This window comes from Chlorocebus sabaeus, chromosome 8 (genome assembly GCF_047675955.1).
Source record: "Chlorocebus sabaeus isolate Y175 chromosome 8, mChlSab1.0.hap1, whole genome shotgun sequence".
Lineage (NCBI taxonomy): Eukaryota > Metazoa > Chordata > Mammalia > Primates > Cercopithecidae > Chlorocebus > Chlorocebus sabaeus.
In genome coordinates this window covers 26,350,057-26,494,235 of record NC_132911.1, presented here as the reverse complement: position 1 = coordinate 26,494,235, position 144,179 = coordinate 26,350,057, and the positions used below count along the sequence as shown (strand labels likewise).

The 144,179-nt window shown below is 40.2% G+C and overlaps 1 protein-coding gene and 1 pseudogene across 4 annotated transcripts; one reads left to right on the top strand and one right to left on the bottom strand.

The window, feature by feature from the left end:
- Positions 1-29,570: 29,570 nt before the first annotated feature.
- Positions 29,571-140,672, top strand: ADRA1A (adrenoceptor alpha 1A). 4 transcript variants are annotated; one of them, XM_007961980.3, is made up of 4 exons: positions 29,571-30,099; positions 31,391-32,942; positions 124,273-124,658; positions 129,422-140,672. In XM_007961980.3, exons 2-4 carry the CDS (start codon positions 32,060-32,062, stop codon positions 129,428-129,430), a joined length of 1,278 nt encoding a protein of 425 aa, XP_007960171.1. In that variant the 5' UTR covers positions 29,571-30,099; positions 31,391-32,059; the 3' UTR covers positions 129,431-140,672. The 4 variants fall into 4 exon arrangements, with proteins under 4 accessions (XP_007960171.1, XP_007960170.1, XP_072874108.1 ...); XM_007961979.3 differs by lacking the exon at positions 129,422-140,672 and having other exon boundaries at positions 124,273-128,813; XM_073018007.1 differs by lacking the exon at positions 29,571-30,099 and having other exon boundaries at positions 30,585-32,942; positions 138,217-140,672.
- LOC140712141 (large ribosomal subunit protein P1 pseudogene) lies at positions 122,782-123,402 on the bottom strand (annotated as a pseudogene).
- Positions 140,673-144,179: the final 3,507 nt, after the last annotated feature.

The following is a 144,179-nucleotide window of genomic DNA, read 5'->3' as shown; positions in this document are numbered from 1 at the left end:
AGTACAAATACAAAACATTTTAAGAGAGATGATTCATAACACAAAGGTAATAATATAGGTCTAAACATCCGTAAATACAATTTAGGAAGTAGAATGGAGAAGAGAAGAGACAGTAGTGACAAAAATAAAACACGAAAATGTCTTATCTCATGGTTTATGTGTTGGGAAAACAATAATATTGCTTAAAGTTTCCTTTGAGTTTAGGAAAAATAGATTCAAATACAATTTTTAAAACTTACTGGTAAGCAATAGTAGAATTAAATATTATATAACTTCTAAATTATTGCAGAATAAATAAAAGATAATAACTCAAATTCGTATAGGAAAAGTTAAAGAAAAAATGAAAAACACACAAAAACACTAATATTAGTAAACAAACTAAATGAAAAGAAACACAAAATTGAAAATATTATATAGGAAAAAGTCATTTAATAATGTCAAAATATATAATACAAAATTAAAACACAACTATCACAAACTTTTCTCTGCCACATAACATTGGTCCAAAATACATAAAGAAAAACCTGCTAGAAATACAAATAGAAATCAACAGAAATGAAATAGTAGTGGAATAACTTCAAATATGCATTCTCAGTCTAAGGCAGACTAACATCCAAAATATAGAGCATTTGAACAATATCCTTAATGAGAGTTATTACATAGATAACACTTTACAAGCATAAAAATATCTTCCTTTTCAAGCTTACAAAAATAGTCTTAATAGCCATAACAAAAACAAATTAAATATAGAAAGTAGAAATCGTACAGACCACAGTATTGATTGCAATGCAATAAAATTAAACTTATAACAAAGAAACAAAAAACACAAACAAAAATATTCTCAAACTCCTGGACAATGTTCTGAATAATTCTGGGATCAAAGAGGAGATCAATACCATTGTTAAAGAACTATTCAGATTATGACAATGAAAACACTATATATATCAACATTTGTGGGATGCTACTAAAGCTATTAAATGTGTTATTCCAAAATTTCAAAGAATAAATTATTCCCATATGGTCTAAACTGCTCCAGAGCATAACAAAGGAAAGAAAGCTTCCCAATTTGTTTTACTCTGATATCCAAGCCTGAAAATGATAGTACTAGAAAGACCACAGAAAATACAATGAAATTCAGCAATTATTCAAAACAATAATAGACCATATCAGGGAAGCCTCATCTGAAGAAAAGAAGGCTGACTTAATATTAAGAGATCAACTGATAGAAATCACATTAATAAGGCAAAAGAGAACAGTCATATGGTGGTCCCATTAGAAGCCAAAAAAAGATATTAGTCAATATTCAACATCTGTCCTTGCAAACTTTAAAGAAGCATCTAAGTAGTCTTAATTAGCATAATAAAGAATATCTCAATATCTAGCCATCAATATCACATGTATATAAATGTATTGAGATATACTTGGCACTTTTTAAAGAGAAAAGAAAATAACAGTTTTAAATGGTATAATTTCTAATACCATAAAGTTACATTTTATAGATTTTGTATATACACTATATTAATACATACAGTATGTATTACTGTACTGGGTTAAGAGCCCCAAACTATGTGTACTTTTATGCTTATTTTTATGGGCACTTTAAGGAATTCTCACGGTTTAGTGTTGCCTATGTTTTATTTTTGTTTTATGTGTTGAACTTTAGCACTTAATGCTTCCTCCTCCCATCACAGGGAACTTTGCTTGCATTTTCACATCCTCCCAGTAATCCACATGTTATCTTTCACTGACTTTGCAGGAAACTTTCCACTGTGACTCAGCTCGTATGAGTAGTAACCCTTTTTATGTATACAGAATATAGACAAAACCTTTCATCGAGAAAAACTTCATCAAAGTAGAGTATTACAAACATGCGCCTCCTGGGATTCTTCTCTTTTATTTACAGGAACCAAATGCCATAGGACTTCATTTCAACAATGATTCAGAATAGAATAGATCCTTACCTTCACTAAATCTTACTGTTTTCTTTATGAAAAGCAGTTCAATATTATTGTTAGACCTGACTTGGCACAATAAAATATATAATATGAGACTCTGAAGGACTCTACTGAAGATCAACCCATCCCTTTGAGTTGGGATAATGTCTAGAACTAAGTGACAGAATACACTACCGAAATAACAAGCCAAGCTAGAGACTTAAATTTGCTGAAACCACTAAACCATTGGATTACCTTCAAATTCGTTTTTTAAGAAACTATTTATTTTTAAAATTGATACACAATAGTTGTATGTATTTATGGAGTACGTAGTGATGTTTCCATACATACAGTGTAAGTGATAAGGTCATGTTAATTAGCATATCCATCATCTCAAACATTTATCATTTCTTTGTGTTGGGAACATTCAATATCCTCCTTCTAGCTATTTGAAAATATATAATACATTGTTGACTATAGTGATCCTACAGTGCTATGGAACACTAAGACTTATTCCTCCTCTCTAGCTGTAATTTTGTAGCCTTTAATAGAGCAGTCCCCAACCTTTTTGGCACCAGGGGCCAGTTTCATGGAAGACAATTTTTCCATGGACCATGGAGAAGGATGGTTTCAGGATGACTAAAGCACATTACATTTATTGTGCACTTTATTTCTATTATTATATTGTGATATATAATGAAATAATTACACAACTTACCATAATGTAGAATCAGTGGAAGCCCTGAGCTTGTTTTCCCACAACCAGATGGTCCCATCTGGGGGTGATGGGAGACAGTGACAGATAATCAGGAATTAGATTCTCATCAGGAGCATGCAATGTAGATCCCTCACATGTGCAGTTCACAATAGGGTTTGCCCTCTTATGACAATCCAGTGTTGCCAGTGATCTGACAGGAGGGGGAACTCAGACAGTAATGGGAATGATGCGGAGCAGCTGTAAATACAGATGAAGCCATCACTTGCTCACTTGCCACTCACCTTCGGTGCAGCCTGGTTCCTAAGAGGCCATGGATCAGTACTGATTCATGGCCCAGGGATTGGGGACACTCACTTTGATAAATCTCTCCCTATTCTTCCTTTCTCCCTACTCTTCCCATCCTCTAGTAACCTCTGTTTTACACTTTAGTTCTATTAGATCCACTTATTTGGCTTCCATATATAAGTAATAACATGGTGTTTAAATTTCTGTTGGTGACTTATTTCACTTAACGAAATGTCCTCCATGCTCATCCATGTTGCAGAAAATGACAGTATTTATTATTTTATAATATTTTATACTTATTTTTATACAATGTCATTATTTATTATTTTTCATGGCTGAATAGTATTCCACTGTGTATATATACATTTTCTTAATCCATTCATCTGTTGATGGACAATTAGGTTAATTCCATATCTTGTCTATTATGAATAGGGCTGCAATAAACTAATGGAATTATATAAAACTAAAAAGCTTCTGCACAGCAAAGGAAACAATCAACAAAGTGAAAAGACGACCTACAGAATGGGAGAAAACATTTGCAAACCAATTCATCCAATAGGGGATTAAAAACCAGAATGTATAAGGAACTCAAACATCTCAATAGCAAAAAAATAAACAATCTGATTTTAAAATGGACAAATGATCTGAACAGAGATTTCTCAAAAGAAGATACACAAAGGGCTAACAAAAGTATTTTTTAAATGCTCAACATCACTAATCATCAGGAAAATGTAATCAAAGACACAATGAGATATTATCTCATTGCAGTTAGACTGGCTATTATCATAAATTTAAAAAAAATGCTGGTGAGGACATGGGACATGGAGAAAAGGGAGTGCAGTGGCATGATCATAGCTCACTATAGCCTCAAACTCCTTGGCTCTAGGATGGGATCATTCTTATCCCAGACCTCAATATCACACAATGTACCCATGTAACAAACCTGCAAATATACCCCTGAATCTAAAATAAAATTTGAAAATATTTTTTAAAAAGATACCACTAGTGAGAATCCTGTGTAATAAGCAGCCTCATCTCAAATTGTTTGATCAAAGTTTAAAGTCCCCCCCAAAAGCTCATCTTACTTGTGTACAATAAAATAAAAAACATCATAATCTTTGGTTAGAATAGCCTCAAGAAACATATTAAAAATTATAGCTTTTGTAATGGAAAAAGGTGGCTGGCTGTTTTTGAAAATTCCCCTAGGACTGAAGAAACTCAAAGCGTGTATCTAATAAAATAGAAACTCGTTATGAATGCTATTGCAGATTTCATGTCCTCCATTAAATTTCTCCCCATTCAGCAAGTAAAGCATTTTCTTTCTGTCTCCGTGTGCAGTTATCAACCACTGACCCAGCACCCCGGCCTGACTCCTTGATAAATTGTGACCCCAGAGTCTGGGGACAGGAGCTTGCTGCTTTGAACCACAGTTGTCTGAGCCAAAGATGTCAGTTTTGTTGTGTTTTGTTTCTTAGTGGGAACAAGGTTATTGGAAAGGGGTTTTAAGTTAGACGGTGCTTATAAACCAATCCAATGCATCATAATATTGTACTTCTGCTAAAGAAGATGTAGGCTAATGGTTTGACATCAAAATTTTATATTCTTCAATAAGTTAATGTCACATTAAAAAGGTGGAGGAGATTGATATTTATTAAAAGAGAATTTTAATGCATAATGACAACATAAAATGTGTGGACCTTAGTAAGTTCAAACAAACCAAAGGTAGAAAATATTTGGGATACAACTGGGGAAATTTGACTACAGGCTGGGTATTAGAAATGTCGAAGAATTATTATTATTTTTGTTAGCTGTAATAATAATATTATAGTTATGCAGGCAAATGTCTTTATTTTTAGAGAGATATTCTAAAGTATTCTGCATGAAGAATGTCAAGATATTCATAATTTTCAAAAATTAACCAAAAAAATAGATAAAGCAAATGTAGCAAAATGCTAATAGTTATTGAATATAGAGGATTATTCAGAGGATTATAAGATTTTGCCTATTTTTCTCTGTGCTTACAATTTTTCATTATTAAAGTTCTTACTAAAATTAAAATTTGAATATTTTATTCAAAATTAAGTATTAAAATATTTATTTAAATATTTATTTAAAATTATTTAAAATATTTTAAATTATTTTTTAATTCTTAAATATTTTCATTATAAAATTTTTTAATTTTCCAGCCATAGAAACAATATAAGGTATGAGAATCCAATGATAATAGAGACTTTTTGAGCTGGGAAGGACATGGGAGAACATTGATTCCAATACCCTCCCTTTAGAGATGTGGAAGTTGCTGCCTCAAGTGACTGGAACGTTACCTGAGACTACATAACTGGTTGGTGACTGATATGGTTTGGCTGTGTCCCCACCTAAATCTCATCTTGAATTGTAATCCCCATAATCCTCACATGTTCTAGTGGGAGGTAATTGAGTCATGGGGATGGTTTCCCCCTTACTGTTCTCCTGAGAGTGAGTGAGTTCTCACAAGAGCTGATGGTTTTATAAGCATCTAGCATTTCCCCTGCTGCACTCAATCTCTCTCCTGCCACCCTGTGAAGAGGTGCCTTCCGCCATGATTGTAAGTTTCCTGAGGCCTCACCAGACATGTGGAACTGTGAGTCAATTAAATCTCTTCTTTACAAATTACCCAGTCTCAGGTATTTCTACATAGCAGTGTGAGAACAGTGACAGAATTTAAAGGAGAGACAAAGTTTCCTGACTCCTAGGTACAACTCTGCAACCACATTCTAATTCCTGGATTCTGTCCTGCCCACAGATGGTCTGCAGCTAAGTCAATACAGCTACCACTCCAGAGCCACCAACTCCACCTCCTCTGGGCCATCTGTTGGGCCTTGGACACCATCACCACAATTGTCCCTGCCACCACTATGGACTGACAGGAGCTTCAGTTGCTCACCCTTATGCCAATCCCACCTCCGATACTGCTCCCACCCTCAATTTGGCAATGAAAAAACCAATACAGTCCCCACATCCTTCCAACACTGGAACTGCTTTCACCTTTGACCTCTTGGGTTCTACCAGAGTAAAAAGAAGGTTCATTGTCATTTTTAACAAAGCAAATACCTCCAAAAATGCTTTAGTCTTGGAAGATATATTAATTGAGCCATATTTGCATTTCTTTAATGTAATGATTTTTTTTAGGATATGAATTTTTGAAATGTGTTAGCAGTGAACAGGAGAAAGAAATCACATGGATTAAATGCCTGTTGTTTTCTCAGCAGGAAGGCCCTGCAAAGATTTAGGCAGGTTATAAAATTACAAAGTGCCTAAAATTGCAAAAACAAAATCGGTTACACAGTTCGTATTGATAAAGAAAACTTAAAAGTTGTGTATTTAATTCTCATTTATCATTCTAGGTTTAAATATAATCTTCCTTTCTTCTTTTTTAAAATTTAATTCCAGGATGATGCTTCTATTGTATTTTTTATTCATTTATCCTATATATTTATTGAGCAACATGATGTTTTGATACACATATACATACTGAAATTATTACTACATTCAAGCAAATTAACATAACTATCATTTCACATAGTTATCTTTTTTGGTGTGGTAACTGTGCACATTTCCAGTGTACAATAAAATATTATAAACTCTAGTCATCATGCTGTACATTAGAGGTCTAGGCTTATTTATCCTGCAAAACGGAAACTTGATAGTCATTGGCCTCCATCTCCCTATTATATTTTTATAGTGAGAGGTGCTGAAGGTAGAACAGTTGAAGGATTATACAAAATACTGAACGCAGAGAGAAAGAGTAACATTAAAATATTACTTTTATTTATTATGATTTTGCTTTACCACAAAACTTTCATCAGTCTATGTTGTCTTCTGGCAAAGAATTTTAGCTTCCTTGTCTTACTTAGGGATTAGGAATTAATTTCAGCTGTGGGATTTTTGCTCCTCTTAGTTCTATTTGGTGCCTGTCCCAGACCTGTGAGGCCCAACAGGTAGCAGGGAATATAGGAAAGAGTAAATCACTCCACACTTGGAGTCCCTCCACAGTGCTCCTGCATCCTGCTCTGCTCTCTGCAGTGGTGGATATAAACCTCACCTTCCTGCCCTTTCCTGCTCTGGCTGCCTCCTGGGACTTCACCCCTCAGCTGTCAGAACTATAACAGCTTCCAAACTCCCTCCCATCTCCCAGACTTTTCCTAGTCCTAAACCTTCCAAACAACTGTCCCATTGCTTCTTGTATTCCAACATAAAATAACAGTTTACAGTTGAAAATAACTGCCATCCCCTCTCCCCCAAAATTCTAGAACTAAAAAAAAATAATAAAAATTAAGATTTAATTAGTTTAAAATGTACACACTGTTTTACTATGGGTTTTGTGGTTATCCTAGAAATTTACTCATTTATGTTAATATATTTAATAGCAGAGTAAACACAGCTGAAGAGAAAATTAGTAAACTAGCACATAGGTCAGAAAATTTTATCAAGAAAAAAACATAGAGTGACAAAACAAAGAAGAGAGAAAAGATGTGGGAAATTCAGTAGCAAGATCTAACATATAGTTGATTAAAATCCCAGAAGTTAAAAGAGAAAATAATACAGACAATAATTGAAGAGATAATGCCTGATAATTTTTCAAAACCAATAAAAGATATCAATCTATAGATTTAAGAAGTCCAGTAAATCCCAAGTAGGATAAATAAAAGAGAAATTCACAACTAGGTATATCATAGTGCATAATGCATAATTGCAGAAAACTTAAGAAAAACTTAAGAGAAAATCTTAAAAGCAGTCACAGGTAAAAGGACAGATTATGTTCAAAGGAGTGACAGACTAAAGCCTACCTCACAGCAGCAATATCAGAAATTAGGACACAGCAGAATATGACCTTCAAAATACTCAAACAAAATTACTCTCAATGTAAAATTTGATACTCAACTGAAAATATCCTTTGAGGATGAAGATGAACTAAAAACATTTTCATATACACAAAAATGAGAGTATTTGCTCCCAGCAAACCCATACTAAAAGAAATCTGAAGGATATTCTTTAGGCAGAAATAAAGTATTCTCAAATAAAGGTTGGAGATATAGAAAGAAGAGAAAAATGACAAAAGGGATAGATAAAAGGATAAACCTGAATAAGCGTTGAAGGTATTGCAATAATAACAACAATGTCTAATTTGGATATTATGTATGCAACTAAAGTAAATGACAATAATAACATAAAATCAAAGAGAGGATTAAAGGAAGGCAAAATGTTCTAGGGTCCTTTTGTTTCAGAGGAGAGTGAAAGGATGAATTATCAGAAACTGATAGGTCAAGTATATATACTGAATTTTTAAAGTAACTACTAAAATGATAGTAAAACAGTGCATAAATTCCAAACTAACTGAGGAAATAAGTGGAATAAAAAATTCTCAATAAATTTTAAAGAAGCAAAATCAAAAAACAAACATGGGACCAGTAGGGCAAATGGAAAGCACATGCTAAGATAAGAAATTTAAATCTGCACTAGTAATTACATTAGACATAAATGTACAAAATATTTCAGCTCAAAGCTGAAGATTGTCAGACTGGTGCTGAAGATTGTCAGACTGGTTCAAAACAACAACAGCAACAGAGTCCCTTCAATAATTCCTCTAGACTTCCACAAAGCAGTGGTTCTTACAACCACACACATGGGGCCTCACGTGATCTGAACTGTGGTCATGTGGCCAAAGCAGCTGTGCCTTTTCTTAATACTCTTCCTTATTTCCCACTAAAGAGGAGCATTTCCCCTTACATGTATTAGGTACAATATATTGTGTGTTTGTGTGGGATGGGTTTTATTTTTGTTAATAGAAGTTGGACTTCACTGTCTTTTGAACTATTATAGACCTGAGTAGCTCTTCTAAGCACTGAAATTTCAGTATAAGAAAACGTTTTGTGACTAAGTTTTGGTTGCCATTCTTCGAAATTACTGGGCCTTGTGGGAGGGAAATAACTAAAACCACTCAGAATTTCTCAGTAACTGAACTTAGGTTGTCCTGATTTGTTAGATCAAGGTACCTTCAACCAAGACCTAAAGACAGGGAGGTACATTGAAGTCCCTAAAACAAATTGCATTGAGAAAAGTGGGAGTCAAGCTGAAGAGTAGTATTCAAGATAAAGACCTGAGGTTTCACAGAAGAGGATTGGTTTATTCAATGATGCTGATACTGGGAGCTCCTCCATACCAAACCCCCTGTTAAATTGTTTGTATTGTTGGAAAGTAATGGAACATGAGAGCATCAACTTGAAAAAAGTTCACGTACGAGCATTCTGGCTGAGTTTGGCACTCATCTGCCCTTAGACAGCCTTGACAACCTATGTATTAGTGATTTATTGTTGGTTAGCAAATTACCCCCAAAATTAATGTCTGGAGACATTTTTTATCTGTTGGTATTTGTGGGTCAGCTGGGTACCCCTGGCTGAAAGTCTCTGATGTTGCAGTCAAGATGTCAACTGGGGCTGTGGTCTCATCTTAAAGTGCCATTGAGGGGTAGGGAGCTGTATTCCAAAGCTCATTCACATGGATCTCAGTAGGCCTCCATTCCTATTGACTATTAACTGAGGGACTCACTCAAAACCCCTCTTCATGGGCCTCGCCACGGCACAGCAGCATGGAAGTCACTATCTTTTTGTAACCTAATCTCAGAAGTGTCATGCTATCACTCACCATATTCCAGTTATTAGAAATGAGTCACTAGGTCCATCCCACACTAAAGAAAAGGGAACTACACAAGAGGATGAATGCTAGGAGGCAGAAATCCTTGTAGGTTTCCTTAGAGGCTTCCCACCACAGGGATGGACCAATAAGGTCTCACTACAGAGAGGTCAGCAGCTTCTGACTGCAGAGCACAGACCCTCAACAGTGACATCATGACACTGTGTGGCTGGGAGAAATAAGGGGGGTGGGAACAATAAGAACCACTATTTATTGAACATTTTTCTATGCAAACACTAATCTAATCAATTTGCATGTTTTCAGGGACTGAATGTTTGTGTCCTCCCACCAAATTCGCATGTTGAAATTCTAACCCCCAATGTGATGCTATTAAAAGATGGGGCCCTTGGGAGATAATTAGATGTAGATGAGGTCAGAGCCCCTTGTGTGAGATTAGTGTCCTTATCAGACACTAATCAGACAGTAGTTCTCTCTTTCTTTTTGCTATGTGAGAACATAGTAAGAAGCAAGATGTCTGCAAGCCAGAAAGAAGGTCCTTAACAGGAATGAATCTGCTGGTACCCTGATCTTGTACTTCCTAGCCTCCAGAACTATAAGAAACAAATATATGTTGTTTAAGCCATCCAGTCTGTAGTATTTTGTCATAGAAGCCAGAGCAGACTAAGACATGTATACAAACTAGTTTAATCATCATGAAGACCTGTTCTTATTATCTATACCTCATCACTGAGAAAAATGAGGCACAGAGACATTAAGAAACTTGTCCAAGTTCAGATAGGTAGTAAATAGTGGAGTCAGCACTCAATCCCAGGAACTCTGATCAGAGTCTGTGCTTTCATCCACTACTCTCCATTGGGTGGACACAGTGTAAGGACATTAAATGTACATGAATGTCCATTTCTAAAGCTTGGGTTTGGGAAGATTTGGATTAGAGAATAAAGACTGACAGGTGGGGGCTTAAGCAAGTGTTAACTGAAAAAAATAAAGAAATATGGTGTCATCTGTGCCTGCAAAGATGAAGAGTTATGGAGTGTATTGCCCAAATTCACAAAAGGTGACAATGGAGGAGCTTGTCTTCTTTGGATTAACCTTCAGGTCTCTCTGCTTTTAGGTAGCTGTGGAGTGTCTCAGAAACAAGGAATTCGAAAGCCCCAGGAAAGGCATCCATGGTTCCAATCGAACTCCACAAAGATAAGTCCGAAGAAATGCAGAATACAGCCTGCTTTCCTCAGTGGTTTTTGGCGATCAGTTCTTCCCTTCTCCAGACTCACCCCAAATGCATGTAATGTAAGCCCAGCCTTCCATTAACAACCAGCCGTAAAAATGAATTGGAATACATTGACTGGAGTCGGATACAATCTAAAAGTAAAGGAGATTTTTTTTTCACTTGGTACCTCTGAATCTCTCCCACTTCAAAGAACATTCCATTCCAGATGTCCCCACACCTAAAGTCATGGTCCATCTGTCAACAGCCATCACTGTATCTCCCCACAGTACATGCTGTTTGCAGCACAGCATGGGATAAGCTCCCTCACAAACTGGAACTAGAATCTATTTGCATTTCTTCCTATAAACATGAAAATTCTGAAGTGTCTTAGATCAATTTTGCTTTTGCCTTTGAAACAGATGCCTCTTACTTTTCTAGCTGATTTAGCTCCAGGTAGTCTTTCTGCAGGGGAGGGTATTCTTAGTGGGTATATGCTGCAATGACCAAAGATAAGCACCCAGTAAATACCTGTCAGGTGATGCAATCAAAGAAGGCTTCCCCTGAATGCTTTGCATGAACCTAAGTTTTCAGGGGCCTAAAAGGAGAATGACTATTTCCTTTTGAATTTGGCCTGGCATCAACACTTCTTGCTTTCTCTAGTTTTGATACCACTTCTCCCACTGCCAATTTCTCATAATTCATCCGGAAGCCTGGGACAACTCAAACTGTCCTGGTAGCCAAAGTAACTCCAGAGCATGAGAGAGTAATTCTCTGAGCTCCAGGCAGCAATACCCAGGGATTGGAGACCAGTGTAGCAAACTCTCCTTTTGGAATCTGGAGTATGGAGGGAAATATGTTGCCAGCAGGGAGACTTGTTTTTGGTGTGGGAGCTTATTTTACTCCAGGGTAAAGTAGAAGCTGTGACATCTGAAAGTGGGTGGGGAACACTGGCATGTGAAAAAAGCAGAGGCAGTTCGTGATGGCAGCGAATGAAGGTCACATTTGCATGTGATTCAAAATGCTGAGGACAGAGCCACCCCAAGTAGCTGTCATGTAGCAATACCTGTCCACGTAGCAGTGCCCCAGGGACTTCCCTGCAAGGATTATTACACCCACTTTCCCATAGCTGCTTTGATTGCTGGAGCTGGACTGTCACTGGGTTCCTTGTAACTTTCTCAGGCAGACACAGCAAACAGATGTAATTTCTGGTTGTACCTGTCTGAGTTGTCACTAGTCAGTGATGGGATTCCTAGTTCAACATCTAATTGGAGGTTTACATGGTTTTTGGTGTTGGTGCCACTTGCCATTTGTTTGTAGAACTTCTTAACTGGAAGAGAAGAAGCCTGCCTGGTAGATATTTTGTCCCTAATAAATAGAATTTGTAGAATTTACTTGACCTCTACTGATCAGTCATTGATAAAGAGCTACCTCTAATATTCACGTTAGCAGTAAATGAGCTACGTGCTGTCAAGACACAGACGTACTCAATGCCAAAAATACACGCATATCCTTCCATTACATTTCTCTTTAATACTTACTGTAATGTGTTCATGCAATTATTTACATGTTAACCTCCCTCTTCAGTCCCTGAAATCCTAGAGGACAGGTAGAGTGTCTCATTCATCGTCATGGTCCCAGCACTTGACACAACGTCTTTACAGAGTAAAAGACTATTAAAATACCATCTTTAGCAAGCATCGTCCTACATTAAATCTTGTAAATGGTAAATATAAGAGACTAAAGCCATGTGTCAAGTGGAAGGAAACCTATTCAACTCCCTAATGCTCTTTACCTCCTCTCACATGACCGCAGTGAATTAGAAAGTGAGAATGGGGAAAACCTACTTGGTTTTGTGCTCACTATTGAAAAATACTCCTTAGACTACTTTGATATAGGGTTCTCCACCAAATATTTCAGATCATTCTTGGAGAATTTTGAAATACAGAGAGGCTCCATAATTGTTCTCCTATGCACAATGCTGAAGGATGCCCATTATCAAGTGTACAACACTAAATGCACAGCAAACCTGACCCTGTCGCAGAAGCTGTCCAGTGGAAGCCAGGATTCAAACCCATTACCCTTTTCTGCTCAGGTTCAGCTCCCTAGCTTCAGAAACTACATAGGTCAGTTCCTAGAGACTTTCTGTGAGGTGTTTCTTTCTGCTATGTATACCATTTTCAGGAGTGCACTGAAGACAGCCTAGACAACCCTCCCCCTAAAACCTTCAGCCTGAGGGAGCATTTGCCAGCAAAGTCTCCTGCCGTGCCCAATACCTACACTGCTGTAAACAGCGTTCAGCAAAACTTGCCTTTAGAGCACCAAATTGTAAGTATAAAATACTTTGTGTGTCGCCTACATGTCAATTGCATATTCTTCTTTGTTTGCTTGCTTGCTTTTTTTTTTTTTTTAAATACTTTAAGTTCTGAGATACATGTGCAGAACGTGCAGGTTTGTTACATAGGTATACATGTGCCATGGAGGTTTTCTGCACCCATTAACCCATCATCTACATTAGGTATTTTTCCTAATGCTATCCCTCCCCCAGCGCCCTCCCATCCCCCGACAGGCCCTGGTGTGTGATATTCCCCTCCCTGTGTCCATGTGTTCTCGTTGTTCAACTCCCACCTATGAGTGAGAACATGCGGTGTTTGGTTTTCTGTTGCTTGCTTGCTTTTTGTTTGTTTTTTCCAAACATTGGAAGCATTACAAAAGCATTCTGCACTGGAAGACTCTACTACAAAAATTTAGGCTGCAAAACTGGATTTGGCCCACAAGATCTGGTTTAGCAACCCATGAGAAAGGTTAGCAATATTCTTTTACTTTGGTGGTACTACCAACACAATAATAAGTTTATTTTAAGGAAGGTTTTCTTTTTGAAGAATTAATGATGTAGGTTCAGATAACCCAGTTTTCTCCTTCCAAGTCACTGTGTGACTTGGGCCTGCTCATTGGACTTCTCTAATCTTCAGTTGCTTCATCGTGAAAACGTGGATCAGAGATAAGCATCTTATAGCGTTGCTCAAAGCATCGAATGAGATAACGTATGTGAAAGTTCTTTGTAAACCACAAGTTCTATTTAAATGTTAGCTGTTATTATTGTTAATGCTACTGAATTCTCAGGAAACATAATTACTCTGATGACATTACGGTTTAGTTTGTATATATACAGTTCCAGTGATAGATAGAGTGTGGGAAAATCCCAAAAAAATATTGGTTTGAATTATAAATTACTAGAAGGCTTCTAACTTTTCTTAGAAGCTATTATTTTGTTTGTGTGGGAAACTACTTTTAAGGAAAAAATGTTGTGGTTTCCTAACTTTCCACATTCAAGGCTAAAAACCACAAAAGAAAAAATTATTTTTATAAATCATATTTGTAGAGGTCAATTTTCAAATGCTAAAGATTTTGTCCTCGTAAAATTAAAATGAGTGATGACTCATTTCTTTGAAAAAAGAGAAATTGAGATTTTGCTAAAAATTAATATAATATACTTTGGTAAGGAGAAAATGCACAGTTACCTAAATGCTGTTGGCTGGCTGTGGCCGCAATGCTTCCTTGCTTAATACATTTAGGAATTGAACAGCTAGTTAATGGTCACCAAATTTGGGCAACAGCCAAGACAAAAAACAAATTTTTATTCTTTCCATAAGACTTTTAAGGTATTTTTCAGGTGAAAGCAGGTATATTCCTGGCAGTATGGCAATAGATTCTTAAGGTATGTCTCCCAAAAAAGTTAAATAAGAGCTTCAACAAATTGTGGTCAATATGATAATGAAGCATACCTATTTCAAAAATATGGATTAAAAATTTTGTTTGTATTTTGTTTGTGCAAATATTAAAAATATGAAAAGCATACAAAAATATAAAACACTATCTCCAATTTTCTGATTTATTTTAATATTCTGCATTTAATATCAGACCACATCTTTCTTTTAAAAACCTTGAAATGCATAACATTTAACTCTGCCAGCTCTTTTATTCTCTGGGCCCTCATCCTCATGCTACCCTGAGAACATGAGTATTTCCCAATTTTTTTTATTGTTCCCAAACTCTCTCCTCACCTCCATCCCTCAGATGATAAAATCGCTCATAAATAGTTATCTAATGTGCCTATTCTAATTCTCATAAGCTCTGCGAGAGCAGGGACTTTGTCTTGTTCCCTGCTAAATCCCTACGTAAGGAATATGAAAGCTGGCTCGCAATATCACTCCCAGGGCTTCTGTCACCCCGTCTATCTAACACTGTGCATAACTCTACGTTCTGCCCCATTTCTTACCAATGACCTCAGACTCAATATATCCAAGCCACACTTACCACATTTAGTAGCCGCCTCACAAATCTCCTCCTCCTGACTTCGTTATACCAATGGCACCACGATTTTTAAGTCACTTAGAAGTATCTCTTTTCCCCTCAGTAAGCAGCGATTTAATTGCAAGTTATCATTGCTGCCAAGTCTTTTTTTTTTTATTCTAATATGAACAGGGTGACCATATAACACCACATAAAAACCAGGGTAATGTTGAGAGCAGAGAGAAGTGCCAACTAGACAGTCCATCAGGACCAGCAGGATGTAGCATCAACTTGGCTGTCCTGAGAAAATGGAACATACAGTCACCTTAGCCAAGTGTTAAGTTAGTGCAAAAGTAATTGCGGTTATTGCCATTACTTTTGGTGGTGAGAGCTGCAATTACTTTTGCACCAACCTAACACTATGCTAGAAATCATACATAATACCAACAGTTCATGTCCCCTGGCATCTTGGCTATATTGCAGGAGACCAAACAAATACAAATAACTATGAACTTAAGTATAAAGTGATAATTACCAACACTTATCTAAACATTTTAGAAAGTCTGCTAGATAAATAGATCTATTTTGGCTGGGTGTATTAGGGAAAGTATCAAAGAAAATGTGACCTTTGGATGAATATTGAAATGTGTTTATGATTTAGATATGAGTATAGTGGAGGGGAGAGCAAGTCTACTGAATGAGTAGTGAGAACACAGTAGAAATTTCACAGTAGAAATTTCAGAAAAAGAACTAACCAGACAAATCACACAAAAAGATAGTCAAATACCCAAGAAACATATGAAAAGTTGCTCAACCTCATTAGTAATAAGGAAAATGCAAACTAATGCAAAAACAAGCTATTCCTATACACCAAAAAGGCTAAAACTAGTAAGACTCATAACAGAGAATCTTGTACTATTGATAGGGATGTAATTGCTACTACTGCTTTGGAAAAGCATATGTCAATATTTACTAAAGAAGAACATATGGAATTTATACTTGTCTTATGATCCAGCAATTTCATTTTCTAGAAATAGACATCGAAATAAAAATTCAGGTGCGTACGCATCAAAAGACTTTTACAGTATGTTCATATCAACATTATTCATAATAGTTAAACACTGGACATAATCTAAATGCCCACTAAGAGTATAAAAGATACATAAAAATGGTATATTCATACACAGAAATAAATGAATAAACAGTGTCAGTAAATGATCTACATGATTTACAAGAAACAGCATGATCCATGTAAAACAGCGTGATTAATTCTCACAAATATAACCTTGAATTAAATAAACTAAATATGGCCGAATATATACTGTATGATTTACATAAAGCTCAAAAATAGGCATATGTATAAAATTAGACATCAAGATAGTGTTTACCTATGGGGAAGAGGAAGACTGGCTATGAAGGAGGCTTCTAGGACTTTGGCAATGTTCTGGTTCATACTTGGGCAACTGTGATAATCTGTCAAGTTGTACATTTACAGTTGGTGCACTGTGTATTTTGCTTCAATTTCAGAAGTTTAAACAAAAGATAATCAATGAGAATGTTCAGGAATTAAAGAATTACATGAATCTTCATTTTGAAATGACACAAGTAGAATCCAACAGAATAGAAACAAATTCACATTTTATGAAACTTTAGGACATAAAAGATAAAAATAAGACCCTAAGAGCTACTAGAGATAAAAGATTATTACAAAAAATAATAACTATAGCAATAGCAAAGTTACCATCAGCAAAAATGAATAACATCATACAAATGATAAATCATCTAAATGGTGAAGAGAAATATATTAGAATTTTATCACCAATGAAACTATCTTTCAAGAGAAAACATGAAATAAGGATGTTTTCAAATATACACACATTAAGACAATTTTGTGAAACTCAAAAAACATCTGTGAAATAACTATTAAAGGTTGCTATTTTTACAAGAATAAAACATACATTAAAAAAGAATTATAAGGAGAAAATGGTAAATCTGCAATCAGAATGGAATACATTAGGTCACTTTGATCAGAGACTAGTGGATCAAGCAGACCTAAAATTTGAGAGAACAAATAAAATCTTCATAACAAAATTAATGTGTTTGAGCTAATAGTGGTACAGGTACCCCACACTCAACAAACAGAGAATATACATGTTTTCCAAACACATAGGAAACATTTCAAAAATTGGCCACATTCTAGATTACAAAGTGAGGCTCAAGAATTTTATAGAGTAAATATCACATAGATGATTTTCCCAGACATCCATATAATTAAATTACATATCGACATTATAATAATAGTTTGAAGTCTGATACTAAGAAAATCACACTGCTGATCAATTCCTAGATAAAGAAGAAAACCATATTGGAATGTGTGAAATATTTAGAACTGGATGACTATGAAAACACTAGATATCAAATCAAGCATTGTGGGGTATTAAGTGGAATTCAGTTATTTTGTTGCTATAACTGCATTTGCTTTGCAAAGAAAATTTAAAAATAAATTATAAAACATTCAACTGCTACAGTCTAAACTGCCCAAAATATATGTTCATATAAGACTAAAATGAATGTTTTTTTAAAAAGGGAAAAGTAATTTAAAAACAGCAGAAGTTAATGGGAGAGAAGGCAGAGTAACACAATATGATCCCAATGCAATTAAATTTGAAATCAAAATTAAAACATACATTAGTTTAAAGAAATAAAAACAATACTAATGGAAACTAAAAGGAACAATGTTAAAAAGTTAATTGTTAAAACTATGGAACGTTAGAGAAAATAGGAAAAAAATGGGATCTAAGGCTAGACAGAATTCTTAGACTTGACGCCAAAAGCATGATTCATAAAATAAAAAATTGATGAACTGATCTCATTGATATTAAAAACATTTGCCTTTGTTAAGAGGATGAAAAGACAAAGTAAAACCTTGGAGAAATTATTTGCAAACCATATATTTCAAACAGCAGCTTGACCCAACCTCAGAGCCTAAACCAAGGCTCCATTCAGGGAGGGAAACACCTGCCACAGCACATTTCAGCAGAGAACAGGGGCTGGTCTTGCTCAGCTTGGGAGTCCAGAAAAGTAAGGCAAGCCCCAGAATTCACTCCAAAACCCCACCCAGGCAGAAAGACAAGTCTCAGTCAGACATTTCTGTGGAGCAAAGAAAGACAGTTGCATGGAACGAAGAAAGGCAGTTGTATGGAACAAAGAAAGGCAGTTGTATGGAGCAAGGAAATATAGTTCTATGGAGCAAGGAAGGACAGTTCTATGGAGCAAAGAAAGACAGTTCTGTGAAGCAAAGTCTCTGGACCCATTTGTCCTAAGCTGTAACTCCACCTGACCTCAAAGCCCAGCCTGCAGCCCCACCCAGCTGCAAAATGCAAACAGTAGTTCAACCTGGCCAGGGAATACACACTGCAAATCTGCCCAATGGATGGTTATTGCAGTGCCCAGCCAGCAGCTGGGCCTGTTTGCAGAGACCAACCAATAGTCTTGCCAAATGGTGGAGCCCAGCCAGTAGTCCCTTCAGATCTCAGAGCAAAGACAGCAGCCCACCCAACTAAACAACCTGACAGGAATCTCTGTCTGCTCGGGGTTGGTACAAGCTGGCCCATCCAGGATCAGGACTAGACTAAATGATGAAGTTCTGTCCCTGCCAATAACACCTGTAAAGGCCAGAGCAGGTGGCTGTCTCCTTAAATGTGTAGACATCAATGCAAGGACAGAAGGATTACAAAAAAATCAGAGAATCGTGACACCACCAAAAGAAACTAATAAAGCTCTAATAAAGCACTAAATAAATGAAGAACTAAGAAATGACTAACAAAGAATTTAGAAAAATCCTCTTGAAGTTCAATGAATCACAAGAATATACTAATAGAAAATTAAATAAAATCTGGAAAACATATGCAAACAAATTTAAAGTTTGACAAATAAATAGAAGCAAAATTGTTTTAAAAAGTAGAAATTCTGAAAATGAATACAATGACTGAACTAAAAATTTCAATGAAAAGCTTCAATAACAAGCTTCAATAGTTGATTTCAATCAGCAAAAAAAAAAAAAAAAGAAAAGAAAAGAATCAGGCCAGGCGTGGTGCCTCACACCTATAATTCTAGCACTTTGGGAGGCCAAGGCTTGAGCTCAGGAGTTCAAGACCAGCCTGGGAAACACGGCAAAACCCTGTCTCTACAAAAAAAAAAAAAAAAATACAAAAAAATACAAAAAATTACCTGGGTGTGGTGGCACGTGCCTGTAGTCCCAGCTACTCGGGAGGCTGAGGTGGGAGGATTGCTTTAGCCCAGAAACTCGAGGCTACAGTGAGCCAAGATCACACCACTACACTCCAGCCTAGGTGACAAAGTGAGACCCCGTCTCATTTAAAAAAAAAAAAAAAAAAGAATCGGGGAGCTTGAAGGCAGATTATTTGAAATTATTCAGTCAGAGAAGTCAGAGAAAAAGAATTAAAAATAATGAAGAAAGTCTGCAGGAATTATGGTACACCATTAAGATAACTAACATTTTCTTCTTCCTTCTTTTTTTTGAAGTTTTATTTTATTTATTTATTTATTTTTACCTGATACATGAGCTGAACGTGCAGGTTTGTTATATAGGTATATATGTGCCATGGTGGTTTGCTGCACCTATCAATCCATCGTCTAGGTTTTAAGCCCCACATGCATTAGGTATTTGTACTAATGCTCTCCCTCCCCTTTTTCCCCAACAGGCCCCATTATGTGATGTTCCCCCCTCCCTGTGTCCACGTATTCTCATTAGAACTAACATTTTTATAACAGGAGTTCAAAAGGATAAGAGACCGATTAAAAAGCCAGTAAACACAACTAAAGAAATAATGGCTGAAAACTTCCCAAATATTAGAAAAATGCAAAAATCCAAGTTTAGTAAGAACAATCTTCAGTAAAATTAAACCCAAAGAGGAGTTCACTAAGACACGTAACAACCAAATTATCAAAAATCAAAGACAAAGAAAAAATTCTAAGAGTGGCAAGAGATAAGAAACATATCCATATAAGGGACTCCTAAAATGGTTATCAGTGGATTTCTCCACAGAAACCCTACAGGCCAGGAGAGAGTACTATGATATATGCAGAGGGCTGAAGGTGAAAACAAACGAACAAAAAACAGAAACAAAAACAAAAACCTGACAACCAAGAACAGTTCTACCTGAAAAATCTGTACTTCGGAAATAAGTAAAAAAAAAAAAAACTTTCCCAGACAAAGCTAAGGGAGTTCGTTACCACTAGGCCTGCTATACCGGTATCGCTAAATGAAGTCTTTAAGCTAAACCAAAGACTGCTAATAAACAACATAAAACATACAAAAGCACAAAACTCAGTGGTAAAAGTAATAGAGAGTCATATTCAGAATATTCTGGGATTGTAATGGTAGTTTTTAAAGGAATTTTACTTTTAGTACAAGGATTAAAAGGCAAAACTATTAAAAACAACTATAGGAGAAATAAGCTGTAAAGAGAAGCACATTACAAAGTGATATTGATTTTGATATTGAAAATATAAAATGTAGGGAGGAGAAAGTAAAAGTGCAGAGTTGTTGTATGCAACCGAAGTTAAGTTGTTATTAGCTTTAAATACTCTGTTTTAAGTATAAAACATTTTATGTAAGGCTCATGGTAACCACAAAATAAAAATCTATAGTAGATGCACAAAATATAAATAGAAAGGATTCAAAACATCCCACTAAAGAAAACCATCAGACCACAAAGACAGAAAAAGAGGAAGAAGGAAACAAAATATCTATTAAGTACAAAACAGAAAATGATTTACAAAATGACAGTGGATAAGTCCTTACTTATCAATAATTACTTTGAATGTAAATAGATTAAGTTCTCCAATAAAAATACATAAGAGTGGCTAAATTGATTTTTTAAGACCCAAATATATGTTGCATACAAGAGATTCACCTCACTCTTAAGGACACACATAGACTGAAAGTGAATAAATGGAAGAGATTATTTTATGCAAACTGAAGCCAAAAGAGAACAGGGGTAATCTGATACTTATACTTTACTTCAGACAAAATAAAGTTTAAGTTAAAAATTTAAAAAATAAACAAAGACAAACATTATATAATGATAAAGGGATTAACTTAACAAGAGAATATAATAATTGTAAATATATACATACCTGACATTGGGACAACTAAATATGTAAAGCAAATATTAAAGTATCTGAAGGGAAAAACACATTGTAATACAGTAATACTAGGTGACTTCAATAGCCCACTTTCAACAAAGGACAGATCTTTCAGACAGAAAGTAAGTAATGAAACATTGGACTAGAACTACACTTTAGACTAAATAGATCTAACAGACATACGTAGAACATTCTATCTAATAGCAATAGAATACACATTCTTCTCAAGTGCACACAGAATATTCTTCAAAATAGACATACGTCATCACAAAACAAATCTGGACAAATGCAGAAAGATTGAAATGACATTAAGTATCTTTTCTGATCACAGTAGTATAAAACTAGAAATCAATAACAGGAATACTTGGAAATTTGGCTAATGGAGATGAATCTCCCTATGTTAGTTTAAACTAGTGTTTATATCATTAAACAACTTTCTGTCTTCATATTTATAAACACATTTGTCATCAAAAATATAAAATAGATTATCTAGATCCTTGGCTTTCAAGGTTTTTCATTCCCCCAAGATTTTCTCAGTTGATAATTCAACCATTCTTTCCAAGGATTCCCCAGGTACAATTGGTACTTCTGGTAAAATCAGACTAGCCTAACTTTTGATGTGTGTCTTTTCTTATAGCCTTAATTCCTCATAGTTGGATTCATGTCACTGCTACAAGGGAGCAGAAAAGGTAATAAAGGTGGTTTCAGTAAGTAAGAAAAAAAAGAACTGTAAAAATTATTCTGTTTTGCTTTTTCTGATGCTGGACAGAGGAACAAAACCATTTTATCAATACATGTCCCACATCTTCATTCAGAAAGTAAATCAACTGGCCGTTAAATTAACAAGACTAGAGAAATTCTGAATATTGATCCAGAACTCAAGCTTATCCATCAATAAACGAGACAAAACATTCTGATTTTAAGCTTTTAAAGTAATAGTGTTATTATCTGCTGATCTTCAGCCAGAAGAAATCGAGGGACCGCTCCTTATCAATACTCACTCTTTTCATTTCAGAAGGAAAGAGCTTTAAAGTTGGTGCAAATTCTTATCTTCTTCATATAGGTTAATTTTAGGAAAATTCCCTGAGTAGAGGGAAGTAAGGAAGCCCCTGTGGTTTCTTTCATGAGGTCAATCATCCTGATCATAGAGAAAAATCACTAATAAGTAAAATTCTATAAAATCTGCACAAAATATATGAAGCTTACAGGTTACCCAGGTATAAACAATATGATACTTTATATACTGATTATGGAACAACTTATGTGAAAGCCTCTCTCTTTATGTAAATTCATGAAATTTTTCTTTTTAAATGTCTATGATAAGAAGAAATGGCAAAGAATATCACAAAGTTCTAATATCTTTAATATACGTGTTACATTTGGCCCTCCCAAAAGCATACATCAAGGTAAGATTTCAGCATACAAGAGATTTACTGGGAAGTGCTTGTAAAGGCAAGGAGGAAGGGAGCTGGGAAAGGTGATATGGTTTGGCTGTGTCCCCACCCAAATCTCATCTTGAATTTTATCTCTGATAATTCCCACATGTCATGGGAGGGACCCACTGGGAGGTAACTGAATCATGGCGGGGGGTCTTTCCCATGCTGTTCTCATGGTGGTGAATGAATCTCATGAGATCTGATGGTTTATAAAGGGGAGTTCGCCTACACAAGCTCTCTTGCCTACCACCATGTAAGATGTTGACCTTCTCATTTGCCTTCAACCATGATTGTGAGGCCTCCCCAGCCATGTGGAACTGTTAGTCAAATAAATCTCTTTCTTTTATAAATTACCCAATCTCAAGTATGTCTTTATTAGCAGCATGAGAAGAGATTAATTCAGAAGGTAAGGAGAGCCTCCAGATTATGATCCAAGTTGACACCTTCTGAAGAAGAAGGGAAGGAAAAGTGTCAGACTGTTGCACAGTCATAAGAAAGTTTTAGCTGACCTGAGACAAATTCACCAATTCAAGAAATCCCATATATTACAGTAATAAGCCTGCATTAGAACCTTTGCCCTGCTTTGCCATTGGTTGAGAACAGCCTATAGAAAGTGTGGCATGAATACAGGAATGGATCCAGAAGAGCAAAATCTAAGACAATCTAAGTCAATTATGCTCCTTGCTGCAGATCGAATGGCATGTTTTCAAGGCCACCATAATATATAAGAAGTTCTTACAAATCAATAAGATAAAAGAGGAAAATACCAATATCAAAATGGGTAATGGACACTATACCAAATTGTCTGTTGTCCACTCAGGATCACATTTTTTTCTTTCTATACTCTTTTCTGCATTGCAAAAGCCATCAGGATTCTGAGTCACAATTCACCAATGAGAGGAATTTTGTGAAATTTTGGAAAGTGGAAGAGAAGTGGAAGCCATTTCTCACCCTGTAACCGTGTTGTGCAAGGATGAAGACTTCAGCCAACAGTAGAGGTGAGATTTTGCCAGGAGCTCCTGGGTGACCTGCATGCACATCATTGGTGCTTTAGACAGCTAAATCATCAGCATGGTTTCCCGATACAGTTGCACTTCAGAATTTCTGGAAGCAAACAGTAGCTTTCTCTAATCTGTTTCCCAATATTTCCAAGCAATATCATAACCGTCTGATTCCCTATATTAAATCCTTCCTACATGAAACAACTACAGCGGTTTCTGACCAAATCCTGGTGTATTAGTTCGTTTTCACACTGAGACTGGGTAATTTATAAACAAGAGAAGTTTAATTGACTCACAGTTCTGCATGGTTGGAGAGGCCTCAGGAAACTTACAATAAGATGGAAGGTGAAGGGAAAGCAAGGCACCTTCTTCACAGAGTGGCAGGAGAGAGAGGGAGTGCAGGAGAAACTGTCATTTTTTAAGCCATTGGATATCATGAGAACTCCCTTGCTATCACAAGAACAGCATGGGGGAACCCTCCCCCATGATCCTATCACCTCCCACCAGATCTCTCCCTTGATACATGGGGATTAGAATTCAAGATGAGATTTGGGTGGCGACACAGAGCCAAACCATAACACCTGGCTAGCAGAAACATGAACAAGGAAATCATAAACGAATACATAGAAATAAATGTATAAAAATAAAATCATAATTAAAGAATACAAATTTTTTTAAATGAGATATTTTTTACTTATCAAACTGGCTAAGCTTTATTTTATTTACATATATTTATGTACTTGTCTAGTTTATTATAAACAGTCAAAGTTGGCAAGAGACAAAAAATAAATAAGTAAAAAGACAAAAAACAGGTACTGTTATGCACTCCTGTGGGGAGTTTATATTTTACATTTACATTTGTAAAACCTTTCTAGAGGTCAATATCTGTTATAACCTCTTAAATGTTCATAATCTTTGTTATTCTAATTTTAGTTACAGAAATTAATCTTAAGGAAAATTTGGAGTACAATGTTATATATAAGAGTGTTTATCAATGTGGCACATACGCACTGTGGAATATGATGCAGACATAAAAAAGAATGAGTTCATGTACTTTGCAGGGACATAGATGAAGCTGGAAGCCATCATTCTCAGCAAACTAATATAGGAACAGAAAACTGAACACCACATGTTCTCACTCATAAGTGGGAGTTGAACAATGAGAACACATGGACACAGGGAGGAGAACAACACACACTGGGGCCCGTCAGGGGATGGGGGGCAAGGGGAAGGAGAGCATTAGGACAAATACCTAATGCATGTGGAGCTTAAAACCTAGATGATGGGTTGATAGGTGCAGCAAACCACCATGGCACATGTATACCTATGTAACAAACCTGCACATTCAGCACATGTATCCCAGAACTTAAAGTAAAATAATAAATAAATAAGAGTATTTACCACAGTTCAAGTTATAGATCAGGATTTTTTTAAAACCTGAATATTTAAATATTTAGTTTAGCATGACATACAGTGTCTTAGTCTGCTATAACAAAATACCTTAGACTGGATAATTTATAAACAAAAGAAATATGTTGCTCTGGAGGTTGAGAAGTCCAAGATCAAGGTGCTGGAAGATTTGGTGCTAGGCAAGGGCCCATTCCTCATAGATGTCGCCTTCTACGTGTTCTCACATGGCAGAAGGGCAAAGAGGCTTCCTCTTTCATAAAGGCACTAATTCCATTCCTGAGGGTGGAATCCTCATGATCTAGTCATCTTACAAAGACCTCACCTCTTAATACCATCACCTCAGAAGTTAGGCTACAACATATGAATTTTGGGGAGAATACAAACATTCAGACAATAGCATATACATAGAATAGAATCACTGTGGAGCCCTTATAAATCACGTTTTGGTATAAATGTAATAATAGAATGAGTTCATGAAATAATATAAGTGAAAAAATAAGATATGTAACAATGGGTACAGTATGATTACACTATTTTATGTAATGTATACAATGTATAATATATGAAATATATATGTACACATAATAAATACATGTACATAAAATATTTCCTGGTATGTACATGTGTATATATATTTTTATGTATATAATTTATACACATTAGCAAAAAATGAGAAAATATGACAAATATTTAACAGTAGCTATTTCTCCAGCAGCAGGATTACAGATAATTTTTATTTTCATACATTTCTGTCTGACTTTTCCAAATGTGCTATTATGAGCACAAATTTTATAATTAAATACAAGTCAATAAGCATTTTAATGTGCCTATAACAGCCCATCAGCAAGTGAAGAGATGAGATAAAAATGTGTCTGCACTTGGTACACATATTGATTTTCTTTTACTTCCATTTCCAGATGATATTGACAAAGATATTGAAAAAATTTGATTGATATGCCTCAGCTCAGACTTGCTATGCAAGAGCAAAGTCTTATTGTTTTAAAGGAATTATTTGCTGATCAGCTATAGGGTGACTTGACCTCATATTCCTACCATGATAGTCCCACAGTGTAGGGATGGGGTGGTATGACTCCCAAGACTTGGAGTATGTTATTTTCTCAGGGCAATGAAGATTTGGACAAATGATAGCAAAGACAGAATTATTATCTCATCAAAGACATCCCTCAGCAGTGTCTGTGGGCTGTGCAGTGTTCTCAGTTCGATAAAGGATTAGGACACAATGCTTCTTTGGAGAACTGTGACTTGATACTGCCTCAATATCTTTCTGAGAAATGTTTTTCATTTTCTTGCCTCTTTAACTTCTTAAGCCTTAGGAGAATTAGTTGAAAAGCCAAGTCTTTGGGGTAGATACTAACATTAAGTCTTCTACTCTGTCATTTGCAATGATAAATTCCAGAACACAGCTCCTAATTCCATTGTGTATTGTTTTCTAAGGGAATGATAGACAGATTCTTTATTTTTTAAACCCCTAAGCCTACCACACTTGCTGAGTTCCTCACTGGTCACTAAGAAAATCCCAGCACTTTGGGAGGCCGAGATGGGCGGATCACGAGGTCAGGAGATCGAGACCATCCTGGCTAACACAGTGAAACCCCGTCTCTACTAAAAACACAAAAAACTAGCCGGGCGAAGTGGCGGGCGCCTGTAGTCCCAGCTACTCGGGAGGCTGAGGCAGGAGAATGGCGTAAACCCGGGAGGCGGAGCTTGCAGTGAGCTGAGATCCGGCCACTGCACTCCAGCCCGGGCAACAGAGCAAGACTCCGTCTCCAAAAAAAAAAAAAAAAAAAAAGAAAGTCCTGTCAATCAACGCATGGGTTTATGTCCATTGCTCAGCCCTTCTCCAATCAGACTCATTCCCCCAGCATCCCTGACACACCACTCTAAAATGCAGCTGCTGATGGTTCACCTTCCTCACTTTTGTCTACAAATCTCAATCCTGCTGATTCCACAAATCCTACATCAAGCAATATCATTTTATGAGCCTTTCCACAACCACCCCTTCAGGGGATTCTTCAATTTCCGTCACACAGGAAGTCTTCAGAGTATCACCCTCAGAGCCAGGCAAGAGGGACTCCTGGCTAGGGTTTCATGCTTTAGAGAGTCCAGCTCTGACGCCTTTTGGCCATAGGACTAATGTGATATGCCCACCTGGAGCCTGTGCCCTCCCTTCTAGGCCATGCCCTGGGACTCAGAATCCCTTACCCTAGATGGCCACACAATCACTTTCAGGTCCATCCTCTCTGGGCAGACATCACAAATGTGTGCACCCCAAGGCCCGAGGCCAAGAAGGCAGCTTTCTGGATGTAGGGGCTGAGGTGTTCACACACATTTGCATAGCCCCTCAATTCAAAGAACAAGGGGGGAAAGTAAGAAGAAAAGAAGTAGCTGGTGATCAGGACCAGCTCTCGCAACTCAGCCATGTTGGGTCTTTCTGATTACACCACTTAGCTCAAGTGCAATGCTCAAGACACTTAGCACATTCTCCAGCTGAATTTACCAGTGTTCATGGACTACCTGGGTTAGAAATGTATTTCACTATAAAGTAACATACAAATGAGCAGAAAGGGAGTTAATAAGATTAATAATAGAGTTAGTTTACATTATGAACTGAGTTTTGAGAAACATAATTTCTTTCAACACTAATAACAACCTTGTGGGGGTTCATTGTCTCCCTTTAAAAATTAGGAAACCAAGGCTTTGCCGTGGTCTCATAGGAGGGTCAGAATAGCATTTTTGTGACCCCAGAGCATACTCCTCTCCACTCCACCTACCCATGTGTCCAACTCAGACGCCTTCTGGGATGTCCATGTCAACTATTCTTTAAAGAGTAACCAACAGATGGATAGTTTTCTGTTTGTGAATCAATGGTAGGTGACTGAAAAATTGGTTCTGAGAGGTTGCTTTGCAAGGATTGATGGTCACAGGCTGAGAAGCAGATTTGAAAGACCTACCTGCTAGCAGCATGAAGAGCTGCTCTTCCTTATCTTGGCATTAACTAGTTAATTATTGGAGGTGGGTGCAGGGATGGATTATGTGTATTCTTAATTGTTGGAGAGTGGGTACTGGGAGTTACAAAGACCTTTGTGATTTTCGACCTTGCAGAGCTGAGCAATTTCCAGTTGCTTTACTTGCTGATAACACTGCTTCCCTTATCTACTATGGAACACATCTTAATGAAGAATTTGCATTCACAGCATCCGGTTAATGAATATGAAACTAAACAGTGTATATCCCTCTGATGGATGGGATTTCGGAGGCACAGACATTACACACATATTTGATGATAAAGTACTAGAAGTGCAGGGAATTGAGGTCAAGCTTCCTCCTAAGGGGACTGAATCCCAGAGAGAGCAGGTGACTTAGTAATGAGAAGGGGAGCTGTCTGTTCAACCAGGATGCTCCTCCTATGGCACAAAATTCAGTTTTAAAAATATATTAAATTCAAATCAAATGTGTTAAGTGTGAGTTCTATCCCTACAGGTGTGAGGTAGAGGTGGAGGACTTCGTATGCAATCGAGAAATAAATATAAATATTAGGTCTTCCATGACATAGGATTCACTGACCCTCTCATGGGCATCCTCTGAAGCATTTTGAGATTTATTGCTATAGAAGAGCCTCCCAAACATAATCTCACTTAGAAAAGGTAATCATACTAATATGATTTTGTTCACAGGAGAGAATCTAAGTGCACACCACTGCTTAAAGTTATTTCTTTGCTCCTAGGTTTAAGGGGAACTAGTAAATAAGAACATTCCACTTTGTCTGCATCAGTAAAGATGAAAGATGATGACTTAGGAGGTAGGAATTGGTGTGGGAAACATTTTTCTACGTTCCCAATATTCTGAAACACATATGACTTCATTCAATCATAAGGTAAACAGAGTATGTAATTTACCAGAAAAAAGTAATGAGACTGGTGGTGCTAGGTTTTCATACTCTAGCTATTAATGAATTAAAGAGAGTAACACTCCTGAAAGGATACCATTTTCTCAAGAAAGCTGGAAAAGAATGTGTGGCGTTTAAAACATACCAAGCTCTGTGGCCATAATGCTCTTAAAATTCATCTGTCTAAAGAAATTAGAAGTGAATCATATTAAATAAAGTTTAGATATATCTACTTTATCTTCCTGAAAATATAATTTCATTACAATCGAATTTATCAAATTTTATCTGATTTGACTTGCTATTTAAAATACTTTATAATTTACTTGCATATTTGGAATTACAATGTTCTTAATATACTTCTTGATTTTAACAAAACGTAGGACAAATGTTAATCAAATCAAACTGTTCAAAGTTACTTTATAACACATTCCTATGAACACACCATACACACAGTAATATCTAGCAAGGGTGTCAATTTTTCTTTATTTTTAAAATCAGATCATTTAAAGAAGTTATTTACTACAAATGACTCTACACACGCACGCACGCACATACACACAAACACACCCAAACCTTTTTAAAGAAACGCTAGAACCCAACCCCCTTTAGGCCAGAGGAAAACATTACAATGTACACGCACTTGTGCCTGTTGCCGTAGAGTAATACGGTAGCAGCAGGAGATTACGGTACTAGCTGGGCTACTGCCTGTGTTACGTCAGCGAGAGCTGCAAAGTTCCTTGCTATTCTTTTCTGGTGTCGGGGAGCTGAATATTAAAAGGGTGATTGTGGAGTTATCGGTTATCTGTATTTTTTTTTTCTTTTTCTATTTTGACTCTTTTTAAAAATGCAGGTAAAGTGACAGCGGGCCAGGAGCTTAAAGACATCGGTGGTGGAGGGGTGAGTCAGCGGGTGCAAAAGGACAAGGATTTGGTTCCTCGGAGAGACGGTCCCCTCTCCGCCTCCAGAGAAGAGCAGGCAGGCAGCTCCCGGGACCCAAGCCGGGTCCACCTCCCACGCTCGCGAGCTGGTGGCTCAGCAGCGGCGCTTCAGGTGAGTGCGCTGGGGCGGGCGTCCCGCAGGGCCCAGTGGGTGAGGGCAGACATCCCCCGCCGTCTGGTGAGACCGAACCCCCACTTTTCACAGCGCCTCCCGCTTTTTCCACCAGGTTTTATACCAGCCCCTCTACCCCACCCCCGATTCCCTTACATCTTCTGCGAAGTTGCCTTCTACTTAACAAGTGTCTTTTTAACCCTGTGTTTATCACCCTCGAGGTAGGAGGAAAAGGGTTTCTGCAGTGGCACGTTTTTAATACCACCTGTGAGGTCTTAAACTTGGGATTTTAACAACAGTCTTTGCCCGAGGTCCCACCTCAGGGCCCAACCCAAGAAGGTACTTCTTGGTGGGTGGGTACTTCCTCACGCCCCGCGGTCCTGCCGAGTCCCCGCGGTCAGTTCGCAGTTGTGGAAACCCAGGTTTCTTACGCAGATGGTGGTCCCCAGCCCAGAAAATCGAGGCGGCCCCTGCCCGCTGGCATGCCGGCTTCATGTTTACGCCTGCAAAATCCGCAGTGACTGTCACTTGCAAAGCTGCCTCTGCAGAGGGACGTCCTCCCCACTCCGTCCCCCGGCAGTCCCGCTACGGCTGGCAGCTGGAGCCCCTCGGGTGGCCAACAGTGAGGCTTGGAGAGGCGTCGTGGACAGACCTGGGTCGCTTTCAGCCCTCGGGTCCCTCCCGGCTTCGCTCAGGACCTGGCTCTCAAGTCAGCTTGGCTGGTGGACAGACCGGCGCGCTCTGCACACCCGAGTGCGAATTCCACCGGCGTGAGCGTGAGCGTGCGCGTGGTCCTGGCCCTGCGGTCCCTGGGTCGCAGCGGTCCCCTCTCCCAGGCCGCCCCCTCCAGGTGACTGCGAAGCAACCTGTTCTAATGCAAACCGAGTACATCCTCCAGAATTCCCCGGCTAGGATCGGTGAGACACACTCGCCAGCCGCGATCGCCCTTCCCGGGCTTCGACGATTTTAATTTCTCGGTACCGGCGCTCGAAATCCAGCCTTCGAGCGCTGGAGCCTGCGGTTAGGGGGATTTGTTTTTTTGTTTGTTTGTTTTTCGCTTCGGATCCTGAACTCGGGCAGACGAGACTCAGTAGAGCGCGCGAGGCAGGTTCCCAGTGGTGGGGACGAGAGATGCGCTCCGGAGTCGCCTCCGCCGCAGCCGGGCGAAGCAGCTTCTGGACCGCAGAACCAGCCCGGCTCCCAGCTGGCGTCCCGCAGCCCGTCGAGCTCAGCACAGCCTCTCTTTGGGGCGCCTAGCTCACAGCCCGCCTTTCTCTTTGCGCTCTTTCAGGTGGACGCGTTCAAACGATGCCCGGCAGCCGCCTGTGTCTCAACACATATTTCACACCCACGTCCCCTGGCCTGTGCTCCTAGAAGCTGGAGACAGCAGGAGCCTTCGGTGGGGCAGCTCAAAATGTAGGTAACTGCGGGCCAGGAGCAGCGCCCACATGCCATCGGTCCCTGCCTTTGAGCGTCGACGGCTGATCCTTTGGTTTGAGGGGGAGACTGGCGCTGGAATTTTGAATTCCGAATCATGTGCAGAATGCTGAATCTTCCCCGAGCCAGGACGAATCACACAACGCGGAAAAGCAGACTCTCGTAATTTTGGAATTGCATGTTGCAAGAAGTCTCCTGGATCTTCACGCCCACCCTCGGGTAGGGAGGGAGTTGGGGTTCGGGCTAGGCCAGCCCAGCAGGTGGAGAGGGTCTCGGGCAGCCCCGCGCTCCCCTGGCCATGTCGCCTTTAATGCCCTGCCCCTTCGTGTGGCCTTCTGAGGGTTCCCAGGGCTGGCCAGGGTTGTTTCCCACCCGCGCGCGCGCTCTCACTCCCAGCCAAACCCAGCTGGCAGGGCTCCCTCCAGCCGAGACCTTTTGATTCCCGGCTCCCGCGCTCCCGCCTCCGCGCCAGCCCGCGGGGTGGCCCTGGAGAGCCGGACCTCACCCGGCCCCGGCTGGGACCATGGTGTTTCTCTCCGGAAATGCTTCCGACAGTTCCAACTGCACCCAACCGCCGGCACCGGTGAACATTTCCAAGGCCATTCTGCTCGGGGTGATCTTGGGGGGCCTCATTCTTTTCGGGGTGCTGGGGAACATCCTAGTGATCCTCTCCGTAGCCTGTCACCGACACCTGCACTCAGTCACACACTACTACATCGTCAATCTGGCGGTGGCCGACCTCCTGCTCACCTCCACGGTGCTGCCCTTCTCCGCCATCTTCGAGGTCCTAGGCTACTGGGCCTTCGGCAGGGTCTTCTGCAACATCTGGGCGGCAGTGGATGTTCTGTGCTGCACCGCGTCCATCATGGGCCTCTGCATCATCTCCATCGACCGCTACATCGGCGTGAGCTACCCGCTGCGCTACCCAACCATCGTCACCCAGAGGAGGGGTCTCATGGCTCTGCTCTGCGTCTGGGCACTCTCCCTGGTCATCTCCATCGGACCCCTGTTCGGCTGGAGGCAGCCGGCCCCCGAGGACGAGACCATCTGTCAGATCAACGAGGAGCCGGGCTACGTGCTCTTCTCAGCGCTGGGCTCCTTCTACCTGCCGCTGGCCATCATCTTGGTCATGTACTGCCGCGTCTACGTGGTGGCCAAGAGGGAGAGCCGGGGCCTCAAGTCTGGCCTCAAGACCGACAAGTCGGACTCGGAGCAAGTGACGCTCCGCATCCATCGGAAAAACGCTCCGGCAGGAGGCAGCGGGGTGGCCAGCACCAAGACCAAGACGCACTTCTCGGTGAGGCTCCTCAAGTTCTCCCGGGAGAAGAAAGCGGCCAAAACGCTGGGCATCGTGGTGGGCTGCTTCGTCCTCTGCTGGCTGCCTTTTTTCTTAGTGATGCCCATTGGTAAGTCTTGTAAGTCAGTTTAGCATTTGGGGGTCTTCACCCTTCTTGGCTTCTGTTACCCCAGACTCCCAGTCCTGGATGGGAGAGGACGGATTAGCATTTCAAACAGCACAGCTCTAGGGCAATTAGAAAAGGCTCCCGTGTAGAAAAGTGAATTTTCATTCTTTTTCTACTCCAGTCTCATTTATATTAGGTCCTAGAGCACTTTTTCCACTGTAAAGTGGCTTCCAACTGATGGAGATTAATTGTTCTCTGTAATAAGAATGTGAACTTTTCTTAATGCCTATAAGCACGTGTTTAATTTAAATGCATCTGCTCTCTCTAGTCTCAGAGTCTCCACCAAGTGTTTAGGCTGACTGTGGAATGCCATTTTCACTCTGCTACAGAACGCAAATTCTCTTGGCCTGAAAATAAGTACCACGCTTATTCTGGACAAATGTGCGATTTTATTATTGCATTAGGTTATTCATAAGGGTTTGTTTTAATGGTCTGTTTATGTTCTATATCTGTGCTAATTTTATTTTCTGGATTCAGTATGGAAGGAATTATGGTGAACCACTAAGAAAAAAAATGATTCTATGTCCAAACCAATTTTAGCCTTAAATAATTAATCGTAATGTTTCCAATAAGTAAATACTTATTTTTTTATTTTAATAGTAAGTATTAAAACAAACACTTCTCTTACCCAAAATCATCCGGGAAGTTGCAGATGACACTGTTTGAAAATAATACAGTACACATAATGTTACAAATCCAATTTTTGCAGATGCTAAATTAGCTGTTGTCAAAATTAATTAGCTCGTTATAAGTATCAGCAAGCTGATCCACTTGGAATAGTCATCTATCTCCTTCAGTGAGATCTAAAAATGGTTGTATGCTATTTTTAGTTTGGAAGCTCAAATATAGACCCAAACATCGATTATCCACCAACTCTAAAAAACAAAACATCATGGTTAACATTAATAAAAGTCCATTTCAAGTGCTTTACAGCCTAATTTAAATGGCATGTACTTAAAGTACTTTAATTTGCAACTCTGTGCAATAATAGCAACTATTATTTTTTTGTGCCATTTATGTTCCAGACATTTTCCCAAGTTTTTATTTCATTAGTCCTCTCGACAACTCGGTGAGTTATACACAATTATCCTGCAATCACAAGTCATGGGAAGGGATTCTTCAGGTCCTAATACCATAGCCACAAGCCATGGATAGCTATTTAAATGTTAACTGAAATTAAATTAAATTAATATTCGGTTCCTCAATTTCTCAATCCCACTGACCACATCTTAAGTGCCCAATAGTCACACGTGGCCAGTGACTACTGTTTTAGACAGCAGAGATACAGGTCACTTCTATCATTGCAGAAATGTCTGTCCTATAGGGCTGCCAGAGAGGCCCTCTTTAGTCCAACACCTGGCCTTCCATTGTGCCTGCCCATCATTATTACTTACTCTGCTCCTGGAAGTACATCACAGCTTTGAAATTATAGAAATTACACTCTTTACCTGAGTCCCTTTGCACATTTATTCATGCATCTGCTCGCTCAACAAGTATTTATGGACCATCTCTTCTAGGCACTTTGGATGAACAGGGCAGAAAAGTCCTTGCCAATGAGATGTTTGCATTTGGAAAGGATAGACTTAAGCAAATGAATGTATCCTAAAAAGTAAAGATTAACATGCACTATAAAAAAATCAACAGGATGAGAGGTTAGAAAGTGACAAAGACAATGAGGGTCTGCTTTAGTGGGTAGTGGGGAAAATTCTGTCTAAAGAGGTGATATTTGAGCAGAGTCCCGACTGGACTGAAGAGCAAAGCTTGCAAGATCTGGGAAGAAGAGCTTCCTGGGCAGAGGGAGCAGTGAGTACAGAGATGGGAAAGAGCCTGACCTGTTCAATGAAGATCATGGAGGCCAGTATGACTCAGCTACAGACAGGGAGGGAGCAGTCAAGTTCAAGAAGAGATTGGAGAGATAGACAACACCAAAGTCAAGTGGGGTCTTTTAGACCAAAGTAAAATTTCCATATTATTCTAACTGCGGTGGGAAGTCATTCAAGGGTGTTTAGCAGGTGAGTGGCCAGTCTCATTTATATTTTTGAAGGATCATTCTGGTTGTTGGGGGGGAAATTGACTGTTTGGGGGCAAGAGCAGAAGCAGAGACTAGTTAAAAGGCTATTAGAAGTCGAGGGGATAGAGATCATGACATCTTGAACTCAGGTGGGACAGGTAGAGGTGGTAAGAAGTGATCACATTTAGCACTTATTTTAAAGGTAAAGCTGATGAATTCAGACAAAGGTATGAGAAAAAGGGAGGTTTAGGGCCTGAACAGCTGAGTAAATAGTAATGCTTTTTATTAAGACTGGCAAAACCAAAGAGTTACATGGTTGCAAGGGGCTGCAGGGAGTGAGAAGTAGGAGCCTTTCTTTTGTGTACACTGTGTTGAGAAACATTCATTAGACATCGAAGTAGAGATGGCAAGTAGGGAGTTAGATACTGTACATAGATTTGGAGCTTAGAGAGGAGGCGGGATACAGATATAAACTTGGGATATGTCAACATCTTTAAAGCTATAGGAATAAAGAGGTTGACAAAAGAGAAGGTAAAGAGAGAAAAGAGACAAGAACAGAGCCTCCACACCTGTAGTTCCAGCTACTCGGGAGGCTGAGGCAGGAGAATTGCTTGAACCCGGGAGGTGGAGTTTGCAGTGAGCCAAGATCGCGCCACTGCATTCCAGTCTGGGCTCAGAGCGAGGCTCCATCTCAAAAAAAAAAAAAAAAAAAAAGAACAAAACCTCCAGGGAATTCTGATACTTGGGGGTCAGGTCAGAAAAAAGACGAGAAACAGCCAGCAAACAAGATTGCAAAGGACTAGCCAGGGAGAGGAAAAATCAGGAGAATGTGATATCCTGGAAGCCTAATGAAAATGTTTCAAGAAGGCAGGAATAATCAACTGTGTCACATGCAGCTGAGAGGTCAGGTTAGAGGAGGACTGGGAGCCAACATTGGATTTGGCAGTAAGGAGGTTCTTAGTGACAGGAGGAAAACACGTGAGGCTCACAGCTCCAGGGGAGTGATGGAACCAAAAGCCTGATTGCGTACTTTCTAGAAAGAACAAAGGATGAAAAAAGTGGGAACAGGGAAAATAGACAACTCTTGTGAAAGGTTTTGCTATACAGTGGAGCTTGGAGATGTGGTGTAGCTGGAGGGGTCTAGAGAAGGCTTTCAATGGTGGGAGGTGGGTATATGACATGATATTTACATTCTGATGGGAACAATGGGATAGAGAGAGGCACTGATGGGATAAGCAAGAGAGGAGACAGGATTCAGTGCCCAAGGAGAGCATTGGAAAATGACAAGGAAAGTAAAGTGTGTGAGTCCTGAGGCAAGTAGAGACAGAGGGAGAGACATATTGATCCCTTTAGGATATGTTTATGTCCTCAGTGAAATATGAAGCAAGATCATCAGCTAAGAGTGAGACAGGAATGGGGAACGATGGCAGTTTGAGAAGCAGAGAAGGTGTGAAAGATTCATCTTTGAGAGTGGAAGAGTAAACATTTTATGGAAGTTTAGTAGAGTCACTGGATAGTCCTGAAGGCCTATTTGAGATTTACGGTCATAACATTAAAGTAGAGCAGTCAGGAGGGTTGTGTGAGAGCTAAGCAGCTGAGGGATACAGGAGGCATTGCTGAGGACCAACTGTGAGTCCCAGAGAGTGTTTGTGAAGAGACACAGACTCAGTCAGGTTAGGGAGCATCCACAGCCAGGTGGTAGAAGGAGCCCGGGTGATGATGGGTGGCCTGAGAGTTTGGAGCTTGTGGTGGTGGCTGAGCTATGCATAGAGATGACAAACAATGGCCTGGGTCCTGCAGTCGTCTAGGGGAGGTGGACGCTCTGTCTAATCATAGCCCACTCTTGGATTTGCTCTCCCAGGGAGTCAGCAGTGTGGAGGAGAAGATGTTGTGGTGGAGATAAGTGGTGGTAGACAGGAGCCCACGGAATCAGTGGACTTTAAATCCTAGTAAGGTGCTGGGTGCAGTGGCTCATGCCTGTAATCCCAGCACTTTGGAAGGCTGAGCAGGCGGACCACTTGAGGTCAGGACCAGCCTGACCAACATGGTGAAACCCCATCTCTACTTAAAACACAAACATTAGCTGGGCATGGTGGTACACACCTGTAATCCCAGCTACCTGGTAGACTGAGGCTGGAGAATCGCTTGAACCCAGGAGACAGAGGTTGCAGTGAGCTGAGTCACACCACTGTACTCCAGCCTGGGCAACAGAGCGAGATTCTGTCTTTAAAAAAAAAAAAAGGAGGGGGGGAGATTATATGACAGGAGGGAAGTAGGGAACATACAGTTCACAAGGTCTGAGTAGCTGCTCAGTAGCGCAAAGCATTCCTGAACCTGCCAATCTGTGGTCCCCAGTTTCCTCCTGACACCAGTTGAGTAAGAGATGATTTCCTCCAAGAATGTACTGGCTATATAATAAGCACCAGGCTCTGGGCTACACAGAATAAAAAAGATGAATAAAGCACAGTGCCCTCAAGGGCTTCACAGTCTAGTTAAGGAGACAAATTGTCAACAATTATTGCAAGTCTGTGAGATTGGTGCTCAGAGTGATATTATTACATGGTGCTCAGGATGGTGCTCAGAATGACATTATTACCCAGTGCTAAGGAATATAGCTGTTAACTATGTCTGGAGGTCACTGAGAAGTTTCTACATGCATGGCCATTGACAGAGCAGAGACTTAAAGAAGATGGCACTACTTCCGCTGGGTCATCAACTAGATGTTATATGTCTTTTTATTAACTGTCTTAAGTATGTTTTTCATGCAAAATGTGAACAGAAGAATAAATATACTATCATATTATTATATGCAAGGGACATTCATTCTTAAATATGACATGTGCTGTTTTGGGAAAAAAGGCTGTCGGTCTGCACTAGACTGCAGGAGAGGAAAGAGATTAAAAACTAAAACCAGGGCAGGGATGAGTGTGCTATCCACAGCTAAGAAGTGAAACACCCATGTTTAATAGGGGTTGACCCAGAAAAATCAGGTGAGTAGGCTATTTGACTGCGAAGGTCCTTCCTGTGTATTATGAGAAGTCTCACGTTCCCTTTTCCCCAAGCTTCTCCCCACTAAGGCTGGGTTGCTTGTTGCATTCAATAGAATGACTGTTGGGAGGAATCTGACTTGCGTGCTTCCAAGTCTAAATCTTGCTAGTCTTGTTCTGTTTTTGCATCCTAAATGTTTGGTTGAAATTCAGAATGCCTTCAAGGGAGGGGGATTGCATTGTGAGGTTGTTAACAGTCATTTATACTTTGGAGCAAATGCTTTCAGAAAGCAAATTTTGGTCATGGAGATGAGTAGAGAGACTATGACCGTGTTAGCCTTCAACCCACAAAAGAAAAGGAAAGATAAGGACTCTGCTTCTCAGGAAGCTCCAGCATCTAAAACCTGTGAATCATCTTTGTTGATTTCATCCCATTGTCCAGAGCCCACTAGTTCCAGAGGCAGTGTGCTGCTGAGTGGAGAAACTGTTGGCCTGAGATTTAAACCTAGGCTTTCTTTTTCATATGACAGGGCATGTTGTATAGGTCAGCTGCCCAGCATAGTGCCTAACACAGAGTAAATGTCAATAAATGTCCATCTTACCAGAATTCAAAGGATTCACAGACTATTACTGATGTCTGTCAACATGCGGATGTTGCATGTCGAGGGGTGGATGTCCTTGGCATTCTGAGAAATAGAAAGCTTTGGAAAGAAGATGAAAAGGTACCATTCACTGAAAATATAGTTAGGTGTCTGAATTCTGGATGTGTTATCTGATTTAAACACAAAACCCAGTGTTATTATAGGACCTAAGCCATTGATTGCTATTGCCACTGCATCAAAAGAGGCAGTGTTGGGCTGAGATGTGGCTTACATAGACGTAGCATTTTTGAGGGTTATGTTTATAAAAGAACAGAAGGCAGCACATTGATAGAGCAGGAGAATGTGTTTTAAGATTGGATATTTGAGGAGGGCACAGCTGGCAGGGAATTTGTCAGGTGGAGGCAGTGAGGCAGAGAATGATTCATTCATTCAGCAGAATTTCGTTGAACATCTACTGTTTGCCAGGAAGCTATAGAATCACTGGAGATAAAGACAAATAAATCCCTGCCCTAAAGGAGCAGAACATCTGAACAATTAGATACCTAGCAAAAGTATATGAAAAATGACAAGGAAAAAGGACAAGTACATACAATGCTATATGATAACCCCAAACCCTCTGTGGATGCCCAAGATAACCAGGGGTTGAGGGTTGCTTCACTGCAGGTACAAAGGGGAGCAGTCCCCTGGTTCTCATGGAAAAGGTTCACCTCTTAGAGATAATGGTGTGAAGAGAAACTAATGCCATTAGGATTTATTTTATTTTATTTATTTATTTAACGACAGGATCTCATATTTTCACCCAGGCTGGAGTTCAGTGGTAATCATAGCTCACTGCAGCCTCGAACTCAAGTGGTTCTCCCACCTCAGCTTTCTGAGTAGCTGGGACTACAGGCATGCACCACCATGCCTGACTAATTTTTATATTTCATTTTTATAGAGATGTGGTCTTGCTCTGTTGTCCAGGCTGGCCTTGAGCTCCTGGGCTCAAGCAATCCTTTTTCTTTAGCCTCCCAAAGCATTGAGATTATAGGCATGAACCATCACACCTGGCTAGAATTTATTTTAAGATAAGAAGTCAGTGTTTCAGGTACTCTTACTACACCACAAACCATCCCAAAAGGTAGTGGCTTAAAGCAACAGCCATCTATGTCTCACGGTTCTATGGGCAGAAGTACGTCAGCACCCAGCTTGCCTGGCAGTTGAAGCTGGTGGTGAGTCTTGGTGGCCTCTCTTCCCTCCATGGTCTAAACCGCCCTCTCATAGCATGGCAGTTCTCCCCCAAGAAAGCCAAGGCAGAAACTGTGAGGCCTTTGAACAACTGGGCTCACACCTGGTCCAGCATCACTGCTGTTTCATTCTGCAGTCACAGCAAGTCAGAAGACCAGCCTAGGTTCAAGGAGAAGCAAGACAGACTCATCTCTTGATGGGAGAGCAGCAGGTGCATACAGGGAGGGGTGGATCTTTGTAGTCCTCTTGCAGATCACCGACCTCACAAGTGTGCCAAATTACATTTCTCTTTCATCCGTCAGTTATACTGAGAACCCTGTATGCCAGGCTTCATGCAATGCACAGAGTAAAACCAATTGGGGTCTTTGCCTCCCTGCAGGCTTCTAATCTCCAGAAGGAGACAGACATTAATCGGATAGCCACATTAAGTTATCGAAAACCGTGTACAGAGCAATGAAGGGAACATAAATGGTGCCTTGAAAATACATCTGTGGCTAAAGGTGGTCCTGGACTGGGAGGCTAGAAAGGTCTGTCTGGGAAGGAGGGCTTGACTATTAAGTCCAGATCTATTGAAGGAGTAGGTGTTTAGTGGCAAAAATGGGGAGGGAGGGAAGAGAGCATGCAAAGACTCTAGTGGGGCCGGCTTAATGCCCATAATGACTTTCTAGAAGGCCCCTGTGGCCAGAAACAAGAGGCCAAGAGATAACTGGTGTCCAGTGAAGCTGGAAAGAGAAGAACCAGACTAAACAAGGCTTTATAGCCATTATACAAGTTTGTGTTTTTATCCAAAGATGAGCAGGAATGACATGATTGAGTTTATACAGCATTTCAAGATATCAAAGGCTTAGCAAAAACAAGATTGTGGATAGACCAGTTGGGAGACCTTTATGCAGTACAGGGGGAGCTGTATCCTGACAAGTGCAATCCTTCTACCATGCCATTTAAAAAACTTATTTCCGTGAGCTGCCACATCACTCTGGAATGCCTCTTTTGTCACTGCCTTCAGAGCTTAGATTTATGAGAAAACCTTTCTCGTGATCAGAAACAGTATAACCAGACTAGGCTTTCAATTCATTTTGGCTCTTTCCACAAGACAAATCTGTCAATGAAGATTTACCATCATTTTCAAAAGAACATGCTGCAGGCCCAGAAGATGTCAACAATGAGCTCTAACAATGCTGTGAACAATAGCTGACTCTCAAGTCAGGCTATAGACACGTGAGTTATTACTTGGGTGGAGTAATAATCCTTAGTCACTTAGTAACAAAGTCATTGCCGTGTTCTGTCACCTCATGGTTTCATGGTGGATGTGAGGACAGTTTTCTAACGCATTTTCTTTGTCTAACAAGTTTACTGTATTTTAGCCCTGCTATTTGGTTTGCCAGTTTGACACTTGCCTAGTGGCTTCTCATTTTTACGTTTTATATTTCTTTGCTATTTAAACATTTCTTTTCTTCTTCTACTTTTTCTTTTTTTTTTTTTTTTCTTTAAGTTCTGGGATACATATGCAGAATGTGCAGGTTTGTTACATAGGTACGCATCTGCCATTGTGGTTTGCTGCACCTATCAACCCATTATCTAGGTTTTAAGCCTGGCGTGCATTAGGTATTTGTCCTAATGCTCTCCCTCCCCTTGCCCCCCAACCTCCAACAGGCTCCGATGTGTGATGTTCCCCTCCCTGTGTCCATGTGTTCTCATTTGAACATTCCTTTTTATATTTTTATCTGTCACTTGTATTTCTCCTCTTGTGAAATTTCCTATCTGTGTTTTCTGGCCACTTTTTAGACAGCTGTTTTTCTGTCTTTTTTTAATCAGTAAGCTCATTTTATACATTGAAGATAAATAATTACTTGTTTGTCATAAATCCTGGGTTACCAGTCTTCTCATACCATATGCAAATGTGCCAAGAAAATGTAGCTTGTTTTCCAAAAACAGATGTGATCTTTTCTACAAACTTTCATGGAAATACACATACGCATGTACTGACATGCACACACACACACGCATGCATGCACACACACTTTTAGATAAATTTAATAAACTTATTCAAATCCAATAGTTTATGCATCACCTTTGCATATTCAGTCTCTTTTGGATGGCTTGGTGTCTTAGTCCATTCAGGCTGCTATAATAAAATGCCATAGACTGGGTGGCTTATAAACAACAGGAATTTATTTTTCACAATCCTCAAGACTGGAAGTCTGAGCTCAAGGTACCAACAGATTTAGTGTCTGAAGAGGACCTACCTTCTTTTTCATGGATCGTACCTTCTGACTGTGTGCTCACCTGGTGGAAGGAGGGAGGCAGCTCCCTAGGGCCTCTTTCTGCATCACCTCCCAAAGGCCCCATCTCCTAATATCATCACACTGGGGACCAGGATTCTACTACAGGAATTTCGGGGGTGGGGCGCAGACCACAGCACAGGGCCTTTCAGATCTGCCCTCTAAGTTACTGACCAGGCCTAGGTGCTTACGAACCTCATAGTAGTCAGAGAGGGTTTGACTATGACTTCATTGGTTCCTGGCTCCGTTGACATTGGCTCTGTTGCTGTTGGCCAGGGAGTTACTTTGTCCCTGCAGCCCTGTGAACAACTTTGACAACCTCCTGCACCAAATTCTCAACAACGTTTCCATCCCAGTCTCAGGGCACAGAAAGCCCTGTGGGTTCCTTCCACACCACATTCTCTGCCCCAACACACTGGCTGCCACATTAACAGGTATGGTGGCTCTCATATAAAGGACTGACAACACCCAGAATGGAGAATGGGAGAAAGCGCCTCTGTTCCCACCTTTAACTTCAGGCTTTTTTTTTTGGTTACACACAGGGTCTTGCTGTGTCACCCAGGCTGGGGTGCAGTGGCACAGTCATGGCTCACTGCAGCCTAGAACCTCTGGGTTCAAGTGATCCTCTCTTCTCAGCCTCCTGAGTAGGTGGAACTACAGACATGCACCACCACGCCCAGCCAATCTTCAGGCATTCCTACCATTGTAGTTGAGAGAGAGAAATCAGAATAAATGCCAACTGCCTCTTTCCACTACCTTCTTCTCCGCCTTTCTCACAGTCCCTTGGGGAAGACAGCGAAGTCTTTCCTTTTCCTTGTTCTGGCTAAAGGGGATACTCCTCCTCCTTTCCAGAGTGGCATCCACCTTGTATGGAATAGCAAAGCCATACAATGGACAGCAGAGAGAGAGATTTACTAAGAGAAGAATAAAGATGAGGAGTATTTTAAAATATCATAATCCTTATACATATTTAAGACTATCTTTTCCGCTTGGTTATTTGCATTTTGTTGTTTTATGGTTTTTTACAAATATTTGGACACTTAAAATATTTATATAGTCAAATATTTTCATCTGTTTTTTCATGGAATGTGCCTTCTCAGGGATGCTCAGAGAGAGCTTCCACAGCGTAAGTCAATTTCCTCCTCATTCTTTTAGAGCATCATTTGTAATCTACCTGGAATCCGTGTTTGTATTTTGGTAGATGATGCCTTACTGTATTTATTTTGAAATGGTTAGCCAGATAGTCTCAAAAGACTTATCAAATAATCCATCATTTCCTTTCTTATTTGGAAAACCACATTTGTTATATTAAAAAGAATTTTGGATCTATTTTGGAACACACTTGCTTCTTTTCCATTTATCTGTCTCTCTGCTCTAGTATTGCTGTCACATTACTTTAATGGCTGTGGTTGCATAATACATTTTAATATTCTCCAGTTTAAGGCCTGGATGAATATTCTTTTTCAAAATTATTTTGTCTATTCTTGTACATTCATTCTTCCAAGAAAACTCTGGATTCATTTTGTCACTCCATTTACTTCCCAAACTACTTTTGAACTATTGTTTACACTTTACTTCTAAGCACATCTGCTAACATCTCCTGGAAAACTGATTATAACAATGAAGTTGGGAAAAGCTGCTTTGATATTTTGACAGATATGACACTGACCATTGGTTTTAGATTGATATACTCGATCATATCCAAGAAATATCTTTCTAGAGTTTACAAAACTATACTGATCTAGATTTAAAATGTATTTTAATTTGTTCACATTTTTAATATAATTCAATCAAAAATGAATTTTTAATTTTGTTAAATTAAACATTTGCTTTATTGATATCAATCAATATAATCTTTTTTCATTGACATTGATTTGATAAAAATTTATTTCATATTATTAACCTATCCATGTATTCTTGGATTAAATTCTACTCAATCAGGTGACATTACCCTTATTCATGTTGCTATATCACAGGAAATATTTCACTTCTCACTTGCATATATATTTCTGTTTGAAATGAGTCTATTGTTTTACTTTAATGCACTGTCTTTGTTGCATTTGGTAGCAGGTTTATGTTAATTTCATAAAGCAAATTGTGACACTTTTCATTTTTTTTCTATGAACTGTAACAGCTTAAATAGCATAAGAATTATGTGTTCCTTGAAGGTTTGAAAAACTTGCCCATAAAACATTCGGGCCCAGCTCCTTTTATGGATGCAATTCTTTGAGACTGGTTTCTATTTCTTCCAAGGATAGTGGTCTGTTCTGATTGTCAGATTTGATAATTTTTATTTTCGTATTTTCCATTTGCCTTCTCATTGAGGTTCAAGTTTTTAGCATAGACTTCTACATGAAATTCTGTAACTTTTTATTTCTTTGCTGTCTTTCTTCTTTCTTTTTGCCTTCACTTTCTGAAAGCCTGTATATTTTATTAGTTTTTTTCAAAGAATCCAAGTCCTGAATTTATCAGTTATTTTAATCTCCTTTCTAGTGCATTAATGTAATCTCTAGAGATTTCTCTCTTTTATTTTCTGGTTATATTTTGCTTTTCAATATTAGCTTATCCAGAGTGTTTAGTTCATGTATTTTAATTCTTTCTTGTCTAAGATTAAAAACAATCCAAGCTGTACATTTGCTTCTAAGCAAAGTTCACTTTCTTCCCTTATGTTTGGGTAGGGAGTGCTCTCATCCAATCAGTCTGTCTTTCTGCTTTTAATATTTCCCTCGTCCTATGTAGACAGGAAAGGATTCGTTGTGTTGTTGTTGTTGTTTGTTCATTCGAAAATAATTGGTAATTTTATCTCCCACTTTCTCAAATTTAATTTCCAATTTAATGCATTGTGGTCAGAGAGTGTGAGCTCAGTAATTTTTAGCTATGGGACTTATTGAGATTTTCTTAATGGCTTAATATGTAATAAATAATTAACACACTTAATAGATTTAATCTTTAGTGTATATATTAACTAAACATTAATAGTGGTGTTTTCCAGATCCTCTTTATCCATTCATCTTTATTTATCTTACCATTATCTATTATATACTTTACTTGCCAAATAATGAGAGAGGTATGATAAAGTTTCCCTTTGCTACCGGGTTTCTTCCCATTATTTCTTAAATTTTTAACAAGTTTTGCTTTATATATGTTTATGCTTTTGCTTCATGCATAGAAGATCGAGTCAATAATATCTTCATTTAAAGATAGACTTTTTATTCTATTTAATTATTTTTCCTGGATATGCACATTTTTAAAAAATAATATTTCAATCTCTATTTTTCTTCACATTTGTTCATCGTTTTATTTGTCAACTTGTGTATTTCACATCAAATGGATTTCTCATAACCCATGTCTCTAATCTGGGTATTTGTCCTTAATAAGGATTTAACTAATTTTCATTTATCGTGACAGATTATTTGGTGTGATTTTTGTCAACTTACCATATACTTTCTGGTTCTATGCTTCTTTCGTTTTCACTATTTTCAGTCTTTCATAAAACGGGTAATTTTTTTCTTTGCTTTTTAATTCTGTGGTGGTTTGGAAAGCTTGTCTCCTGTGTTTAATTTTACTAGACATAACTTTTGAGCTTTTCAAAATCATGTTTAAACCTTCAGTTCTCTCTTACTGTTACTCCACCACACACCTTTGCCCAAGGAAGGTGAGAAGTTTAGCATACTCTTCTTTTCTCTTCTCCTTAAAACCTCTATCTTTTAGTTAATAAAATAGTGCATTTTAAATCTAGATTATTTTCATTAAATTTTGTATTGCCTCTCCTGTCTTTTGTAACTTTCCATAGTTTAGTTTATCAATTGTCCTCCTGTTATATATTATGACTTACTCACTCCTGTGCTCTGGATTTTTCTTAACCTCCCAGATGGAGCAGAGGTCGGCAAACCATGGCCTGCTTTTGTGAGTAAAGTTCTTCCAGCTGAGTTGGCCATGCCCTGTAATTGACATGTTGTCTGTGGTGCTTCCATGCCACAGTGGTGGACTTGGGTAGATGCTACAGAGACTGTGTGGCCCACAAAGTTTAAAATATTTATTATTATATTAGAGAAGGCTGTAGCACCAAACAAAATTTTACCAATAAAGATATAAGCAAAGGCCATGTGCAGTGACTCAGGCCTGTAATCCCAGCAATTTGTGAGGCCGAGGTGGGCGGATCACTTGAGGCCAGGAGTTTGAGACAAGCCTAGACAATAAGGCGAAACCCCGTCTCTATTAAAAGTACAAAAATTAGGCGTGGTGGCACACACCTGTAATTCTAGCTATTCAGGAGCCTGAGGCACAAGAATCACTTGAACTCAGGAGGCGGATGTTGCAGTGAGCCAAGATTTCCACACTGCACTGCAGCCTGGGCAGCAGAGCAACACTTTGTCTCCGACAACAACAGCAACAAAAAAAGATACAAGCAAAACACATTTTCTCAGCCCTTCTAGGCCTGAGCCTTAATACATGAAAGACAACTTATGTGAAGACAACTTAGAATTCAAGTGAGTTTTTTTTTTTTTTTCTTGCATTTCAAAATACTCTTGTTGCTTCTTTGTTTCTTGGCGTTTAATGCTTCATAAATGACATGAGGTCCCCTTGATTATTGTTTTTTTTTTGTCAAGTATTCTGTTTATGTATTTATTTTTCAACTAAGACGTTTTAAAAATACAAAAAAACTAGCCGGGCGAGGTGGCGGGTGCCTGTAGTCCCAGCTACTCCGGAGGCTGAGGCAGGAGAATGGCGTAAACCCGGGAGGCGGAGCTTGCAGTGAGCTGAGATCCGGCCATTGCACTCCAGCCTGGGCGACAGAGCGAGACTCCGTCTCAAAAAGAAAAAAAAAAAAAAATTCTCTATTAAATTAAAAAAGTATATCCTGGGGACTTCTGTTTGGGGTAACTTTTCATTGCTATTGCCTGAGACCCGGTGCACCTTTTGCTCTGAAGCCAAAGGCAACCTCCTTTAATGATGACGTCCTCTGCTCTGCTCTTTCTCTTTCTCTTGGAATTTCAATTCCTATACCTGCCCTCTTTTTCTTTTGCATTTCTCTCTCATTAGTCACTTTTTTACTATTTTTTTTTATTTCCATTTGAATTTCTCAAGTTCATGTTCCACTTGACTCACTTGGTTTTTGTAATACACAATCTCCATACTCCCTCCATCCCACTCCATTTGGTGGGCACACTGTCCGTCTTCGTCACCTCCTGCACTTGTTTTGTGAGCCTAATAGCTGCTTAAGTCTTGTTTGAATACAATTTAGAGATCGTCTTCCGCATCACCATTTTAAAGATGTACACTTGCTCTGATTCCTCAGATCAATCTCCTCTATTGAATAGCTGAAGATTTTCATAGGAACAGTACTCTCTCTTTTTGTTCAGCCCCATAGAGGGTGATCTGGTATTAAAATTTGAAATGGGCTTTGTTTGAAACTGGGTAGGTTCCTCTTCAAATCTTTCAGATCCAGATTAAGGGGAGAAGGAAATGGATTGTCTTTGTGGTGGTTTGAATCCACGAGAGTACAGATCTCTTTATCCATCAGGAGACAGAAGTAATGCATTTTAATTTTGCACAGCAAAGCCTCTTTCTCTTGTCTGCTTGATGCAGAGGGTGTGGTGCCCTCTCCTCTGGGTGGCATGACTGACTGCCTGGGCAGCTGTTGTAGAGAACCTCCCTCGTCTGCTGACCTTGCTTGGGAAAGCCCAGGGTCCTTCCCATCCTGCCTGGAAGTGAGCATTGAGATTTGCTTTTGACAAGCTGGCCCTGATCCTGTGTGTGTGTCACAGTTTCTATTCTCTCAAGCCCTCGGGGCTATTCCTGAGAAGCAACTGGAGCCCATCTTTCCCATCTTTCATTGATGTGAACCGAGGTCTCATCAGTTCTTTATTTGGGCTGGTTCTAACCAAACTGTAGTTTGAAGAAACTTCTCAGAGATTCTGGCTTACGAATATTGGCTTTCCCTAAGGTTTTTATCAGGGAGGTAAAATTTCACCTGTAAGTGTGTTCTTTTAGACAGAGAATTTAGAAAGAGGACCTGAGAGTTCAGCTCCGTCTAGAATTCACTGCCTGCATTCAGGCTCCTTTTCATGGGGATATCAGAGTGTGAAGCAGAAGTGAGTCACCTGCAGTGTGGTTCTCTCCTTTAGTCCTTCAGAAGTTTGTGGTTCAAGACAAAGCAGACCCATTCTCCTACAGCCTTTGATTCTCAACAGTCAGAGGAAGACAACTGTGGGGTCAGACAGTAGCAGTGTCCCTACACAGTTCAGTAAGCTAAGCTTTCCCTTGTGGCTGTGATCACAAGAGGATTATGTGAAACATGTGTAGAGTTTAACAACTCTTTTCCTAGGAAAAAGGAAGTGTAACCATTCACACACCTGAGGATGTGTGTGATGTCAAGCAGTAGCCTTGTCAACTCAGGCTGCCATAATGGAATACCTGGGCAGGTATAGACTGGGCAGCTTAGGCAGCTGACATTGATTTATCAGAGCTCTGGAGGCTGGAAGTCCAAGAGCAGGGTGCCAGCATTGTCAGGCTCTTGGTGAGGGTTCTCCTCCTGGGTCACAGATGGTTGCCTTCTCCCTGCATCCTCACCTGATGAAGAGAGAGAGAGAGAGAGAGAGAGAGAGAGAGAGAGAGAGAGAGCTCTGATCCTTTACTCCTTGTATAAGGGCAATAATCTCATTATGGGGGTTCACCCTCATGACATCATCTAGTCCTAATCACCTCCCAAAGGCACCACCTCCTAACACCATCACCCTGGTGGTTAGAGTTTCAACATGTGGATTTGGGGAGGACACAAACTTTTGGTCCATATTAGTGGTACTTGCATGGCACTTAATACGTCTAACTTAAATCCCAGAAGTAGCCAGGAAGATGGAGGTTGCTATGCTCATGTAGAGATAAGGAAACTGAGACCACAAGGGATTAGTGACATCTTGCAGCAGCTGCCTGGCTGCCTTCCCTGGAACAGAGGAAAGGGGCCTGGCTACAGTTAAAAGCCCTGGGATCACACCTGGTCCTGCCCTTCCCTCTGCACTCTGGTGTCCTCATCTGTAGGAGAGGGGCTTGGGTCAAGCCAGTGGCTTTCAGACTTCTCAGCTTCAGAACTCTTTGTGCAAAATAAATCCCACTCAGAAACCCAAGACATAAAATGGATAAAGGCAGCACTGCACTGGTGAAGCAGCCAGGGAACCCTGTGTCCTGAACACTCAGCCCTCCCTTCCTGCTGGCAGCGGCTGCTGAGGGGGGATCCGGAGCACAGGTTGCTCTCTGTGCTAACAGCGTCTGATCCCAGACTCATTAAATGGTATCAGAAGAAGTTCGGGAAGAAGTGTGGTTTGCATTTTCAAAGGAGAAGGAGGCAAGGTTGACAAAGGGCGCATGAGCTGTCATTATACTGGAATGCTGGCAGAGCAGCTGTCTTTGCCCAAAAAGGGTTTGAAAAGGGAACATTGCACACTCACTTTTTTTATGTGCTATCCACATTTAGCTTATTGCCAGGGCATTCGTTGCCAGTGAGAAACCTGCTGTCTACTAGTGGACCACGTAGTTTTAGTTCCTCTTAATGCAAAAGGTTTTTGACATTTACCTGGAATTTTCATGTTTGTTTCATGACTTTGCTGTCATTTGGAAATTACTAAAGAACAATCTCAGAAATGGGTTTTTAAAAAGAAACTTTAGGGAGGGTAAAATCCCAGGATAATAAACTATTCCTAAAGAGGTCACATCAGTAGTTCTCAATCAGGGGTGATTTTGACCTCCAGGAGGCACTTGGCAAGGTCTGGAGATGTTTTCCTTTTTGTGTTTTTGTTTTTGTTAGTATTTTTGTTTTGTTTTGTTTCTTTTCTTGAGACGATGTCTCACTCTGTTGCCGAGGCTACAGTGCAATGGCGTGATCTCGGCTCACTGCAACCTCTGCCTCCTGGGTTCAAGCAATTCTCCTGCCTTGGCCTCCCGAGTGGGTGGGATTACAGGCACCTGCCACCATGCCTAGTTAATTTTTTGTATGTTTTTAGTAGAGATCGGGTTTCTCCATGTTGGCCAGTCTGGTCTCGAACTCCTGACCTCAAGTGATCCACCCACCTGGGCCTCCCAAAGTGCTAGGATTACAGTCATGAGCCACTGCGCCTGGCCCAAGACCTCTTTTTGCCACAGTGTCACAATTGGGGTGGGAAATGCTGCTGGCATTGTGTGGGTTAGACCAGGGATGCTGCCGAATGTTCCACAACCACAGGACAGCCCCTACAACAGAGAATTAACCAGCCCAAAATGGCAATAGTGCCAAGATTAACAAACTCTGGTTTATGCTACAGAAATTCCTGAAATTTACCAAAATACATTAGAAACAGCACATTTAAAGCGGACATCAATTATTATTGTTCAGATTTTGTTTACTCTGTTGCCAATATCTTAGCTAGTGATTCAAAACAAAACAAAGCACATGAACCAAACAAACCCTGAGGTCTCCAGATGCCTTGAGTTCTCCAGAGGCAATAGTTGTCTACTCACTATTTTTTTTATTGTAATTAAATTCACATAACATAAAATTCACAATTTTAACCATTTTAAATTGTAAAATTCAGTAGCATTTAATAGATTGACAATGTTATCCAACCATCACCACTGCCTAGTTCCAAAGCACTTCATGACCTCAGAATGAAATCTGGGTCCCATTAGCAATCACTCTACATTCCCCACTCCCCAAGTTCCTGGCAGCCATCAAACTGTATGGATGTGCTGATTACTGACACTGCATATGAACAGGATCATATGTGTGACCTTTTGTGTATACCTCTTCATTTTGCATAATGTTATCAAGCTTCATCCATGTTATGGCATGTTTCAGTACTTCATTCCTTTTGTATGACTGAATACTATTTATTTGTATGAATATACTGTGTTTTATTTATCTATTCCTCCATTGAGGGACATTTAAGTTATTTCCACCTTGTGACCACTGTGAATAGCATTCCTATGAACATTTGTGTACAACTTTTTGTTTGAGTACCAGTTTTCAGTTCTTTCACATGTACCCCTAGGAGTTGAATTCCTCGGTCACATGGAACTTCTACATTTAGCTAATTAAGGAACTGCCGAATTGTTTTTCACAGCAAATTCTCCAGTTTACATAACCACCAGCAATGTTTGAGGGTCCTAGTATCTCTACATCCTCACTATTACTTGTCATTTTTTGAAATGATGTCCTTCCAAGTGGGTGTGAAATTGTATCTCTAGTGATGTTGCTTTGCATTTCCCTAATGACTAATAATGCTGAGCATCTTTTCATGTGCATGTTTGGCCATTCATATAACTTCTCTGGAGTTATATCTATTCACATCCTTTGCCCATTTTTTTAATTGGGTTATTTGTCTCTTTGCTGTTGAGTTATTTATCTATTCTGGATGCCAGACCCTGGTCAGATATTTGATTTGCAATTATTTTCATTCGTGGGTTGCCCTTTCACATTCTTGATAGTATCCTTTGGTGCACAGCTGTCTTTAATTTTTATGACATCCAATTTATCTACTTTTTCTTTTGTTGCCTGTGCTCTTGGTGTCATGTCTAAGGAAACGTTGTCTAATTCAAGCTTGTCCAACCCATGGCCAGGACTGCTTTGAATGCAGCCCAACAAAAATTCATAAACTTTCTTAAAACATTATGATTTTTTCCAATTTTTTAGCTCATCAGGTATTGTTAGTTTTAGTGTATTTTATATGTGTCCCAAGACAACTCTTCTTCTTCCACTGTGGTCCAGGGAAGCCAAAAGATTGGACATCCCTGACAAAGTTGCAAAAATTTATCCTTAGGTTTTCTCCTAAGAGTTATAGTTTCTCCTAAGAGTTATAGTTACACTTAGGTCCTTGATCCATTTTGAGTTAATTTTTATACATGATAGGAGGTAAGCTTCCAATTTCATTCTTTTGCATGTAGAAATCCAGTTGTCCAAGCATCATCTATTGAAGAAACTATTCTTTCTCCTACAGAGTGGTCTTGGCACCCTTGTCAAAATTCAATTGACCATAGATGTATGGGTTCATTTTTGGAGTCTAAATTATATTCCATCAAATGGAATTGTATTCCACATTTCATATGTCTTTTATCCTTATGACAGTACCACATTGTTTTTATTACTTTAGCTTTGTAGTAAGTTCTGTAATTACTACCCACTACTTTTTACATTTCTAAAAGTTTAATAGAAATTTTCAAAAAGACTACCTCTTTTTAAAGAAAATGATGTAGAATAATACGGGTACACAATGTCTGTATTCCTAAATTCAGAGGCTCTGAAAATCGAAAGTTCTCCATGAATAATTTGGGGCCAAAGTCTGACCTTATCAGAACTAATTTGTCAGTGAACTCAATCTTAACTCAGGTGAGTCCATTTGTAGGTTTTATATTTTACACGTTGTGTTGCAGAAATATTTATGTGTTTGATTGTAGGGTAGGGTACTGAACCATATCCCACTGGTGGTAGTATACAATATACAACATGTGAGCCAGATGACCTTTATAAAATCTGAAAAATCCTGATTTCCAAAACACATCTAATACCAAAGGTTTTGGAAAAGAAATGGTGGACCTGTATCACAACACTGGTTATCTCATGATGCTCAAAACTTCCATGATTTTTAAATCTTTGATTAGAAAAACACAAAAGGAAACAAATAATCATAATTTGCTTTATGCACCTAACATTTATGGCACAACACATGTTCACCAATTTATTAAGCACTTTACCACTCTGTCTCTGCAGCCATTGTGGTCCATTTGTGAATTCCTTCAGATGTTTAAACCATGTAAAATATTACACTTTAATCAGTTCCTCTGTTTTAAACTTTGCCCTTCTGGATCATCCTTTGAGATGAAACTGCCCAGCTTTTCCATGAGGCAGTTGCACCGTGATTCTGGTACATCCAATCCTATATTCTTAGCCCATTACTCATTATTCACTTAATTCCACAGTTCTTGCATATGATGATGAGGAGGTATTTTTATCCTCATTTTATCTAACAAAAAAAGTTGTCTAGATAGTTTTAACTGCCTCATAGAGCCATGTTGATCATATGGCAAACAAGGTATTCGCCATGGCCATCAATTCCAAGAGAAAATAAACAACCCTACGCTCTTTACTCCAACCCTGATTAGCTCATGTGGTTTACTGGACAAAGGGAAAAAGTGGACAAATGAGAGGAATTGAAGCTGGAAAGGGCCAGGAGAAATAGAGGGAAGAGCAGAAAACTAGGGGCAAAGGGAGTAAATTATTAACAAGGTGAGTCTAATGTTCACTGAGTTCTCAGACGTTGTCACATCCAGTTCTTATCCTGCACTTGCTGATTAATCAAGACATATTCACAAAGCACTGAGCATCTGCTGCAGGCTCAGTTCTGAGCTAAGTCTTCTGGAGGTCAGGAAGAAGAGCCACTTTCTTCAAGTCTAATCTGGAGAAAAGGATAACACATGTGAAACAATAGTCATCAGGACAAGATAACACTCATTATAAATGGTCTAGGAATCCAGAGGGGAGATATGCCAGGCAGGTCTTAATTAGGGAAGTTTCCACAGAGGAAAGGAGTCTTCAACTAGGTCTTGAAAGGTAGGATTTGAAAAGACAATAGAGGATTTGAAAAGCCAGTAGAAGCTCCAAGACAGGAGTGAACACAGCACATTTATGAGCTCGTGAGATGATCCTCAAATGGTGTGTGTGTGTGTTTGTGTGTGTGTGTGTGTGTGTTTAGAGAGAGAGAGAGAGGGAGAGAGGGAGTCATGGAAAACAACATTGACCAGAGTTGGTGGGACAATATTATTCTGGGTGTCTTTTTGAAAACCAGACAAAGGTTTTGGCCAAGAAATCAGAAGAAGTGGGGGAGCCACTGGGGGTCTGAGGCAGGGAAGCAACATTGCAGAGCAGTATTAGAATAAGATCCCATCTGCAGTGATGGCAATGTGTGTTGAAGTGACAGAATCAGGCTGGCTGTTTAGGTTTGAATGAGGACCTGCCCAGGGGTGTGGCAGTAAGATACAGAAGGTCGGGGAGAGAACAGGGATATTTCAAGGCAGGTCAATGGGAATCAGAGACTGCATCTGAGGAATCAGAGTGGAATTAATAAAAGAGGCTTTTGAGCTTTGTGTGCAGTAGAGAGTAGTTGTCCACAGACAGAGATTCTGGGAGAGGAGTTGGTTCCAGAAAACCTTTAGTATTGACCATATTTTGCCTGAAATGATGGTGTTTAACTTAAACTATCTGGAACTATGCTGTCCAATATGGTAGCCTCTAGCCACATGTAATAAATTAAATTGAAATTGAAATTAGATTAAATTAAAAATTCAGTTTTGCAGTCAGGCTAACTGCATTTCAAGTGCTCCATAGCTTCATATGGCTAATGGCCACTGCATTCGACAGCCCAGGCATAGAACATTTCCATCCCCTCAGAATGCTCTGTTGGACAGGGTTGACCTAGAGATCAGTAGAAATATTGGCATTTGGTGAAGGAGAGCTCTTGAGATGAGAGTCATGGGAATAGAAAATAGCAAAGCTAAGGGAATGGGTCATCTCCTAAGGAGGGCTGCATTTTAGAATATGTTGGCATGCGTAGGCAGAAGAAAAACAAGCAGAAATTGCACGATGTTTTGGAAAAGTGGGAGACTCACCACAGCATAAAATCCTGGCAACAAAAAGAAGAGAGAATTTGAGTGAGGAGAAAGTGGCGCCAATGTCAAATGCAGCAGAGAAGTCAAGGAGAAAGAAAATGAGAAAAAAAGATGTAGTATTTAGTAATATGAGGTCATTTGTGACCTGTCAAAGCTGATGCAGAATCGGGAAGAGATGTCACTAAATAGGAATGCCACCAGCTTTCTCTTGTGCTGGGGTAGGAGTTTAGGATCTAGCAACAGTTTCAGCAGAATGTTAGGGATGGGAGGCTTGCCATGGAGACGTGGAAGTGAAAATGGAGGTGAGGAGACGTGGAAGTGAAAATGGAGGTGAGGAACAGAGTCAGGAGCTGAGAGGACAAAGCAAAGGGATGAAAGATTGTGCTGTCACCATCAAGGGCTCCACCAAGAGTCCAACACTGTTTTTGTTTTTTTCCAAGAAAAGAAAGATGAGTACAGAAGGGAGAATCTGCGGGTGGTGATTGAGAGGATTCGAATGAAAAGAGTATCTGGGAGAGCCCGATGCCTTCACAGTTGGAATGGAGTAAGAAAGGAGGTGCAAGAGTGGGGTAGGCTTTGGTGGCCCAGGCAGTGGGAGGTAAAGAGAGCTGTAGGTGGCCTTGGGACTGTCGTCCTCTGAAACTGGAACAGTTGCTTGAAGCCAGCGTGTCAGCCTGATCTGCCTGCTACTCCTCACTTCCCTTCCACTGGATTCTTTTTGTGATTGCTTTCCATCTGGATTTCAGTTTGTGCTTTATGTGCTTTATTTCATTGAATCCCTGGGAACATTTGGGGGCAATTGGGTATTTTGATTCTCATTTCCAACCTGAGGAAACTGTGGTAGAGGGTGGTTAAGTAACTGGCCCAGGATCATGCAGCAAGTAAGTGACGGAGTGGAAATTGAACCTGTTCTTTCTGGTGCCCTTAACATCCTCTGTATCCTTCACCCAGTGCACTCACGCAACCAGCCTATTCCTGCTATCGTGACTGGCTTGCTACAACTCTGATCATGCCCACATAAGGCTGTGTTTGCTCTCTATAGCCATAATTCTCCTGTCGTTACTGAGAGGTGGAAAAATGGTTGAGGGGAAATAACACAAATAACACCTCCTGGTGTCAACCCAGCCTCCATAGGGGACAAAAATGCTTAGCAACTCTTTCAAAGTATCCAAGACAAAACTTGACCTTTAAGCGGTTTCTCCATTTAGAGTTAAATTTGTCTTTAGCAAATATGGTTTGAATAAATCAAGACTTCCTGTTTTAGCTATTTAACGGGGAAGGTAATATTTCCAATCTGATTTTAAATATTTCTTTTGCCAAATTCCACAGGGCAAGAAAAAAAAAAAACGCTAAAGTTCAGGATAAAAAAGAAACTTCCCAAGAAGTGCATTGGTACAAACCACTGCTGTGGTCATCGTAAATGTCTTTTACTTTTACTTTCCAAACCAAATTCTAGGGTTTCCATGGTAACCGGTTTGACCCCAGCTGGTTTGCATCATGTTGTTTGTATAGAAGCCAGTGGAGCAAGGCTCGACTGTGTCACAAAGTTCAGGTGTCAATATGGATCTCCCGGGACAAATACCAGAAAGAAAAATATTGCATGCAACACCCTCTCCAACCCAACCGCTACCTTCCCAAACCCTAGCACTCTGCTACTGTGCTGACCAAATGCCCAGGGATTTCCAGTCTCCCATCCTCTCAAAGTCAAACCTCCAGCTGCAACCAACTGTGACTTCTGTATATGCCTAACTGTGTCCACTGGAAGGGAATTAAAGCAGCAGGCTTTTAATTTACAAATGTTGCATCTATTCGAATGTTCTTGGGCAACAGTGTTTCATAAGGGTTACAACATAGATCCCACAACCCCAGCCAAGTGAAAACTTGAGAAATTGCAGATTGCCTTCCTGTGATTCACCCAGGATTCCAGATGGAAATTATTTCCCAAGGTCAGTGCAAAGCTCCGTACAAAGGTGTCTCCTACAGAGAACATGTGGTGTGAGGCTGGGCCAAGGGTCAAGGCTTCCATTCCTGTTTGCTTCTTGACCTTGGCAGAGTTAGCCTACCTCCGAGAGCTTCTCTCTAGCCATGGGGGAATCACACAAACAGTTTGCGCCTTTCTTCCCCCAACACCCTTCCCACCACCCCACCCCAAGACCTGCTCCTATTTTCTAGGCTTGATGAGGGCACTAAGGAAGAAATATGCCTCCTTCCGCCAAATTACTTCCATTTCTTAAAATAAATCCCAGCTTTTCTCTTCTGGGAAGCCACCCCAGAGTGGACTAAGATCTCAAAATATCTTTTATTTACTTTATTCAAGAAACATTGAGAGTCTACTGGGCGCCAGACAGGAACAGACCCTGACTTCAAGATGGAGACTAGCATGGAATCGAGCCCAATAAAGGACCAAAATCATTGTACAGGTACAGTCAGAGGAGGCTGGTTTTCCAATTTGAAGTTCAGGAAGTCAAAAAAATTATTCAGGCCGGGCGTGGTGGCTCACGCATGTAATCGCAGCACTTTGGGAGGCCGAGGCAGGTGGATCACAAGGTCAGGAGATCGAGATCATCCTGGCTAACATGGTGAAACCCCGTCTGTACTAAAAATACAAAAAAAAAAAAAAAAAAAAAAAATGAGCTGGGCGTGGTGACAGAAGCCTGTAGTCCCCGCTACTCAGGAGGCTGAGGCAGGAGAATCACTTGAACCCAGGAGGCGGAGGTTGCAGTGAGCCAAGATTGTGCCACTGAACTCCAGCCTGGGCACAGAACAAGGCTCCATCTCAAAAAAAAAAAAAAAAAATTCTTCATAGAGAAGTGAAGTGAAGCACCACTTAACTAGCATCCTCATTATCTTCTATAATTACTATAATTAGCATGCATAGTCCATCATTATATCATATACTTTAAATACACAAATTTGCATGCAAGTCTGTCTTGAGATCTATTGAAATAACAAAAATCTCGAATGTAAAGACCTGGTTTTCATTATACTGAGTTTAATATCTCACTTGTCCAGGATAAAGCTAGTCACATGGTGAGGGTCAGGTGGCCTTAACTCTGGTTCCAGAGCTGAGGGGACACATTAGAGGGCACACAGGTGGTTTACCTGAGGGGGTGGCCCTATGCAGACATTAAGAAGGGAGGCCTTTCCTCTGTGTCCAGGTGAGGAATGGATCCACATCTAAGCCCAAAGCTATAGAATAGGGACTTGCACACAGTACTTTTCTCTTCTACCACTTCTTTGATCTTAATGGCATCTACATTTTTACCATTTCAAATTTTTGAATGACACTGGTTCTCCCTTGCTTTGTGCCCTTGGGAAGCTTCCTTCTCTCCAGGCCTCAGTTCTTCATCAACTGAATGATGGAAGTGGCTTAGGTGATCATCTTTTAAGCTCTAAATTGGATTCCATAGGCCTAACCTGAATCAGTCTTTATCAGCTTGGAATCCTCAGGGCCTAAGCACAGTAGTAAGTCCTGAATAAATATTTGTTCAATTAAATTGAAGAGACTCAAAGTGCAGTCCTACATTATTGGAGAGTGTAGAGATTCCAGTTACTGTCCTCTATTTCATATGAACAGCAGGGTGAAGGGTCTGGATTTTCTACCCATCACTAAGCCTCGGAAGGTGGCGTCAGTGACTTGGATCTGTAAGCTGCTCCAACTTGGCTTCTTCAGATATAGATTCATACAAAGTCTGGACCTGTGCCTTGCTTTGTTAAATATCTGAATGTAAAAAGGAAAAATACATCAATTGTCCAAAGCACTTAAATGTGGTCTTATAAACTAAAGAAAGTAACCACGCAGCTTTTTGGTGCCTGAAAAAAAAAAGAAAACAGGGTGTAGAACATCTGTATCATTAAACGTTGTCCTGGTTTGTACTCAACTACTTGGCTTAACTTTGCACAGTCCTGAGGAATACAAGTCTCGTGATTGGTATAGACAGCCAACTGGAGCAACTCAGAAAAACAACAGAATTGTCCTGGTTGTACATTGCACTGCATACAATCACTGAAAGACAATTCTAATTCTGTCTTCTGTATTACTTTGGTAGAGACTAAAGTAATGTATTGAGATAGGAATCAAAGCCAGTAAAAGTGGGAACATTCTGAGCATACATGAGAGGTACTGAGCTTCTACTCATTGAGCCTTCTCCAAACATGTCAGCTCACTCAGGTGAGTGTCAGAATAGTCCTTGCAAAATTGTCTCATAAAGCAAAGATTTTTTCCCTGTGCTATAACACATTCCCCCTGTGGGCACTGGTCAGGCCTCAGGCTATCTAGCCCAATGGCTACTGTAGAAGAAGTTTTTTTTATATATATACAGAGTCTCTCTCTGTCACCCAGGCTGGAGTGCAGTGGTGCCATCTCGGCTCATTGCAACTTCCACCTCCCAGGCTCAAGAGATTCTTGTGCCTCAGCCTCCCAAGTAGTTAGGATTACAAGCATGCACCACCACACCTGGCTAATTTTTGTGTTTTTAATAGAGATGGGGTTTCACCATGTTGACTAGGCTGGTCTCAAACTCCTGGCCTCAAGTGATCTGCCCTCCTTAGCCTCCCAAAGTGCTGGGATTACAGGCGTAGGCTGCCATGCCTAGCCTGGCTATTGTAGACTTTAACAGGACTCTTAATTTGACTTTAATGTGGCAACTTCTCTTCTTAACTGTGTTTCTTCATAGAGATTTTGCACCGCACCTGGAGATATTTTTATTCCACATAATCAATGTCAGGCAAAAATAAATTTAAAAATCTTTTTTTAAAAACCTGAAGAGGTCCAGGCACATGCCTCGTAGAGGAAGGTGAATTCCGTATGCTTTTTTTTCTATTGACAAGGACAAATATCTCTCAGCACTTATATACTAGCCATTGTATATCTACCTGTGTTTAGTAATCACAGTTCTATTAGGCACAGTGAGGTGAGGGCCCATTACCCAGTTAGGAAGTGGCAAAGCTGGGATTCAAACCAAAACCCTTGGATTCTGGAACCACGGGCTTTCCATTGTACAATGATGCCTCCTTGGGCTGGTCGTTTGCCCTTCTCTCAGCTCTTTGGAACTGCATTTACTGGCACACAGTCTGAGGGGACCTAAGCACTCCTCTTCACTTGCCACCCAGTCCAGATACCACTGCTGGCCCCTCCTACAGAGCACAGAGAAGAGCATCTCCTTTTGAACAATGAGCAGAGATTTTGCTTAAAATTTCTCACACTTCTTTGTAGTTTATTTTTGCAAACTTGGACTATAAGACAGTACTTATTTGCTCTTACATGTGTTACCTACTGTTTTAAGAAAGAGCTACCAAAGGAACAACTGGTTTATGTAGCCTAAATAACTCACCACACTTCTCTTCTTAAAGTGTTTAATGAGAGTTTTTAGTGAATTTTGCTACTGTTTTGTAGAAATATTCATACTAGGTGATGAATTATTTGAAATTTTCTTCCTAATGCAGTGACGCTGTGTAAGAACATCATCTTTGTTCAGTTTGGTGGGTTTTCTCTTCAAGGTGTAGAGAATGGTAGAAGGGACTTTTGCAGGATTAGCATTTACAATGCTATGTCAGTCAGGGCCATGGGATTAGACTCACTGAGTCAGTGATCAGTAGCTCCACTCACTGAGACGTAAAAGATTCGTTAAAGAGTGGAACAAGGTCCAACCTTGATGTCTTTGCTGACGGTCACACTGAGCTACCAGCTGCATCATGAGCATCTTTAGAAGTCAGCACCTTGGCAAAAGACATGAAGACCAAAATCCAGAACTGTAAGACTGCCCCTTTTGACAGATGCTTCCTCAAGCAGACTAGGAACTGCTGGCAGAACTTCCTGGACTTCCACCTCTGTGAGAAGACAACCACTGAAGGGGATGATGTCTCTATGTGTGAGTGATACCAGTGTGTGTACAAGTTCTTCTGCCTGCTCCTGGGTTTCAACCTAGGATGACAGCTGGGCTAAAGGCACATTTCCTGGAAAAATCTGAACTGGCTGCATCTCACTTCTCCTATGTCCTCCATCTTTCTCCCAGGCAAACGGAAACCTGGGTACATGATGATCCTCACCCTGGAGCCCTTAATCATAACTTAACTATGAATAAAAATGCATTGGAAAAGCAGGGGGAAAGGAGTGGAAATAACACAAAATAATGAATCATGGAGGGCATTCCAGGGTGCATTCCAGCTTTGTCAGTAACCCCTTTGACCATGTCACTGAATATCTCTGTGAGGAACTGCATTTCCTACCTGACGTAGTTTGAGTATATCCCCACCCAAGTCTCACCTTGAATTGTAGTTCCCATAATCCCCATGTGTTGTGGGAGGGACAAGTGGAAGGTAATTGAAACACAGGAGCAGTTTCTCCCATGCTATTCTCGTAATAGTAAGTTCTCACAAGATCTGATGGTTTTATAAGGGGCTTCTCCCTTCACCTGACTCTCATTCTTCTCTCTCCTGCCGCCTTGTGAAGAAGGATGTATTTGCTTCCCCTTTCAGCATAACTGTTAAGTTTCCTGAGGCCTCTCCATCTCTGCAGAACTATGAGTCAATTAAATCTCTTTCTTTTATAAATTACCCAGTCTTGGGTGCATCCTTCTAGCAGTTTGAGAACAGACTAATACACTACCTGAGAAATTGGGTTTGTGAAAAGCTGCCCCAATTACCTCAGAACAGTGTTGTTGGAGAGGAAAAAAATTTGCATACTACAAAAAGTTAAGTGTTATAAAAATGTAAGATTGTGCTACATAGATCACAAAGCATAAAGAATTGCTAGCTAAAGTAGTAGCCAGTCCACCCGTGATGAGTTATATAATAGTGCAGTCAGTTGACAAGGCCCAGGTCACCAAGGAAAATAAATGTTTAAGGACATATACAGCAACATAACAGAGTAACTTGATTTCTATGAAATGTAGTAATAAAAATGGGGGCTTGTATTTGCTTGACATTGGCTTTCTTTTCAATTTCATTATTTATGATTTATTTTTCATACATTTGAAAAACATCATGGTGCACAATGGATTTGAGAAAAACTGGCTCTTTACACAGATGATTTGAAAAGCTCTGGCATGTGTGACATCAAAAATCCCAGGAAACAAGTGAAGATTTAAAATAGAAGTCTGCATGTTTTACTTATCCAGGAAAATGTGGAAGTGGAAAAAGTCCAGAGTTCCAACTGGATGGGTCAGTTCTCTGCCACATGTTGGTGTCTGTAGACCCAGCCAGAGGACATGCTCTGTCCTTGGAGATGCACTCAGTTTTGTCAGAGGAATACAGGTCCAAAGCGAAGAGCTATCCCACCGCAGGGGCTGACGGCTCTTCTGGGCTGGTGGGATCTAGGTGGAGATTGCTGTGCTCTACAAGGCTAAATAACACTCATGAGAATCTATGGTCAACTGAGGAAAGAGAGAATGTTAATTTCCATGTCTGGAAACATCAGAAATGGCTGAATAATCAGCAGATGGCCTGATTTGTATTTTGGTCTTCCTATCTGTAAATGAATGCAACTTAAAAACACATCCAAATATCAAATAGGAAAAGCTCCCCGCTTCCACCCATCTCATTTTAGTTTTCACCTATAATTATTCTTTCAGGTAAAATTTAGAATTATTTTGTCTAGTTCTAAGTAAACTCTTGGTTGGAATGCTGTTAATTTATAAATCAGAATGGATAAAACTGATATCTTCACAACCTAAAGATTTCGATCCCAGAATGTATTCTTTCTTTCAAGTCAGTTCATTTTTGTACCTTTCTCTATTGTTTATTGTATACATTGCTTATTAAATGTATCCCTTGGTATTTTATAGTTTTGTTGCTACTGTGAGTAGAATATTTACATTCTACTTACAATTAATGCTGGCATATAAGAAAGCTATAGATTTTAATGTATTTAATATTTACCCAGCTACCTTCCTGCTTTCTTATTACATCCTACTAACAACTTTTTCCTGCTAATAACTTTTGGGTTATCCAGACATACAAAAATTATCAATATTTACTAACTCTGCTCCTCTTTCTCAATACATATAATCACCTTTTCCTTGGCTCATTGCATTAACTGTTATTTCCAGAACAATGCTGAATACATGAAGATATCCTATTGAAATATAACAGGCTTTCTTTTCATATCAACAGAAATAAGTCATTTTGAAACCATATGCCAGCCTCCTCTTCCTCTCCATAGTTTCTCAAACACTTGCTGATAAAAACAAAATCTCATTCAGAGAAGTATGAAAGACAATCTTGAGGAAAATATGCAAGCCAAATGAATTGTCTCTGCTTTGCCTTAGCAATATGGTGCTAGGAGAAGGTGGGATTTAGGGACTGACTGTATGTCTATTTATCAGATTCCTACATGTTTTCTAGCATCTTAATTGCTCTCAAGAGGAGTGACTGAGTCATTGCTGGGCTTCTTAGTTTGGGCTGGGTCAGAGCAGTTGCCTGAATTTTCCAGCACCCTATGCAAAGTTCTGCCATGGAGATAGCTGGGTGTCCTTCTGAGGTGTTTACTTTGAATTTTAATTTTGGTTCCAATTTGAACCCATATTCAGGGCACCCATCCCTGACAAGCAAAAGGGAGACAAAATTTATCCCTTGGTTCTATTTCCAACTCATTCAAAAATAGAAGGCAGTCAAAGTTCTCAGGAGCTAAGACGATGGGGGGCTGGGTGCCTGGCTTCCACGTGGCGAAGTCAAGGGAAATCATCCGGCCAGTGTCACTGCTGAAACTGCCCAGGCTGAAAGTCTCATCTGTTTTCCATTGGAATGGGGTCCAGTGAGGCTTCAGACTCACCAGTGTTAGAAATAAATCTTACACTCTGAGAATCAGAAGCCCTCCTTTCTTCTGCCTACTCTCATCCTTTATCGATTTCCACACACACATATATCTATAACTTTACTAATATACATACATGTGACCATGCACCCGTGTGATGGGCGCTACAGTGTGCCCTCTGTGTCCCTTCCCTATGGTGCTGGGAGGGCCAATGCCTGGCAGCTCCCAGCTGTGTCTCACTCCTGGTGGCTGCTCTCTGCAAATGAGAGTCTCCTTCTTCCTGGGGGCAGCCCACATCTAATGACTGGGCAGCTGTTCAGAGCAATGCCAGCTTCCCTGGGATGGGCTGAAGCTTTTGTCCTGACTGCATGGCAGCCCGACTTCTCCCTCCATCCCATCCTGCTTGCCTCCCTCCCCAACAGATATGACATGGAGGTCACATCCTCTTGCAGGCAAATCTCCATCTCAGAGTCTGCTTCCCAGAGCCTGTTTCTCAGTCTACTTCCCTGCCTTAGACAATCTGCTTGAATTGTTAAAGTGTCATCATTTTTCTTGGGATTTTTTTTTCTTTTTTGTTTGTTGGGAGCCACCAACCCCCCTTTATCTCTTGTGCCATACACCAACTTCAGCTTCCTTAATTTCTCCCAAGAAAACACATGTCCACAACCTGATTTGTATCTGCCAGGGTTTTCATTAAGTTTTCTCTGAACAGTGTCTGTAGTCTGTTGTATTCCTCCTTTCTTCTATCAGGGATACTTATCTAGTTTCCAGACTTTTGTCTCCGCAGAGTGCACATTGTTTACAGAGGTCTCTTTGTACCTAGATGCTTTTACTTCTGTGGGAGAGACTCCTAAGAGGGGGATTTCTGGTTTAAAAGGAATGTGTGCTTGCAATTTTACGACGTTGCTAGGTCACTTTCTCAGGGGTCTGGGACACGGTTTCACCAGCAAGGCAGGAGAGCAGCCTGCTGCTTGTTCTCACCGTGAGCATCCCACCTGGAGATCCCGCCTGAAGATGAAAGGGCTAATCCACTCCAAAGACTTCGTTCACAACTTTAACATATCTCGCTGCAAACCCAATCCCCTCCCTTCCCTTGTGAAAGGAAGGGGAGATTGGGAGGGTGGAGAGAAGCCTGGTGGGCCTCAGGAGCATCCCTGGATTCTCAGGTGGCTCCTTCCTCTAAACGGATGAGAAGTGTGGGGCGAGACCAGCAGGACTCTTTCCCCACTCCAGCCTACACGGCCAGGCCCAGGTGTCTCTTAGGGAGAGGAGGGAGCAAGCCTGGAGCACAGGACTCCACAGGGCAGGGAGCCCACAGTGCAAGGGCAGTGGCTGCTGACAGCCCCAGAGACCACGACAAGGAGCACTAGACAGCAAAGAAGATGCAAGGATGGAAAGGAAGCTGATGCAGCGTGTTCCCCCCAAGGCCCAGAGGGGTCCTTCGTTCCCTGCAAGTGAAACTATGTTCTTCTTTTCCTGGAAAGAAAGCAGGAAGACAATTGACATATGGCTGATCTACCCAGGCTGGAAAGAAGAAAGATTGAAGTGACTATTCTTAAATTTAGGAAAATCTATTTAGGATATTTGGACACAGATGCACCTCCTCCAGTGTCTAGGACATTGGATGTGACCTGGCATTTCCATGACCTCTACACCCTTTCCAAACTGGCCATGATCAGTGGTGGGATGTGGGCAGGGGGTTGATACTGGGCGGTCCCAGCAGAGCTCAGTATAAACCTGCCCACTTGAGCATTGGGCACGGCATAGCAGTCTCTCTCTCTCTCTCTCTCTCTCTGTCTCTCTGTCTCTCTCTCTCTCTCGCCTTCTCTCTCTCTCTGCCTCATCATCATTAGCATCTCTTCTCCCCTTACTGGTGTGAGAAATTAAGCTGACCCTATATGCTGTTTTTGTGACACAGAATCATTATCCATAATAAGCATTTCATAACTCAATCTGTTTCTGCCAATTGTTTTAAATCTCTCTTATTAGCTATGTTAGGCATGCTATTATCTTAATCTTCTTAACATCCATGTGAGAGTTTGACAAGTCAGCAGGGGATCTTGCCTTTGCTGCCAAGGATGTGTGATTAGGTTACAGCTCCAGAGACTGTGATGGCAGAGCCCCAACCAGATCCATCTCCCGAGTATATTTCTTTAACTATAAAAGACCTCAGTCCTCCAAAGTCCAGGAAGTAACAGTGCATCCATGAGAACAAAGACACTTCTGCAGACCAGTATCTTGGGCTTTCATCCAGTCATTTAACTTTGTGTATATAAGATAAAGAGAAAAAAGGTGAGAGAAAGACTCCCTCCCGCCCACAATGACCCTAACCTCATCTGGGAGGCTACTGCAACAGCCCAGCTCTATTCTGGCAGGCTACAGAAACAATTTTAATATTCCAAGGGAGTTAACACAAGCCCAGAGGGAGTAGTTGACACTCTGGTAGAACTTGAATCATGCTTTCCCCTAGGATCATCTCAGGGTAAGAAAATAATTTGACTTTTGGCAGCTGTGATGACTGTGGGCAGAACAGCTTATTTCTTGGTTAATTCCTTAAATAAACCTTCATCTTTGCAAACTCTTGTTATAGCCACAACTGATGAGAAGGTTCAACTATGCTCTCTCTAGCCAAACTGTCTTTGGTTTAACCCTCTGTTAACTCTTCCCCTTTCTATGTTAGGAGAATATTGTCTGGCTTCAGGGTGTCATCTTTCCATGGCCATTTATTTCCCTGTGGTCCAGTCATGTGTTATCCTAGCACGAACAAGGGAGTCTTGATTAGTACATTTGGGGTTCTGGAAATGGCAGAAGAAAACAAGTCTCCAAGCCAGCTTTTAGAGCACAAGATCTTAGGGAGCATCATAATATCACAGCCAAATTCCTCCCCTTTCTTTGAAATAAGGATTTCAAGAGCTGCCTTCAAGCTTTGAGGGCAGGTTGCAAAAGGAATAAACCATGAAGCATCTCTTCTAATACCAGTCCTGTGTGTCTACCCATCCTTTGGCTTTCTCTGCAGGGGACCTGCCCAGAAGCAATCTGAGAAGCAGGGTCAGCTCTGAGTGGGAGGTGATAAATTAACTCTTTTGGGCTAGACCGGTTTCTTGACAGTTATGAGACAGATCTCAGAATGGAGTCCATTAGAGGCTCAGGACAGTGGTCACTCTCATATACACTTAATACTGTCTTCAAACATCTGACATTCCTTCTCCCTGAAACACCACAATCCTTCCCCACCCACCCCCGCCCCCAAGACACACACCATTGACATTTAGGAGTGTGGATCCACTATTTCCCAAATGCTTCGACCTCTACTTGGCTTGTTTGTACCTTAGCTAAGGATTTTCGTGTTCTTCTGCAAAAACTTACTGGGTGGGGAGGGGTGGGGCGTGGGGCTGTCTATAAGTGATGTGTTATGGAATTGCTGATTTTTTTCCAGGTTTTAATTTTCTACTAGGTTGTTCTTCTGAATTCCATTGCAGCCTTTCTGCCTGTCTTTATAATAAACTCCAAAATACAGGGAGTGCGCCTTGTTTCCAGATGTGGAATCCAGGATTATGTAACTTATAGCTGTATTTCTTTGAGAGGTGATTAAGCATGTTATCATATTATCACATTACTGACTACTCACTTGTTATTTTTCCTTTTTTCATTCATTCAATCATCCTTCTTTTTCCTAACTATATTTTTTTCTATGGGTAAAATTTATAATGTAATTTTAAGTACCAAGGAAAATTCTATTAGAATGACATATTTATTAAAAATATGAAATGAATTGGGATCTTTGCCATATCTTTGCTTTAAGGAGCACACATAGCTCATTGTTTCCTCACTTTTGAGAAAGTTCCCCAGGCACCATCTTGTTTTTTGGTTGTTCCTTTCCCAGGGCAGTTCCATTTCATACACGCCACTGGTAGCCACTTGAATTTGCCTTGCTTTGTAGCCACTTTTTGTCAACCCTATATTTCTCTCTCTCTTTATATAGTCTTGTATCAAGCAGGATTTATCCAGACTCTGGCTTTGGCATTAGGTGAGTCTCCCGAGCATTGTGAGTGGTAGTTCAATGTCTGCTCAGGTGACAGCTGGAAGGCACCACTGCTTCTAGTGTGTTTCCCAGCTCCCAGCAGTCATGTAGTCATGTGGCTCTGTTGTACCGGGATGTGACGCTTTCGCAAAATTATCACACATCAACCACTACACACTTGATGTGCACCATCTCATGCATAAAACCTTATAAGGTAGGTGCTGTTATTTTTTAAATTTAAGGGAAGAAACAAAAGAATCCTAAGATTAAGTGATTTGGCTCACAGAGCAGGTATTTGGGAAAGGCAGGGTCCTCATTCCTTTCCAGGAATGAGGTCCTGGGTTCTTACCCAGAATTCCTGCATGTGGTTATCGCGTATCCCAGGCAAATAACCATAGGCATGATGATTGTTTTCAGCGTTCAGGTCACTTGAATACTAGATCACTGACCACAAAGACTTGAAATAATTGAAATATTCACCCTGTGACTTCATTTAATCAAGAAGAGTTCGACAGAGAATGTGATCCTCTAAAATCCAGAAAATGTCATATTATGCGAATGCTAGTATCACAGAAAAATAAAATTAACAGAAACAAAATCAGTTCTCGGCATCAGAGACCTGTGCCTCTGGCCCTGCATTCTTAAACCCTCCCTTCTTTCCCCAGCTGATAGAGCTTGCTCTCTGGAGACAAGAAGCACATTTAGGTTAAGGTATTAATGACTGAGGAAGGACTCGTGTGTTATCCTTCGAGGTGTGTAGTGTTTTTTATTTTAATAGGGATAGGGAAAAGGGAAGGGTGCTAGCATTCTTGAGCCTAACACCAAAGCTTGTCTCTAATGAGGACTTGAAGCTTTGGTAACCATGGATGAGTAGGAGGTATTTGTTTAGACAATCGACAAAAGAAAAAAAAGAAAAGGCAGCCTGGTGTCAAGCATGCCAAGAACAGTTTCTTAATACTTGTGAAGTAAGTGGTATTATTATCTGATTTTACAAATAAGAAGACGGAGGCCAGGTGCAGTGGCTCATACCTGTAATCTTAGCACCCTAGGAGGCCCAGGTAGGTAGATTGCTTGAGCTCAGGAGTTTGAGACGAGCCTGGGCAGCATGGTGAAACTCTGTCTCTACAAAAAATATAAAAATTATCCGGGCATGGTAGCACATGCCTGTGGTCCCAGCTACTCAGGAGGTTGAGGTGGGAGGGTTGCTGGAGTCCAAGAAGTTGAGGCTGCAGTGAGGCATGATCATGGCACTGCACCCCAGCCTGGGTGAAAGAGAGAGACCCTATCTCAAAAAATAATAATAATAAAATAAAGTAAAATAAAAACAAGTAAGAAGACAGAGTCTCAGTGCTGTGGTCCGAATGTTTGTGTCCCCCCTCCCCAAATTCCTATGTTGAAATCTAATCATCAATGTAATGGTATTAGGAAGTAAGATCTTTGGAAGGTGAGTAGGTCACGAGGGCAGAGCGCTGATGTTTGGGATTCGTGTCCTTACGGAAAAAGCCCAAGACTGGGCATTCCTGCTGCTAAGAAAAAATAAATAAATTGAGCATTCTTGTTGCTAAAAAGACCAAAAAAAAAAAAGAAAAAAAGAAAAAAAAAGAAAAGAAAAACCCCAGAGAGCTGCCTTGCCCCTTCCACTTTGTGAGGACACAGATAGAAGGAGCCTTCTACGAACCAGAAAGTGGACCTCACCAGACACCGCATCTGCTGGCACCTGGATCTTGGACTTCCTGGCATCCAGAACTATAAGAAATATATTTCTGTTTTTTATATGCCAGCTAGTTTAGGGAATCTTGTTATAGCAGCCCAAACAGACTAAGACATTCAGAGAAATTCGGTAGATATCACATGTCACTAAGCTGGCAAGTGGCAAAGCTGGGATTTAAATCCACATCTGTCTTTAACATTTCCATTCAATCTCAACATTTCCCATAAACAAGTTTTGGCTGCAATGAGACATTACAATTATCGCTATGGTATCATCCTGTGGCAGTTTTTAGGAAAACGCACGTATTTCATAAATAAGAATCATTGTTGTATTGTCATAATAATAAAAAGGTTAACCTTTATTTAGTACTTACCATGTGCCAGATGCTATTTTAAGCACATTGCATGAATCATCTAATTTCTTCCTCATGCAGTGCCATGAGGGAGATTCAGTTTTTGCATTCCATTTTACAGATGAGGAAACTGAGGGTTAGTGAGTTGCAGAACGGGTGCAATCATGCATAGCTGTGTCATCAATACATATAAATTTGTGGCCTCCCTCAGACTGTGTAACTGTAAATTTTTTCATTTTTCCTAAGATAGTGAAATGAAGAATGCTACAGTAATTGACTAAGGTCTTATGAGATGATCTCTTGAATCTATTTCCAGCTGGTAACTGGGTGTTTCTGGTTGGCAGATAGCTGTCCTACTAGTCATATTCAGGGTTCAGACTGGGAGACCCTCACCCTAGGCAAGTCATGGTGTAATGTGCTGGGCAGCTAGCCAAAGACCTAAGATCTTGCTGTCTGTCTGGGGAGGCTGACAGGAACATACCAAGAAGGCAAAGCAAGGTGGCACATGTTGGAGCCAAGGGCATAGGACCGGTGAGCACCACAGGGGTCAGACTGGGAGGTAAGCACAGACAAAGATGAGCACAGGACCACAAGAGTTTTAAGGCCTCATGGAAATGTTTCTAGTTCTTTAAAATCAAAACAACAAAATAGACTTTTTGGCCAAATAAAATATATTTATATACAATATAGTCATCTTTATACCAATAGAGTTATAGAATATAATTAATACTTTGCATGAAAGAAGGAGCCACGAAGGCAAGAGTCATTGGAGCCATAAAAGTCAAAATGTGACCCTGCCATTGCCCTCTGGATGCAGGTCACTCCAAGGCCTTTGCGGGTGGCAGAGCCACAAGTGGAAGGAGCCTGGGTCCCTGAATGTGGTCTGCAGGAGAAGTGCTTGACAATCAGAAACACCCAACTACCCACAGGAAATAGATGCAAGAGATCACTCATGAGACTTTCGTTAATTACTGTAGCGTTCTTCCTTTCATTGTCTTAGGGAAAAAAATGAAGAAACTTAAGGTTGCATGGCCTGAGGAAGGCCACAGAAGGAAACTCAGTTTGAGCTGAGCTTTGAGGGGCAGGAAGTACTAGCTCAGCTGGAATGCACCCTCTGTTCATGACCTCCATGACGAGAATGAAGTCAGTGTGTAAGTGAGCCGGCCATCTCCTCAGGAAGAAGAGGTCAGCACTCTCTGGACAGATGTGTTTTTGGCATGGACAGTGCCCAGCTCAGCACTTGGGACATTGTAGGAATTCAAGGAACGGGGTTCATGTCCTCACGCAAACACCAGTGTGCAGAACTTGGAAGTGGATTTTCTGTTTTAAGCAGGTATCAAACAGGCAATCAACCCTGTGCCTAGTATCGAACCAGAACGCCCACAGGATACAAGAGAGACTATTCTCTTAAGGATTATTAAATCAGGAGGGAGAGTATAAATTAGCGTGCATGTACAATTTATATATCATTACAAGCTAAAATTTGATTTTTCCTAAAGAATGACTATTGCTCTGTGAAGGCTGACATAGTTAAAAAAGACTTTTTGGAGGAAGTTAAGATTGACCTGGGTTTAGTGAATAAGTGGGATGTAAGTGTCAAAAATAGGAAATTTTGACAAGAATAGCTGACAACTAGAAGTTGGGGTAATACGGCCTTTAGGGAATGAGAAGGTCCAGGATGACCAGTGAAAAGTGCTCACGGTCCTCTACTAAAAACAAAAAACTAGCCAGGTGAGGTGGCGGGCGCCTGTAGTCCCAGCTACTTGGGAGGCTAAGGCAGGAGAATGGCGTAAACCCGGGAGGCGGAGCTTGCAGTGAGCTGAGATCCAGCCACAGCACTCCAGCCTGGGTGACAGAGCAAGACTTCGTCTCAACAAAAAAAAAAAAAAAAGAAAGAAAAAGGAAATGAAGCAGGGCAGAGTTAGAAAGCAAAGGAACTCCATCTTCCTCCCTATCCACCCTCCCGGTTTTTTGTCAAACAACCAAACTCTCCCACTTGAGTGTTTAATGGAAGAATGGTTAAAGGCAGGAAGAAGAGAGGAGAAAAGAAAAGGAGCTACAGTCAGAAAGAAGAAAACAAGCTAAAGAGTGAAGACATCTCTATGACCCGCATTTCCTAAAGAAGGAGCTATCTCCTCTCTCCCAACACAGATGTGGGGACTGAGGCCCTGGAAGGCCTGGCAAGCTCAGAGTGGGACATGTGGGGGCTGGGGGTTTCTCTGGAGCATGCAGGCATTGTTTTATGCCATGCTTGAATTCTGAACCATCAAACGCTGTCAGAAGGAAGCTGACATGTTGCTCCACTGGTAACTCCATTCCACGCTGCAGGTCTGCCGACTAGTTCAAGAAGAACTACAATGCCATCAAAATCCAATGTTCAATCAGAGAAGGAAGCCGCCTTCTCTTTCTGCAGATGATTAAGAGGCAGACGTACTCAGGCATCGGAGAGCTTTGCTGTCTTTTCTTCCAGGAATAAAGATGGGCTCATTTAACATGATTTCTACCTGTTCTCCTGCAATTAGTGTTTAAGTGACTGTCTCTGGGTATTCGTCACTCTGAGGAAATGAAATGATGCTATGGTAATTGGCCATGTGTGTGTTTTTTTCTTTTCTTTTCACTTCCCTAGGGATTTCACTTGGCTCAGAAAGCATTTTTTAACATAGGCCCTGTCTGCACTCTTTATTTAGCTAATTAGAGAGCTTGAGGGAGCATGCTGGCATTGAGCAAAAAGGGAGGACGCAGGGAGGGGCAGCGTGTTATACTGGGAAGAGCACTTGATTGAACAGGAATATCTGGGTTCTAGCCCAAACTCATCAATTTTCTGTTCTATTAAGCTCTTAGATTTTGGTCAGCTGTGTTACAGACATTACCTTGTTTGATCCTCACAATAACCCTACAATGTTGGTATCATGGCCTCCTTTACAGAGATGAGAAATACAAAGTTTGGAGGAGGCTGCCTTGACCGTGGCTTCCCGGCAGGCATGCAACAGGGCTGACACGGAGACTCTAGTTGGCCTTAATTCCTAGGCTTTGCCATCCTTTATTAGCTTTTTCTTACTAAATAGACCCCTGTTACCTAGGATGAGTCACTTCACCTCTCTGTCCTTGATTGCTTTAACTGTTCATGATTCTGTAAAAATACTTGCTCTTCTGAAGCTCTAAGTGCCTTTCTTTCTGGACAGATGGAAAACTACTATATATCCTTTCTATTACCTTTCTAATATCTTTCTCTTTTCTTGCCCTCTACCTATTTTGTTCTGCTTTTCTTCTCTCTCCTACTGCATCCAGACAAAGGCCAGTATAGCAGGTGTGGGGGCGGAGAAAGAAGAGGCAGGGGAAGGAGAGAGGAGCAGCTCTATTCACTGGGCACTCCATTTTCCAGCCCGGGGCAATACTTTCTTCTAAATGAGCCCAGAGTAACATAGTATGGAACAAAGACCCAAAGAAAGGCTTGGAGTATGAAGATTTCATTTCCAATTCTGCCACCATCCTATGATATTGTGGGGTTTTGACCAAGCCATAGTCTTATGGTACCCCTTGTTCCTCGCCTTGACAACTATAATTATAACACACATCAGAGAGTGGTTTTGCCCTTGAAGTTGCAAAAATATGCAGGTGTCAAGTATAAATGATGAAATGATGGTCCCGGTAGGGGTCCTAGGCCACCTAGTCCTGATCCTGTGTCTTATAGGAAAAAGGGAGGTGGGCTTCCTGGTGCCACTTAGATAGGTGGTGACACAAATATATTGATAGCCCAAGCAGCCTGATCCCTAGCCCAGCGCTCCCCGAGCCAGTGCATTTGTCCCAACTTCCAAGATGGAGGAAAGGTTTTGTTCTTCATAGAATTCACAGATTTCATGAGACAACAATAATTACCTGTCAATGAAACACCTCCACTTTCTCTAGCTAACGTTTTAGAAGGTATCAGAGATGGGGCTCACCAGGGACAAAGATATTACACTGGTGTGTATTCCCATTCATGACCTATCTCCATGATGAATTCTGTGAGGCTGTGCTCCATGAGGAAGCAGCTGGAAGTCACCGTCCATGCCCAGCCCCCAGCACATGACAGGGTATGTAAGGCAGACACTATACCATGTGGCCATAGGGGCATGTGTCACAGACAGGAGCACACTTTGCAGAAAGGCTAGCCACATGTTTTGCTTCATGACACTGCCCTCCCCCATTTTTTGTTCATTTCTTGCTGGTGTTTGTTCTTCTGTTAATACCTATAACAAAAAATTAGAGTTCACACTTGGAAAGGAGAGAAAATCTTTCTTGGCCTGTGATATGGTTTGGATCTGTGTCCCCACCGAAATCTCATGTCAAATTGTAATCCCTAATGCTGGAAGTGGGACCTGGTGGGAGGTGACTGACTCATTGGGGTGGTTTCTCATAGTTTAACACCGTCTTTCCTTTGTGCTGTCATCATGATAGTGAGTTCTCATGAAATTTGTTTATTAAAAAGTGTGTGGCACCTCCTCCCACCACTTTCTTGCTTCTGCTCCAGCTATGTGCCTCCTTCCCCTCCACCTTCCACCATGATTGTAAGTCTCCTGAGATCTCCCCAGAAGCAGACGTCACCGTGGTTCCTGCATAGCCTGCAGAACCACAAGCCAATTAAAATTCTTTTCTTTGTAAATTACCCAGTCTCAGGCATTCCTTTACAGCAATGCGAGAACGGACTAATACAGCCTGTATCTAAACCGTCCTTGAGTTAGTTATTGTCTATAAATAGCACCTTAGGTTGTATACTACAATGTCTTCAATGCAGTTTTCTTTTGCATTTTTTCATTCTGTATCAACCTTATTGTAATCTTCACTTTATAACAACATGAATCTGTGCTGTCTGATAGAGTAGCCACTGGCCACATGTGGCTATTTTAATTTAAGTGATTTAAAATTGAGTAAATGAAAAGCTTCACTTCCTCAATGATCCTGGCCACATTTCAAGTTCGGAGTAGTTGCATGCTAAGAACTTGTTTGTATAATCCCTTTTAACCCTCAGACAATTTAATGAAACATTTTATGAAGTAGGCATAGCTTTATAGACAAAGAAACTGAGTCTTGGAGAGATTTGCTCTCATATCAAGACACATACAACTGAAAAGCGGTGGATGTCGGTTGGTCTGGATCCATAATTTTCTCTCTCAACCATGATACCACACTTTGGAAAAACTTTCACAATTTCTTAAAAATCTTAACATGTAATTACCATTCAACCCAGGAGTTGTCCTCCTGGCCACATATTCTAGAGAGATGAAAATTTCTGGTTACACAAAAACTTGTACAGAAATTTTTACAGCAGTTTTATTTGTTAATAGCCCCAAACTGGAAAGAATCCAGATATTCATCAGTGAATGGAGGGTTAAGCGAATGGTAATACACCCCTACTTAGCAATAAAAAAGAGTGAGCTATTGATACATGCAACATTCTCTAGATGAAGTACCAGAGAATTATGCTAAGTGGAAAAAGCCAATCCCAAAATGATTGCATACTGTATGACTCTATTTACATAACATTCTTGAAATGACAAAATTATAGAAATAGAGAACAGATTAGTGATTGCCAGGAGTGAAGATAGGGGTGGGGCAGAAGGGATGTGGGTATGGCTATAAAAGGGCTATTTGAGAGCTCCTTGCCAGGATGGAACTATTCTGTATCTCGACCGTTATCATTGTCAATATCCTGGTTGTGATATTGTACTGTAGTTTTTCAAGATGTTGCCATTGAATGAAACCTGGTAATGTGGTTTGAATGTTTGTCCCCTCCAAGTCTCATGTTGAAATGTGATTCCCAATGTTGGAGGTGGGGCCTGGTGGGAGGTGATTGGATTAGGGGGTTGGCTTCCTCATGAATGGTTTAGCACCATCTCCGTGGTGAAAAGTGAGTTCTCAGTTCACTCAAGATCTGCTTGTTTAAAAGTCTGAGGCCTCCCCACTCCCTTGCTCTCTCTTGCTCCCACGCTCACCATGTGATATTGCCTGCTCTCCCTTAGCCTTCCATCATGACTGTATGCTTCCTGAGGCCCTCACCAGAAGCGAATGCTAGAGACATGTTTGTACAGCCTGCAGCAACACGAGCCAGTTAAACCTCTTTCTTTATAACGCATCCAGCCTCAGGTATTTCTTCATAGCAACACTAAAATGGCCTAATGTGGCCGGACACGGTGGCTCATGCCTATAATCCCAGCACTTTGGGAGGCCAAGGTGGGTGGATCACCTGAGATCAGGAGTTCGAGACCAGCCTGGCTAACATGGCAAAACCCCATCTCTACTAAAAATACAAAAATTAGCCAGGCGTGGTGGCACCTGCCTGTAATCCCAGTTACTCAGGAGGCTGAGGCAGGAGAATTGCTTGAACCCAGGAGGGAGAGGTTGCAGTGAGCTAAGATGGCACCACTGCACTCCAGCCTGGGTGACAGAGCAAGACTCTGTCTCAACAGCAACAGCAACAAAATGGCCTAATGCATCTGGTAAAGGTTACACTAAATCTGTCTGTATTATTTCTTACAACCATATATGAATCTACGATTAACTCAAAATAAATTCTTTTTTTAATGTGACTAGATATATATGCTCATTACCTATAGAAGCTGCATTTTCCCAGAATCTCAGTGTCATCAAGCCAATTCTTTCTAACAATGCTCGCATATTAGCATATGCATATGGGCATATGGTGCATGTGCCCACACATGCGTGGATTTGTAGGATGAGAAGGTGTAAGGTGCAAAGAGCCAGAAAATGCTCAGTCTATGCCATGGGGAAGATGGTGAAAAGTCTACACTGAGAAGGGAATGGCTGTACTATCCAGCCAGAAACAAAGTAAATCTGTGGTGATCAATGATGTTTAGTCAAGAAAGTATCCCTGGGGCTAAGATTTAGATTTAAACTTTTTCTCCAGCACTATTGAGGTAATAATTGACAATAATTGTGGTCAAAAAATGACTTGATATGATTTCAGTTTTCTTAAATTTGTTAAGACTTGTTCGTGGTCCAATATATGATCTATCCTGGAGAATGTTCCACCTACAATTGAGAAAAACATATATTATGCTGCTGTTGGATGAAATATTCTCTATGTCTGTTAGCCTTTGTTCTGTAGTATAATTCAAGTCTGGTATTTCTTTATTGATTTTTCATCGGTAAGATCTATCCATTGTTGAAAGTGGGGTACTGAAGTTCGCTACTATTATTGTATTGCTGTCTATTTCTCTTTTCAGTATTGGTAATATTTGCTTTATATACTTGGGTGCTCTAGTGTTGGGTGCACTTACAATTATTCTTCATGGTTAATTGACCCCTTTATCATTATATTGTGACCTTTTTTGTCTGTTGTCACAGATTTTTACCTCAAGTCTATTTTGTCTAGTGTAAGTATAGCTATCCCTGCTCTCTTTTGGTTACCACTTACATGCAGTATCTTTTCTCCATCACTTCACTTTCAGTTGTGTCTTTAAATCTAAAGTTAGTCTTTTGTAGCCAGCATATTTTTGGATCCTGTTTTTCAAACCCATTCAGCTGCTCTGTGTCTTTTTATTGAAGAATTTAATCCATTTATATTTAAAGTAATTATTGATAGATAGCAACTTACTATTGCCAATTTATTATTTTTATGACTGTTGTGTAGTTCCTTTTTTCCTATATTACCGTCTTTCTTTATGATATTTTGTAGTAGTATGCTTTGATTCCTTTCTTTATCTTCTGTGTATCTACTAAAGGTTTTTGCTTTGTGATTACCATGAAGCTTACATCAAACGTCTTATAGTTGTAACAATCTATTTTATGCTGATAACAATTTAAATTCAATTGCATACAAAAACTCTACCCCAACTTCTCTCCCCCAACACACATTTTTTATTGATGTCACAATTTACATCTTTTGTATTGTTTATTTATTAATTATTGTAGCTATAGTTATTTTAATACTTTTGTCTTTTAACTTTTATACTAGAGTAAAAGTGAGTTTTATACTTTCCTATGATTTTAAATTACTTATTAGTATCCCTTTATTTCAACTTGAATAACTCCCTTTATCATTTCTTATAAGGCAGTTTCATGGTGATGAATTCCCACAGCTTTTGTTTCTCTGGGAAAGTCTTCTCTCTCCTTCAATTCTGGAGGACAGCTTTCCAAGTATGATATTCTTGGTTGGTGGTCTTTTTCTTTTAGCATTTTTAGTATATCACTCCCCTCCTGGCCAGCAAGGTTTCTCCTGAGAAATCCACTGATAGCCTCATGGAATTTTCCTGCTTTTGCCTTGCTGCCTTTGGAATCCTCTGTCTTTGACTTTTAATAATTTGATTATAATGTGTCTCTGCGTAATTATCTTTCAGTTGATCCTTTTGGTGGAACTCTGAGCATCAAAAGTCTGGATGTCCACATCCTCTCTAAGTTTTGGAAAGTTTTCAAACATTATTTCTTTAAACAAGCTTTCTGCCCCTTTCTCTCTCTCTCTTTTCCTCTTAAATTCTTCATTATGCATATATTATTTTACTAGATGACATTTCATAAATCCTGGAGTCTTTCTTCACTTTTTTTATTTTAACTTTTTTTACTTCTTCTTCTCTGGATAACTTCAAATTACTGGCCTTTTTGTTCACAGATTCTTTCTTCTCCTTGATCAAGTCTGCTGTTGACGCTGTCTACCTCATTTCCAGAGGTATTACTGTATTATCTGGCTCCAGAATTTCCCTTTGCTTCTTTTTTAATATATTATTCAGCTCCAGAATTTCTCTTTGGTTCTTTTTATTTATAGTCATATAAAATGAACTAGGAAATTTTCCCCCTTTTCGTATATATTATACTTTGAGATAGTTAACCCATCATTTCCTTGAATGTTTTGTGAAACTCATTTGTAAAGTTTTCTGGGTCTATTGTTCATGTGTAGGAAGCAGCAAGTGCAGTTTTTTAAAAAAAATGATTTCAGAAAATTTTAAAAACAAAAAAATGTTAATAAAGTTGTCTTTGGATAGTAAGATACCATGGAATTCTTTTTGACTTAATATTATTTCATTTTTAACATTAAGATTTAATTTATATAGAGTAAAATTTACCTTTGTAGTATCCAGTTCTGTGAGTCAAATTTCTGCAGTCACATGGCATGACCATAAAAAAGACAGAAAAGTTCTATTACCCACAGAAATTTTCTCATGTCTGTTTATAGTCAAACCGTCTGTCCACCTCTATCCTTGGCAACTACTGACTTTTCTGTCTGTATAGTGTTGTCTTTGTAGAAATGTCATATAAATGGAGGCATACAGTTTGTAGTCTTTGGAGTCAGGCATCTTTTACTCAGTGTAATGCATTTGAGATTCATCCATGTGTTCTTGGGATGTTCCTTCCTGTTGCTGAGTAGCATTCCATTATGTGGATATATCACAGTGTATTCATCAGTCCCCAACTGAGGGATGTATGTCTGTGTTGATTCTAGATTTTGACTCTTATAACTAAAGACACTATAAACATTCACTTAACAGGCTTTAAATGAACAAGTTTTCATTTAATTTGGGTTAACATCAGCAAATGAATCTCTGGGTGGTAGAATAAGCCTATTTTGTTTTTGTTTTTGTTTACTTGAGATAAGGTCTCGTTCTGTCACCGAGGCTGGAGTGCAGGGACAGAATCACAGCTCACTGCAGCCTCAACCTCCCAGGCTCAATCAATCCTCCAATGTCAGCCTCCCTGGTGGTTGGGTCTGCAGGCATCGGCCACCATGCCCAACTAATTTTTGTATTTTTTGTAGAGACAGGGTTTTGTGTGTTTCTTCCCAGGCTGGTCTCAAACTCCTGGACTCAAAGGATCCACCTGCCTCGGCCTCCCAAAATGGTAGGATTACAGGCATGGGCCACTGTGCCCAGCTCATATATTTAACTTTATGAGAGACCACCAAGCTGTTTTCCAAAGTGGTTGTATCATTTTGCATTCTTTTAAGCAATATATGAACAATCCAGTACACAAAATTGTCAGGGTGCTCTTGTTTTCGTTTTGGTTTTAGCCATTCTAATACATGTAAAATGGTATCTCATTGTTGCTTTAGTTTTCATTTTCCTAAAGACTAATAATGTTGAGCATCTTTTCATTTGTTTATTTGACATTTGCATATCTTTTTGGTGAAGTGTATGTTCAAATATTTCACTTCTATTTTTATTGAATTGTCTGTTTTCTTATTACTTCGTTTGATGGTTTTGTATATTCTGAATACAAGTCATTTATCAGATACATGATTTGTAAATATTTTTATCCTAGTATATGGCTTACTTTTCATTCTGTCTGCACAGACTTCTTAAATAACAGTTTTTCATCTCGATGAAGCCTAATTTATCTTTTTCTTTTATGGGTCATGCTTTTGGAATTGTAGCTAAGAAATCTTTAACCCCAGAATCCTTGACTAACTCCAGATCACAAAGATTTTTCTACTACATTTTCTTCTAGATGTTTTACAGTTTGGGGTTTTACATTTGAGTCTATGATATGTTTGAGTTAGTTTGTTGCAAAGAGTGAGGGGGGGTTCGAACTCCTGTAGGATGGGGGCTGGCATGCCAGGGGCTTTCATAGTGTCTTCTCCATCTTCTGCTTTAGGTCTTCCCCTTGTGCTACAAGAAGTATGTGTGGACAAGCTGCTGAGCAGCTGGTGGGCGCTGAGGTGCCACATGGAGGCGTGAGTGAGCCAGTGTCCACTCAAGTGTTTGTGTGACCGCACAGGTGCTCTGGTCTGGGTGCCATGCAGTCTGCCTCCGTGTGTTAGGCATGTGCACATGAGTGTGTGCATACAATGTGGATGCACACGCACGCACACACACACACCATGAGCACCTCTCTTGTTGTTTTTGCCCTTCTCCCAGCCATAGACCACTGTTACTTGTTGCTCAATGTGTGCTACACTGGTTCCAGGGACAGCACATGGGTGTACACTGATGCTCTGGTTAAGTCTCTGTCCTTGGCAGGCACTGCATCCTTGGGTCTCAGGAGAGGAGTCCCTCAGTGATCTGCCTTGATCCCAATCAATAGTTCTGAACCCAGCAAATTTGCCCCACCTTCAAAGAATACGGTTTTTCCCATGCCCTTCCCCAGTTTTAGTGGATTTTCTCCAATTCCTTAAAGGTGACAGGCTTTGTGTCCTTCCCACACCAGTTTAAGGCTTTTGTTTCAAAAGAAATAGAGGAAAGACAGATCCAGGTGGGATTTTACACCTATCCTGAAGGCTGCTCTTCCCCACCCCCTCAGGTCTACACTAAGAGGGACACCTCGGGATGCTGCTGTGAGGCACTGCTTCTGTGTCTTGCCTTTCTGGAGATCCTGAAGAGTGGCCAAATGGGTACAGCTGCCAGGGAACCAGCGAGGTCTTTTCAAGGCTCATGATAAAGAAACCAGCAGCACCTGGACATGCCCCCTCCCTCGCTTCTCATCTTGTCCTGTCTCATTTCCCTTTCCTCTCATTCCTTCTGCCCTGGAACCTCCCCAATGAAGGATTAGCACTTAATCACTGCCTTACTCTTTGTTTTATAGGGAACAGAGACAGCTACTTTGCTTATTAATTTTCAGCCTTGTTCTTCTCTAGTAGAAATATTTGAGGCTGCACATTTCCGATTATTGCTTTGGCTGCATTCTACAGGTTTTGGTATGCTTTATTTTTATTCTTGTTCAGTACTCAGCAGAGACCTTTCTCTCCCACAAACAGTATCCAGGCTAAGACTGATCAGTTTCCTAGTTGTCTGCCTTTCACTAAAGACCTAGCCCTGTGAGGGTTCAAGTTTGCATGTAGGAATCTCAGTGTACGTTCCTTCCAATTTTATGTAAGCCCAAGGCCTCATCTTCTGTCCTGATATGGTTTATGCAACCCACATCACTTGATTGTCAAGACCAACAAATCCTATAAGGTAGCTTGAAGTCAGTGTTACATTAATACTTAGGTTTTCAGCTACCTCTTGTTTTAGTGCTTTGGAGAATTTTTTGCTGCCTTGGAAAAATTTTACTATCTTGCAAACCTAATCATGCATGTAAAAGAAAGCTTATCAAATTTTCCACTCTGTCTAGGTGTTCTCTGGCAAAATATTTTTCAGTATTCTAGAATGCCCTATTTCCAGAAAAGGAAATCTGCATGCGATTTCAAGTATCTATTTAAGATATTTTACCAGAAGCTTTAACCCAGTATGTCTTGGTGAGGATTTGGTAGTGGAAAATTTTGATACTTTGGCCCATGCATCTAAATTATATTGACCAATAAAAGAAATAAAACACGTTTTACTAAATTACTAAAGTGAGTTAAACACATAAGGATTGGTATCAGAGGAGAAGGCTGTCTAATAAGGAAGCTCAAATTTTCAAATTTTTCTTGTTACCTGAAAAATGGCATTCACCATTAATTTAGATTTCACTTAATCACATCCATTAAAGGTCCAGTTCAAGAGATAAAAGAAGAGAGACATATTTTAATTTTAAAGGACTTCTTAAGTGACAAGGACTAATGTTATATAAAAATGAAATATGTTAAGTACTAAAAATTCAGCATAGCAAAATACAAAATAGAAAGTTAAAGGCCATCTAAAATTCCGCCATCCTAAAGTAACCACCATTATCATTTGGCCAACAAAAATCTAGACAGCTCTCTAAATGGAAGGGTAGATGGATGAGTAAATATATGGAGAGAAAGAAAATTATAAAACAGATGATATATATTTCTTTATTTGAAAGAAGTGTTAAATTTTAATTATTTAACAGAAGTAAAATTAAAGCTAAATGAAAGGAATCACTTGGCCAGGTGCAGTGGCACATACCTGTAATCCTTGGCTTTTGGGAGGCCAAGGTAAGAGGATTCCTTGAGGCCAGGAGTTTAAGACCCGCCTGGGCAATGTAGCAAGACCCTATCTCTACAAATAATTTTTAAAATTAGGCAGGTGTGGTGGCTCACACCTGAAGTCTCAGCTATTCTGCAGTTCCAGCTACCGAGGAGGCTGAGGTGGGAAGATTGCTTAAACTCAGGAGTTTCAAGCTAGAGTAATGTATGATCACATCACTGCACTCCAGCCTGGGCAACAGAGCAAGACCCTGTCTCTAAAAACATAAATAAAAAAAATTTAAAAAGGAATCACTTAATTCTAGGAAGTGTGTGTGTGTGTGTGTGTGTGTGTGTGTGTTTTCACCATAGGAGATAGCAATCACTAAAACCACTCCTGTAAAGCTAAGAAAAAACCTTTATAAAAATAAATAAGCACCCTCTTTTTGTTAGGATCAGCCAGATTCAAATTTTATGTGAAACAGTCTAATTTTAAAACTTGGCAACTAACTTATTATTTTAAAAATATTGTGCTAGCCAAGCAAACCGCATCTGTGGGCCCCAAGTTACAAAGCTTGGCCTGACCTGAGGATCACTGGTTTGGCTTGGCAGGTCCATGTCACTTGTAGAGAAATCTTTCATCTGCTCCAAATCAGATAGAAAAATGTTAGCTGCCAACATCATCCTTCACTGTGTCCAGGTTTTTGAACCTAGTCTAAAAAGACATTTACATATGAAATTGCTTTTTGTTTTTTAATAACCTATTTTCCCAGTGTTTGAAAAAAAAAGTTTAAAAAATGGGAAATAAAATTATAAGAAAAAAATGCCATCTTATCAAAACTATCTATTGATTACCTTCTCATTAGGCAACTTTGTTACCTTGTCAGAACTGAGCTGGCTGCTTGGCTTGTATGAATCCCGTATCACTGTAAACACTCAAGCATAGGATGGATGTCCACAGTGTAACCTACTGGCCTGGGCTCCAAGCCAAGCATCTGAGGGATGGCTGGCTGGATTAATGGATGGATGGATGGATGGATGGATGGATGGATGGATGGATGGATGCAAGGGGAATTAAGATGCCTTTTAACCGCAGGTTTTCTTGCAAGTAGGGTCTTAATTAATTCACTTATTTGTAAGAAGGAAGCTCAATGAGACAGAAAGTTAGATGAGTGGGTTAGGAAAGAAAAAAACAAAAGGATGCCTTATAGTTGTTTTACCTTCTCAATCTTGCTTTAAAAAATCTTCTCAATCTTGCTTTAAAAACCCTAGCCCCGCGATGTCACTGAAAATAATTTTAACTGCTTCTTTGGTGACTTAGGTTAGGTTGCCTGCTATGTTTATAATACAAGGAAGCAAATATTTAATTTCCACTTTTTCACAGCAACTGAACAACTTTCTGAAACTCTAACTGAATAACTTTTCCCTAGTATGTTTTACTATTAATGCAAGTGTAGTCTTTTATTATCTGTCCCTTAGCCTGTAATTGATGAGAAGGGTATGGCTACAATTAACAGTGGAAAATTGTAGTTAGATGATAGCACAACTCTGAGAATTATAGATCAAACTAGAGGTCTTTATCAGCATTTTAAAAAAATTAAATGTATTATAAAAAGGCAACTCCCTTTTTTGGATGTATTAAGAACTGGATTCACGAGAAAGATGTTTATTTTATGATTTTCTGGTACTGAAAATCACTTTTACCCACTCAAAAACTATCTCCTGAACTTTACTGACTTTTAAAATTTCTCCACAGAGATAGATCCCTGTTTCCTTTAAATGAGCACATATCGTTAGGAAAGTAGTCATTACTATCTAAACCTATTAGTTATTTGATTGTCAGGAGAGTAGTGTAACTATTATTTTAACCTAAGTATCAGTTATTTGATTATAAGTTTTCTGACTGGTTATCAGTTGACAGAATATGGAGATAGTATGAGAAAAGTCTCAGAAGAAAAATGGGTGAGCAGGAGTTGCCACTGCTAAGGGTGGGAGCAGAGAAGGAGGAAGAAAGAGGCATGTGAATGTCAAAGATGGAAAAAACACAGTTTTCTCACAGGTTACCTCTGCATGCATCTAATCAGGTCCGGTTTTCTCAGCCTTTCATTTCATTAGATCTCATTGTCTTCGTCTTCCAAGGTAGAAAACATATAATTTATTAAATTAGAAATTTTGATTTCTTTAGAAAAGACATATCGGCCCAAAGATATTTATAAGAATGTTTTTGGCTGCTTTATTTGCAATAGCCCAACAGCAGGAAACAGCACCAATGTCCCTCACCTGTGGAAAAGGTAAATAGTGTTATATTCCTACTATACAATGAAAGGGAACAAAGCACTGATGCATATAACATTGTGGGTGAATCACGCAGAGGTACTGTTGAGTAAACAAAGTCAAACACAAATAGTACTTTCCACATGACCTCATTTATGTCAAGTTCAAAAGCAAATCAAACTAAGCTGTAGCGTGAGAGGTTGGAATAGTTGTTACCTTTATAGGGAGGGAGCATGAGGGAGCCTTCTGAGGTGCTGGAAATGTTCTATATCTGAAGATTTGGAATGTTACAAATCTTAAATTATATCCATCTAAAAAATAGAAGAAATTTGAGAGTGATCTCAAAATCTCAAATTTTATGCTCCCATCAGTTGAGAAAGGCTCTGTGAGTGGGCTCTAGTGGACTGGAGTTTAGTGGCAGTAACAAGGAGAGATTGGTGTAAATACCAGTTTGTCTTTAGAAAGCTAGACGGTGAGACCCAGATGGACAGAAACCAGCCTTCATTTCTGTTTCTCACCCTAGAGCCTCACACAAAATGATGATGAATAAATGCACCCAGAGTTCGTCTATGTTTGCTAGTGAACTAAGTGTTTGATAAACCATGTCTTGTATGGATTCAAAGCAGTTCCTTCATCTTTTTCTATTAATTTACTTCCAAAGCTGGTTGAACACAGGAGCACAAATGTGGGAAATGATGAAAGACTAAAAGTTCATGCCAAGTGAATCTTGGATTTGTTTTCCAGATAATTGATTTTTCAACTAATTGATTAGTCATAGTTGAAATTAGGGCAATTCTCTTTATTTTACTTCCAAACTATTTAGGGTCAGTTGAGTAGGAAGCAGGGTCATTAAGAGTAACTGCAAAACGTGGCATCCAAGGAACAAAGATGTGTGGGTCATGTATGATTCTATGGGAGCGGGAATGCTGAGGTTGAAAAGTGGGACCTGAAAAATGAGTCCAGGTCTTCTCTAAAGTCCTGTACTCCAGTGAACTAGCTAATATTTACAATCAAATCTCTGGCCATATTTTAAGCTAGACCATGCCAGAACTGCCTCACTAGTGTGACATAGCAGTGGGATATTGTTACTTAAAGCTGGCTTTCTTAATTGAATTGTTTTAGATCATCCCATAAATACTGTTACCTTCAACTGAGATCCTTGAACAATTCTCCATTTCATTCTCCTTTATTGCACTGCTGGAAGATTCTAATAGATGGTTTCATTCAGGGTACACATGCAGTCTCTCTCCCCAGTGAAACAGAGTGACTGTTTTAGGCTTGTTGCCTGTCATCAAGTCTTAGGATGGATCAAGGGAAAAAACCCATAATCATAATGACATTCTGTAGAAACTGCTTTGGGAATTCAGAAATGCAGCATGAAATTAACCCAAAGTGGAATTTGCCCTGAATTACTAGAAATTGAATGGCAAACCTTTTGTAAAAATTCACTTTGGTACTTGTGATGACCACAGTTGGTCAAAAATTTTGGCTTTATTGATTCGACCTCTGAGTTTATTAAAGCATTCATGGTTAACAAAAATTATGTGTCTGAGCCAGTGGAGCTCAGTTAAAAGAAAGGCAGGAAGTAATAAGGGCAGCCGGTTTTCAGGGGCAGATCTCCATCTTAGAACCAGAGTTCCTCTGCTGGGATAAAAACTGCAAACCGAGACACAGAACAGCGTATAATAATCTAAGAAGAAAGTTCCATGAACAACCTAGGAAGTCTAAGGACCAAATTGTTCAAGGGACTTTGCCAAAATTATATAGCGAGCTATTTAGAGAGGTAAGCCACGTCCATGATTGTAACTCTTTTATCTTCGTGTGAGTAGATGACATCCTTCTGCATTTACTGAGGCTAAATCAATAGCTTCAGTAAGGCTACAGCTTTCCCTTTCTCAGCCCTTTGTGGGAAGAAACCTTTCCATTTGTAGCGCATTGCTCAGTGTATAGTAGAGGTAGGAGCTTAATACATATTTATTTAATTGAATAGAAATTACTATATACTTCACTATAGTTTATAAGATTTTGTGCTTTTATAAATGATTACTAATTCCATCATTCCATGGAATCCTCCCTATTATCCAATACAGTTGTAAGACAAGTATCATTCTAGCCTCCAAGGCAGGATGTCATGGCTTACTGGGAAATAGAATGTGTAGTTCTGGATCTTAGAGTCTCTACTCTTTCTAGGCTCATGAGTGCTGAGAAACCAGGGTTCTGGGCCCATTTCCTCTACTGAGAAAGTTGCTTTCTTTTGGGGCTCAGTGTTTTCAGGGTAGTCAGATAGCACTTCTCAGAGGTCCTGGGCCTTGGAAACTGTTGGCTTTTCAGTACCTGAACAGAGTAGCACATAGAGACAGAGTGAAGATTATGCTAGGCAGAGAGAATGGCATAATCCAAGTCATGAAAGTTAAATAGTATATCTGGACAGTAGTTCAAATTAGCTTTGGCAATAAAGTTCATTTAGGGGAATAATGGGAGGTAAGATTGGAAATGCCCTTTGAAATTATATTGCAGAGACAAATTCAACAATTATTTCCTGAACACATACCTTAAGACCAGCATCATGGCAGGTGGTAAGGGTATTGTAGTAAATAAGGTAAGTGTCTACTCTTAAAGAGCTCACCCATCAATAAAGAGAAAGCAAGTTTCTCATTACAAACAGCAATGTACACTTTCTTCACTAGGCATTGGGATATCTCTAACGGCAGAAAAATGATCCCACCAAAGTTGTGAGACGTTTCCTACCAAAGCTATCTAGATTATTGCAGAGGACATGTAAGAGAGAAGTGGAAAAATCAGTTATTTATGACAATAAGAATAAAAAGAAAGGACATGTGTACAAAATATTATGCAAGAAAACAATGTGTTTGTTGCACCCAATGGATGCAGACTTCAAAGCAGGGAAGAAATCAAAGGCAACTGAAGTTTCTTATCTTAGGTAGTAGGAGAGAGAATGTGACATCTAAATGTATACTTTTCATTAGGAAAACCTCCTAAGCAGAGGAGCGTGGGAGAAGAAAATGAGGTCAAGTTTAGAGTTGCTGTTGAGATGTTTGTGAGATAATACATTGTAATAGATCAGGAAGGCAACTAGAAGCAGGAGAGGGGATGCACACCGCAAGGGGGCTTTGTCATCAGCATAGACGTGATCTATGGAGTCCTAAGAATTGCCAAGATCACCAAAGAAGAAAAAACGCATCAACAATCAGGTAAAAGGCTAAGTTCAAAAACTGTTCAAAATTATTATTCATTTCCACAGCACATATAATGAAAAAAAATCCAGCACTAGAAGATTAGTTGAATAAAGTATGCTAAATATGTACAATGGAATACTACATAGCTATAAAAAAGGATGAAGATCTTTACACATTGATAGGGAAAAGAGGACCAGGGTGTATTAAGTGGAAAAAGCAATATGTAGAAGTATATGTAATATGCAATCTTTTGTGTAGGAAACATAAGTAAATAATATATAGACATACTTCTTATATTTTCATAAAACACTGGAAGAATAAAAAAGAAACTAATTAAAAGGATTATGTTGTAGGGATTGAAGGGGGATAGGGGAGATAAAGTCAAGGGTATAACACCTTAGAGTATAATTTGTTATATTGTTCTAATTTTTGAGCCACGTAAATGTATTACCCTATTCAAAGTATGAACTTAGAAAAATAAGTGCAGAATGCATAGCCCTGTGTCTCCATTTCCAAAGAGGAGCAGGATGTGATGGTGGAGAGAGGCAGCCATATTGTGAGGCTTGGACCTTGCAAAGGAGGAGGGGAGAAGAATGTATAGGTGAGGAGATAAGGTGGATGGGTCCTGGCTTCTTTGTTGTGTCTCTTGCTCAGTACTCCCCAATTCCTGTTTTCCACCCATGCCACCCTCTCCTGTCTTTTCCTGGACATTCTAAGTAACTTCGTAGTTTTCATCATGCTACATTCCCACCGAAAGAAACACCCTTCCCAATGTTTTCCATTATTCCAAATCTTCACTCATTCTTTTATTCAATAAACATCCAAGCACCTTTATGCACTAGATGCTGTAACGAGACCTGAACGTGCCATGGTCCTCCCCACTTTGAAGGTTCACTGTCTATTAAGAGAGACAGACACTGAAATTAACAACACAACATGATCTTCGAGAACACTTTCTCTGAGAGGTGACATTTACTCCAAATAATAAAAATTGACCAGTGGAAGAGTTCCTTCCAGTTTAATTGCCAAAAGAAGCAGTCATGTGAAAATTGGTATGATCACCCTCATGACATTGATAAAGAAGGGGAGACTAGCAGAGCTCAGTGGCTTGCCCAGGGTCCAAAGCTAATTCCTTTTAGGAGGCTATACTTAATGGAAAGGGGTTAAATTTGTGATTCTCATGAAGGGTAATAATCACTTGCTGTGAAAAGTATTACAAGGCTTCTTTTTGTGTTGATTCTACCTGATACAAGAAACTTGACAAGCCAAGAGTCACTGGAATTTTAGTAAGCCCGTTCAGTGAACACGTTTATTTTTATAACACTTTCCCCCCAGCATAAGTTTGACATTATTAACAGAGCCAAAGCCAAGCTGCGCTGGCCCTTGGTAAAGACACAGCTTATCAGAGTTTGGGCCCAGCTCCCTTTAGGCAACTTCTCTCATTATCACATATGCCGGCCCCCTCCCCACCCACACTGGGAAGCTGAGGGTTGTGGCTGGTTCTCCTTTTCTAGGATGTTCCATGAGGCCCCTTCTAGCAGCGACCACTGCGCTTGCTCTTCCTATTTCCTCCTTCCAGGCATGTGGCAGCTTTATGTAATGACCAAACTCTCGATTGAGCCAGAGTAAAGAGACTTAGGGAGCAACCTGGGACTCTCTGGCGATACGAGAGGTTCCACTCTAACGAGAGGTTCCACTCTAAGCTATAGGCCATTTCATTTACTCCCCAGTGTGAGGCATGACATCTCCCCACTAATTAATGGCAACTCTCCTTAGTGATGAGTTACTATCTGGATTCCCACACCATCTGGAGAGGAGTCTGGACACTGGAGAGTTTCTATTTTTACCAGGCTCTGGCATTGCACTTACATTCCATTACAACTGAGCCAGAGGCCACAGAAAACTTGAATCATGCTTTCTTTTTTTCTTACCTAAGGCCACTATTAACAGGATAAAGGGCTTTTTGCACCCTGCTATCTGTTATACAATAAGGGAAGAGCAAAACAGAAGGCAGCTTTCAAAACAAAACAAAACAAACAAACAAACAAAAACTTTGGTGTAAACACCCAGCTTCTGGGGCCAGTTCCACCTTGTCTGAAGGAAGGCTGTAGGGAAGTGATTTTTCAGTTAGGAAGCTGCATGAATTGCAACCCAGTTAAAAACAGGGCAGTGCTAATTCCCCATAATGGGTCATTCTTGGAGTAAGGGGAAAAGAGAGGCAGGACAGAATGGGAACGACCATTCGGGAGTTCAGTCATTACGTAAAGCCTGGAAGCATAAAATGGGAAGAGCAAGCACATTGGCCGCTGCTAGAAGTGGCTTCAGGGAGCATCCTAGAAAAGGAGAACCAGCCACAACCCTCAGCTTTCCAGAGTGGGTGTGGAGGGGGCCAGCATCTGCAACAGAGAGAGAAGATGCTTAGGGGAAGGGGGGCCCAGGCTCTGATAAGCTATATCTTTACCAAAGGCCAACATAGCTTGGCTTTGGCTCTGTTAATAATGTCAAACCTATGTGGGGGGGAAATGGTTAAAAATAAATGTGTTCAAGTAATGAGCTTACTAAAGTTCCAGTAACTCTTGGCTCATTAAGATTCTTGTACCAGGTAGAAGCAACACAAAAAAGAGAGCCTCGTAATACTTTTCACAGCAAGTAATTATTACCCTCCAGTTCTGGAGCTGGGGTACCAGAGTTCAAATCCAGTCCCATCTCTTACTTGTTACATGGCCTTGGGCAAGTTACTTAGCCTCTCATGCGTGTTTCCTAATCTGTAATAACACTAATGTATTGGTATCCTCCTAGCATTTTTGGAAAATTAAATGAGATAATAGATGGAAAGCGTTTCAAAAGCACTGGGCATAGAGTGGACATGGAGTAAGTATTCAGTCTTGTATTACCCAGAGTCTTGGTCTCCTTTCTCTAAGACAATGTGGCAGCGTAGTAGGCAAGTGATTTGCCTCATCTTTAAAGTAGGAATAATTCCCACCTTGTAGATCCAAACCAGCAAATATTAATTCAATGTTAATTTACTGTCTAGCTCATAACACTCAAAATGTAAGAAATTACAAGTTATAACCATAGTGAGGCAATAGGCGTAAATTGAGAGTAGACAAATAAGGAAGGTGACTTCAAGTGAAGAGCCAGGTAGGCAGAGGTGAGAGCCCCACTTTTGGTGGTCACAGTGGGACACAATCTAACTGACCTTTTAGAATTTGATTCCTAGCCTAGAATTAGCATGCAAATAATCAACAGCATTAGAAACAAAATTCGGAGCCATACCCTTTATCTCCAGAAATAATGTCTATGAAACCTGAGTGGTGTATGTTTGTGTGTGTGCATGCGTAAGTGCATGTGTGTATGTGTGTGTGTATGTGAGAGAGAGAGAGACTGACTCTAAACCTTATTTTGATGCAAATTCTTCGTTACCCTCACTGATGAGCTATGAAATTATAATTTCAGGCTTATCTCTAGCTTAAATTTGTGATTCTTACAAAGGGTAATAATCACTTGCTGTGAAAAGTATTACAAGGCTTCTTTTTGTGTTGATTCTACCTGATACAAGAAACTTGACAAGCCAAGAGTCACTAGAATTTTAGTAAGCCCGTTCAGTGAACACGTTTATTTTTATAGCACTTTCCCCCCGACATAAGTTTGACATTATTAACAGAGCCAAAGCCAAGCTGCGCTGGCCCTTGGTAAAGACACAGTTTATCAGAGTTTGTTATTAATAACAAACAATAAGAATAAATTAAATTTCTATCAGATATTATAATTATCATTATTTTTCACATACCATCTCATTTGATCTCTGACATAACCATCCTTGAAGCATCATATGTTCTTCCAATGAGACACACAGAGGTTACTGGTGTTATTCTGGAATTAGACCCCAAACTTTTAGTTTAGAAGTTGATTTTTCACTTTATATAATCATTTGTTCATCAAATAGTGATATATGTCAGACAAGTCAGAGCACAACTCTGACACCCATGGAATCCATGGAGTTACGGATTCTGTCCCCAGGCAAATACTGATCTGTTTAGCATCACTGTAGATTACTTTGCAATTTCTAGATTCCTACATGAAGAAAATCATGCAGTATGAATCTTTTTGGCCTCTTTCCTTTCATTCATGATAATGATTTTGAGATGCATGTCACATGTATCAATAACCCATTCTTTTTTATTCTAGAGTGATAGGTATAATTTTTTATACTTTCACAAAGCGGACTGTTTTCACTTTGGGGCTATTACAAATAAAGCCTCTTTGAACACTCATAGGCAAGCCTGCCTGTGGATGTGTTTTCATGTCTCCTGGGTAAGCATTAAGGGGAGTAATGGGTCCTAAGATAGATACACGTTTAACTTTTCAAGAAACTCATAGCTTATTCTTGTAACCCGAACACTTTGTGAGGCCAAGGCAGGAGGATCACTTGACCCTTGAGTTCGAGACCAGCGTGGACAACATAGCAAGACCCCGACTCTCCAAAAAGTTTAAAAATTAACCAAGTGTGGTGGCACACACTTGTAGTCTCAGCTACTTGGGATGCTGCAGTGGAAGGATCTCTCGAACCCAGGAGTTCAAGGTTGCAGTGAGCTATGATCTTGCCACTGCACTCCAACCTAAGCAACAGAGTGAAATCATCTCAAAAAAAAATGAAACTTCCAAAGTATTCTTTTGCAGAGTGATTGTAGTAGGTATGTGGTAGTATCTCCTTATGCTTTTAATTTGCATGTCCCTGATGACTGATGATGCTAAGCCTCTTTTCCTGTGCTCATCAGCTATTTGTATATCTTTTTATGTCAAGTGTCTATTCTCGTCTTTTATCTATTTTTAATTGGATTTTTAAAATTATTGAGTTTAGCATCTCCGCATATATTCTAGATACAAGTACTTTGTTAGATATTTATGTTGTCTGTATTGTCTCGTAGGCTGTGTTTTGTCTATTTTCTTAATGTTATCTTTTGATGAGCAGAAGTTTGCATTTTTATCAAGCTTATTTGTTTGCTTTTACATTTATCACTTTCCAAGTCTTATTCAGGAAATATTTCACTATTCTAGGATCACAAAGGTATTGTTCAATGTTTTCTTCTTAAAGCTTTGTAGGTTTAGCTTTTTTTTTTTTTTTTTTTTTTTTAAAGACAGAGTCTCGCTCTGTCTCCCAGGCTGGAGTGCAGTGGCGTGATCTCAGCTCACTGCAAGCTCTACCTCCCAGGTTCACGCCATTCTCCTGCCTCAGCCTCCCGAGTAGCTGGGACTACAGGTGCCCGCCACCATGCCTGGCTAATTTATTTTTGTATTTTTAGTAGAGACGGAGTTTCACCGTGTTAGCCAGGATGGTCTCGATCTCCTGACCTCATGATTCACCTGCCTCGGCCTCCCAAAGTGCTGGGATTACAGGTGTGAGCCACTGCGCCCGGCCAGGTTTAGCTTTTATGTTTATGTTCAGACTCCATACAAATTAATTTTTGTGCATAGTATAAGGTATAATTTGAAAATCATCTTTTCTCATTTTTAATTTTTATGGATACATAGTAGGATATATTTATGGAGTACATGACATATTTTGATACAGTCTTATACTGTGTAATAATCATATCAGAATAAATGGGGTTTTCTTCACCTCAGTCATTCATCATTTCTTGTTTTACAAACATTTCAATTGTACTCCCTCAGTTATTCTATAATATACAACAAATTATTGCTTACTGTAGTCACTCTGTTATGCTATCAAATACTAGATAATATTCTTCATATCTAACTATATTTTTAGATTAACCATCCCCATTTCCCACCTTCGCCTTCCCACTACCCTTCCCAGTCACTGGTAACCATCATTCTACTCTGTCGCAGCGGGTCCAATTGTTTTAATTTTGTGCTTCCCAAAATAAGTGAGAACATGTGAAGTTTGTCTTTCCTTGCCTGGCTTATTTCACTTAACAAAATGTCCTCCAGTTCCATCCATGTTGTTGCAAATGGCAGGACCTCATTCTTTCTTATGGCTGAATAGTACTCCATTGTGTATATTTACATTTGTATTATTTATTCAGCTGTTGATGGATACTTAGGTTGCTTTCGAATCTTGGCTATTGTGAATAGTGTTGCCAAAAACATGGGAATGCAGATGTCTCCTCAATATATTGATTTCCTTTCTTTTAGGTATATACCTAGCACTAGGATTGCTGGATCATATGGTAGCTCTATTTTTCGTTTTTTGAGGAGCCTCCATTCTGTTCTCCATAGTGGTTGTAGTAATTCACACTCCCACCAACAGTCTATGAGGGTTCCCTTTTCTCCACATCCTCATCAGCATTTGTCATTGCCTGTCTTTTGAATAAAAGCCATTTTTACTGGGGTGAGACATCTCATTGGAGTTTTGATTTGCATTTCTCTGATGATGAATAATGTTGATCACATTTGCATATGCCTGTTTACCATTTGTATGCCTTCTTTTGAGAAATGTCTATCCATATCTTTCATCCATTTTTAATCAGATTATTGTATGTTTTCTTAATGAGTTGTTTGAGCTCCTTATATATTTTGGTTATTAGTTTCTTTTTAGATGGATAATTTGCACATATTTTCTCGCATTCTGTGGATTGTGTCTTCACTTTGTAGATTGTTTCCTTTGCTGTGCAAAAGCTTGTTAACTTGATGTGATCCCATTTGTCCATTTTTGCTTTGGTTGCCTGTGCTTTGGGATATTACTCAATAAATGCATGCCAGTCCAGCGTCCTGAAGAGTTTCTCTGATGTTTTGTTTTAGTAGTTTCATAGTTTCCAGTCTTGGATTTAAGTCTTTAATCAATTTTGATTTGATTTTTGTATATTGCGAGAGATAGGGATCTGGTTTCATTCTTCTGCGTATGGATATCTGGTTTTCCCAGCACCATTCAGTGAAGAGACTCTTCTTTCCCCAGTGTATATTTATGGCACCTTTGTCAAAAATGAATTCACTGTAGATGTATGAATTTATTTCTGGGTCCTTTATTCAGTTTCGTTTGTCTGTATGTCTGTTTTTATGCCAGTACCATGTTATTATGGTTACCATAGCTCTGAAGTATAATTTGAAGTCAGGTAGTGTGATTCCTCCAGTTTTGATCTTTTTGCTCTGGGTACCTTTGGCTATTCTGGGACTTTTCTGGTTCCATATAAATTTAAGATTATTTATTTTATTTCTATGAAGAACTTCATTGTTATTTTGATAGGGATTGCACTGAATCTGTAGATTGCTTTGTGTTGTATGAATATTTTAATAGTATTGATTCTTCCAATCCATGAACATAGAATATCTCCATTTTTTGTGTGTCGTCTTCAATTTCTTTCATCAGTGTTCTGTAGTTTTCATTGTAGAAATCTTTCACTTCTTTGGTTAAGTTTATTCCTAGGTGTTTTATTTTATTTGTAGCCATTGTAAATAGAATTACTTTTTAAATATCTTTTTCAAACTGTTTGCTGTTGGCATTTAGAAATGCTGCTGATTTTTGTATCCTGCAATTTTACTGAATTTTTAAATCAGTACTTATAACTTTTCAGTGTAGTCTTTAGATTTTTTCAAACATAAGATTATATCATCTGCAAACAACAATAATTTGATTCTTCCTTTCCAAGTTGGATGCCTTTACTTTCTTTCTCTTGTCTAATTGCTCTAGTTAGGACTCCCAGTACCATGTTAACTAACAGCAGTGAAAGTGAACATCATTGTCTTGTTCTAGAACTTAGAAGAAAGGCTTTCACTTTTTCCAATTCAGTATAATACTAGCTGTGGGTCTGTCATAGGTGGCTTTTGTTGTGTTGGAATATTTCTATACCCAGTTTTTTGAGGCTTTTTATCAGGAAGGGATGTTGAATTTTATCAAATGCTTTTTCAAAAACAATTGAAATGATCATACAGCTTTTGTACTTCATTCTATTGATATGCTGTATCACACTGATTGATATGCATATGTTGAACCATCCTTGCATCCCTAGAATGAATCTCACTTGGTCATGATGAATAATCTTTTTAATATGTTGTTGAATTTGGTTTACAAGTGTTTTGTTGAGGATTTTTGCATCAATGTTCATCAGAGATATTATCCTGTAATTTTGTTTTGCGGTTTTGTATGTCTTTTTTTGATGATTTTTCATGTATTTTGGTGGCAAGGTAATACTGGCCTCATATAATGAGTATTTGGAAGTATTCCCTCTTCTTCTATTCGTTGAAATAGATTGAATAGGATTGGTATTAGTTCTTCTTTGAATATTTGGTAGAATTCAGCAATAAAACCATTAATTGGGTTCCAGGATTTTCTTTGCTAGGAAACTTTTTATTATGGCTTTGATATTATTACTTGTTATTGGTCTATTCAGATTTTGGATTTCTTCTTGATTCAGTCTTGGTAGGTTGTATGTGTCTAGGAATATATTCATTTCTTCTAGGTTCAAGGATGATCTTTTTTGCATATAGATATTCAGTTACTCTTACACCATTTGTTGAAAAGACTTTCCGCCACTGAGCTACTTTCCTCCATTGAACTACTTTTATACCGTTTTTGAAAAATCATTCTTCATGTCTTGACCTGTTCCTAGAGTTTCTGTTCTCTTCTATTCATCTATTAGTCTGTCCTTAGGCTAATGTAATATTGTTTTGATGATGATCATTTTTTATCTTCTTTTTTGAGACAGAGTCTCACTCTGTAACCCAGGCTGGGGTGCAGTGGCATGATCTCAGCTCACTACAACTTCTGCCTCCTAGGTTCAAGCAATTCTCATGCCTCAGCCTCCCAAGTAGCTGGAATTACAGGCATGTGCCACCATGCCTGGCTAATTTTTGTATTTTCAGTAGAGACAGGGTTTCACCATGATGACCAGGTTGGTCTCGAACTCCTGACCTCAAGTGATCCACCCTCCTTGGCCTCCCACAGTGCTGGGATTACAGGCATGAGTTACCATGCCCAGCAGATTATAATCTTTTTATTACATCATGAAGTCAAGTAACATAACCCCTCCAACTTTATTTTTCTCCACACTGAATTGGCAATTCTAGATTATTTGCATTTCCATGTAATTGATTTATTCAAATGTTCTTTCTTCTTAAATCACTTTTGAAAATTTGTGTACTTCAAGGAATTTGTTCAATTCATTTAGTTTGTTTAATTTATTGGCATACAGTCTAAAATATTCACTTATTGTCCCTGAGAGCTGCAAACTCAACAGAGACTCCAGAGGTCACACATGACACATTGAAGGTGAAACAAGCTACAGTAGAGAGCTTGTTCTGTAATCTGGGCTCAACTGGACCCCAGAAAAGTATATCTTAGAGCAGCATTGCTCTAGCCTTAAAAGTAATGGCAAAGCTTAAGGCCATGCCTCAAAGAACCAAACGAACCCACCTACTGGTGTTGTTGCAGGCAATTACTCTATGCTTGCACTGGGTATATTTGACCATAGATTCAAATGTTTGGCCGTAGTTTCACTGAGACCCAGCACATAGATTCACTGGAAGTCACTGCACAGCTCTCTCCTCTGTGGCACCCTGCCTTGCAAATTTCACCCATCTCAGTTTCCCCGGGCGACAACCTCTGTTTTCTCCACCCAGAGATCAGTTTCATTAGGGCCCAACTTCTCTGTGCCACAATTTAGAAAATGCCCTGAAGGAGAAAGACAAAGTAACATTGAGCTCATCTCATGTGTTCACTTCTCCAGAGGATCAAAATCCTAAATGCTTAAAAACAAGGACTTCATATATTGTAATCAATTATATCTCTCTTTTTTTACAGCAGAGTATATCATACCCGTTACTGTGTCATAACTGGACACCACTAGTGAAATTTTGAACAACTACATACATTAAATAAACAAATGCAATCTTGACAACATCCAGGGCTTTCTTTAGCTTCTTAAATTCAACATCCATTATTGAAACTTGCTAGATAGAATGCACCATGTAAGGGATTGTTGGAAATCAAATGGGAATAAAGCAAACTACCTGCTCTGCAAGATCTCCCTGGGCAGAGAGAGAAAAAAGAAAGAAATGTAACAAACTGTCATATACCAGAGGTGTTGGTAATACTATAGGAGGAAAATTGCAGTACTCGTGGGAGCACAAGGAGAGTGTTTAATTTTGCATGGGGATGGTGATAGGTGAGTGGTGTTTTGAACTGTTTCTTATAGAAATAATCTAATTTGGGTATTTAATAATGGTAACCTACATAACCCCCAAAATCCTCTTTTTGTGAACTTTAGTATATTCTCTAAACTTTGTGTCTTTTTTTACAGGCAGATACCATTCTAATTCTGATTTTCGTTATACTCCAGATAGTCAAATGACTTGGCTTCCCATGCACATGCATTAAATGAACATCAAGATACTGAATTATTACCTCTGTCTGGAGAAATAATTTGGGAATAAAAATATGTCCTTTGAACAAAAGTAAATGAGAATAAGCAGGAGGTAGGTGAGAGCTGACAGAATTTATGACTCGTGTAAGCAAAGGAATAAGTATATTCGGATCTGCTTAACATATTGAGTCCTTTTGAGAAAGCATTCTTTCTTTGTGGGTTAAAAAAGCCATACTTTTCTGAGTGAGATTTAGAACCTCGCCCATCTAATTCTCTGAAAGAGCAAATCACTTGGAACATCACTAGAAGTTATCAAGACTAGTCAGGTGCAATGGCTTACACTTGTAATCCCAGCACTTTGGCAGGCTGAGGTGGTAGGATCACTTGAGGTCAGGAGTTCAAGACCAGCCTTGCCAACATGGCAAAACCCTGTCTCTACTAAAAATACAAAAAGTAGCCAGGTGTGGTGGCAAGCACCTGTAATCCCAGCTATGCAGGAGGCTGAGGCAGGAGAATCAATTGAGCCTGGAAGGCAGAGGTTGCAGTGAGCAGAGATGGTGCCACTGAACTTCAGCCTGGGCAACAAGTGAAATTCCATCTCAAAAAAAAAAAAAGAAAAAAGAAAAAAAAGACTAACTTACTTGTCGATGCAGATGACAATTTGTATCTGAATCAAACCGATCTCTACCTTGACCACCTGAAGATACCTTGTGTCCTACTTCATGTTTAGGACCTTGGACATCGGGAGTGCTTAACGATTATTTATTGATGTAAACACCATGTCATGATCACTTTTCCTTTGAAATTCCTCTTGAATCCCTCTTCTCCATAGCCTCAATAAACACTCAAATGTAGTAATTCCCAGACCTGTTGGTCTCAGGATCCCTCTACACTCTTAAAATTATGTAGGACTTTAAAGAGTTTTTGTGTATGTTGACTCCATTGATATTTACCATATTCAACATTAAAATTGAGAAATTTAAAAAATATTTATTAATTTCTTTAAAATAACAATAATAGGTCAGGCATGATGGCTCACACCTGTAATCTCAGCACTTTGGGAAGCCAAGGCTGGAGGATCACTTGAGCTCAGAAGTTTGCGCCCAGCCTGGGCAACAATGAGACCCTATCTTCACAAAAAAAATCAAAAAATTAGCCAGTCATGGTGGCTCATGACTGTAGTCCCAGCTATTCAGGAGGCTGAGGCAGGAGGATTGCTTGGGCCCAGGAGTTGAAGGCTGCAGTGAGCTGTGATCGCACCACTGCACTCCAGCCTGGGCGACAGAGCAAGACCCTGTTTCAAAAATAAATAAAATAAAATAAAAATAACAAACCCATTACATATTAACATAAATAACATACTTTTGTGAAAACAAACTGCATTTTCCAAATTTTAAAAAGTCAGAGGGATGATATTGTTTTTACATTTTTGCAAGTGTCTTTGATTTCCGGCTATAAACGATAGCTAGATCCTCATATCTGCCCTTCATTTAATCTGTTACAATAACACACATCATTTCATCTCTGGAACATTTCACTCCACTTTCATAACAGAATGATAATAGCAAAGGCAAATACTGCCTTAGTATCGTTGTGAACATATTGTTCACTTTGCAGACCCTTTGGAGGAGAACACTGAGAGAACTGATGCTCTAATAAGAACCCCTTCATTTTACTCTCGTTTCTAGTCTCATCTCTATAAAAATTTGCTCAGTGAGAGAATAAACCTCTCCAATATGTCCTGAACATATCTGCCTTTTAAAACAAAGCCATATGCAAGAGCTTCCTGTGATCACATATTACAGAGGTTGCCTGATAATCCTGGTATCAAATCTACCTGCCTGTGCCCGATTTCAGGGGCATCCCTTCATCTTGTACCCCCCCTTTTGAAATTAATCATATCTCTATCCACATTCACTCTGACCCTCCTTTAGCATCATTCCCCTTCATTTAAAATACCCTCCGTTTCACTGTCTCACATGTCCCCATGGTGTCTGTTTTCTGTGGCCATGTGTAGGATACATTTGTCCTCGAATCTTTGCTCCGTGTCTTTGCACATTGTAGGCTGTGAATTACTGTAGGATTTCTACTAGTCTTGGTTCATAATGAATCCAGAAGGTTGGGAACAAAATCCCACCTCTTTGCGTCCTTCACAGCCCTGAATGCATTTGGCTTTCAAGCAGGATGAATTAAAAAGCAAACTTATTTAAGAAAGCTATTAAAAACCAACTTGGAAATGCAGATGAAGGTAATGAAATATTGTAGGTAATCAGTGAGTTATTTTTTAGTTATGTGCTTTTATTCTTCTTTAATATTTTAAGTATTTATTATGGATATTATCAAATGTGTACAAAAGTGGAGAAAATCACATAATGAAGCTGATGTACTTATCACCCAATTTTAATAATTGTAAACTAATTCATAGGCAGTTTTATTTTATTCAGATTTCTCACTCTACTCAGGTTCTTTGGAAGCAAATTCTAGACAGCATGTCATTTCACCTTTAAATATTTTACTATTTACCTCTAAATATTACTCTTTTTTTGGAAAGTATAACAATAATACTATTATATCTAAACAAAAGCTGACAATAATTTTATATTATCAAATATCTTCAATTTTCTTAGGACACTTTTAGAACTTTTTTATTTGAATTGAGATCCAAATCAGGTCCATATAGTATGAATAGTTTGTATGTCTAAATTTGTTTCCTGTACAAGTTCTCCCTTATCTTTTCTTTTTCTTGGAATTCCGATTTAGTTTTCCTTTGAATAAACAATTTTCCATAGTCTGAATTTTGCTGACTTCATCACAGTGGTGTCATTTAATATATTCTCCTCCTTATAGTTCCTAGAAGTTGGTTATTGGACTTAGAAGGATTTATCACTTTGTCTGTTTATTTGTGGTAAAACTAATGCTTGGATGGTATACACTTCCATCAGGAGGTACGTCATATTTTATTGTTTTTTCAAAATATTACTAATTATAGTAATTGCCTATATTTTATTAATTTATTTTATTTATTAGGGTTTCAAAATGGTGACATTCTATCATTCCACGTTAATTTATTAGTTGGAAAACACATAGAAAGAGCAACTTCTGCTCATCAACCATTTGATTAACTGAGGTGTAGATTTTACAAGAAAGGTGGGATATACGCCTTTTTCTTTACTTATCAATTTGCAAAATAATAAGGCAGTTATTAGTTTCCTTCAAAGGTAATAAAAGAAGGTTTATTTTCCCCCAGCATCACTGAGAGCTTACTAATTGAAACACATTATTAATCCTTGCAGAGATTTTTAATCCTTTGTGAATCCTTATCGAGTCTCACATTGTCTCATCATTGGCCAATGGTTGTTTATTTAAGTTAGTTCCTGAGTTCTTCTGACATGATGATGCAGTCTCTTGTGGCTACCTGACCTGTAGCAGTAAGTCTGTTCTTGTATGTTTCCTGCCCAGACCTGGAATCAGCCATTTCTCCAGGAAGTCTTGATCTTTTTAGTAGTAGATGGTGTTTGAAGGACACAATCTAATGGAATATTCATTGCAACTGCACTGATCATTGCTTCTAGGTTTTTTTAGAATTCAAAGTTAGGAAAAAAGATTTTTAAAAATACACCATTTGTTTTCCAGGTAACAAATTATTATAGTACACAGGACACAAATCTTAATAAGTTGCCTTTTCCATTATTTATATCTTCTTTCTTTTCTTCTCTCGTTACATTGACTTACTCTTCTAGAACATCGTTCATTAATTATAATTTTAAACATCTATTTCTTGTTCATAATAATATTCTTAATAATCAAAGGACAGAAGAAACACTTTTGTTCTTAATTCCCTTTAAAGTAAGAGATAAATTCTACCTTAGATGTTAGCTAACTAGAGCTCATAGGTCAAATCCAACCTGCCTCCTTTTTTTTGGTATGGCCACATGAATTAAATACAATTTTTTCATTTTTAAATAATTTTTAACAATCAAACAATTTATTTTGTGACACAGGAAAATTATATGAAATTCAAATTTTAGTGTTCACAAATAAAGTTTTGTTAAAACACACATTCATTTACCTAATGACTATTGTTGCATTCAAGCTACAATGGTAGAGCTGAATAATAGAAACAGAGACCATACAGCTAGCAAAGCCTAAAATATTTACTATCTGGCCCTGTATCCCAAAATTCATGCAAGATTCATGAACCACAATTCTGAGGCCAGAAGAACCACACAGACTATTTCCAGATAGCAGGCTTCTTTCCTTCTAAATTTCACTTTTTCTCTTAATTTATTCTGACAACAATGAAGAGACAGATAAAGTTGCATGAAGATGATGCAGAATCTAATGGTGTATCACTGAATAGAAAAAGAGCCACCTCAGGCAACAACTTTAATCCTTGAAATGAACGTGTTCCCTTCCTGTTAATTATTCCATTATTCCCTAATGATTTTAATAATAAAACTCCAAAAGTTTGCCAGTTCCTGCCCTAGTTGATCATGGTTTGTTTTTACTTAATAGACTGGTAGATATAATTGACAACTTTTATTGTATTTCAGCTTCATTTCTAAATGATACAAGTCTGTGGAATTGTTTGTTTTGTGGTGACAGTGGGTTGTTCATATTTATTTTTTATTTGTTTTCTTTTGATTTGGCTCTGTTTCTCAGTTTTGAGATCAAGATTATGCTAGCTTTGAAAGTGAAATTAGGAAGCATTTTTACAGACTTAAAGACTCTGAAAATACTTACATAGCATGAATATAAACTATTTGGAACCAACAATTTCTAAGGAGAAGTTTTATCAGTTTTTGTGTCTTCTATAATGATTATAGTTTTCATATATTATCTCTCCTTGAATAAAATTTGACAAATATCTTCAAATTTATCAAAATTCTTCATATTATCTGCATACGGTGTTTTGCTTGAAATTGCTTTCACTTTTTTCAGCATCTGAAAATAAATTATTTCTCATTACTGATGGACAATTATGCTTTTCCTCTTACTTTCTGGTCAGGATTGCCAGAGGCATTTCCAGTTTAAAGTCTTTTCAATGAATCAGCTTAAATGTACTAATTAATTCTAAAGATTTTCTGTTTTTTAATTCATTAATTTTTGCTTCCTTTGTTTTAATTTGTAGTTCTTTTCCAACTTATTTACTCTAATGTCCCAATGAAGCTATTTGTGTCTTTCTTGTTTAAATATAACCATCTAAGACTTCACAGAGAAGAATAACTTCGGCTTCTTGCACGAAGCTCTCATTTTCAGTATTTTCTAAGTTGTCATTCTAGTTTTGATTTACTCTTGAACTGAAAACTTGATACATATTTTGTTGTCTGTATCTTAGTCATCTACTTCAAGCAAAATTTTATCAATTTTTAAACATTTTCAAAATATACATACATATACCTTCATATTTGCTATCTCTTGGTACATAAAATTTAATAGATATGGCTCTATTGGTAAGTATGACTTTTATCAACCTAAAATAATACTGTCTATTCCATGAAATGCTTTATGTTACGGAGTCTGCTTTGTTTAATGCTAATATTACTGTCTCAGTTTTTTTTTTTTTAACCTAGGCTTAGTATATATTTCCAAGCCATATTTATTTTTGTAACCATGTCTTTTATGTCTGTCATAAACAGTATATATTCGATTTTTTTCTTAACTCAGTGTGAGAGGCTTTATTTTTTAATACAGTGCTTTAATCCATTTACATTTATTTTTATAATTCACATATTGGAACATGTTCATACTTAACTTTAGCCACAAAAGGGTGGGCATGGATGTACTAAAAATATAAGCAAGAGTGAATGATTGGTTACAAACTCATTATTTTAATTGTATATGTTATATAGTGGTAATAACAATAATCACCAATGTATATGACCTTACTATGTGCCAGACACTGATCTATATATTCCTCTCTATATTAATTCATTTGATGCTTACAAAGTAAACATTTACTATATAAAGAACCTAAGGCAAAGGGGGAGTGAGAAAGTACTGAGTTAAATGTCTATCTTTTTAGTAGCTCTGTGAAATATTGTGATGGAACTTACAGGTCTTCTTTGTGCTACTAAGAGAGTGTCCTTCCAGTCTATATGCATTTAAATGATTTTATCCAGAATTGGTGATGAATTCTACTTAACGTCTTTGTCCATCTATCAAATTAATCATATATTCTTCTTTTCTACCTGTTTTCTTACTTGGCAAGGATATATTTAGAAGTCTAATACAAATATTGATAAATACAAAAAATGAGAAAAGATGACTAACCAATGGAAAAAATGGACAGAGGTAATTAACAAAAGCAGAAATACAAATAACTAATAAAACATAAAAATATATCATATTTTACCTATCAAACTGGCAAAGAGCAAATAAATACATACTGCTGCTGAAGGTGGGATAGGAGACATCCTCTGTACACTGCAATGATTAAAGCAAGATTCAAAAGCGCACTTGGGTTCCAATCCTGATGGCTGATTTTTAGCTGTCCTTTCATATGGGCATTTATTCATTAGCCAGCAAGCATGTATTGTGTTCCTACTGTTTACCAGGCCCTATTCTAGTGCTCCTTGTCCTTAGGGAAATTACTTTTCGTAAGTGAAACAGACAGTTTTTAAATGTTTCAGAAAAAGACAAGAGCCATTAAAGAAATACAGTGGACTGATGTGATAGGGAGGCTGGTGAGAGGGATATTGGGAAGTAGGGACAGAAATATCCTTTAGATTACTTGTTTAGAAAATGCATTTTTGTGGCACCCAGCCTCACTGAACAGCCTCTGAGCTGAGACATAAAAGAGAAAGGTCTAGACCTGCAAACCCAAGGGAAGAACATCTCAGGAAGAGGGAACATGAATGAATACAAAAGCTTTGTTAGGAAAATCTGGGCAGTTTAAGAAGTAAAAAGCATTTTGGCATGACTGTTAAATGTTTTCTTACAAAATGGCAGAGGCCAGGTCAGGCAGACCCTTGTAGTCTTTGGCAAAGATATCTTTCTTAGCACCTATGCAGATAAAACCTGCCTGTATAAAACAGGCTTTGTGGCACCCAACCTCACTGAACACACGGGAAACTTAGATTAACTGCTGCATGTGAAGCTCTAGAAGTTTAGCACCCAGTGGGCACTCATAATTTACTGCCATCATCATCACCATACTGTCATTACTTTTCACTGCTGGACAAGTATAAGTAGGTATATTCTCTCCAGAGAGCAATTTGGCAATATGGATCAAAAACCTTACAAAATTTATATTATATGACCCAGAATTCTTTCTCTAGATGTGTAACTTAAGAAAATACTCCAAATCTATCCACACAAATATTTATTTCATAGTTATTTATAATAGAGGAAACTGGAAAGAACCAAAGTATTCAAATTAGCAGAAGTAGATAAATTTTGTTATATTCATGCGATGAAACACTAAGATGCCATGAAAAATTGTGTTCTGTAATGAAAATAAAATAGCAAAATGTTCATGACATATTACATAAACGCTGGTCACAAAAGCATGTGCTCTAAATACAATCATAGTTGTTTAAAATCTGTTCTTATTTCTAGACTGTAGCATCATGGTTGAGTTTTGTATTTTGTGTGTGTGTGTGAGTAAGTGTGTGTGTACACATGCACCTATATGTGCATGGGAGGCATACCAATTGTGGATATCACAGATTTTACAAATTTGGCATATATTAATTTTGTATCTTAAAAAGCACAATAATTTTTAAACATAGTTGCTATGACCTTCTTCAAACTGTTTTGGTGCCTGAATATAGATCAAACTTATTCCAAAAAGAAAGTCACTATAATTTCTATGTTAGGAAGTTTTTAACAATTTATTTTTATTTTATTTCTTTAGTTGACACAAAATAACCATACATACTATGTTTATGGGGCACAGAGTGATGTTTTGATATATACAATGTATAGTGGTCAAATTAGAGTGATCAACATATCCATCAGTTCAAACATTTGTAAGATCATTTCTTTGTGTTGGGAACATTCAAACTCTTCTCTTCTAGCCATAAATATATCATAACTTTTTAACTATAGTCATCTTATAGTGCTATAGAACACTAGAACTTATTCCTCCTATCTGGCTGTAATTTTGTATCCTTTACCCAATCTCTCCCTATCCCCTTCGCCACGATTCTTCCCAGCCTTCAGTAACCACTATTCTAATCTCTGCTTCTATGAGATCAACTTTTTTAGCTTCTACATATGAGTGAGAACATGTGGTATTTATCTTTCTGTTCCTGGCTTATTTCACTTAACACAGTATCCTCCAGGTACATCCATGTTGCCACAAATGAGAGAATTTCATTCTTTTTTAGGGTTGAATAGTATTCTATTGTGTATATATACCACACTTCTGTTATCCGTTCATCTGTTGATAAATACTTAGGTTGATTCCATATCTTGGCTATCTTGAATAACATTGCAATAAACACAGAAGTGCAGAGATCCCTTAAAGATACTGATTTCCTTTCCTTTGGCTATATACCCAATAGCTGGATTGCTGGATTGTGGTAGTTCTGCTTGTATTTGGTTTTTTGAGGAACCACCATACTGTTCTTTATAATGGCTGTACTAGTTTACATTCCCACCAACAGTGTATAATAGTTCCCTTTTCTTCAAATCCTCACCAGCATTTGTTATGTTTTTTGGTTTTGATGGTAAAGATTTTTACTGGGGTAAGAAGATATCTCATTGTGGCTGGTATTTGCATATAGCTGATGATTCGTGATATTTTTATATATTTGTTAGCCATTTGTATGTCTTCTTTTGAGAAATATCTGTTCAGATTATTGGTCCTTTTTAAGTGGATTATCACATTTTTCACTGTTTAATAGTTTAAGTTCCTTTGTTATTCTGGATATTAATCCTTTGTCAGATGCATATCTTATTTCCTTTGCTGTGCATAAGATTTTTAGTTTGATATAATCCCATTTACCTATTTTTGCTTTTGTGGCCTGTGCTTTTCAGGTCTTGTTTATTAAATTTCTCCCGGAACGATGTCCTGATGCATTTCCCTTACATTTTCTTCTAGTATATTTATACTTTTGGGTCTTACATTTAAGTTTTTAAACCACTTTGGTGAATTTTTGTATAAGGTGAGAAATAACAGTTTAGTTTCATTCTTCTGCATATGGATATCCAATTTTCCCAGCACCATGTATCAAAAAGACTATCCTTGCCCCACTGTATGTTCTTGGCACTTTTGTTGAAAATCAGTTAGCTGCAAATGCATGGATTGATTTCTGGATTCTCTATCCTATTCCATTGGTCTATGTGTCTATTTTTATATCAGTACCATGCTGTTTTGATTACTATAGCTTCACAATATATTTTGAAGCCATGTAGTGTGGTGCCTCTAGCTTTGTACTTTTCGTTCAGGATTGCTTTGGCTATTTGGGGTCTTTTGTGGTTCCATATGAATTTTACCCTTTTAAAAAACAATTTAGGGGAACATCACACCTGGGGGCCTATCAGGGGTGGGGGAAAAGGGGAAGGGGGGCATTAAGACATATGTCTAATGCACGTGGGGCTTGGAACCTGGATGACATGTTGGTGCATGCAGCAGGCCACCATGGCACATGTATACCTATGTAGCAAACGTGTATGTTCAGCACATGCATCCCAGAACTTAAAGTAAAATTAAAAATATATATATTTTAACCATCACAAAAACAATTTCTTAGTAATCGAATCAAATTGCTTTGTTTTGTTGTCTAAATCAGGATCTTAGTTTGCCAGTGAAAATTTAGCAATAAGCACATAGCACTACACAGCAGTAGAGAAACCAGGCAGTGGGTTGTAGCATGTTCAGTGTTAGGGGTACAGGACAGGGTCTGGAGCCAGGCAAGCATGTGTTTGAACCCAGCTTCACTCTTACTGGATGATTGTTTTATGGCAAGTTATTAAAATCCCCAAGTCTCATTTTCCTCATTTGTAAAATGGGGATAAACAATGCATACCTTACAGGGTTGAGATGACGTGATGAGGTGGTGCATGAAAAGTACTTAGCACATTGCTGGACAGTTGAAATTACTGATAAATTACATCTACTGCTATAGTTAATATTACTAGTGCCACCATCATCAACCTCATGGTGCTCGGAAGAACTCTCCACATGGGTTATGAGATCATGAAACTTAAAAACTTCTCAAACTCTTTTTCAAAAATTAAGTCTAATTGCTAGGAGGCTTTTTCTTTAAAAGTGACAAAAATAAGAAACAAAGTGCCAGATGTGATAGAAAGCCCAGGTGTCCATGAGGAAGAAATTCCAGCAAGAAATCCAATGTAATAACCACGGAGCCTTAGCTCTAGAGTAGACTCAGCGCAACTTGTAGAAACACACCTATTATTTACCTAATTAGATTCAACTTAGTCTTGAAAAACATCCTAAATAAATAAAATTATACCTTACCTTTCTGTAGCCACAATTAGGTAGTATCAGACAACAGGCTCTGCAAGAAATGTGAACACAGTGTTTCTCCCCAAAACTCTGAATAAGAGAAATTCTCTGGAAATACTTGGGGATTCTCAGAGCAGCTGACAGGTGTGACATCTGGGTAACCATTGTGTAAACCAGAATCACACATCCAGGGGCATCTCTGCAGGAAGATGTACTCAATGTCCGGTTTCTGACCTTGGAAATTATTCCCAAGTGTTAAAAAAAAAAAATAGACAAGATGAGCACTAATGACTGAGCAGATACCCTGAAAGTAGATGCAGAGCTGCTACATGCAGAGGAAGGAAACTGATCATAGCTCTGGGATAGCAAATGAGCAAATGCTTGCAGCCAGACACTGCACTTACGTGTGCCAGGAAACTGAGGCACAGAAAAGGGAACAATCTTGCCCTCATCCCTGAACTACCAAGTGAGCTATCGGGATTTCCTCCCTGGGGAATAAGTACTAAGCACTAAGAAGTCCTTGTCAGGCATTGATATTTTTATGCAGCACATGAGATGGTAACTATTTCTGTTATCATCTCTCCTTCACTCTTCCCTTCTCTCCATATCCAAGAACTACAGATGACAGTTCTTTTAGTCCTATACTTTCACTCTGATTTTGTCATAAATAACAGATCATACTTTCTGACTAGCCTTACCTGATTGTTTTTTAGGCATACTTTATTAGTTGCATTTTGTCAAAGGCTTTTTAGACAGAATATAGTATGTGTGTTTTTTTTTCCATGTCCAAACATGTCTATTCTGAATAAACCTAATTATTAACATTTGAGAATTTTGTTTTTGTGTTAATAATTTGAATTACACATGTCTCTGCTTTCTGAAAAAAAATAGGACATGGAATGTGTGATTAATTTTCTTGGCTATTCTGATGATTGTCTTTGTTTTGAACTTCAAGTACTATGACTCTATGCACTATTTTCACTATAAAGACCGCAAAGCAGTGACAGACTCGCAGATAGCCTCGTCTAGAAATTTAAAACATGAGTTTGGGCATCAAGCCTGGATTTGAATCTGAGGTCAGCCATTTTCCTTAGTTGCAAATTAAACTCTTTAAGCCTCAGTTTCCTCATCTGTAAGATGAGGTTGGTAATACAGTCACATCGTGTTCTTGGGAGAATTAAATGCGATAATGTTTGTGTAATATTTTGCATGATGTCTGGCACATAATGAGTGCTCTATAAATATTTTATTCATGAACAAATACTTATTTAACAACTACAATGTACCAGGCACAAATCCTATCTTTATGAAATTTATATAGGGAGATATGTTGAACAAATCATCACCCACAAAATCAAATAAGAACAATTGCTTGAGCTATGAAGAAAAAGTTTAGGATGCTTTGATAACATTTAATGAGACCCCCCAACCCAGCATGGAGTCTGAGGTACGTGGATGGGTGGAAGGGGACCTAAGATCTTTTCCCTGAGGAAGGGGGACTTAAGCTAAGATATAAATGGTGAATGGAGGGGACAGAGGTAGAGAGGACACTCCATGCAAGGAGAAGAGCAGAAGTGAAGGACCTGGTGCAGAGAAGTATTCCACAGATCAAGAGATCAGGGTGTGTAATTCCAGCACTTTGGGAGGCTGAGGCTGAGGCAGGTGGATCATTTGAGGTCAGGAGACATACTCAATGGAGTATTTCAATTTTTGTATTTCTAAAAATACAAAAATTAGCTGGGGTATAGTAGTGTGCACCTGTAATCCCAGCTACTCGGGAGGCTAAGCCAGGAGAATCGCTTGAGCCTGGGAGGCGGAGGTTGCAATGAGCCAAGATTGCACCACTACACTCCAGTCTGGGTGACAGAGTGAGACCTTATCTCAAAAAAAAAAATTTTTTTTAATAAAAATAAAAAAGAAATCAGGGTGGCCAGAGCAGGGGACAGGGAAGAGAGTGAAAGGCAGGCCAGGAGAGGAAGGCAAGAGCAGATTGTACAGCCCTATGGCCCATGCTACAGACATTGCGCTTCATCTAAGAGTACTTCTAAGAGTAATTCCTATCTTGAGATAGAAACCCCTCTAATTCTCCAAAATGAAATCTGAATAAACGACAATAGTGAGTCTCATTATTTTCATTTCGGCAAACTATGCCCACTTTCTTTTCTTCTCATGAACATTTTTCTGTGAGTGAGAGAGAGAGAAATTGATAACTACAGTTGGGTAAAAGTTCCACTGCTTCCACACCCACCTAGGGAATTAGTACATCTGTGCTGAGATTGTTGATTAACACTATTGTTCCCTAACAGCATATCCAGAAACTATTATTGGTGGTAATCTGATATGTTCCGAATCAATCATCTAATTGGAGCAGATATTGGGTGAGCATTTCAGAGGGGAATCCCGACAGTGGGAAACGACTTTTTTCTTAGAAACATGGCTGGTTTGGGGTCACAGAAAATCACAACAGGTACCAGGGATTAGTTCTTCTGAGACAGCCTCAAATGCACTTGTTTCTGTGTTTGATTATTTTTCTTCAACTTTTATTGTAAGTTCCGGGGTACATGTTGCAAGATGTGCAGATTTGTTACATAGGTAAACTTGTGCCACGGTGGTTTGCTGCACAGATCAACCTATCACTTAAGTATTAAGCCCAGCATCCATTAGCTATTCTTCTTCCTGAAGCTCTCATTCACCACATCCCCCAAACAGGCCCCAGTGTGTGTTGTTCCCCACATGTGTCCATGTGTTCATTCAGCTCGCACTTATAAGTGAGAACACGTGGTGTTTTGTTTTCTGTTCCTGCGTTAGTTTGCTGATGATAACAGGTTCCAACTCCATCCATGTCCCTGCAAAGCACATGATCTCATTCCTTTTTATAGCTGCATAGTATTCCATGGTGTATATGCACCACATTTTCTTTATCCAGTCTATCATTGATAGGCATTTGGGTTGATTCCACGTCTTTGCCATTGTGAATAGTGTTGCAATGAACATACACATGCATGTATCTTTAAAATAGAATGATTTATATTCCTTTGGGTATATACCCAGTAATGGAATTGCTGGGTCAAATGGTATTTTTACCACTTCCCTTGTTGATCCTTCAGGTATTTTTATGCCTGTCTTGGGTCTTCTAGGTTTTACAAAACTTTCTGAATCATTGTCAACACTATCTCTGGAACAGTTGGAAATTCATTCTTAATATTCTTTGGCCTTGGGAAGAGTTTTTTAGTGGACGCACTGCCTTATAGAAGATGTATATTTATTTCTTAAAATTAAATTCTATATATCTCAACCACTATAACGCTAGCCTACATTCTAGTGAACAAAATATTCCACATTGCTCAGCTAACAGATATGCAAATGATCACATCCTGGCGGATGTAATTCTCTGCTCTTCTATGACACTGACTAGAGTCTCTGAGTGGGCACTTGGATTACTATGCTCTACTACCTACTTAACCAGTCAAGTGAATTTTCAGTCTCCTGGGCCTAATAAATTTTCATGTAGAACTCATAGTTCATCTTTAATTCAGCGAAGAATCATTGAAAGGATTTACTCAAGGGAGGGATAGCGTCATGCTTGCTTTCTCAGAATCTCGCTGGCAAGAGTATGAGAAATGGGTTGGAAGCAGATAAGACCAGAAGCAGGAAGCCCAGTTAGAAAACTGATATGAGGTTCTAGCTAGACGTGGTGGTGGCCAGAACTGGAATGGACAATAGCAAGTGAACACAGGTTTCGTAGTCAGGGCTGGGTGATTGGATGTTGTGGAAGAGGTTGGTGAGTGGAAGGTTGAGGATGACAGTGGGTTTCTGGCTTGGACAACTGAGAGGAAGGCTGCCAAAAGTGAAGCAGAGGAGCAAGAGTCGGTTTTGTGGGAGATGGGGAGTTCAGCTTGATGATGAGTTCAGCTTGATGATGAGTTCAGCTTGATGACGTTAAGGATGAGATAGTTTGGAAACATCAGGAGGGATGTCTGGTAAAAGTTGTGTGTGCAGGACAGGAGCTCAGGAGGCAGAGATGGTCTAGGCATAGAGATTTGCAAGTCATCAGGGAAAAGAAAGAAACTAAAGGTATGAAATGAATGAGCTGCCCTGACCTTGCTCTTCCCCCTGAAAGTACCAGCCAGTTCTCAGATGAGAATGCAGAAGGCTTCGTTAAGTTTGAAAAGAGCAAGGATGTGTCTTGCAAGCAAAGCTGAGCTTTCTAAATGTGGCATTTATATGAAAGAAGGAGGCATGGCCAATTCCTATTTTCAAAAATGTCTATAATCAAAACAGTACCATACTCTATTGCCTTTTAAAATTAAAGAGGAAATTGCCCCAATCCCTTTCTGCATTTTAAAATTGGTCTGCCCAGCTATACTTAGAAGCCATATTACAGCTTCCAAAAAGACATCTTGCGTGTTTTAAATGAGCTATTAAAATTCTTATATATATATGTATTATGTCCATTTGAATACGGGACCCATGATTGATGGAGGTCAGGCCCTGGTCAGGTGTTCTAGTCCAGATGTATACAATCTAACAGCGGAGACCTATAGCCAATCTTCATCCCTAGCTTAATTCAGGCAGGGGCGGAGCTGTGCAGGAGCTGAGAGTGAAGAGCAAGGGTTTTTTCATATTCCTACTTTGCACAGAGCTAGAAGATGCTGTTGGAAGATGCAAGGGCCATGCCTCTGGGTGAGCCAGTGGCCTGGGAGAGGACCCGGTATGTCCTCTCCAAGTAGGGAACTGTCCAGAGCACTCAGATTAAGCATCTTTGCAGCAGTCCAGAACCAAAAACCCATTTTCCTGCTCCCCTGTTCACCTGTGACTACTCAAGCATCAGCCAACTCATCTATGTCCTTGCTGGCAAGGATCAGGACCTGAACCTGCTTTAGCCTTTAAGCTGAATACAAAGGGACACAGTCCTGAAAAAGCCTCACACATCCTCCTTGGGAGATCAGTTTTGGTTGTTTGCATCACTGCTTCAGACGTGTGGTGTTTGGCCTTGGACTGGAATCCCACAAATATGAGAGGAGATGATGACTATCACATCTGAATTATAGGCTTCAACCCTTCCTCCAGGACCGCATAAAATGTTTTTATAAGTACTGGAAGTAATCATTTTATGAAGTGCCTGCAACTTAGCCGTATAAAATTATTTGGAGAATGGTCTTGTTTTAATGTAAATGTGAGTGTCTTGAAGATCTGAAAGACCTCCTTGGAATGTAAGTTAAGACAGCTCCGTTTCTGCGTTTGAGAATCTATCTCCAGCTGTGAGTAACTGAAGCAGGAGTTATATTCAAAATGTTGTTTTCTTCCATCAACCAATGTCATCCATTGGTTCAATAAGCATTCATTGAGAATCATGTTGATCACTTAGAGAGATACGAATGAAGGATAAGAAGGAGGGTGTATCTTTAAGGAGACTAAAACCACAAGGATTGAATGTGTCATTCATTCAGCAACATTGTTGGGAGCCTACTAAATGCTGTACACCATTATGGGTGTTGAGGATACAGCAGTAAATTTAAAAGACAAGCATCTCTTCCTTCAAGGGAGTTTATAGTCAAGAAAAGCAACCAAAAATAGAAATAAGTAAAGCACAGAAAATGGTGATAAGGGCTATAGAGCAGTGGTCCCCAATCTTTTTGGCACAAGAGACTGGTTTCATGGCAGACAACTTTTTTATGGACCTGGAGATGGGAGGATGGTTTCAGGATGATTCAAGTGTATTACATTTATTGTGCACTTTATTTCTATGCTTATTACATTGTAATATATAATGAAATAATTATACAACTCACCATAATGTAGAATCAGTGGGAGCCCTGAGCTTGCTTTCCTGCAACTAGGCAGTCCCATCTGGGGGTGATGGGAAACAGTGACAGATCATCAGGCATTAGATTCTCGTAAGGAGCACACAACCTAGATCCCTGGCATGTGCAGTTCATGATAGGGTTGTTGCTCCTATTAGAATCTAATGCCACTGCTGATCTGACAGGTAATGTAAGCAATGGAGAGAGGCTGTAAATTGTGAATACAGATGAAGCTTTGCTGGCCCACCACACACCTCCTGCCATACAGCCCGGTTTCTAACAGGCCACAGACTGGTACTGGTCTGTGGCCCGGGGGTTTCCCCTGCTATAGAGAAAAGTAATTGGTGCTGAATCCATAGGGGAAATGGCAAGAAAGCAAGTTATACTGCAACAAAGAAGGGCCTGTGGATGAGTGGGATTTTGAACACAGCCTTGAAGACAGAGAGAATTGGACAGATTCCAGTTTGAGTAGATACAGGGGAGAGGGACAGGTCATTGAGTGAAGAGCAGAAGAGTACAGCAGAGAACCACAACCACAGGAGCTTGAGGTCACAGTCACCTCACAAACTAACAAAGTTAGAGTGAAAGGTCTACTGTGGCAGGAAGAAAGCCTTGGTGTTGGAAACTCATAATTCATTTGTTGGAGCAACAAATGCCTCCAACTTAGGCATTTGTTGGAGATACTCATAGAAGGTAAACACCTTTGCATGTTCCTGACTGTTCTACCTCCAGTATCTATGGAAGTGCCTGGCCTGAGCAGGTGCTAAGTAAATTATGTGTTAAGTGAATGAGGAATGGAGAAGGTTGTGTAGGACTGGTGGAACCAAATGATGAAGGGCCTTGAATGACAGAGTGAGAAGTTTGAACTTGATCTTATCAGCAACAAAAAGATAATGCATAACACATGTCTTGGCAGATACCCCATTATGAGATTCCTTTAGCTACAATACTGAGCCCCTTGATAAGCCTCCCCTCCCTTTAGTTATTTCTAGGAATTTTCCCCCATGGTTTCTACCCTTTCCATCCCATCTCCTCGGAAAGGACCAGATGAGCACAGCCTTAGCCTCCCAGGCCTCAGATGTGGAGGTCTGCGGCCCATGTATTATTAAGGAGCACATGAGTTCTGATGTGACCAGAAGCCCAAACTCTGCTGTGCTCCAAGCAGGAATAGAGCTAATTCCATTCCCGCTTGGTGCAATCACAGTTGCCTGGGTCCCTATGCAGGTGCACTCCTTGACAGCAGCCTTTGGATTCTCCTCCCATCCCTCCTTTCTGTGATCTCAGAGTAAATCTCTAGGATAGACATCAGGATGTCCTCCCAAAGCCCTCCCCAAAACCTCAGGTTCCCCTCTTCCTTCCAAAGCCTGCCCTCTTCCCTTCTGGCCATCTCTCCACCATGCTCCTTCATCATCCTGCTTGTCATGGGCCTGTTTTCCCCTTTTGACTGTTTCCATTTGCCTAGAAGCATCTGCTCTTACAGATAGGAAGGGGTAGTATCAATTACTGTTCTAAGTCTTTAATTTTACAGATGAGGAAACTGAGGCCCAAGAGGGAAAAATGACTCACCCAGCTTTAAATAACCAGTTCACCATTCAGGGGTGCTGGGTATGGAGGTGATGGAGAAGGCAAATTTGGAAGGTGTTTCAAGGAAAGACACCTGTGGGGTTTGGTGACCAGTTGGAATGTAAGAAGCAAAAAAAGGGGAGAAGGAACTCGATATACATTCTTCTGGCAGGAACTGTTAATTGGGTTCCTGCCCCCACCTCACACTACAGTGAGAGAGATAACCTGTTCTCCTGCCATTGGAGAGCATATCATCTGTGCTCTGGAGGATGAGACAATAAAAAAAACCAAGTAAATAAGAAAACGTAAAAACTGTGATATGTACCATGAAATAAATAAGCCATTCAGCAGGTGTGAGTTTGAAGATTACTCGTCTTTAGACTGGGTGGTCTCAGGGAGAGCTTTTGTGCAGAGATAATTTAAAAATGTTTTAAATGGAAGACTCTCGAAACAATGGTGACCTTAGTGAAAGTGACAAGGCTTGGAAAACACACTGGCTTATGAAAGCAGATCTGCTTTTTAAAGGAAGCAGCCCATAAAAGCACATGATGACTTCCTCATCACTAGCTTTTCCCTGAACAAATAATATTTTAAATAAAGGGGGTGGGGTAGAGAATCTTGCTATCTTTTGAGAGTGTTTCAAATCAAATTATTTATTCAACGCAAGGAGGTCTTCTAGGGAGAAATGCTTGCATGTGGGGTCCCCTGTTACTCTTTCCAGCATTCCTATGGGCATTGGGGTCCAAATCATGCATTTGGGTAGATCTGCTCCTTTTTCCTAAAAGGAGAAATGCTGCTTAGGCTTTGTTAACTGGCAAGACAAACCATTTGACAAGTTTTAATTCAAGCAGTTCAGACTTATCCAGGATGAAATTCCTGATTCCGCAGAGCTCTCCTTGGCCAGCCAGACAGATCCTGTCAAGAGAGCTTTAGCTGCCACTTGCAGAAGTTTGAGGGATGAGAGGACATCTCCCCAAGTGACCTCTTTCCGTGCCTAGATTGCAAAGAGCAATGGTTTTTCACAGTAACCATAGACCAACATACCCCAGGTCCCTGGAAAAGTGGGCAGCACTTCCATCCCACACTGGGCAGGCTCCCAGGGTGCCCCGAGCCTGCCTCCTTTGGGACTGAGTACCCAGCACAGTGTGCCCAGTTCCCCTTACTCACTGCACCCTCCCATGCCATGCTCCCATGCTTTACTCCATGCAGGAGGAGAGCTAATTCCATTCCTGTTCAGTGCCACCTTCTTCACTTTGCCAACCACTCATGCTTTCTGCCAGAAAGTTCAGAAAAGACTCCACATACCAACACTCTCAAGTGAGCATGCGCATGACTTTACTCAGATACATGAGTGGAGAACTGTACAATTTCAGGCCCCAGTTAAATCGGGGAAGAAAAGACTAGTGAAGTCCTTCCAAAGAGGCACCAAAGTCACATCTGCTTGCTCTGTTGGTAAGCTTGATTCTGTCAATAGGACATACGGGCTAAGTGAGGTTCCCCAGCCAGGGTACAGCTTGTCCTCTCTACCTGGAATCCAGGCTGAACCATCTTTACTATCACCAGAGACCACTGCGAGAAGCTAATACAAGCCAAGGGCTCTTCCCAGGAAAATGTATCTCTGGGCATACACATTTAATGTCAATCATGGGAAGTCTGTCTGTGAACCTGAGGTTTCACGCCTAAGGTGACAGTCCATGGTTATTCTGACCACCTTCTTAGACAGCCCTGGTCACCATCTAAGGTAGATAATCTAAAAACTTCTTGCTGACTGAGAGCTGCCCAAGTGGCCCCATATAAACCCCAGGAGGGCTCAGGCCAAAGTAGTTCAGCACAAAGGCATCTGGTAGAATGTGATCTGCCCTTAAACTTCGACTCTACAGCTTGTCTCTGGGGTTTAATTTGATGGGGCAGTTTTCTTCCTGGTAAGAAGGCGCCATCGAGTCTGGCCTGAATGTTACTGGCACTGGAGCTCCTTGGCCTGTTGGTGTGGCAGCCTGTCTCTCCTCTGCTCATTGGATGTGTACCAGGCATATTGGAGAGACCACTCGCTGGACAAGGAGAAACAATTAAGGGTTATTTTATCCCATGGTCATAGAACATTAGCTTCTTCTTTGGAGTCAACATTTTTTTAAATTGAGATCATTCAAACTCCAATTCTCAGAATGTGATGCCCTGCCGACAAACCCTTCTACACAGCACACTCTGACTTTTAAAATAATGTAATTATTGAGGATACTACTCTCCTCTTTCTTCTTTCTCCATATCTCTGCAAAACCTGTTGTCATTCAGTGAAAACTGGACATATTGCCATTAATACTTCCATGCCATCGTAGGGTTGCTAAATGGCACACAAAGATCAGGAGTGGAAATGGGTGAGGTGGAACCGACTTTGGGTCCAGTTGTGTGATTCTGGGGAACTACTCCCATCTTCAGCCTTACTGTCTTCACCTGTAAAGGACAGGTTGACAGCGCTGATCTCAAAGTGCCTGCCAGTCTTCACATTTTAGCCTTCTGCGACTCCAGCTAAGTAGGGTTTACCATAGCCCAGTGTCTCTCAAAGTTGTCATTAAGATGTCAAGTTTTCCGGGGAGTAAAATGAAGCATGGAAGCTGGAGGCTGCAACCAAGAAGACTGACTCACAGCTTTCAGCTTCCACATCAAGTCACCCTCATTCTGAAAGAAACAGTTGAACTAAGGAGGAACCCCCTAATGACCAGTGCTGGATGGGAATTTGAGAACTCAGTTCCTACTCTCACTGACTTTTGAAGCTAACCGTAGCACTCACCAGTGTATCAAATTAATGAAGGAGACCAGCATGGGCAGGAAAAAAATGGTTTTATCTTGTATTGGAGTCATTGAGGCAAACGTTGCTGTAATTTTATAGCTATAAAAGGTGACTCTAATGGCCAAGCCTTTCCTGGGATGACTCCTAGTGCCCCCCTCCCCATAAGCCTATTAGATGAGCCCCAGTTCAAAAATGAAGTCAGATGTTCCCAATAGATATAGCATTCAGTGGAAAAACATAGAGGCAACACTTTAAATTATTCGTTTCAATAGCTTCTTGGCATCTAGAGGTCTTTACAGTGGAAGTGAGGATTCTGAATCTCCATGAATGAGAATGTTGATGGTGTTTGGCCATAAACACCTGTTCTCTCCACCTCAGTCTGACCAGGAGTATGTTGGTCAGGGTGTCCGGAGGGTCAAGAAAGAGGCAGAAATTCTGCAGCAGAGCAAATGGTGGAAAGAAACTCAGTGAAAGGAATAGTCCTTAGGGTGTGGGGATTTTCCAAAGCCCAAGAATTAAACCAGGCAAATTCACATGCAAAGGATGGCTTGAGCTGCAGGGCAAGGTGTTTAGGGGATTAAGTCAGGAGCTGTTGGCTCCTCTTGAAGCAGAGATTGTTGAGGAGAAAAACCATAGCTATGGTGGCCAAAAAAAATAGGAGCTCCTATTCTCATGTGGGTGATTCGGAAGTCCAGCTCTTCCTATGAAGCATGATGAGAAAAACTAGAGGGTCTGATGCCAGATGATAGGGCAAGGAAAAAATGGTAGCAAAATAACATTACAGAAAAAAACCAAATGACTGAACATAAATGGTGGGCCAAAAAAGGAGAATGAGACAGCAGAAGGAAGGCAGGGTTGGGAGAGAATATGAGGCTACAGCCATCAAGCAGAGAAGAAAACCAAGCCACATTGAGAAGAAGAACCATGGCAAGAACACAGAGACACAGCCATTCATTCAGTCAGTCAGTCAGTCCATCCGTCAGTCAGGAGGTTGGCCATTCATGCAGCAAAAATTTGGAGAATGCCTTCAAGACTCCAGCATTGTACTGGATTCTGGAGCTCTGTGAGTGAGCGAAGCTGGCCGGACGGTTGCTCGAATGGACTTCCCCACCCAGTGACTGGATCAGAGGCACCCACCTCTAAACCAGGCTGGTTCAGCCCTGACACTCTAGGTCCTGATGGGTGGAGGCCAGGGACAAGCATTATCCAACTGTCTTCCCACCCTAAAAAGCACTGCCAGTCCTCATGAAGAAAGAGATTTGGGAAGAATGGAGGCTGGGGATAGAACTAATGCAGAGTTCAGAGAAACGGGCACAGATGGTGAAGGTTTGGGCAGAGGAGGGGAGAGCAGGAGGAGGGAACCCTGAATAGGACCAGGCAGCTGCTTTCCAAGCCTGATTCCAGCCCCATCTCTCCTTCCTAGGAGAGGAAAAATGAAGGAAGAGATATGTAGATGGGAATAACGTCAATAAGGAGAGGAGCCGCCCTTCTGCTGTCCTTTTTTCTCTTTCTTTTTTTTCTTTTTTCTTTTTTCTTTTTTTTTTTTTTTTTTTTTTGAGACAAGGATTCACTTCCATTGCCCAGGCTGGACTGCAGTGGTACGCACCGGCTCACTATAACCTCCACCTCCTGGGCTCAAGCAATCCTCCTGCCTCAGCCTCCTGAGTAACTGAAACTACAGGTGCATGCCACCACACCCAGCTAATTTTTGTATTTTTAGTAGAGATGGGGTTTCACCATGTTGCCCAGGCTGGTCTCAAATTCCTGGTCTCAAGTGATCTGCCCACCTCAGCCTCCCAAAGTGCAGGAATTACAGGTGTGAGCCACCGTGCCTACCCCTTTTGCTGTCTCTTCTCACTCTTTGGAAAGTTCCTGAAGGAAGCATAGCTATGAGTCTCTCCTCTAACCCCAGCCAGTCAGCAGCTGCACAAAGAAAATCACGTGGCTCCCTGCACCGGCTCCCCATCGCAAGGGAAGAATACTCCAAGCATGAGAATGGATCCTGCAACCTGGCCCTGGTGGAATTGTCAGTTTGTGAGCATGCAAATCCGTGCTAAACTTACACACATCTGGCTGCTGTCACACACCTGATGGGATAAACCAAACGTTGTCATTTACAGGAAGGTCTCTGGCCTGGAAGCATAAGCCAAAATCTAGAGATTTGCTTGGATTAAAAAGAAAATATTCCTGGGGTTAGGGCTAGAGATTATATGACATTCAGATCTTAGTGTAAATTAGTTTTAACCAACTCTCTTTCTCACCCTATACCTATACCTGAGCCACATTGAAGAAATGAGTGTTTTGAGTGGGGTACAGAGAGGGGGAGTCCAGGATTCACCTGTGAAGACAGGAATGCAGCAAGAGACTAGAGAGAGGGCCCAAGAGCTTGGCTCTGGGTCAGCCAGACCTGGAATTAAGAGCAGGGCCATGCAAGGAAAGAAGGGATGTAAAGGAAGTGACTAAAAGGAAATGTTGAGATTTATGAGTGCAAAACTGGGCTCTGTAAGCAGAATGAGCGTCCTTGAGGGAATTATGGGAAGTTCCAAGACTCTCAAATCATATTTATTAGCATTCACATTTACAGTGCATTTTTTGTCCTTCTTAAAAATTGAAATTATTCAAATAAGGGAAAGATCCTCCCCTCCCTCGCTGATTTACAGAGTAGTGACATTCTCAGACAAGGTGAGTTTTTGGTGTGCTCAGCTCAGACATTCTTGTAGTCATTAAGCACAGGCCCAGGCAGGCCTTTGTGAAGTGGGTTTCCTTAATCACATCACTGTCACTATTAGGAGGAAATATTGGACAATATATAGGTATCATAATGTAAGACAAATTTTTTTCTGGAACTGACTGCATTTGCACAAAACCATCAGTCATGTTGGCATTAGCCATTTTTTCCATCACAGATGAGGTTCGAGAAAGCATTTTTCCAATTCAGCTTTCCCTAGCTGCACACTTTATCACTCCCCATCGGGCATCCTCCTAAGAGAGATATTATTCCAATATATTTGGAGATTCCATAAAGGAGCATGGGCCCTGAAATCACACTGCCCAATTTCAAACCTACCAGTAACTATGTGAGTGACCTCAGTTGAGCTATTCAAACTCATTAAGCCACAGTTTCTTCGTTTGTAAAACAGGGAAGAGTAACATAACTCTTCATGGTACTAATGATGATTAAATCATATGGAAAGTGTTCAGCACACTGCCTTGCCTGTTTCAAATCAGACATTCAAAGACTGTAAACTTTATTATAATTAAAGGACAATGTGAAGAGCTTTAGAGCTAAAGAATAAAACTTTCTCACTTTACATGTTTTTTTTCCCCCAAATAAACACCCATTGTGTGTGTGTGTGAATTTGAGATACATGGAACTTAGCAGGGAGTGTTGCTTCAGAGATAATAAATGCTCCCATCAACAACCACAATATTTTGTCTTCTTTGGGATCTTCAGTATTTAAGTTTACTCTCTGTTTATATTGATGAACTTTTTGACTTAATTTCACAGCAGTGTTTGCCAGAGTAGATTTTAAGAGCACCAGCAATTTGTCATGACTCTGATAGGTCCACAGAGCAAAGAAGAAAAGAAAGACATAAAATCAAGACCTTAGGTTTGAAACAACAACAAAAAAATTGTTCAGGGCCATTAGGAATCATCCATTCAACCTACTCCTTTTTCAGATAAGAAAACTGGAGGCCCAAAGGGATCATGGGACTTTCCCAAAGCCATTCTGCCAACTGTACACAAAGCTGTGGCTAAAAGCCCGTGGAGAAGGAAAACGAGCTTGGGAGTGGAGAAAGAAAAGAAAGGAGGTGGAAGGAAAGTCAAGATGTTATTTTGCAATTTCTCTGAAAGGAGTGAAGAGGGACATTTGGGATTTCATAATTCATAAAGCTCCTTTAGTAAAAGCCCGTGGAAGTCTGAGAATCAGAGAATAAAGAACATTTGACTGGGAGTCCCATACCCTTTATCCATCACTCTTATCAGTATTATAGCTATGAGGTTTGTGACAATCTCTTTAATAAGCATTTTTAAGAGTTCAGCTTTTTATTGAACATGCTATAAAATAGGCTTACTCAAAAAAGTAAAAATTAAAAAAAATAAAAAAGCCCATGTTATCATCAGACTCCAGATTTTCCTTTCTTTGCTTCCACTTTCTTCTCCTCTACCTGGGCTGCAGTAATGGAAGGGCAGGACCTCCTGCAGATGCACCACCAGCTGCTGGAGCAGGTCGTCCCACCCCACCCCTCCGCTGCAGAGGAGGCTCCCGATGTTGACAATGGCCAGGGCCTTGGCAGACAAGCCAGGCCAAAATTTGTCATCATTTACCCCAGCTGCTTTAGAAAGGACATTGACCTTATCCTCTGTGATGATCCCCTCAGCATTATGCAGAACGAGGGCTGAGTCGGTGCAGGCGAGCTCTGAGATGGAGTCCGTGCTATGGACAAGTGCGAGGCTGGGCTGCCCAGAATAGTGCTAGTGCTGGATGCAGTGAGGGCCTCACCCCAAGGCGGCCTCAGCTCAGAAGGGCGGAGCATCTTGGCGGCAGCTGGGAAAAGGCTAAATAAGCATTTTTTCACATTTGTAAATTGAGTAATGGGAGGAGATAATCCTTAAGATTGTTCCCCTTTAAGACTTCACAGTTTTGTTCTTCTGCTGCCAAATGCCCCGTGGCACTCTCTGTGCAGGACATGACAGGTCCTGAGGCGGGATTCCTGCTATGCACATCAACGGGTAGGGTTTGGGTAGGTAGAGAAGGTGGAAAAGGGCATCAAGGACACAGTGGCCCAAATTGAGAGGACAAAAAAATGGACCAATGACCTGGAGAAAAAGTATGGTGAGTCTGGCTAGAGAAAAAATAACAACCAATCATATTAGAAAGCTGGTCAGACCAGGGGCTGTGGAGGACTCTGAATGTGAAGCAAATGACACACATTTGGGAGTCATCGAGGGATATTGACAAAGGGAACTCACGGTGACGTCAAAAGACATCATCTAGGAAAAGTGATTGAGAATCACTGGCCCAACATTGGCAAGGCCAATATTGTGTAAAGTTGAGATTCTCATCAAAATCCGTAATTCTAATATTCGAGAGGGGAAGAATTCATAAACACCGAGGCTGTGTCTGTTACCTAACACTGCATCAGAGAATAAAGGGCATGTTCAGGTAACCGAATTTTAATACGGATTATTTGCATGGATTCCAACTTACTTTTCAATTTAGACAAAACAGTGTACATATGTGGGATCAGTCTGAGTTTCACATTTTCATTTGGTAAAACTTCACAGCAGGCATTGGTCACTGTGAGCCAATGCAACCCTATCCACTGGGCCTGCTCCTGTAATTAATGACACACATGAACCAAGTAGGAATGGTCTTTGAAGATACTGCAAAAGGGTGACAGTCACAGGAGCTAGTCAGTCAAATATGAGAAACTCAAATGTGTCTGGGATCATTTTAACCTTTTTAAAAACACAGAAAGATGTTTGTTTGATAGTTTTCCTAGCCAATTGGCCTGCTGGCTTGCAAATAATATATATGAATCTGTGTGTTTTCTTCCAGGGTCTTTCTTCCCTGATATCAAGCCCTCTGAAACAGTTTTTAAAATAGTATTTTGGCTCGGATATCTAAACAGCTGCATCAACCCCATCATATACCCATGTTCCAGCCAAGAGTTCAAAAAGGCCTTTCAGAATGTCTTGAGAATCCAGTGTCTCCGCAGAAGGCAGTCTTCCAAACATGCCCTGGGCTACACCCTGCACCCGCCCAGTCAGGCCCTGGAAGGGCAGCACAAGGACACGGTGCGCATCCCCGTGGGATCAGGAGAGACCTTCTACAGGATCTCCAAGACGGATGGCGTTTGTGAATGGAAATTTTTCTCTTCCATGCCCCGTGGATCTGCCAGGATTACAGTGTCCAAAGACCAATCCTCCTGCACCACAGCCCGGGTGAGAAGTAAAAGCTTTTTGCAGGTCTGCTGCTGTGTAGGGCCCTCAGCCCCCAGCCTTGACAAGAACCATCAAGTTCCAACCATTAAGGTCCACACCATCTCCCTCAGTGAAAACGGGGAGGAAGTCTAGGACAGGAAAGATGCAGAGGAAAGGGGAATAATCTTAGGTACACACCCCACTTCCTTCTCAGAAGGCCAGCTCTTCTTGGAGGGCAAGACAGGACCAATCAAAGAGGGGACCTTCTGGGAATGGGGTGGGGGGTAGACCCAACTCATTAGGCAGTGGATAGGGCACAGGGAAGAGGGAGGGTTTCTCACAACCAACCAGTTCAGAACGATACAGAACAGCATTTCCCTGCAGCTAATGCTCTCTCGGTCACTCTGTGCCCGCTTCAACGAAAACCACCATGGGAAACAGAATTTCATGCACAATCCAAAAGACTATAAATACAGGATTATGATTTCATCATGAATATTTTGAGCACACACTCTAAGTTTGGAGTTATTTCTTGATGGAAGTGAGGGGATTTTATTTTCAGGCTAAACCTACTGACAGCCACATTTGACATTTATGGGGAGAGGGCCTAGAGAGGAAGAGCATTAAGATGGTGGCCGAGATCCAGACACATTATTTTTAGAGCAAATTCTGAAACTCCACCCTTTCTGACACATCCAATTTCTCAGCTTGAGGGAAACTTGACAGTGAAGTTTACCTTTGACTGCACTTTGAATGGATGCTGCTCCTCATTTCCCAAAGATGAGAGTGAGGGGCACTCATGATGTCTCAGAATGTAGCATTCTCTATCCTGGGGTCAGGAGAGAGTTGAAAGAACCAACCAGGGTGGTATGGCTTTTCCCAAGAGAAGACAGTAGACCTGAGCATCATTCTTTCAATTTAACTACTAGAGAGAAAATCCATTAAACAGTTCCAAGATCAGATGATGATAGGCTTTCTCTCTAATATCTTTAAACATCAAGAGCTTGGGGTGGCTGTTAATTTCTTGCAAAGACAGAGGCTGTTCACTTACTGCACAGCCATTTCAACATGGCTTACAAAAGGCTTTCTTGACAAATCACTTACCTGTTCCAGAACTCTGTTAAGAAAATCCAGAGCTTATAATATTTCGAAAGGCAAAAGATTGTCTCCCATTACTTCTCATCTGCTTCACTATTGCATAATGAATGAGCTTCACCTGTGGCATGTTGGAATGAGCCTTATGATCCAAGTACATTCTTCCCGAACTTTGAAATATACTAATGCTTAGCTTCAGAGAGATACTGATGGATCACCAAAGAACTGTCTAAAGCAGGAGTTTGCAAACATTTTTTGATAGAAGCCCATTTATTCTGGAAAAAGATCCAGTAGTCAACTCAACTTCATCTATTCCTACTTTTCTGCAAGAACTTGGGGAACATGCTATATTTTGCTTTATGTGTACCAAATTTTGGTAAACCATAATAACTCAGTACAGAACCTGCGTATCTCTTTCCTGAAATGCTTGGAACCAGAAGTGTTTCAGATTACAGATTTTTTCAAATTTTGAAATACTTGCATATACATAATCATTATCTCTGGGATGGGACCCAAATCTAAACACAAAATTCATTTATGTTTCATATACACTGCATATGCATAGCCTGAGGGTAATTTTATACAATATTTTTAATTGACTGTTTTGGACTACAACCCATAGACATGAGGTCAGGTGTGGAATTTCCCACCTGTGGCATCATGTCGGTGCTCAAACAATCTCGGATCTTAGAGCATTTTGGATTTCAGATTTTTGGATTAGGGCTGCTCAAGCTATAGATTACTAATGAGGAAGATGGTAACTATATGCAAAAATTATATATGGCTGCCATCCCACAATAAGGATTTAAAATAGGATTTATGTTTTTGGAATAATTCTTGACAACCATCAGTGGTCTAAAACTAAAGACCATTTGCCTAGCCTCTTTCCTCTGTTAAGGTAATTCCTCCAAGAAATTCAAAGCAGCTCTAACCTTCACAGCAAGAGTAGTGGCCTCAACATCCTTTTCTTCTTCCCTTGCAGCAAAATGATAATTTCCTTAAATCCTTGTCTAAAAAACAAATCTCTTTCCACGTTGCAGTGGAGGGTATGTTTGTATGTTTATTTGAGTTTTGTTATAGGTTGTGTTGAGACCTGGAGTGTGACTGTTTTTTCAGCCTCTTTCTGAAGAGTGTCTTCTTACTGGCCAGATACATATTCAGCCTTGTGTTCAGAACTTGGATTCTGGCACTGAGATGTTGGCTGGATTTTTAGACTCTTCTGTTCTCTCTGTGTGTCCCATAAGAGCTCTGCCAGATGTGGATGTCCTATTATAGAGGCAGGCATCTAGGAAGAACTTGAATATGCAAACCCTCGCTTCTCTTTGGCCTTGATAGGAAAGATCAGTTTCATTGCTGACAAGAGCTTGGTCCAGAATCTGAATAAGAAAATCACTTGCCCCACTCCTCCTTACAGAAAGAGCGTCCCCACGGGAAGAATGATTATCATTTTTCTTCAGCAAATTATGGTTCCATGTTAGAGATGATCCTTTAAACACCTTTACAGACACATTTAAATTTTAGATATGGGAAAGCTTAGAAACACAGGAAATCTGGCACTAATGCCACATCTAATCTAAATAAACAACTAGAGAATCTTTCGGTCATCAGATTAAAACCATGACAATTGTATCCATGTAAAACTATCCGTAAATAATTGTCTGCTACACTCTTCTCCAGCTCCCTCTCTCCAGGGAGGTAAACTTTTAACTTTTTTTTCCTTTCCCATAGCATGATACACCAATTTTACAAGAAATTGATAACGTCAACCAAAACTTAGTCAAAGTGGGGTAAACAATATATGAGTTGAATTACTTTTCGCTCATTCCCTCTAAATCTCTGTACCTTTAGGCATGCCAAAAAATATCTAAAATTGTTGCAGTTTAGCAAATGATTGTCATATTTATACTCACATGTTTACTGCTTCTATTTGGAGTTTGAGGAATTTACCCAGAGTAACGATGTCTTCTCTAATGTGTTATAAAAAGTACTTGCTTTGGGATTGTCTAAATATCACAAAAATCAACATGACATTATGGGATAGGGAAAATTTGAGTTTATTCTGACATTATGGGATAGGGAAATTTTGAGTTTATTCTGCAACTCAAACTGCATGCATTAAGAGAGACCCCGAATCTCGTTATTCAAAAATTTCCCCAGACTATGTCAAGGATTTCAGAAAAGCATTTTGCTCGTCAGTTTTCTTTCATTTGCCTCTCTCATGTCTTATCCAAGAGGACTTCTGCTTGTAGTCACATAGCATGTCTAACACTCTCCAAAACATTCAAAAATAAATATTCCATGGTAGACAGTAGTGTTTGGGTAAATAAATATTCTCTTAAGATTTTTCTGTTAGGTCATACTGTGTGCCAGGCATCTGCAGGAAATTTTGCCCCCATTGCCTCTAAACTCCCTGGAAACTCTGCTACCCCTATTTTACAGATAAAAATCCCATCATTGTGAGAGGTTAAGGACTTGCCCAAGGCCAAGGGGGAACCATGATTTAAACCTAGGTCTCCCTATTCTCAACCTGCACATTTTCCATATCCCTCCTTCCTCAAGAGAATGGGGGTAAAAGTTTTCCCATTTGGATTGGGTGTGCTGAGAATGCCAAGCCATATCCAAACTTTTTAATGTTCTGTTTCCTTGGGATTTGCCTCCAAATTAACCATGGCAAACATGCTGCCAAATAAATCTCCAGCCCAGTCAAACCTAAGAGCAGGGCATCTGTGGAAGCGTTTGGTGTCTGCATTTCTAACTATCAGACTGCACCACATTTTTAGGAGTTAATGGCCTGGAATGTGATTAAGGCCTTGCAAGGGGGACATACTAATGGCACGTTGGGGGAAGATAAGCATAGAAGAGAATGCAGAAGGGGCCGCATTGGCCAAGAACAGTAAAATGCAGTTGCAGACAGGACACATATCAGGTGCTGTATTGAAGTTATTGATGACCAACCACAGTTCATAGAAACACTTTTGGGAAGTACATCCGTTTTAAAAATAAATGAAAACAAATACAACATAAGTCACTCTCACTCACCTGTATTCCAACTATTTTTTTAGTTGGACAGAGGGGAATGGATTTTTTTAGTTGGACAGAGGGGAATAGATACTTCACCAAGAATTGCAGAGAGCATATCAAGCATGTGAATTTTATAATGCCACCGTGGGGAAAGGGTTCAGAATGTTGATCTCCAGGTAGCTGGAGACCTAGGCAGTCTGAAAATTAGGAGTCAGTTGGAAGTTATGGCTATGTATTATGTGACATCACTTGTTCCTAATTTCTTTTCACAAGTGAACACTGGATAGCCTGACCTTCTGGCCCAGTAGGTTTCATGGTTAAGACCTGGGAGTGAGAACATTTTAGGAACTATTTGCTTGGGCAGGTAATTGTTCACTCTTTGATCACGGCTACTTAATCAGAGCTTGACAGACTTTCTCAATTGCTTCTGGGGCTGGTCTGCTCAGGTCCTTTAGCCAAAAACGATGCTGCCTGTGTGTATGAATACTTGTTGACTTAATTAAAGAAAGAGCTCTGCTCATCAGCAAAGGGCACCCAAGCAGATGGGAGGTAAACTCTCCAAGGTAAACTCTCCAAGGAAAAACCAAGTGAAAAGAAAGCAGAGGAGGCAAATATGGAGACATCAGAGGTATGCTTACCAGTTACTCTGATTTTTTTTACACTACTAGGACTTTTAACCATGAAACCACCTGCGCACAGCTCCAGTGGAGCCCAGTTGGAACACTGTTTGCACCGCTCCGTGTCTGCAGACTGTGCTGGGGAGCTGGGCTGAGCCAGGCTGCTGTGGTGCCCACCATCTTCAGAAAGCAATGGCAGCTGTGGCCTCCTGGCCCTCCAGAACCCCTGGGAGCGGAGTGAGTGGAGATGACCGCTGTGGGGCTGGGCTGACAAAAGCAAGTTAGGATTTCAGCGGAGGACACCAGCCCTGCTCCGATCAGCATTAGCTCATTCATGCTCCCCAGACCCAAATGTCGTGGAGGAGGGGTTGAGAATGGGCCTTATCTACTCTATGCAGGAAATTGTCATTTCTGCTTTGCTGCTGAAACATGCATTACTGGTTCTCCCACCTAAAAGGAAGGTTGTGGGGTTTGGGGGTGGAGGGGTTTAGAAGCAGGAAGATTTACCATAGACATCGCTCAAAGCAGGATGTTTGAGTCATGCCTTGCTGCAACTGATAAGCAAGGAACTGCCCTAAAGATTATGGCTTATTCATTTCAAAAGACAAAATAATTGCCTTTCCTTTTTGTGTGGCTCAGGAGTTATTACTTTACTTTTTCTCCATATCATATTCAGTGGAGCCACGTTATAAGCTGGAAATGACTATTACTAAACTATAAAAACTACAGACTTAATTAGGCAGAAAATGTAAGAGCAAATGTACACTGTATTTGGAGAAAAAACATGAAGGCACTGGCTTCTTCAAAAGCCTGGATCCCACAGGTGCATTCAAATGCAGTAGAGAGAAAGCTAAGACAGAAAATCCAACTTGAGTTTACTATTTCTGTCCGTTTATATAGCACTTTATATTTGTCAAAGTAATTGTGCCTATCTTAAGTCATCCCTGTGCAATAGAAGGAGAAGAAATAGATTATTACCTACACTTTAGCATATAAAGAAAAGAGGAGGTGGGAGATTTAAGGGTTTATTTGAATATCCCCAAATCCGGCCTCCGACTCCTTTTTCCATGACACCTCAATGTTTCCCAGGTCCACTGTGTTTCTCGACACTCTGACTTTCATATCTCACTCATTTGTCCCTGACCTGTAATCCCAGCTCTATTGGCACTTTCTCTCCCGCCTTATCTCTGCCATGGCTGGGCGGCATGCCACTGTTCTAGGGGCCAAGGGCATATTTGTCTATGCTTCTGTCATTGACTGACAGACAAGCACAGGTGATTCTGTTCTTTCTCCCTAGATGGCAGCAGCGGAGCCAAGGAAATATGCAGGGCAGGAGGCTCTTGGTTTGCTCCACAGGGTGACATGTAAGGCAGTGATTGTCACCTTAATGTCCTCAGGAATGCAGAGGTCCCAAAGGGAGTTTGGGGAATAATTATTTTCCCGGTCAGCCTGTGGGTCATTGCACACCCACTGGTCATCAGCAGCAGCAAACAACCTCTCCTGCACCCCGTCCTGCACTTGGCATGAAAAAGAGGCACAGAGAGTCCCCAGCTTACAAGCTGGATGGAGTCCGGGTTCATCTATTTCAAAGTCAAGAAAGCATTTTTCCAAGAGGCATTGTTATAAATGGGGGAGGGGGAGGATGTTCCCAGATGAACCAAAAAATAAAAATCTATTTAATGTACCTTAGGAGTTTGCAAACCTTTTCTGTATGTGACTAGATAGTAAATATTTTAGGCATTGTGGGGTCATACAGTCTGTATCACACATTCTTATTTGTTTAGCCTTTTTGGGGGGAGGGGGAACAACCCTCTAAAATGTAAAAACTCTTCTTCTCTCAAACAAAACAAACAAACAAAACCTGGTTAGGCTACAGGTCGGAGTGAGCTCATGGGCCATAATTTGCCGTCATGATCTATGCCATTACTAGCTAACAGTGTAGCACAGATGATGCTAAACAATGGGTTTCGGTGTTCAACATACAAATATTTTTTCATATGCCATTGACACAATTCCACTTGGCTAAATTCAAGTTCTCAGCCTGCATGAGTCACTGGATAAAGTGACAAGTCCATATTCAGAGTGGCCCCACTCCATGAATGGTTGTGACCTTCCAAGCAGGCATCGGGATAAGAGGTGAGCGTCTGCCACCCCCACTGCTGTCATCTGTAGCGCAGGAAGGTACACTGGAGCCCAGGGAGCCTCAACATCATTCAGCTCCTCACCTCATCAGGGAAACCCCCACAGCACAATCTGGCTGACCCTAAGAGTAGCAATAATAAATACACACCTCTTGAGCAAGGCCAACCTGAAATTCTTCCCAGACCCTTGGGACCTGCCCAAGTGGAGGTCCCCAGAGGCCCTCAAGAGAATTTCAGGGCCACACTTGGCTCCTTGAGTCCTGGACATGGCACCCCACACCCGGGCATTTGAGGGCCTGCCTGGAGCTCACCAAGAAGAGTCATGGGGTTCAGAAAGCATGCTGGGTATGACAGGCATTTCCAAAAGACAGATAGGATGCAGAATTTCTCTCCTCCTTTTTCTCTTCCTCCTCCTTCTCCTCCTTCTCCACTTCATCTTTTCTTATTTTTCCTTTCTCTTTGACTAACTGGAATAGAAATGATATTACTATGGGGAAGCATATTTGTCCCTCCCCTGGGAATACCAGTTTCATGTTTCCCCGAGCTGACACACTTTGTTGGAGGGACCTCTTGTTCCTTCCTCTCTCCAGTCCTGATGGGCAACAAGGAAGAGAAAGACTTTCCCAATCAGAAATAAGGTGCAGTTCCTGCGGCCAAGGGCACAATGTTCACAGTGTTGAGAGAGGAGACTCTACAGCAGGGCTCTGGGGTGGGGCATGGATGGTGGTGGGTGCAGAACTGATATGGAAGAACCTGGAAATACTGAGGCCATTCAGTAATAACACCACTGCCACCTTGGGCTGATGCCACATGGCAGCTTCCCCTCCCTTCCCTTCCTTGTCCCCTGTTTGGCCTTGGTCCTATGCCCTTTCATCTTTCCCATCTCCTTTCCTGATCCCATCCTCTCCATAATTCCACTGTCCCCTTCTTGCTAAACTTACAAACAGTGAAAGAAGCTGGGGTGGGTGCCCTTCCTCCAGAGGGTGCCATTTTCCATGAAATCCATGCTCCATGCATAGCTCTGGGTGATGAGATGGGGCTGCCCTCAGCAACTCCATCCTCTTCCCAGGTCAGCCTGATTCTGTGAGCTCCAGGCCCACATCCTCCAGAGAGCCCAGGGCAGGAGATGGTGCCAGGAGGGTGAGGCTATTCTGAAGGCCCCCATGGACTTTTACACTCTGCTTGCAGTGCTGCCCTTCTGTTCTTATACAATTACTTCCAAGTACAAACACAACGTGCAGCCTCATTTTAGAAAAGAGCTGGTGGTCAGAGTGGGTGGCTGCAGTATTTCTATCAGCCTCTGTGGTGTGCACCTCTTACCACTCTCTGATGGTTCAAAAGTCTCTAATGAGCCCAGCAAAGTCACCTTCTCTTTCTCTTCTTCTGCATCTTCTGTCTCTTGCCCTTATTGTTCCTTTCCTGTTGACTTTCCCTCTTAAGAGCACCTGAGGGCCTTCCAGGCCTTGATTAATCCCATAAAGTAAAGCTGGTTTTATGATAGCATTGAGCAATGCTTAACCCATCGGAATGTATACCCTAAGCAAAGCTGTCAACCAGGCAAAGGGTGTTCTTTTTCTTCTGGTGCTCTGCTCTTTGTCCCTGTCCCCAGCAGCCCACCTGCTGCTGGAACTTGTTCATGGAGTCCTTCTGCCAACTCATCATATTCTTGTTCCAGGAACTTTTCTGCTTTCAGTAAGGGGTCTTCTCCCAACCAGTATGCTCCTGCTTTTGCAGATACAGCACAGCTCCATGCATTTCCAGCCCCATCATATTAGTGTCCTAGCCAATCATAACAAACAAATGGGGTGGCTTCAACAACAGAAATATATTGCGCCACCATTCTGGAGGTTGGAAAGTCCAAGATTAAGGCATTGGCTGGTTGTTTCCTGTGAGGCATCTCTCCTTGACTTATAGATAGATATCTTCTCCCTGTGTCTTCACATGGTCTTTCCTCTGTGAATTTCTCTGTCCCAATTTCTTCTTCTTATAAGGACACCTGTTTTATTGGATTAGGGTCAACCCTCATCACCTCATTTAACCACACCATGCCTTAAAAGGCACTATCATTGAATACAGTCACATTCTGAGGTCTTGGGGACTTCAACATAGGAATCTGTGGGAGACTCATTTGAGCCCATAAGGACTCTCTCCTCACTCTCTCATTTCTGCCCATACAAAATGTATCCATAATTCTTTTCCCAGATTAGAAGTTTAAATTCGGCCCTTTCTGATCATTCCAATTTCTCTCCAAGTTCTTACAGCAATTGTCTGTAGAATGTATTTGGCAACTAATTCTGTAGTCTATTGTAATTTTTCTGTTGTCTTTAAAAGTCTGTATCTATTTAAAGTATTTTAAAGGGTACCTTGTATATACTGTACTTATATAAGTCCTGTCTTCTCAACTAGAGGAGAACTCCTGGATGGCAGCAATGGTCTGTCACTTAGCATGCCCATGACAGTACTCCAGCCCCTAAGCAAACATGGAGAGAGGGGTGCACAGCAGAACAAGTAATAAGATCCAACCACTAGTTACAGATAGCAGCTGGGAGGCCAGTCCCCAGGGACCTGGAAACATCAGAAGATCCACCCAGAAAGGCTCAAGTTGATGACCCTGAGGATTCTTAGGGACAGTAAGATCCCAGTTAGGAGTGCAGAGCACAGCAGTGGGGAACCCCAGGTCAGCAGTGGGGAATCCCAGCCATCTTGAGTCAAGTGGGCATATGCTTACCCAGAGACATCTGCACCTGAGGAAGCAGAGCCCCATCATTAAATAGGATAGACCCTAGACTCCGAGAGGAGGGTGAGACCGAACAAGATGGGATAAGAACCAACAGCAGAGCCCAATCTTGGGAACTGGGGCATTGAGGACCACATGAGAGCCCTGTGATCACACTGGGGCCCCCGTGCCAGTGATAGGTGGGTTAAGGGTATATCAGTGCTGTCTGCTCTGTATCACACAACTGGCTTAAAAAATGGGTGCCAAAGAGCCTCATGTAGTTTTCCTCTACTCTTCTCATAGCCTAAGACAGACAGAAAAGAGGAAAGGAAGCTGCATTGTTTGGATTTGATATGAGGATGTAGACAGCCAGGCCCTGCTAAAAGCTGTCTTAATTTCGACCTTCTGAAGACCACCTCCCACTCTTAAAGCCTAAGCCTTCATGAGCGCAATAAGACGGTCCTGCTGCCCTGCTACCCACTCTGCCTGGTCTCAGGGCATCCTGGCCTGCACACCTTGTGCCTCTTGAAAAATTCCATGCCATTTCCACTTAATCACTCAACCCAAGACCCTTGTATTGCCTCACAGTGTTTCCCTGACAGCCACAGAGTGATATATTCTCTTCTGTCCTGGTTCCTGCTGAGAAGCAATGAGCATTTATCCTCATTTGGAAGAATCAGGGCTGTTCTAACTGCATTGCACCTGCTGTTGTGTTTTCTGGGCAAGACACCATGCTGCTGTGGCCTCCTATCCCCCTCCTTCCTCCCTGGGCACTCTCAGGTTGCAAGTGTTTCTGCTTCCACAATATCAATCACATCAGAACACCCTTGCTGTCTAGAGTCACGTGATGTACCAACTTTAGTCCAATCTGGAAATGACAGGGGGAAAATCACATCAAAAGGAAAAGCCTACAGAAGTATTCGGTCTATTCAAGCCCAAAAGCCATCCAAAACCAGGTTCGAATAAATGTAGCAATGGCTTATTGATTTATCTTTAAACATTGCATTTCTTCCACTCCCTTGTCTTCATTCCTGTTGCTAAATGCAGCCTTATCTTTCATAATGAAAAGAGTTTGACTAATTGAAGTCTCAAGAGATAGGAGGGCTGTGGCCCATTAATCAAAAGCTGAGCATCGGGTAGAGTACTTCGTGCCCCACAGTGCCTCCCCCAGTCAGTCCTGGAGTCATAGCAGAGGTGACAGTGGTTGTAAAGAGCAGAGAAGGAGGGGATCTTGATGAATGTGGTGGGGAATGAGCAGCTTGAATCTACAAATAAGGATGCCCAAAGTCAATCTGACTAGTAGGCAGGCTATTAAAAAGTACTTCTGTGAAGTATTTTTAAGATCAAAGCAAGCATTACAAATATTTAAATAACAATCTATTGCTAGTTTTCTACATACTTTAAACAAAAAGAGTCAAACTTTTATTAGGAAATAATTGAATAAAAACTGAGGTCCGTTGCTTGCTCTCATCTCCATTCCCAGCAGCTTGTCTGGCCCCAACTTCCTCTTCTGAACATCATACACAACCCTGATACTTAAACTTAAACAAGTGAGAGCTGACATTTGTGCAACCGAAATTCTGCCTCAGCATTTAAAGCTGAATCAAAAACACATGCTTTCTTCATCAGATGTGAGGGAAAACAAACTATTTTTATCTCTGGGTATAACAAGTCACAAGCAATTCACTCTCCAATATTAACACAGAAACTTAACCCAATATTGCCAACAATGAAATCATTTTGCTCCCTATAATGCATCCATGATGATTTATACAAATATAAAGTTTAAATAGTAAAAATGGTATTTTCAGAGTACCCACTACATGCCAAGCTTTTTGCACATGGTATGGCAAGGTATGAGATTTCATAGTCACATTACAAAAGAAGTATTTTCCCAGAGAATAAATATATTATGGGTATGAGAAGAGGAAAGTAAGTCAAGTCTGCAGGGAGTTTTGAAAAAGAGAAAGACTGGAAAGAACTGTGTTCTCTTGTATGTTCTCCTGGTGTTCTCCTGTGCTCACCGCTTAGCTTGCTAAACGTGACCTTCCCAACTCCACTCCAAGGTCCATGCTAGGAAGGGCACTGGAAGGATCTGGAAAATGGTGTTGAGAGAAGACTGATGATGGACTGGGAGCCACAGGCCTGGGCTTCATTGCAGTCCCCATCTCTGTACCTATTTAAGAGGCCCTAAACAAGTCATGTGACCTCTCTTGAGCCATTTTCCTCACCTGTGAAATGGGATTAGCAGATAAAATTGTGTACATGAAATGCCTTATGAGCTGATAAAGCTATAAAATCATAGTAGGCCCCCTATAAATGCTAGCACTCTTTTCCCGTCTTCATTTCCCCTCTCAAATGCCATCTAAATAAGATGCAACTATAAATTAGATGACCTTTAAAGTATCTTCAAGCACTGAAAGTGCCATGTGCGGGAAGAGAGAAAATAAGTCCTTCACTTTCCTTTGCTCTTTATCTCACTTCAGGTTTACATTTCCAGGAGTTGGTCATGCCCACCTGAAGACATTCATTTCTCTGTAATTAGAGAGCAGGTCACAAAGCACCTGCTGCACTGCGGCTCGGGTCCTGTCATTCCTACATTCAATGTGCTAGGCACCAAATCCCAGCTCTCAGTTATTCCCCACACCACGCTATTTTCTTTGGGTTGGAAATATCCCCACCTGGAAAATTTGTCCTAGCTTTTAAAAATCAGGCAAACTGCACGACTTTGAAGATTTCCACCAAGCTCTCTGAATTGTAGACAGGCCAGAACAAGAATATCCAAGGTTGGTGTTTGTCATCTTCCTCACATTGGCTACTTGCTTAGTAATAGAAAGTATTTTAAGTTATCATAGTTGTCCTATGAAAGACACTACATAAAATGCAGTCATTGTAGAAAAGGTGTGTGTGTCTGCCTTTGTGTGTGTGTGTGTGTGCTTATATAAACGATGTTATGGGAAAGAGAAGTAGTTTTGACCACTGGAAGGCAGTACAGCATTTGAAGCAAAACTAAGATGTAACATCATCTAAGGAAATACGGGATGAGCACCTCCGGGCTTGGGTAACTATTGGAAGTAAATGTTTACAAGCCAAAACCGCAAATTCCCAATCATGAACAGAGGTCGTTTTGATTTCACTGCAAGCTGAAGATCACTATAATACCCCCAAAGCCTGGCTTTCACATCATCCAAGGGTCACGACTCATGCTACATTGAAGCGTATGAGTGTCTGCTTGTGTCACAAACCTGACAGAGCAGAGGTGGGGGGTGGGGGAAATGGAAGCAAAAGGGATAGACTTGACGCTGCACTTCCAGACTCTCATGGAAGCTCCAGGTCGCAATCTTAGTTCTAATTTCAGGTTCTGCCAGTCGAGTCTAGACATTTCTGGGGCGCCCTTTAAGTGGTCTCCAGCAGCCTTCTAGGCAGGTGGCTTCAGAGGGAGGTCCACACTGCAAGCTCAGCTCACCACAACTCAGGCTGACGGGGCAGTCAGCCATGCTCGGAGGCTGAATTTGGCAGGGACTTGCTGCCATCTCCCTGCCAAATGGTCTCTCGTGACTCAGAATCTCAACATTGTTTTAAAGAGAGGAAAAAAGTCACTTTCGGGGATGAGGTTCTTGGCCCAACTCTGCTTTATGTAAACACAGTCTATGACTATTTCAGTCTTCTGGATTTTGAGAAGCAGCTGCAAGGATGAACGGATTGGTGTTGGCCCAAATTAAAAAGAAGAGTGTTCAGTTCTTTCAGTGTTTGGAGAAAGAAGACCAAAAGCATCATCTCACAGGGAGCAGAATGTGAGCAGCCTGGCTAATGAGAAAATTAGAGGGATCCTCAATTTGAGAAGAACCCGCTCTACCGGAGTCTGAACTTGTGAAAATGGACACATTGGGTCTGGAATAAGAATTCTTACTCTACAAAAGGGTAAAATTGTGATCACATTGATGCATGATGCCTAGGATATTAAAAATGCATGATTAATTAAAGGTTAGTCTACCTTGTGTTTTAAAGGGACACACACCCATAACATGAAGCCAACTTCCTGTCCACGACTGTTGTCCTTACTGCCCAAGGAAGGGGAGCATTTGAAGCAAATGGACGAGTGAAGCAAACCCACCACTCATCCTGTGAACCACTGTCTTTGGAATCCACCCCAGGAGCCCAGGAGCCTTGCCTGTCACATGGATTTACTTCTTTATCAAGAATCCATCTGACTAAGGTACAAATCCAACATATTACTGTTGCTGATGCAAGAAAAACATAACTTAAGGAATGATCATGAATGCAAAGGGCAAGAGGAAAAGAGCTTTCGGAGACAAATAGCTCGATTTTTTGTAAATCAGTTTCGTACAACCTCCCTCCCCCATTTCATTCCTAAAAGTTCATTGAGAATGATCAGCCACGTGTAGGGTGTGAGGAATTCCATAAGGCACCCCAGTTTCTTCAATAAGTAAATGGCATTTTTAAAAGGGGAACTTTTATGGGTTAAAATATTCTTAAGAGATGTATTCATCAAATATACTGTATAAGCGTTGTTCATTTAGATCTTTATTAAAACAAAGTGTAAAAAGACATTTTTGAAGTAATTGGAGAAAATTAAGAATAGGCTGGGCCCTATTAGATGTTAGATAATTAGATTGTTACTTTAAATTTTATTGGATGTGATAATGGCATTGTCCTTAACTGGTAAGTGCATATCGAAGTATGTTTACAATTTGCTTTAAAGTTTTATTGCCAAAAGTGGAAAAGCAAGGGTGATAGATGAAATAAGAATGGCAGGCAAGGCCACACGCTGTTCTTCCATGTTTGTGCATGTTTGAAATTTTTCAGAATAAAATATTTTTGAAAGAAAAAAAAGGCACATTTAACTTGTAAAAGTCAGTGTCCCTTGAATTCTGGAACATTCATAAACATGAAAATCATGCTGCAGAACAAAATCCCCTTTGTTCAAAGAGAGCTGCTGTTGTACTCTCTGCTCTCTCATTTCTTTATTCACTCTATAGTATTCAGTGTAGGCTGACTGTGCTCCAGCACCAAGTCCAAGGGGTGGAGAATAACAAGGGCAGAGACATAGTCCTTGCCCTCCAAGCATCTATGATATTGACACAGTGCCATGGGAGCTTGGTGGAGGGCCTCAGTCGACTGCAGAGTTAGGCTTCTCAAAAGTGGTGATCTCTGTGGTGAGTCTTGGAGGACACAATGGGGTGGGGAACAGAAACAGTTGTTCCAGGCAAAGAAGGGAGGAATCTGTGCAAAGGCCCAGGGGCTGGTAAACCTTGGGTGTGTGCTGGGGCTGCTGCCTCCTCCCAAATGTCGGGGCACAGGGCAGTCAGTCTCACTTACCATGGTGACCACTTGGCTCTACAAACCCCCACTGCCCAAGTGCCCACAGACAAACCACACAACTGCTCTTCTTCTCACTCTTTTTTTAAGCCAAGAAAGAACTCACTGAAACAGCCAGTCGGTGGTGAGTCCAAGGCTTTCCTGACAGAGTGACCATGTTTGGCTTGGCTGAAAATCACAAAGCCTTGGTTTCCCAGTTGTCTGATTCTTTGTTCTCAAGGCCTGGTGCAGCATTACAGTGGGATGGCTAAACAGAAAAAAAAAAAAAAAAAGGAGGTCTATTTCTCTCTCTTCACACACATAAATATTTGCTCAAGAATGGAAGTGCCTAATTCTTAAGAATAACCAAATGCTTTGGACGTCTAAACAAGCAAATCATATACAAGGCAATTCAGTGTTCCTACTAATTGAGAAATTGTTTTTAGCAAGAAGATGTTCTGCAGCATGTTTTTAAAAAACAAGTTTTACAACAACAACAACAAAAAAGAAAATAACTGAATCACTATAAAACCCCCAAAGGTTGACTTTCACATCACCAAAGGGTCACATCTCACGCTACACTGAAACGTATGAAAGAGCGGCTGCTTGTGTTAGAAACCTAATGAACTAGAGGTGGGGGGGCGCAGAAATGAACGCAAAAGGGACAGACTTGAAGCTGCACTTTTGCAATCAACTAGCAGTTAGGAAGGACTTGATTTGCTGGGGCTAAGGAAAACAAATTTGGAGGTTCATTTTGCCTGTGAAATTAAAATTATACTTCAGTAAATAAAGCTGACGCCATTTAACCATGAACCCGGTGACATTTCCTGGCTTGCTGCAGCGTTTCTGCTCGTCTCCTTGTTACATTTGTTCAAAATACAAACACAGCATTTCCACGTTGCCACAGAAGCAAATGTGGGCTGACTGGCTGGTTTTAGCTGCTATGGTTTTTCTGTAACCTTTAACAATTGTTGTGACAAATAAGATTCTATGTATGGTGCAATTTCTAACTGTACAGTGTTTGTGAACCACGTCCATCTTCTCCAGGTTTGGTATTTGGTCGACTAAGTTGACGATGTCATTACCTTTCCTTCCATTTTACAAAAAAAAAAAAAAAAAAAGTTAATCTGAATCATGCTGAGAGTTTGGTATGCACGCTATACTATTCAAGGGAGCATTCTCTCCTATGTCAGAATAATATATTTATGTGTGTGAATCAGTATACTTGAATTTGTGGCAACGTTTTGTATTGATGCATATATATGACACCCAGGCTGACTACAATGGCTTCAAAGCATTTAATTTCTCTTAAATGGACTCAGTATCCTTGGAATGTGCTGTTTAAGTGTTTCTGAATTTTCTACACGCCATTTTTACAGGTCCATCTGTTTATGATGTGATGTGATAAACAATCACGTTGATTTTATGTTTCTTTTCAAAGAAAATGAATGTATATAGTACTAAGCAGTTGAATAAATTATTGAAAACATATACTTCATGGATCATGCCCACTGATAAAAATGAATTTATTTTATTTGTTGAACAAAGTGACTGTTCAAATTATAAGAATTTATATTGTCCTTATTAATATGAATGCCATCTATTTAAGTGTTGTTCAATATTGATATGTGTTCTCTAATAAAATATTTTAAACCTCTTTCTTTAAACACATAACACCCTAGTTCTTCAATCGTGGTGTGTTGTTAATGTCTCTTGAGAAATGGAGTGGGTAGTGCAGACAAAGAAAGTTGGTATCTTCAGCCAGCTGCATAAGGTAGATTGTAATAGTTTGCAAAGTGTCCTTTGCTTTTTGGATGACTAGGTATTAAGATTTGTTTTAAGATTTGTCTTCATTTATCCATTTGTAAGTAGCATTTTTTTGTTATAGAAATAACTCATTCATTATAGAAAATGTAGAAAATAAGTAAATAAGTATAGGAAGAGTAAAATAGAAGGTGCCTTTAAGTTTATCTTCCAAAGATAAAACATTTTCTTCAAGAATCTCATTTTTATATCCTCACTTTAAAAAAAAATAAAATAGAAAGTATACTGGAAAAAATAATAATAAATAGGGTAGATCGGACATAGGGTGTACAGGGACTGCATTCAAGATATGGGCAAGGACCAGAATACACCTGGATCATCAGGTTTAGAAGCAGGTAGTGGGGGAATGTGGTATTGGAAGTCAGACACATGGAAATGTTGGATGTGTTCAAGGCAGGACATTAAATTACCCATAGGCAAGGCAATAGGTTATGAGGGCCAAGGTCGGAGAAGATCGCCGACAACACAACTGTGTTTTGGTGGAGTGCTTTGATGGAGGTTCTTCTCTGGCCAAGGGCTCAGAACCTGGAAGCCTCAGGGCTACCCTTTCGGCCCCACTCCCTCAGTGGGACTCCTCAGCAGTATGGTTTCCTCCTTGGGGGCATGAACTCTGGAGTCAGATTGTCTGGCAGCTGTTACAGGCTCCAAATTCCCTCAACCACTCGCCACTTAGAAGATCTCAAGGCAATGTTTCAACATCTCCAAATCTTCACTTCCTCTTCTCAAAAATGAGAACAATGGCTACTGCGCATCATTAGAGGGCTTCTGGGCTAATGAAATAAAACCATGCAGGTAATGATTTAAGGAAATGCCTGACATAGAGTTAGCACTCAGCAATCACAGGTTGTTTTTTTTCTCATTGATCTTGCTAGGGGATTTTTGTGGCTGTCACTTTGACTATCCACAAAGGTGAGCATCTGCGTCCCGATGAGGAGGGATCATTATTTCCCACCCAAAGTCCTTGGCATATAAGTCAAATGATAGTAATACAGGAGCTAAAAAGAAATGATTTAGGCAGTTAGGGTAAAAGAGTTCTCGGTAGAATTTCCTTTTAACAAAAAGCAGCCCCAAAATAATTTCTTTTCTAACAAAAAGCAGCCTGAAAAATCAAGCTGCAGGCATAGACAAGCAAGCTTGAAGCTTGCATAGGTAAATGCCAGCAGTTATACCAATAAAAAAGGGATACCCGGAAGCCAGTTATATTCAAAATGGAGGTTTTCCCTTCCCTTTTCTTTGTTGCCACATGCGCAGGTAACATGGCACAGGCCAGGTAAAGACCTCATTTGCATAATGAAAGATTAGGGTGGGATGGCCAGCCTCCTCTGGCACTATGTAAATGGCACACCTGGTCCAACCAATCCACTATGCCCCATGTAAATGAGACACCGCCTCCTCAAGCTCATCTATAAAACCAACCAAATAAAAGTGGCTCACACAATAAGAAAATTGTTAATACCATTATTAATACTTCGGCCTGAAAACATGCATCTTTGCCAAGATGCTCTCCAGTCAAACCACCTGGGTTTGAATCCTATCTAGTGATTTGTTAGAATGTTTGCCAATGAGCTCTCTGGAAAAAAAAAAAAAAAAATGCCACATGATCTGTGGCATTTTGTCAGTTTTTGTGGTGTAAATTATCCCACAATGGCCAAATTCAAGGTAGCAACATGATGTTGCTGAACACACTGTTGGGAAGAGGTGTGCACAGTCAGTTCTCAAGAGCCTATACAAGCCAACTTCAACACTCCACTGATCCCACCCATGCCCCTTAGCAGCATGTGACCTAAGCCTACCTAGTGTTCATTTCCTTATCTGTAAAATGGGATAATAAGAGAAGCTTCCTCATTGGACCGATACATGCAAAGAATGTCTGTGTAGTTCATAATAAACATTCAATGAGTCTTAGCTGTTGTTGTTGCAATCGCTGTTATTGTTAACACAATGCTGATGCCTATTAGCACAGACCACAGACATCTCAGAACAGCAAAAGTGTCCATCTGCACACATTCCCTAGTAGATCAACTTTTCTGAAATATGTGTGGCAGCATTACAATCCTTTTTTTGGTCATCATATAGCACCTACTCCTTACACTCACCCATACTGAATTTGTTAAGTCTCTGCTTCAGACTCCAAAGTTTTGGGGTTAACTCTGTCCCTTTACTTTTCAATTTTAACCAAAGCATTTAATGATTCTACGAACTAGCTTTCTTAGATAAAAGGCCTGTTAATGCTAAATCATCCTGCCAGCCTATTATTATTATTATTAATTCTCCTGTTTATAAATACAAATTGCCTTCAACAGAATTTATGAAAAACAACTATTTTATTATGTTGTGTAGGTGGAGGAAAAAATACTTTGTACTCACTCCTCACATGTTATTATGTTCTGATCCATATACTCATTTCAAAATTATATATGCACATGATAAACTAAACAAGTAAAAGCACGGCAGTATCATGAGGTTGGAATGGGCTCTGAGTTTCTGAATCCTATCACTGCAGCCTCGTTGCAGAAACTGTACATAGGAGGACAAGAGCAAAATGGGAAACAACTTACAATTTTTGTTGTTGTTGTTGTTGTTGTTGCTGTTGTTGTTGTTTTGAGACAGAGTTTTGCTTTTGTTGCCCAGGCTGGAGTACAATGGCGTGATCTCGGCTCACCGCAACCTCCGCCTCCCGGGTTCAAGTGATTCTCCTACCTAATCCTCCTGAGTAGCTGGATTACAGGCATGTGCCACCATGCCTGGCTAATTTTGTATTTTTAGTAGAGATGGGGTTTCTCCATGTTGGTCAGGCTGGTCCCGAACT

Bases quoted from the DNA above. Each gene is read 5' to 3' on its own strand.
- ADRA1A (XM_007961979.3), top strand. From the start codon at position 32,060: ATGGTGTTTCTCTCCGGAAATGCTTCCGACAGTTCCAACTGCACCCAA. The intron at 32,943-124,272 runs GTAAGTCTTGTA...GTTTTCTTCCAG, and splicing joins TTTCTTAGTGATGCCCATTG to GGTCTTTCTTCCCTGATATC.